Source organism: Lynx canadensis, chromosome C1, assembly GCF_007474595.2.
Source record: "Lynx canadensis isolate LIC74 chromosome C1, mLynCan4.pri.v2, whole genome shotgun sequence".
Taxonomy (NCBI): domain Eukaryota; kingdom Metazoa; phylum Chordata; class Mammalia; order Carnivora; family Felidae; genus Lynx; species Lynx canadensis.
The window spans coordinates 119,399,592-119,543,770 of NC_044310.1; the positions used below are offsets into that span (position 1 = coordinate 119,399,592).

At 41.8% G+C, this 144,179-nt stretch overlaps 2 protein-coding genes and 1 long non-coding RNA gene across 9 annotated transcripts in view; 1 reads left to right on the forward strand and 2 right to left on the reverse strand.

The window, feature by feature from the left end:
* Positions 1-15,877: 15,877 nt before the first annotated feature.
* INSIG2 (insulin induced gene 2) lies at positions 15,878-73,534 on the reverse strand. 7 transcript variants are annotated; one of them, XM_030328193.1, is made up of 6 exons: positions 73,475-73,534; positions 67,019-67,407; positions 60,019-60,143; positions 56,405-56,571; positions 56,140-56,239; positions 15,878-16,354 (listed from the first exon to the last, which is right to left on the reverse strand). In XM_030328193.1, the coding sequence occupies exons 2-6, from the start codon at positions 67,260-67,262 to the stop codon at positions 16,325-16,327; spliced, it is 666 nt and encodes a 221-aa protein (XP_030184053.1). In that variant the 5' UTR covers positions 67,263-67,407; positions 73,475-73,534; the 3' UTR covers positions 15,878-16,324. The 7 variants fall into 7 exon arrangements, with proteins under 7 accessions (XP_030184053.1, XP_030184056.1, XP_030184057.1 ...); XM_030328196.1 differs by lacking the exon at positions 15,878-16,354 and adding an exon at positions 23,541-24,837; XM_030328197.1 differs by lacking the exon at positions 15,878-16,354 and adding an exon at positions 31,973-32,383.
* On the reverse strand, positions 31,061-31,786 carry LOC115522384. Its single transcript, XR_003971366.1, has 2 exons — positions 31,668-31,786; positions 31,061-31,576 (listed from the first exon to the last, which is right to left on the reverse strand). It is a non-coding gene; the product is annotated as an uncharacterized LOC115522384 (long non-coding RNA).
* A 66,314-nt stretch (positions 73,535-139,848) lies between the features above and the next one.
* CCDC93 (coiled-coil domain containing 93) overlaps positions 139,849-144,179 on the forward strand; it is a 101,892-nt gene continuing 97,561 nt past the window's right edge. Inside the window, exon 1 of the mRNA XM_030323702.1 lies at positions 139,849-139,991. Coding sequence (XP_030179562.1) covers positions 139,950-139,991 — 42 coding nt within the window. The 5' untranslated portion in view covers positions 139,849-139,949. The remainder of the gene's footprint in view (positions 139,992-144,179) is intronic.

The window sequence follows — 144,179 nt, forward strand, 5'->3', positions numbered from 1 at the left end:
TTTACCACAGTTTTGGAGTCAAAATTCAGGTGCATGTTTCCTGACAATTTAGAATATATAAAGAAAGAAAGGCAGCCTCTTGTGTTTACCTACTCAAGTCTTCTTTCTGTGATTGAGAGCCACACTCTAAAGTACAAAAAGGCAAGCATAATGGACATTGCTTTTTTAAATGATTCCCATCCATTTCTTTTCTTTGAATGTGTAATATGTGCTCTGGTCTGTCAGTGTCCTTCTCCAGAGGCAATCAGCATTACCAGTTTATTTTATGTTTTCTAGTTTATGGGTGGTGTGTGTGTGTGTGTTTTATATATATATATATATATATATATATATACATATATATAAATATATATTTTTAAAAAATTATATATATACATATATATTATATGTATTATATATATATTATAATATATATTATATATAATAATTTTTAAAATATATAATTTATATATATTATACTATATATATTTAACATATATATCAATATATATACACTACTTTATATCACTGTATATAGTGTATATATGTATATAGTATCAAATATGTACATGTTATATGGTTTATATGTATACTTTATATATATTATGTATATATACCACACATTTATATTTACCTCTTTTAGACAAGTGATTGGATCCATCACACTCTTTTACATCTTGCCACTTTTGCTTAATAAATGTGGGAGGTAATTTATAATATAAATGTAGATCTGCATTAGCTTCCTTTAAATATATCTCTTTAATTAAAAGTTACTAAATAACACAGTTGGAGTTGAGATACAGCAAAAATCATGAGAGGTATTTGACCAGTTAAGTTCAGATGCACTGGTCTCCCCTGTGTATAAGTTCTGTCACCTCCCCTGACCATCTAACCTTACCCATTAAGTGGACCTGCTTGAATACCTCTACTGATGGGGAACTCACTTCCTCAGGAGGTAACCTGAGGTTGTGAGGTTCTCATCCTGAGCCTTCTCTTCAAACTGAAATCTTCCCATTTCCCAGGTCTCTTAAATCCAGTGATCTCACCTTACAGGAATTCATCAGCATTTAAATCTATTTCATTCATTTGGATGCTTAATAGCAACTACTCAGCAGTGTTCTTAACCTTATCACAGGAAGCTGCCTTGCCCTTTTAACTTAATTTTAAGTTTCTGAAAGGTAGAGACTGAGGCTTAGGTTTCTCTTGTGTCCCCTTCCAGTGCCTGCCAGAGTGCTTCCCACACTGTGGGTTTTCCCAACACTCCGCCCCCAGAATTCTTCCAGCCATTGTAATTGTTTGTGATCTGTATTCCCAGTGGATTATGCAAAGCCTGCCTTTGGTTTTCAAATATATATTGAGTGAATAAATAAATGGACAAACAAATATGAGAAGAAAGTCAACTGTAGCTTTTCCTTGAAAGACAGTGATGACAGATAGGGTGGTATTACATTTCTCAAGGGGATCTTGCAGAATCCAAATGTTGGAGATGTTCTCCTTTGGGACCCCTGGGACACTGACAGAGCCACCACCTGCCATGTTTAAGAGCCCTAGGGCTCCGTTCACAGAGCCCCTAATCATGACCAAAGCCTCAGAAACACAAAGTTGGAAGCTAACTTTCTAGGCCATACAATTTCAGGAAACCAGGTCCCCTTGGAGGGTTCTCCAAGGGCTTTCATCAAAGTTCTTTAGAGCCAGAGGGAACTAACTTTTATCATGCTCCCATTCTGTGCTGGCAATGGAGTTTGAAGTGACAGACAAGCTTTCTGTCCTGCAAAGATGAAGGATGGAGCCCTGCACCAGGCTGAAAGAACACTCCTTTCTTGCTCGCCCCTCTGCCTGGAACGTGCATGCAGTTCTAAGTTGGAACTGTCCGCTAACCAAACAAGCATCTCCTGAGAACATACTAGTTACAAAAATACCAGCTCCCCTCTCTCAACACTCAGGGTAGCAACGTACAATGAATTGCCAGGAACAGCTAAACAGGTATGTGAACGAAACACCCCTGTAAGACAGTCACGCAAGATTACTGTAGTGGGGGGGCATGGGGCTTGAAGGACAAAGCATGTGAACCCTGGCTTTGCCACTCTCAACTGTGTGACCTTTGGAAGTCTACTTCACCTCTCTCAACCTTATCTCTACAACGGAAATAATAATGCTGTCTGTCCTACAATTGTCCTGAGGATTCAGGGAAACCTGAAAAGATTATAAACCTGAAGGTGGGCAGAAACTGTACGTGGACTTTAGAAGGCGATGGGCTGGAAGAGGGGCCAGAAGAGAGATGCAGAAAAGGAGGGAAAGCATCTGCTACTGGCAGAGGGAGAGGTCACCCTCATGGTGCAGAGGGGGACCCTTGACATGTCCATGATTGCTTGCTCACCTTATCATTCTTGTCACTCCACACACATTCACTAAGCACCTACAAATGGGGAACAAGTCAGCCATAAGGCCTGCACTCAAGGAGCTTACAGCTCAACAGGGATACGGACACATAAAGAATCAGCTTGAATCCAGTGGGCTCAGGGCTCCAAGATGGCAGTGGGTGGGGGGAGACATGGGAATGGCTCCTAATCCCAGCAAGTGTGTTAGAATCAAGTGGCAGCTTTCAGAGACAAGTAGAGTCATCCATGCTGGGGTGGGGTGGGAAAGAGGAAGTGAGGGTGGAAGTGTCTAGAAACTTCCTGTAGGCTGAAACCTATACTTTCTCAGAGAGTATACAGGAAGAAGTGACTAGAAGACAGAGCCTCATAAATCACGGTAATGAATTTGGACCATAGCATACGAACCAACGTAGAATTTTAAGCAGGAGAGTGACACACATGATCAGATTTGCACTTCAGAAAGCAGCATGGGTTGGAGCAGGGCAAGACAGAGATGGGGAAACAGTCCAGGAAAGAGTTGCAGGAAATTAACTAAGGGAGACATTCTAGGAGACCAGGGGAAGCAGAGAGAGGTTTAGAGCATATGACTCACAGCATTCATGAAAGACCTGAGGACAGGTGACAAAAGAAAGATAACAGCAGTGGTCCCCAGGTGTCTGCCTTAGGCAGTTGGGAAAAAGGTGGTGCCAGTGACTGAGAGGAGGTTTTGAGGGGAGATCCCGAAAGTAATTTGGGGTATGTCAAGATTGAAGTTCTTGAGACATATCCAAGTGTAGTTGTCCAAGAGCAGATGAATACTTAGATCCCAAATAAGGAAGTTCTAGATTGGAGACGTAAGTTTGCGAGTATCTGGATGATGAGTGGCTTCTGGGCTGTTGACAAGACTTCCCAGAGAGTAGGAACAATGAGAGGGGAGGAGAGCTGGCAGAGAGCTCCCTAAGAAGTGGGCAGGAGGAAGGACTCAATGCAGGAGACTGACGGTCAGCTGAAGAGGCAGGAGGCAGCCCCACAGAAAGCACAGTGTGACAGAAGCCAGGAAAAGAGAGGGTTGTCATGATGAGATAAGACTTTAGAAGTATTTATTGGAGAGGGCAAGTGGAAGTCTTAGTGACTGGGCAAGTTCCAGAGGAATCCAGATAGCCAGTGTTGAGAGGCAGGTGGGAGGTGGGAGGGGAGGAGACAGGAAGTGCAGGCAAAACTTACCAGGAATTAACTATGACAGTTAAGATGAAAGACAGGGAAGTACTTGGCCAGGGATGAATATAAGGAGGGTGTTGGAAATGATTTTTTTTTAAGGTGGGAGAAGCTCCAGCATGTCTTAATACTCATGAGAAAAAGCCAATGGGAAGAAAAGGTTAAAAAACATAAAGAAGAGAAGAAGGAAATTATGATGGAGGAGAGTCTTAAGTAAATGGATGGAGATAGGATCCAGGAGGTATTTCACTGGAACAAAAATGGGAGAAGATGCTATATCAGTTAGAAGTATCTTTCAGGCTCAAGTAAAGGTAAATCCTCTAGGGCTGTGACTTGAACTCAAATTTTACAAGTCAGGAGGGAGCTTTTCACTATCATCAGTGAAGCAGCTCAACAGTGCTGGGGCTCAGAACTAACAACCCTGTGATTCGCTTCACCTTTGCTTCATGGTTGCAAGATGGCTGCAGCAACCCTAAGCATCATATCCCTCACATGACTGATTCATAGTCAGGAGACACAGGTGGGTGAGGGGCAGAGTTTCTCCTCACAAACTCTCCCCTAAAAAAAAAGGAAAATATACTCTAGAATCCCTCCAAAGACTCCTTAATACATCATATTACCTAAAATTGGGAGTTAAGAGTCATCCCCGGACCAGGGCTGGACCCACTTCCCTGAGATGAAGGCATCTGCACCCAGGCAAAATCAAGATTCCAATGGGAAAGAAAAAGGGGTGGCTTTAGTTTGGAAATAGGGTGTCTGCATCAGAGGTACAGGTAAAGTAGCTCTGTAGGTTTGGGAGCTGAGAGTTGAATGAATTTTCATTAAATGTGTTTTCTTTGAAGGTCTGTTGTCTGCTGAGAGTGAGAGGAAAGAGCTGGTGAGATGTGAGGTCCGACGGTAGCGAAGAGATCTAATATCGGCATTATGAAGAAGAGAGAGTGAACAAACCAGGGAAATGTCTAAAATTCCAAGGAGCCCTCAGCAAGGGGGAGACTTGAGGAAGAAATTACAGATCAAAGTAAAGAGAGGAGGGAGAGAAGATCTGCTAAGACAGATCTATGCTACCCTTTTGCTCACCGCACCAGGATTTCCCACCCTTGGCACTATGGGCATTCTGGGCCCACGGATTCTTTGTTGTTGGGGGGTTACCTCGTGCGCTACAGGACGCAGCACCTCTTGGACTCTATCCACTAGAGGCCAGGCAGGCGCAGCGCAAACACACACGCACACCAACTGTGACAACCAAGAACGTCTCCGAACACTGCCGAGTATCCCCTGAGGGGCCAGCATGGTCCCGTTGAAGACCACTGGTGTACGTTATTTTATTTGATCCTATAGAGCAAGGATTATGGTCCTGCTCTCAGGGATGAGATTAAATGCCCGAGGACACACGACAAAGACCAGATGGAGCCCAAGTTCAAACCAAGTTGCTGGAGACACGTTCTTCCCTCTGGCCCTGAGCTCCAAAGCCCACAGTGCCCCACCAGCACCAACACCTAGCAGGAACTGAGTGCCCTTGGCCCCGGCCTCAGGACCTTCGCACTAGGTTTCTACACCCCATAGAGTTGCCTAGGGCAGTGATCTGTTTTCCGGAAAGACTTAGAAAGAACTCATAAAAATTAAATCTTTAGAAGAGCTCTCTGTATGTTCTTTTCCAGGAAGTCAGTCACCCGGGTGAAAAACGTGGCAACATTTTCCCAAGGACTTGGAGGAGGAAACCACCATCCAGAAAGGAAAATCTTTGAGTTGGAATGTGCTGGAGGCTGCCTCTTTAAATGAAAAACGTTATATGCCTGGGAAACATTATATCTGCCAAAGAAATAGGAGGGTCTCGCTGTAATAATGATAGCATCAACTCCATGCTGCTTTTCACCCCTAAGACTCCAGAAAGGGCCTTAAAAATGAAATTTATACAACCGCATACAAACACACACGCCGTTGGAAAAATTCACACATGTATCACTCTGTCCAAAGGTGGAATGCAGTGGCAGAAGTTTCCCAGCTGCCTGACACTCACCCTCTAGCACTTTAGGACAGGAAGCCGAGGACACTCGATCCAAGGAGAATTGCAGGGAGAGTCCAGGGAGGTAAAATCCAATCCTGCAAATTGGGATGCAGCCAAATACATGGGGTACCCTCCACATCATTGCCTCATCCCTGACTCCAGGAGACCGAATGAAGAAAAATGACGGGCATCTCTCTGCATTGGAGAGACCATGCTGTTCCTGTGAAGACAGCTGGAACTAGAAAAGATTCCTAACACTTGGGGCATACGTGCTGCATGGACAGCCTGCAGCCCAGCCCGATGAGGTCAAGGTCATGGGTTTGGTCCTCAGTCCAGTTAAGTACCTTAATTCTGTTGAATAGCCATTGGCTCTACCCCTGTTGTAGAGATGGCTGCTAGCCCATTACAGGATAAATCCTTTCATCAAGAATCCCTCACTGATGTATGTTGGTGGTAGGGGAGCACAGGGGTTGGGGATGGCATCTTGTCTAACGAGGTCAGGTAATGTACACCAAGTGAGGTGAAAGGAACTAATATCTGGGGAGCACCTAGCTCAGGGCAGAGCTTTTCCGAAGCCATCTCATTCACCCTTCCTGGGCCGTATTTCCCTGAACTTCACCAATGAAGAAACTTTAAGCAGTGTGTTGGGGTTATGCCCCCAACAAGGCAGATTCGAGCTCAGGTCCGCCAACCCCAAAATGAATGCATCTGGGCTACTATCCTATCAGGACTTAGAATATTGCTAACACCCCAGAGATCTTTTGTGCCTCTTCCAAGTCATGACCCCCCCTTCTCCAGGTAACAGTGCTTCTTCCTTCTGTTACATCGATTACATTTTGCCTGGTTTCGACTACATATAAATTAGGAATCATGTAGTATGTATTCTTTGATATCTTCTTTTGCCCAATAGTTTGTGAGATTCATCCATGTTTTTGTGACAACAGTAGCTCATTCCTCCCCGTTGCTGTATAAGACTCTACTGTGTGGGTATATTATTATTTATTTACCCATTTTACTGTTCATTGGCATTTGGGTTGTTCCACTTAGGGATATTATGGATATAATATATAATATGTATAATAGTTGCTACAAACTTTCTTGACGTCTCTTTTGGTGCGCACATGTTTACACACATATACCTAGGAATAAAATTACTAAATCAAAGGATATATATTGTTCACTTTGAGTAGATGATGCCAAGTTGTTTTCCAAAGTGTTATAATAATTAACACTCCCACCAACAATATGTGAAGGTTCTCTCTGCTCCACATTCTCCAAAATTGGTATTTTAAGTTTCTTTTAAATTTTAACCATTCTGATGGCTATATAGTTGTATCACATTGTGATTATAATTCCACTGGTAATCAATGAACTTGAGGGCTTTTCCATACATTTATTGGCCATTTGGACCATTCTTTCTTTTATGAAGTGGCATTCTGTTTTTATATGTTGATTTGTTGGAGATCTTTATTCTCTGTACAAAAGTTCTTTGCCAGATATAGGTATTGCAAATATCTTGTCTCATCCTGTGGCTTCTCTGTTCAATCTCTTTGGTGTCTCTTAGTTCTTAAGTTTAATGATTTTAATTAAGTCCAATTTAACAATCTTTTTGTTGTGATGTTGTATCTCATTTAAAAAGTATTTGCCACCTCCATGATGGACATTCAGGATTACCAACCAGATAGCTTCTAATTTCAAAAAAACTATTTTTTTTTGCTGTGGTGAATATCTTGGAACATAAAGATATATCCATTTAGATTATTTCTGTAGAATAAACTACAAGAAATGCAATTAATGAGTCAGTGATTCCCAGCATTCTTAATGTTCTTCTTTTGAGTAATAAAGACAAATAAGTCTTAAAAATTAAAAAAAAAGTGTAGATTTGCCATGTAAGTGGATAAAGATATTCTCCTACGCTATTTTCTAGAATATTTATTGTTTGCTTTCCATATTTGGATTTGCAGTACACATGAAAAACTTTTTGTGTACGATGTAAGGTAAGAGTTAATTTTTTTTTCCTCCAGATGGATATCCAGTTAACCTAGAACCAATTATTGACAAGACTCTCCTCTTACTGCATTGAAGTGGTTCTCTTCTCATGAAAGTCAAGCAACCATGTATGTGTAGGTCTGTTTTTGAATTCTTTATTCTGTTCCGCTGGTCTGTTTGTCTATGTAGCTATTCCACCTAACTTACCTACCATAGCTTTATAATAAGTCTTTACATAGTAATTTCTTTAGCTTTGTTCTTCTTCCAGACTGTCTAGCTAATCTTGCTCCCATAACATGTTATACATTTTAAAATCAGCGTATCAATTTTTTTAGAAAGACTTGGGATTTTTGAATGGAATCCCATTTACTCTATAGATCAGTTTCGGGGAAGTGGCCATTTCTACAAAATTAAGTCTTCTGATCCACAAACATTGTGGACCCTTCTATTTATTAGGTCTTCTTTAATTTCTCTTAAAAAATGTTTTGTAATTTTTTTTTTTTTTTTTTTAACGTTTTATTATTTTTGAGACAGAGAGAGACAGAGCATGAACGGGGGAGGGGCAGAGAGAGAGGGAGACACAGAATCGGAAGCAGGCTCCAGGCTCTGAGCCATCAGCCCGGAGCCCGACGCGGGGCTCGAACTCACGGACCGCGAGATCGTGACCTGAGCTGAAGTTGGATGCTTAACCGACTGAGCCACCCAGGTGCCCCAAATGGTTTTGTAATTTAAAGTAGGGAAGTCTTGCTGTTTCTGTAGACATAGTCTTGAATATTGGGTGATTTTAATCTATCATAAAGTGTACCATTTTTAAAACTTTATTTTTGTATCATTTGTGAATAGTATGTAGAAACGCAATTTTCATATTGACCTTTTATACAATGTCTTTGCTGAATTGAATTCTGAATTCTAACTGTGTGTATATTAATTTGGATATTTTAAAAACATAATCATGGTGTGTCTAAATTGTAACAGTGAGCATACTTGTCTCATTTCTAGTATCAAGAAGAAAGTTTTCAAAATTTCAGCATTAAATTGGATACCCTTTTTTTGTTTTTTGCTCAGTATTCGCAAGTTGTGTTTTTCAAGGACCTTATTCATTTAAATTTTCAAATTTACTAGCATAATATCTTCATGGTACCATATTACTTTCTGATGTCTCTAGGATCTTTTGAGATATCTTCTTCATTTCTTCATATTGATACCATCTTCATAGTGGTACTTTATCAGTTCTTTCAGTCCATTTAAAAAAAACAACTTCTAACATTATTGATTTTTTTCCTATAATATGCTCGTTTTGTTTCATTAATTTCTTATCTTATTATTTTTTAATTTTTGTATTTATTTTATTTATTTTTTTTTTTTTACATTTTATTTATTTTTGAGACAGGGAGAGACAGAGCATGAACAGGGGAGGGTCAGAGAGAGGGAGACACAGAATCTGAAATAGGCTCCAGGCTTTGAGATGTCAGCACAGAGCCCAATGCGGGGTTCAAACTCACAGACCGCGAGATCATGACCTGAGCCGAAGTCAGCCGCTTAAGCGACTGAGCCACCCAGGCACCCCAATGTTTTTATTTATTTTTGAGAGAGAGAGAGACAGAGCATGAACAGGGGAGGGGCAGAGAGAGAGAGAGAGGGAGACACAGAATCCCAAGCAGGTACCAGGCTCCAGCTGTCAGCACAGAGCCCGATGTGGGTTTCGAACTCACGGATTGTGAAATCATGACCTGAACCGAAGTCAGATGCTTAACCAACTAAGCCACCAAGGTACCCCTCTTATCTTATTTTTAATATTGTCTTATCTCTACTTTTTTGGCTATAATTTGCCATTCCTTTTCTAACTTCTTAAAATGAATGTTGAAATAACGAATTTTAATTCTGTCTTATTCTTTAATACATATGTTTTAAGGATAGACATTTCTCTTGAAGCACAGCATTAGCTGTCTCCCACAAACTTTGATAGAATTTATCTTTATTATCATTCATTTCAAAAACTTGCTAACTTTTTATTTCTTCTTTGGGTGGTGGATTTAATTTACATATAGTTAAACTTCACTATGGTCAGGGAATCCATTCTGTATGTAGTATCAATCCTTTGAAATGTGCTGAAACTTGCTTTATGGCTCAGTTGATAGTATATTCTAGTAAAAGTATAAAACATGAAAAGAAAATGTATGCTGCAGTTATAGGGTTCAGTGCTCTATAGATGTCAAGTAGGAGGTTTGTTAGTTGTGTTTTTCAAGTTTTCTGTAATTCTACTAATATGTTACCTATTTACTTTATCCATTATTAAGAGCACTCTGTTAAAGTCTCTTATTTTGTTAGCAGAATTTCTATTTTTTCTTTAATTCTGTCTCTCTTTTTTTGCTTTATTTTGAGGCTATTTAAAATTTATAATTCTATATCATCCTCATAGGTTGACCCTTTTAACATTTTGAAATGTCCTTATTAATCTCTAGAATTGCTGCTTCTCTTAAAGTCTGCTTGTTTGATATGAATATAGTTACAACAATTATTTTGGTTAATGTTTCCTTGTATATTTTATCCTTCATTTTACTTCAATGTTTCTGTGTATTTAAAATGTGTCTTTTATAAGTAACATTTAGTTGAATTTTGCATTTATTTGACAATCTTCATCTTTTAACTTGAGTATTTAGTGTACTTAAATTTAAATAATTGCTGATATATTTGGTTTTAAAATCTTCCACCTTATTATTCTTTTCTAGTTGTCCCTTTTCTTCATTCATCCTTTGTTTTTTCCTTTATTGTCTCCTTTTGGACTAACCAAGTATATCTATTATTCCATTCTCTCCTTGTACTAGTATTAGCTTATTAATGATAAATTCTTCTCTGTTTCTTTCAGTGGTTATTCTAAGGCAGTGGTTCTCAAACTTTCACATGCATCAGAAACATCTGGAAGACTTTCAAAAGTGTAGGTTTCTGGGCTTCACTTCAGATTTCAGCAGGCCTGGGAGGAGCCAAAAAATTACATTTCTAACAAGTTTGCAGGTGATACTGATGTGACCAGTCCAGGATTCACACTTTGAGAAATGTATATACTTGATTTATTATAGTCTGCTATGGACTGATATTTTTACTGTTTCCCAGAAAATGCAACAACCTTAGAATTCTTTCACTCCACTTACTCTAATTGTCTACTTTTATGCTCTAATTTCATGCATTTTAACTCTACGTGTTTTCAAAACCCAAAGACATGATTTGTAGTTATTGTTATCCACAATAAATATTCATCTAACTTATACATTTACCTTTGTACTGCTCTTCATTTGCTCTGCATTTCTGCATTCTCCATCTGAGATCATTTATCATTTGTCTAAAGAACTCCTTTTAGTGTTCTATTACTAAATTGGTTTAGCGTGTCAATTGGTTGTAATTCTCTCAATTTGGGTTGTATAAAAAGTCTTCATCTTGGGGCGCCTGGGTGGCTCAGTTGGTTTAAGCGGCCACTTCGGCTCAGGTCATGATCTCACGGTCCGTGAGTTCGAGCCCCGCATCGAGCTCTGTGCTGACAGCTCAGAGCCTGGGAGCCTGTTTCAGATTCTGTGTCTCCCTCCTCTCTGACCCTCCCCCGTTCATGCTCTGTCTCTCTCTGTCTCAAAAATAAATAAACGTTAAAAAAAAAAAAAGAAAGATAATGTTTAAAAAAAAAGTCTTCATCTTATTTTTATTTTTTAAAGGTATTTTTGCTGGGTATAGAATTTCAGAATGGGGAATGTTTCTTTCAGCAAGAAAATATGTCATTCCATTGTTGCTGTTGTTGTTATTTTGTTTGTTTGTTTTGTTTTGTTTTGTTTGCTTTCAGCATTTCTGTTGAAAGGTCAACTCTAAGTCATATTGCTATTCCCTTGAGGTTAAGCTATCTTTTTTAAATGGCATCTTTCAAGATTTCTCTTTGTCTTTGATTTTAAGCAGTTTGACTATGATGTTCCTGGGTATGGATTTATTTGTATTTACTCTTTCGACATTCGTGGTCCTTATTGAATTTGTAATTGGATGATTTTCTTTAGTTCTGGAAAATTCTCAGACTGTCTCATCTGAGATTGCTTCTGCCCCAATTCTCTCTCTCTTCCCTTCTGAATTTATACTTACAGATGATTAGATGTTTTCACTATATCCCAGATCTCTCTTATGCCTTTTTGGGGGCATTTTTCAACCTTTTTCCTCTTTGTGATTCCTTCTGATATTTTTTAACCTACACTTAAGTTTCCTAATAATTTCTCTTGATAATGTCTATTATTCTGTTAGGTCTATCTATTGAGTTATTTATTTTGGTTATTACAGTTTTCAGTTCAAGAAATTACTTTTCATTCTTATTGACAGATTCCATCTATTTAGTGAAATTTTCTATCTTTTCATCTACTTTTGGCACATATTAATCACAATTAAACTGTGCCAAATAATTTTAATATGTGTAATTCCTATGGGTCTGTTTCTATTATCTGTTTTCTTTCTTTAGTTTTCTTCCTGGAAATGCCAAGTGATTTTTAATTGAAAGCTAGAGAGTATGCATAATAAATTATAGAGGATTTACATTACATCCTCTTCCTGTGTAGGGGTTTAATTTTCTTCTGGGTGGCAGTTAAAGTAGAAAAGATCACCTTGTCTGAGTAATAACTGAGATAATTCAAGACTTGATTTTTGGTTTTCATAAGGGCTAATTTATTTTAGGTGCACCTTTAATGTCAGCATATAGCCTTTATAGGTCTTAATTGAAAGTCTCAACATTTATTAGGTGCTTTTCTTTGTTGTGTCCTGAACTCCAACAATTGTCCATCCAACATTGTGGAGACTACAGAAGTTCTGTGTTGCTTTATAATCTCTCTATGCTGCCCCACACAATTTAGAAATATTGGCAAATGCCTTAAGATGAAGCAAGACAGAATACTGGACTCACCTCCCTGAGATTCCTCTTTTTTCCAGGATCTTGGTCTTCCAAGTCCCAGCTGCCTTAGTAGTCCTGAACTCCAATTTTGTCTTGCTGGCCCCATAAAACTACCAAAATCTCTGATTCCTTCTTTCTGCTCAGTCTCTCAGCCCCACTCTGCTTATAAACCAACAAACACGTTAAGAATAAAAGCACCAGAAAATATAGTAGCCTGACTTTTTTCTAGTATCCTGGCCTCACAAAGCCGGGTGGCTTTGATTATTCTCCAGTGCCTTCAAGGAGTTAGCAGCTTTTTTTATTTTATAGAGTTGGTTACAGTTATCTTTTTTGAGAATATATTCTCATGCAAGTTATTCAATCATAGTCTGAAGTGGACGTTGATTTGTTGTTGTTTTTAAGTCTTCTAGGTGGCTCTAATATGTGGTCATACTTAGGAACCATGCCTTAACTTATTATACTCTCCTGCACATGTATTTCCCTTTACCAGGAACATCATTTCACATTCTCTTCCTGGCTATCCTCTAGCAGAAGCCTTTCCTTACCTAAGGACAGATGGGGTTAGTGGCCACTCTATATGAGCCTATAAAACACTATGTCTACTATATTTTATCACTTACCCCACTATATTCCAGTCTGTGTGCTTTTGCACTTATCTTCTCCAGCAGACTGTGAGTTCCTTGTAGATAGGGTTCATCTTATTTTTTTGTAAGTATTTGAATAAATGATTTGAATATCATAGTGGTCTTTAGTCCTCATTGTTCCCAAACAAGACTCCTCTCTCTCCCTCTCCAATCCCATGGAATAGCTTGTGGATTCATCCCAATACATCTGGCCTTTTGATCCTCTGAGGCTATTTTAAACTCCTCACTTTCCTTGGCTAATCAGTATGAAGCATTTCTAATCCCGCTACAACATTGAAGAATCTCATGTTTCCCCTTCATTTTCACATATGCCTGGCCTTATCTTTTCTGCTAAATATAGAAGTACATACTTTTGGGGGATTTATTAGTTCAATTAGTCAATAACTATGTATCGAGCTACTAATATACACACGGGCTGGGGTGGAAAGTATGGCAGATTTCATTATTTAAAGCTCCGTGCAAAAGTTATTACGTTTGGGAAACTTCTTTCTAGGTATGTTATTTGTGGGATGGTGGTGCTTCTCTGTGCAGAGTTCATGGTCTTTTTGGAAAAGTGAAATGACCCCATCCTTCCACTGGGAAAGAGATAGAGAATGTTTCCTGCATTACACCAGCTATTTAGCTAACTGATAAAATAGTGGTATCTCATTGGAATTTTTCTAGATATATACTAGGATAATGTGGCGGGGGGAGGGATCCCACTTGTTGACAACCCAGAGAAAAATGTCTTCCCACTAGAGCAGCTGTTGCTAAGTTAATGTGTGTCCTGTCAGTGAGAAAATAAGAGCCTTCTTTAAAATGTCTTTTGTTTGTTATGTGTTGCATGCCTGTTGCAGCACTGATTAGCTTTTTTACAAGTGCATAGTTTGCAAGGTGTGTGTGTGTGTGTGTGTGTGTGTGCGCATGCACACACCTATGGGTGCAGAGGGAATGAGAGAGACAATGTCTTTCTCATACTTATGACTCCAGCTAGGCTCCATCGGTGCCCTTACTACATTTTCTCTAATGCTGTTGGAATAGTGCTGCGGACAGTATTAGAATGGGTTGTAGAGAACATCTAGATTCTTGCTCTTCCTATCTTTTAAGCATCAAGCATCTTTTGTGATGCCCTAGGCAAGAAAATGTGGATCCTGAGATCAGTCTACGACAGATCTTCAAAGGTCAAACTTGGATTCAGTAAAGAAATCCTGGCAGAGAGAGCTCCATGATTTCAAATGAAAGATCCAAGCAAATAGTTACATTTCTCTTTCCAGAAAGCAAAGAGCATATTTTTCCTTTGTATTTCCCATGGTACCCACTGCAGTGGTTTCCACTCAAAAAAAATGGGGGAAACAATCCAGATAATGATAGAGAACCAGATCGACTGTCATCTGTCTAAGGTGGAGGAGGTCTGAGCCCTGGCCAGAAATAGGGAAATATATAGTATGAGCTGTCTGCATTCCTTTAGGCCTGAGAGTGCTAAGTGAGCAACCCAAACTCTCTTTCAAACTTCACCTATCTTTCTCCTACTTAATTCTCTGTATTTCCAGGGATTTTTTGTAAGTTAACATCAACATTCATATTCAAGACCAATAGTTGTCAACGACTGCAAGTATAAGACACCTGTTTAATGAAAAAAAATTCCCCTTACATGTAAAAAAAATGTAACTTTTAAAATCTGCTGATGGAAAAAGTGCATAATAAAATCAACTATGAATTCAGTACCTTTTAAAAAGATATTTAAATTAGTATAACATCTGTGCACATTTCAGACTCAGCATAAACATTTGTGTGTGTGACATTATACATTAATTACAGATAATATTTGATATGTATATGAATTTGCAGACAGTCTGAAATAATCCCCACTCTTTGCTCCCTGACTCTCTCCCTCCAACCCTTCTACTTATGCTTCTTTAAGGATCTCATCTCTCTTGCTTTTGCACTTGACTCTTTTGCCTTCCTTTGCCTGGCCTGCCTGGCCTGCTTCTTTCCAGTAGCCCTTGTTTAGCCATCCTTTCCTTTGGATCAACTTATTTCCTATACCCCTGGAGGCCTCTCACACTCCATTGACCTCCTGCAAACTTGCCCCACTCCTGGCCATCACATCCCTCACTCATCCTGAGCCAACTAAGCATAAAAGTTTGTTTGACTGTTTACCCGTTCTGGCTTCAATTGGATTTATTTTACAAGTACCAATTTTTCAAGAATTCATCAGTGAATAGGTGAGACCTCCAGTTGAAACCATATCTGTCCTTTGTGAAGAAGTCAGGTCTGGGACTTACAGCTTGGAGGAGTCCATAAATATTTGTTAGGAAGAATGACATTATGAAGTAGGTGCCCCTTGTATTCGCAGGTGTCTCCTATTTACAGATTCTAGTTAATTTATGCAAATTAGATGAGAACATTTCATGACTTGTGAGGGGGCTGCCCTGGCCTCACTCTCTAGGTCATTACCAGGCTAAGCCAGAAGAAAGAACAAGACAGTGATGATGGGCTAAATTTGCCATCCTGAAATCTTCATTCCTATAGTTTTTTTTTTAATTTTTTACTTATTTTTGAGACAGAGAGAGACAGAGCATGAGCAGGGCAGGGGCAGAGACAGAGGGAGACACAGAATCGGAAGCAGGCTCCAGGCTCTGAGCCGTCAGCACAGAGCCCGACTCGGGGCTCGAACTCACCGACCGTGAGATCATGACCTGAGCCAAAGTCGGACGCTTAACCGATCAAGCTACCCAGGCGCCCCCTTTTTTCTTTAATTTTTAATTTTTTTTTTCATGTTTTATTTATTTTTGAGACAGAGAGAGACAGAGCATGAGCAGGGGAGGGCCAGAGAGAGAGGGAGTCCTATAGTTTTTAACTTTGGCCTCATGGGTCCCACAGAGCAAGCCTGCCCCCTCTTTCAGAAGATAGCCCCCATCAATTAAGTGGCAGTTTTTTGTTCCCCCTTTGTCCTCTCTGTATGGGCTGAACGATCCCAGTTCTTCTGATTGTTCCCCTTGCTGGTCTGACTGCGGACCTGGTCACTCTCTTCTAAGCATACTCTTGTTCATCCTCAGCCTTCTCAAGGTGTAGGGCTCCGAATGGAATATGCCACTTAAGATGCAAAGAGGCGATACATCTGATCACTATGGCTTCCATCCGCTCCTCAGTCTGGAGACACACCATTGACAACTGTCCTTTGTAGTCACCTGTTAGCTGTATGTCTTTGAAGAGAACTTCTAGCTTCTTCAAGCCCACAGACGTCCAATCAGAAAAGGTGCCCAACTTCATTCGTCCACTGGAAAATGAAAATTCATATCCGCTGTGCAATACACTAGCCCCACCAGAAAGGTTAAAATGACAGAGACTATACCAGACAATGGGGAACACGTGGAGAAGCCATAATTTGCATATATTACTGGGAAGCATAATTGGTACAACCACTTTGGAAAACTGATAGCATCAACTGCAGCCGACCCAGTAACTCCATTCCTAGGGACATACTCAAAAGAAATGAATGCACAGGTCCACCAAAAGACATGTTCAGGAATATTCAGAGAAACACTATTCATATTATCCCTAAATTGGAAACATCCCAAATGCCCGCTAGCAATAGGATGAGTATAGTGATATATGCACACTATGGAATACTATAGACATATATTTGGAATGAGTGAACTCGAAATGCAAGCCAGGGTATGAACAGATCTCACAAACAGATGCTGAGCAAAAGAATCAGACACGAGAGAGCATATGGTATGTGATTTATTTGTATACAGTCAAAAGCAGATAAAACTGATCTCTGGTATTAGAAGTCAGAATAGTGGCTCTTTCTAGGGTAGGAACAGTGGCTAGAAGGGTGCAGGAAGGGGGCTTTCGGGGTACTGAAACTGTTCTGCTCTTAATCTGCCTACTGGTTATGTGAGTGTGCTTAATTAAGTTGTTAAAATTGAGTTGTCTACTTACGATTATGCACATTTCTAGAAGTATGTTATACTTCATGAAAATTAAATAAAATACACCATAATAACAACAATAGCAACAAAACTAGGGCAGCTAAACCTTCTTCAAGACAGTCCGCAGTTGAGGAGGTGAAAAAAAGAACAGCTAGTACAAGTCCACTTGATTTTTTACTATGCGAGCATCGGCCCACTCAGAGCTGGGTCCAAACGAACCGTCTCTTTATTACCATGTTCCACTGCTGGTCTGGCCACTTTTGCACCTGCTCTGTGGGTTCAGGACATCTCAAACTCATGGCTGCTCTGCCTTTGAGAGTGGCACATTAGAAATGGGAGACAGGAATCACTACGACATGTTAAGTATTTACTGTGTGCCAGACAAGAGATTTAGTTAATGTAATTTTATTGTATCTCTCCAATAACCCTGTAAGAAAGGTGATTAATTTCTGCTTTACAGATTAAGAAAGTGATACATAGAAAGATTAATCCATTTGCCAAAAGGTATAGGAGGACTGACAGCCATGCTCGTAATCAGCAGGCTTTCTGTGTCTAAATCAGGTTACAACACAATGTTTGGATTGATGTCATGTCAATCTCACTTACGTGGCTTCGTGGACTTCTGAGCTTCAGCTCGCTTTGGTCCATGTATATGCCTGACCCTCAACATGTGTGCTGCCTATCTGGTTACTGATATCCTACCTGTTCCTGACCTCCAACAACAGCACAACTCCAGACTCCTGGCTGGACAAGCAGGATCCCTGTGTGCTCCCAGACAACTTATTGGACACTCTGATCCAGGCATTCATCTGGTGGCCTTTGTGGATTTGGCATAGATAAGGTCCAAGACACCAAGAAAGAACCAGATAAACAGAGGTCATACCCTTAACAGTCTATGACCTTACAGGAAGCTCCAAGTTTAAAACTGCAAGTCTCTGTGGGGTTTTCATCCTTTATGGCTGAGTCCAGAGAGAAAGTTGACTGAGAGCTGAAGGACACCCCTTGACAAAATATTTTTAAAAAGAAAGGAAAGAAGGAAGGGGGAAGGAAGGAAGGAAGGAAAGAAAGAAAGAAAGAAAGAAAGAAAGAAAGAAAGAAAGAGAAAGAAAGAAGAAAGAAAGAAGAAAGAAAGGAAAGGAGGGAAGAAGGAAAGAAAGAAAAAAGTCAAGGGGTGCCTGGGGCTCAGTCGGTTAAGCGGCCAACGTCAGCTCAAGCCATGATCTCATGGCTCATGAGTTCGAGTCCCGCAGCGGGCTCTGTGCTGACAGCTTGGAGCCTGGAGCCTGCCTCGAATTCTGTGTCTCCCTCTCTCTCTGCCCCTCCCCAGCTTGCACTCTGTCTCTGTGTCTCTCAAAAATGAATAAACGTTAAAAAAAAATTTTTAAAGAAAAGAAAAAAAGTCAAGTTCCTTAAGTGTTCCTGTTTTGGCTTTAGCTGCGTGGTATTTCAGGGATTTCTTGTTCTTAAAATCTGTTAGCAATCCCCAAATCTACAAACAGGCTTTAGAAGACGAGGGTAGGGAGAGTAGTGAGAAAGATTGTTTCAGAAGCAATCCCTCTGTGAGGAAAAGCCGAAACCTAAATTGGATACAGCTGAAAATATCTCAATCCTGCAAGATTAGTCTTGACACCAGCCCTGCAGCAGAAGCAGTCTGTGTGTTAAAAGAATTACTCCAAAGGTTTTTCCTCTCTTATTGCCCACTTGTTTTTCTGAAAAGCCCTCTTCTGAAGCCCTGTGTTTTACACTAATGCAAAGCCTTTGGGGTTATTGTCCTAAATGGATTCCAACAGGAGACATTTTGCCGGGGACCACGATCAAACAGGCCCCCTGGAATTTAGGCTGGCTCAAACCAGGGGGAAGCCTCAACACTCCAGGAATAGCCAGCCCCAGCCCAGGACTTCCGGGTGAGCAAACACACACACACACACACACACACACACACACTAAAACTAAATAGGCCCAAGCAAACCATTTCACCTCTTTGGGTCTTTAATGCTCTAATACCAAATCCCCCACCACTTTCTCTTTGAAGTCACTCCAAATTTCAGGGTTTTACAGGCAGAGATGATGTTTGCTGGGTCCTCATCCAAGCCAATGGAATAGTCCACCCATTCTCATTCTCAAGCGTCTCCGTTCTCCCCTATGTGCATGTCTGTTTTTCAAATTTACAACCTGGTGCCAAGCTAAAATGGGCTTGAATGGAAAATGACAGAAGTGGCACTTCAGTGGACCAGGATGTTCGCTCTTACTTCCGACAAATTCCAGCTCATCCTGGATGCCTTAAAACCAAGCGGACCACGGGGCATCAACGAAGGAAGGGACAGTGTCTGGGGACTCAATCAAACTCAAATGCTTCCGCGGGGGTTAGTGCCCCCAAATGTCAGTTCATTCTTCCATACGGCAAAAAAAAAAAAAAAAAAAAAAAAAAAAAGAATTTAAATTCACAAAATTACCCAGAGCTAATCTGAACTCTCCTATTTGTTCCCGCCACCTGCAATTATCAGACCCCGCCAAGAGGCCTCTTCCTCGGGCCACTCTTCAGGAGAGTCCTATCGTCTGTGGGCGTAATGGTCCTTTTTCAAGAGAAGTATTTTGTTTTAATAAAAATGTGTACCACCATATTTAATCAATCAGGCTGATTGACAACGGCAATAGTTGAGCCGTACAGCAGACGCTGCTGCTACCTCATTCTTATTCCAGTTTCATTTCTCAATCAAATCCATGTGTAAAAAACATAATGTGCTGCCAACACAATGTAATAAAACCTCAGCTGAAATGCACACCAGCACGACAGAAACTGATAACTCAAAGTATGGGAAAAGTTAGCTCCAGAAAAATCACTTCTGACACCCGCACATTCAAGTTTCATGGACAAGAGATGCATCGTCTCACTATAGCTAACATGAATGGGCCAGATTCATGGATTTGTCCTGAAACAGAAAATAATAATCTCTAAAGCAACATCCTCAAGAAGCTGGTGGAAGAATTCTTTTTAAACAGCCCAGAAATCATCCTTAAAATTGGCTGAGTTTGTTTGAGATGCGCCATTTGTGTCGTGGAGCAATAAATTAGTACTTGAACAGCATTTTTTTTTTTTTTATGGTGGTGCGGACTGGTTAAAGATGATGTATCACTGGTTGTCATAGATTGAACCAGCAGTTTGCGAGGTTAATGATTCATAGAGGAATAAAGGTAACCTAATTATAGCAATACCAGAGACAGAGCCCAATTCCTATACTCAAATTCTGGACTCCAAATTTCAACGGGGGAATTGCATGTACCTCTGCAGCACTTTATTCTTCCAAAAGCCCCAGTTAGGGAGCAGACACTGAGTACCTGGAAAGGGGAATGGGCCCAGAGTCCAGAGACCTGTAAGGGTACTCAGTTGACTAGCGTCCTCCCAAAAATTCATGTCTACCCAGAACCTCAGCATGTGTGTGACCTTATTTGGAAATAGGGTCTTTGCATATGGAATTAGCTATGACGAGGTCAGACTGGATTAAGGTGGGCTCTACATCCAATGGCTGGTGTCCTTGAAGAAGGCCAGGTAAAGACGAACACGTAGACACCCAAAGGGAAAACAGACGTGTGAAGACGGAGGCAGCAATTACAGTGATTCAGCTGTAAGCCAAGACGTTCCAAGGATTTCCAGCAACCACTAGAGAGTAGGAAGAGGTGAAGAATGCATTCCACAACACAATAATGCCATTTGAATGATAACGTGGGAGTACTTTCCTCCAAGGAGTTCACTTATAATTGGTCGCAATATGACCAAATAGTCTAAGTCATACAGGATTTGGCATCACAGAATGGTTATAGTCATAGGTAATATTTAGCAATGAAATGCCCGAAGTAACCAGAAAAAAACACTTTTTTCTCTTTTTTCCTTTTTTGAGTAATGGTGGGAGATTTTCAAGATGGCGCTCAACACGGGAGTTGTCCCTGCCCAAAGTCGGGGGAGTCTATAAAATCTTGCTGCAGCACCCCCAGGCACCAAAAGACGGCTCTGGACAGTTGCAGCAGGCAATGGCAGTTACAGAATTCACTCAGCACTGCGCATGACTGATCAGAGCAATCACAGCGAGAATTCTGGATCGCGGCTGACTAATGCACTCTCGACCCAGGACTCAAGCGATTGCAGCCAGGTGAGAAGCCTGTACGGCAGCATATCAACCTTGACAGAAGGATGTAACCAGCCCCCCCCCCCCCCGTGAACTGCCCAGATCCATGTTGAATAAGAAGGAAAATTCAGGACAGGCACACTAGGAGCTACACAGTGGTCCGTTCACTTCAGGATCCTGCTCTAGTTATATCTGCATCTAGTTACGGCACACGAGTGCTTGTCTCAGGGTCTTTGTTAGTAAACTGTCCAGGGTTCCTCCACCACACGGGTTTGGTTCCTCTCAACCCCATATTTCCCCTGACTTTATGAAGTCCTAGAAAAGAAGCCTTTTGGATGTAGTGGAAGAAAACCACCTGGCCCACAGTCTTAATGATAACCACAGTCAAGACACCCACAGCTCAGGTAAGGAGAACTTTTATAGAAGAACTCAGCCAAAATGAGACCTCTTGCTGAGTTGGGGAGTAGAAATGTGATCCCCTGGAAGAGAGAACGGATCCATAGTTCATCAGGAAAATCCACAAATCTTCAAGTGATCCATAGTCCCTTTATACACTGACTGATCACCCAGAAAATCATAGATATATTTCGATATTACGTGGACTTATGTTCTCCCACCTCAAAAAGACGTATGCATAACACGCTTTTACTCAGCTGGGCACTGACTAGGGCACTTGGATTTCCTCAGAAATCTGACAGTGTTCATTGTCATCAATCCCTTTCTGGACTAGAACTATGCTCAGTGCGCCAGCTATCAGCTTGCCTCAACTCTTTCCTTGAACCAACAGGAAGCAAATGAGTCAGTGTATGAAGAGCCTTGAGTTCACAAACCAGCAGAATTTTGAAATATATTTTGGTTGCCCAATGCCCAAGGGCTGATACCAGGTGATACCAGGTCTTCCAGCATCCAACTTTTTGGGTCCCACAGACCTGTTATTCAGGGCACAGGTAACCCCTGTGGATATAGGACATATTTTAACACAACTTTGGTTAGCATTCATTTGCCACTCTCAGCCCTCAGGTTCTTGAACAGTGACAACCATCAGCACACACACTTCCCTCACCCACCCACCCATACACACTATGTTTAGAAATGCCTGGAATCATTTTGCTGGCCCCTTGCCCCCCTAGTGATCAGATTTGCCTTTGCCTATCGTCCTGTGCCCCACATTTCAGGACCTAGACTACTCTAACCATAGCCTTTGATTGTCAAGAGGTAGCTGGTGTGAGAAGACTCTGCCTCCACATCCCACTTGCCTAAACTTTTGGCAACCCTAAAGGGGTGCCCAGATTTCCAGAGGAACAGCCCAAGAAACTCTGTCCCAGCTGAGTTTTAGCAGGAAGAGAGAAGGTCTGATTCAGCAGGCAAACAAAAGCTAGATCCAGAGGCTTAACAAATAGTTCAGGTTAGAACAGGACCAAGGATCATAACCACACTGAAAAGGCCAGAACACTAGGTGACCGGTGACCTCCTGAACAAATACAACCAGGGTGCTTCCTACCTTTCACCTCCCTGCAAGAAGCTGGCGTGTGAGTAGGACACAGGCACGCAGAAGACTCACTCTGCATCCCCATTCAGAAGCATGCGTGACAGTTGTGCCCTGCCACACAGAGATTGGCTGGGGAGCCCACCATTGGTGTAGCAGAATTTTGTCAAACACAGGTGAAGGGGAGAAGGCTATGGGCACACTGCTGGGCTGGGATGCCGGCACCAAATCAGCTTGTCTATCATCTTGGTCGACAGGCTTGGCTTCCTCATATATGAAAGAGAAGTTGTCCAAGTAAAATTGTGAGGTGGAGGAACTCAGCACGGGTTCTTGACAGACCCAATAATGCACTTCAGGTCTGTCATCTCCTAGCTGAGTAACTTGGAAAAAACAAAATTTCTGAGTTATAGTTTCCTCATCTGTAAAAACGGGGGTCATAACCCAACAGAATGACCCATGCGTGCGAAGTTTCTGGTTTTCATAGTAGGCACTTATTACTGACATCTGTCATTATTATGCACCTCACAGTAATCATTATCCTAAACAGCAGAGAACACAATGCATGGTGGGAGGTTATAAAGCAGTGAGCTTCATTTCATACACTGGCATGAGCGTCATCCTCTTTATATTGGGCGCCTTGGAAAAATGTACACTTGTTCGAAAGCTTCTGTAATTGTTTACAAAAAAATAAAATAAAATAAAGTAAAGTAAAGTAAAATAAAATAAAGTAGAGTAAAATAAAATAAAATAAAATAAAATAAAATAAAATAAAATAGTAAAATAAACAGGGGCGCCCGGCTGGCTCAGGGGGAAGAGCTTGTGACTCTTGATCGTTGTGAGTTCGAGCCCCACTTTGGTGTAGAGATTACTTAAATAAGTACAACTTAAAAAAAAAAGCAAATAAACACAAAGAACCTCCTCTTTGGAAGCTTTTATTCATAATGCATTTATTACCCCATTTGAGATCTGCCTTCTCATATGGTTTTGACTACAAAAATAATATATTGTTCATTCTGATCTAAGAAATACATACAAAGTTGTATTGGGCTTTTTTGAAAAAATAAAATACACCTTCAAAGGCCAAAGATTTCCCCCACTGAGGAAACCAAATAAGACTGGAAAGAAGGAAGGAAGGAAGGAAGGAAGGAAGGAAGGAAGGAAGGAAGGAAGGAAGGAAGGGGATAGGACCAAAGGGAAGTTCAAACCAGAACGCCCAAAATTTTCATCAGTGAGTATCCTCAGAATAAGTGTATAATTTTCAGGACAACTGTTTTAAACGTCAATACATTTATTTACATTCGTTTAAAAAGTCAGTCTGTTTGCATTAATATCTACACCTCTAAAAGAATGTATCAAAACATAGGATGTACAAATGTATAAATCATTCCATTTATTTTTTTACTGGGCATACATATTATCCACTTCCTTTTACTGACTTTTAATTAACGGTTAATTAATTAATGGTTAATGTTTGTTCATTCATTCATTTATTGGTTCAACAGATATTTATTGAAGACCTACTATGTCACCCACAATGCAACATTGCAAAGTAAAAGTTCAGATAAATAACTTCCAGCTGGGAAGATTTCTTCATCAAAAATATCTCCTATTATTTTTTCCATAAAATGACTTTGAAGTTTTAAAGGCATCACAGTCAAAGCCTTTAGGTGACAGACACTCTGTGAGGGCATGCCATGGACTGCCTAATTGATATTTCAGAGGCTTCTACTTCAAGATGGTGAACTGAGGCCAAGAATTTGCCTTCCCTCCTTCCTGAGATCCTTTCGAAATGATAGAAAGGAATTTTTTAATGATAAAATCAATAATAGTGAAGAGAATAGGAGGGTTGCCATCTTTGAAGAAATTTCGACAGATCTCAGGAAGACAGAACGTATTTGGCAGAAGGTCAGTACGTCAACAGATAAACCAAGTGGAGGTGTCTTCAGCCCAGAGTACATGAGGTGAGTGACAATGGGGGGGACAGTGGAGAAAGGACTACATCTTATAGGCAGGACTCCAGGCTTAACCCAAGCCCCCAAAAATCAAGTTTTCCCTCTGAAGAAATTCATTATTTTGTTTAGTGTGAGTATTGACATCCTAAAGTAAGGTTTTCTTGTTCAGGAATACCCTGGAGAGAAGCTTGCCAGTTGATATGACAAGCCCCCCTACGCAGAAACTGACAGCATTTCTTTCTTCATTCTTAAAAATGAGCTGACACCTAAATATGAACAAAAATTTAAAGGAAAAAGATAAACACATCATAAAATGGCATTCCTATTTATTCATTCTTAAAAATTAATGGACAACTAAGGAAGAACAGATACTTGGGGGGGGGGGAGAGTAGAAAGGCACACTGTAAGAGATAGAATTCAAGAAAACAAAGACTTGAACAGACATTATATCCAGAAGGGAAAACCAGGAAACAAGGATTTTTTTTTTCTTTTAATGAAAATGAGAAAACAGTAACTATTTCTGGGAAATTAAATTGCCAAAATAAAAACTAAAATACTTTAATAGAAAGATTAGATGATGTAATTGAGGAAATTTCCCATAACACTGAGCGAAATGACAAGGGAAGGATCTGATAAGAGAATAAGAGGCATGGAAGCTAAATCCAGGAGGTTCAATAGCCAATTAAGAGAAGTTCAGAGACAATAAAATAATTCCGAGAGCTAAAGGGAAACACAAATATTGATCAGAATTAATTAAAAGACCAAGCCCTTGGCACACCATGGTGAAATACCAAATCACCGAGGATAGTGTTCCTGAGATTATGGCAGGGGTGGAGGGCAATGTAAACCAAGAACCATAAGGGAATTTGAATCACAATGGATCAGACTTCTCATTAAAATTGAAGATGCTGCAAGACACTCAAATAAAGGCTTCATGGGGCACCTGACTGGCACAGTCGGTTGAGTGTCCAACTTTGGCTCAGGTCATGATCTCATGATTCATGAGTTAGAGCCCCACGTCGGGCTCACTGCTGTCAGCACAGAGTCGGCTTCAGATCCTCTGTACCCCCTCTCTCTCTGCTCCTCCCCCACTTGTGCTCTCTCTCTATCAAAAATAAATAAAACATTTTTAAAAATTGAAATAAAGGCTTCAGAATATGAAGGTAAAATTATGTTGGACCTAGACTTCCATGTCCAGCTTAAAAATGAGAGAAAGAACATTGTTTTCAGATCTTCACATGTTTGGAAGATTTTGCCTCATGTCTCCATTTTCTAAATAATTTTACCTATGGATGTGCTCCCAAAAAAGAGAGCAGTGAGGGGCAAGTGGGCAAAACCAAGAAAGGGAGAACTGTGGAATATGGGAAATTATAGAGCTAACCAGGATTCCAGTGAAAAGAAGCCCCTATTACAAAGTCAACCACAGGTCTTGAAAGCAACTGGAAAAAGTCACCAAATTTCAAGAATATTGTCTTAAAGAGGAAAACTGAAAAGGATTCTAAGAGTGTAATTAGACAAATTCTAAGAAATAATGAAGAGCTGGATGATATTTGGAATATAGTAAGAATATGTGTCTTAATCTTTATAAGAAAAAAATCAAAACTTGAAGAAGTAAAATTTGTACAGAATAGGGGTGCCTGGGTGGCTCGGTCTGTGAAGCGTCTGACTCTCAGTTTCGGCTCAGGTCATGATCTCAGAGCTTGTGGTATCGAACCCTACGTCAGGCTCTGGGCTGACAGCGCAGAACCTGCTTGGGATTCTCTCTTCCTCTATCTCTGTCCCTCCTCCCCTCACTCTCTATCTCTCTCTCTCTCGCAAAATGAATGAAAATTTTAAAAAACTGTACAAAATAGTTATTGTCTAAATGGAAAACCACCCAAATTAGAGTAAGTTTAAGAGGGGGGGAAAGTACATTTGACCTGATGCTAGGGTGCTTCCCTTTGACTAGCAAGGCACCATGACATTGGACCTAGAAAAGACAAAATACATGCTAATGGGAAAAAGACTGCTTTTTCAACATGTGGTGTTGGGAAAACTGAACAGCTACATGTTAAAGAATGAAACTGGACTACTTTCTTACACCAGACACAGAAATAAACTTAAAATGGATTAAAGATCTAAACGTGTAACCTAAAACCATAAAAATCCTAGAAGACAGCATAGGCAGAAATTTCTCTGACATCTGCCATAGCAACATCTTTCTAGATTTGTCTCCTGAGGCAAGGGAAATAAAAGCAAAAATAAACCATTGGGACTACATCAAAATAAAAAGCTTCTGCACAGCAAAGGAAACAATCAACAAAACTAAAAGGCAGCCTACTGAATGGGAGAAGATATTTGCAAATGTTATATCTGATAAAGGGCTAGTATCCAAAATTTATAAAGGATATGACTCAACACCCAAAAAACAAATAGTCCAATTAAAAATGGGCAGAAGACACGAACAGATATTTCTCCAAAGAAAACATACAGATGGCCAACAGACACATGAAAAGGTGCTCAACATCGCTGATCATCAGAGTAATACAAACCAAAACTCCAGTGAGATATCACCTCACACCAGTCAGGATGGTTAAAATAAAAACATAAGACATAACAAGGACTGGTGGGGATGTGGAGAAAAAGGAACCCTCTTACACTGTTGGTGGGAATGCAGAACTGGTACAGACACTGTGAAAATGGTATGGAGATTCTCAAAAAGTTAGAAACATAACTACCCAATGATCTAGCAATCGCACTACTGGGTATTGACCCGCAAAATACAAAAACACTAATTCAAAGGGATACATGTACCCCTATGTTTATTGCAGCACTATTTGTAATAGCCAAATTATGGAAGCAGCCCAAGTGTCCATTGATAGATGAATGGATAAAGGATATATCTATATATAGAGATAGATAGATATCTATCTCTATATAATGGAATATTATTCAGGCATAAAAAAGAATGAAATCTTGCCAGTTGCAACAACATGGTTTAAGCTAGAGAGTATGATGCTAACTGAAATGAGTCAAACAGAGAAAGACAAATATCATATTTCACTTGTATCTGTAACTTAGGAAACAAAACAAATAAGCAAAGGAAAAAGGTGGGGGAGTGCTAGGGAGAGAAGAACCAAGGTACAGTCTTAACTCTAGAGGACAAACTGATGGTTCCCAGAGGGGAGGTGGATGGGGGATGGGTGAAATAGGTGATGGAGATTAAGGAGAGCACTCGTTGTGATGAGCACTGGGTGTCGTTCTGCACAGCAAAGGAAACAATCAACAAAACTAAAAGGCAGTGTTGAATCATTATATTGGAAGTGTTGAATCATTATATTGTACACCTAAAAGTAACATGGCTCTATATGTTAACTATACTGGAATTAAAAGGAAAAAAACTTAAAAAAAAAAAAAAGAGAAAACGCATGCTGCTTAGTTCTGCACTAAACAAAATTGACATAACGTAAATGCTGATTACTGGCTTTCAGTTTTTAGAAACATTGGTAGACAAAGCACAGAAAACTGAGTAGTTACAAAACAGAATGTAATCATTATCTAGAGTGATAATGTAAAAAATAAAGATACAGCTGTACAGAAGCAGGGAGGGGAAAAGAGGGAAGGCTTGAGAAGGAAAGGTCTTCATTTTGCAAAAATGAAAGGTTAAGAGACAAAATTGAAAGCAACGGAACAAGAAACAGAAGCCTAAGTATATGTTATTTAGGGGCGCCTGGACGGCTCAGTCGGTTAAGGGCCGGACTCTTGATTTTGGCTCAGGTCAATACTCTCATAGTCGTGGCTCTGTGCTGAACACAGAGCCTGCTTGGGATTCTCTCTCTCCCTCTCTCTCTTTCTCCCAAAATAAACATATAAACTTTAAAAGCACAAAACACTTCAAGAGTGATGATGTTCCCTTTAAAATAAAAATGGACATATAATTTAAACCTACATGGCAACCAGTAGAGGAAGCTAAAAATCTTACTATAACTATCAAAACTTGGAATGATCGAGGGAGGAGAGGAAGGGGCGATGTGAGAGAAATTCTCATCCAGCCCAGCAGGAGGCATAGATAGTGTCTCGAGTCCATAGAGCCCGAAAAGTGGCCCTGGCATGTTATTTTGAGGTACTGGAACAACTTATTTAAGGTAAAACCAGAAAGGGCTTCGAAGTTCTTGCCTCTATGTATTGGGTGGGGGGCAAGGAGCGTTTGGGGAAAGGATTTTCATTCTCATCATAACTGTTTTCTGACTTGTTCATTAGTACTGCATGATAAATATTTTTCAGAATTAAAAACCACAAGCTTCACATCAGGGCTTCAGGCAGAGGCCCGGCAGGAAACAGGTGGCACACTCACCCTGAGCCATTGAGCAGAGCTTCCCAGGACTATTTGCAATTATGTGGGCAGGGAACGCACAGAGACCTGTGGCCTGCCAGCCGTGGGCTGTCTTTACCAGCCCACAACCCCAAAGGGTTGGGAGCGCCTGCCGAACCCGGTAGATAATATGGAGAGGGCTGTGAAATCGCGATTTATAACAAGAAATATGTATTTGGACTTCGTCCCCACTCCTGGCACAAAACTCCTAAAACGTTGGGAATTTAAGTGGTAAGAGCAGGACAGGTGTCCTGATTGTCACAACAAGCCCCTCTCAACCCTTTCAACCGCACCTGAGTTATGCTAGTGAGGTGACTTGTGGACAGCCCTTGAGGATGACGGGCCAGTTGCCAGGAGAGCCAGCTGCTTGATTAGAAGGTTGGAACTTTCAGTTCCACCCCACTGACCTGTGTGGGGAGAGGGGCACCCGGAGGTCAATTGCCAATGGCCAATGATTGAACTGATCACATAAGGAAACCTCCATACAACCCCAAAAGGTCAGGTTTGGAGAGCTTCCAGGTGGGTGAACTTGTGGATCATGGAAGCTCCACACCCCTGTCCCTGCACCTCACTCTATGCATCTCTTCAATCTGGCTGTTCCTGAATTATATAATTTATAGTAAACTGTAATCTAGTAAGTAAAATGTTTCTCTGAGTGAGTCGCCCTAGCAAGTTAATCAAACCCAATAAGAAGGTTGTTGGAACCTCTGGCCTATAGCAGATGGGTAAGCAGCACAGGCAATGGCCTGGACTTCCTGCTAGTGACTGACGTAGAAGGAGGGGACAGGCGGCCTTATAGGACTGAGCCCTTATCCTGTGGGATCCGATGCTATCTCAGGAAATAGTCAGAATTCAGGTGAATTGCTGGATAATTGCTTGGTGTTGGGGGGTGGCGGGAAATGCAAACGTTGGAATTGGTGTCAGAATCTAGGACTGTGTGTCAAGAGCTGAGGTGTTTGACAGAAGACACAGCCACCCCGTGATGACCACATAAGAGGGGGCCAAGGAAATCAATAACTCTCTTATTCTCCTTTTACCCCCCTCGTCTCCCGTGGGTGCTTCTTATTGGCCAAACCCAGCCAAAAATCCAGAACTGTACTGTCCAGGACAGGAGCCAATAGGCATATGTAACTATTTAAACTAATTAAAATTTAAAATTCAGGTCCTTAGCCATATTAGTCACACTTCAGGTGCTCAATAGCCACATATGGCTAGTGGCTCTCATACTGGACAGCTCAGATACAGAGTATTTCCATCATCCCAAAGTTCTACTTGGACAAGCTTGATAAAGGGCAAGGGAGAGCCACCGTGCATGACGGTCAGCCTCTTGGGCACAGAGCAGGTAAGGAAGGCTGGGGACTGGATCTGGAGGGAGACACAGGGGATATGGAGCATGTTCAACATTTACAAAAGCATGTCTCATAAGATACTCTGAAAACTATAATAAAATTGGGGGGGAGGGGCAGTTGATGGTCGTATAAATTTGACAAACTCTATACACTGTTTTGTTCCCTTGAAGACTCAAGATATATATCAGCCTAGTAACAGCTGTGAGAAATCCTGGAAATGTGTTTAACACTGTTTAAAAGCAGGTGTTTTCTGAACTCTTTTGGCTACAAAATGTTGTGTTTTTGTTTTTTTTTTTAATGGAATGAGTTACAACACCTTTCACAAAGTTCTTTTTTATACTGGATATTTATCATTTCGGGGCTTCCAAGATCCTGTCGACCCTCCTTGTTTGGGGTGGAGGATCCCAAAAGAGATAAGAAGGTTGGATCCATCTGCCCAACACAGGAAGCTGACCAGTGGCTGAGAGGCCTTCTACCAAGAGACCCAGGGGAGACCATCAGATGCCCCCACCCAAGCGGCAGTTGCAAAGAAGCCCTACTTAGATCTCCAGCTCAGGGAAGCATGATTGATGGACAGTCCGAGATGCTGCCCCTCTGATCTACCCTTTGTTCATGCCATGCTTCCCCTGGGCTGCTCCCAGTCAAAGACTAAACATAGAGGGGGCAATCATGGAAGTATCCCACACAGACACGGGAGTCTAAAGTCACCTTTGGCTTGAGGATTCCTCATTGGTCTGGTTGGGACTGTCTGAGGGCTGCCCTGCAGCCCGACACTCCTATCTGCTCTCCTTTCCTCCTACCTCATTTCAAAACTATCAGACCTGTATCTCTGACCGAAGACTCTGGCTTCCTGCTTTTTTTTTCCTTCACAGGAATTTCCCCCAATAAATCTCTTTCAGGCATGTGTAATACCATATCGGTGTCTGCTTCTTAGAGGATCTGAACCAACATAATTTAAGATCCGAATCTTGAGTAGTGTCTCAAAGAGGTGGGAACACACAGAAATAATTCAAGGCGGAGCTCAGCGTCACGGACAATCCTTGGACACGTTTTGTTGGCCAGGCTCGAAACGGTTACTGAGTAACCTTCCCAACCTATTTAAAATCGCCTGATTTTCACATTGGTTAGCCGTGAAAACTGAACTCTTCACACCGGCATCAATTGCTAACGTGCTCTGACCATGTCAGGAAAGAGCCACTGCCTTGTCGGTGGTCCAAAGCCTCGCCACACATTATCCTCCTGATTGTCTGGGGTGAGCAGCTCCTGGCCGAGGCCACTGAGACTTGTATTCTGTGGAAGACCAGACTTTGAGGAGAAGAAATGGGTATTTTGAATAAAAGGCACTGTTCTTGACTTGTATCAATACATACCATAGGGTGTGGGGGTATACACTTACCATCAAGGCTCAAAAAGATGGTTGGTAGCCTTTAGAAAGGGCAAAACAGGGGCACGTGGGTGGCTCAGTCGGTTGAGTGTCTGACTTCGGCTCAGGTCATGATCTTGCAGTTCAAGCCCCGCATCGGGCTCTGCGCTGACATCGCAGGGCATGGAGCCTGTTTCGGGTTCTGTGTCTCCCTCTCTCTCTCTCTGCCCTTTCCTTGCCTGTGCTCTGTCTCTCTCTCTCTCAAAAATAAACATTAAAAAAAAAAAAAGAAAAGAAAAAGAAAGGGAAAAACAAGTTTTCTTTTTCTTTTCTTCTTTCTTTTTCTCCCTTTTTGGAAAGCTGGTAGTGAAGTGCGTGCCCTGGCAGCCACCTCTGGCTCCCTACAGTGAAACTACCTCAGACCCTGAGGATGCTTGTTTGGAGATGGGAGCCAGGGTGGGTGCTGGAAGGTGGGAGGTAGGAGCTGTGCCTAGCTTTCCAGCAGAGGTGCTCTTGTGGCCCCCACGGGGAAGGGTTGAGAATCCGGGGGAAGAGGTGGGGAACAATGCCCAGCAACTTCGGCTGTGGGACCAGGCGGGAGACAGGAGCCCTGGCCATCGCCCACCAGGCCACTGCTCCTCTGTCTATGGTCCACATCGCCCGCCACTCCGTGAGCATGTCACTTGCCGAAGGAACCACGTTTTGGCCAGTTTTGGCCCGCACCTTCACCTGCCAGCGCCGTGCTAGGCCTAGGAGGAGACGAAGGTGAGTCACAAGGTGTCCTTGCCTTTAAAATCTCACAGAGGAGTGAAGATGTCAGAAAAAGGGAGAATGAGAGAGAGCAAGGCCACTGGGTGGCACCGACCACGGAGTCTAGGTGGCCTGTAGGAGCCAGTGAGGCTCCCGAGGGCAGTGACTTGGAAGCTGGGAGGTGAAGCACAAGCAGGACTTTGCCAGGCGAAATCTGGAAAAGAGACTTCAGACCAGGAGAAGATGCCGTACGAATCTCAGCGACTGAAGTCCCCGAATTCCCAAAGCATGCATGCTGACGTCAGAATGACTAGTTTAAATACTCTCTGTACTGTCTGCTTCTCCAGCAAACTGGAGGGATCCAGTGCTCTCTGAGCCTCAGCATCTCCACCTGTGAAATGGCGAGAGTCATAGGTACGTGACGGCAGGGGGCTGGGGACTAAATGAGATGCGGTCTGTGCAAACATTTTACGGCACTGTATGCAGTGCTCTCTCTACAAAAGCCCATTGCTCTCATCATCAACGTGAGTGCTGTTATTATTCATTAATTCAGTGCCAGCGGCTCTGCTGGAGACTGAGGATTCAGAGGTGAATAAAACAAAGCCCTGCCCTCCAAGTGACCACAGTCTAATAACAAGAATTCACGCGTGGGGCTTTTTATGTGCCGCCTCTGTCCCCAGCGCTCCAGCTCTGTGTGTAGTCATTGTTTTACCCTCGAGACAACCTGAGAAACAGGTGCTATGACTACTCTCATTTTGCGGGTGCGGAAACTGAAACACGGTGGGGGCGGGGGTGTGTGTGTGTAAAAACTTGTGCAAGGCCTCACAGCGGACGGGTGGGAGTGCCCAGACGTGAACCCAAGTAAGTTGGCTCCAGACGCTTCTTTACACCGCCGTCCCTAACAGGGAGATGGACAGTTGAGAGGCAACGATACTATGACGTCAGTACTGTGAGCGTAAGTTGCGTGGAGGGCAGGGGATTTTCAGCAAACGCTCCTTGGAAGAGACGGTCCCTGAGCTGCGTTCTGGTGAGGAGGTGAGGAAAGGTGTGCTGGGAAAGAGAAGCATCAGAATGAAGCCCTCACGGGGTGGGTGACAGCCGAGCTCCTCCTGCCCTTCAGGGTGGGAGGGGACAGGTTTGGAGAGGTGGACAAGAGCAGGTGCTGAAGGCCTTGAGCGCCACGCTAAGGAGACAGACGGTCCTCTGAGGGCAGCAGAGACTGTGCTGGAAGGCTCATTCTGACTGGGAGAGGCGGGGATGATGACAGGTGAAGTGGAGAGACAGCGTGGGGGCTACCACAGAGGTCCAGCTGCCATTCCCGGTGACTGCAAATAGAAGTGCGCCAGCAGAGACGGAAGTATGAGGACCTTTAATACACAGAGAATGACGAGAGAGAAAGCGGGAGAGACATTGAGAGAGACCACAGGGTCCTGGCTTGCATGACAGGTGGGGCAGGGTGCCAAGCACCAGGACCTAAGGAGGAAGACCGGGGACCTCGCTGGTAGAGTAGGGCACAGGAAGCAGGGCCAGAAGGTGACAGACTGCGAGTGAGCAGAGGGGAGTGAGGAAAAGAAGCAAGTATCTGCCCAAGAATCCCAGCAAGTTGAAGGGCAAGGGGGTTGGGTCAGACACCAAGAATCTACTTCGATGGAGTTCTGGGTACTCAAACCCCGGCTTAGGTATATCTGAAGACTGTGCTTGTCCTTGTCATTCGAAAAGTCCTTGTTTTCAGTCCTATTTTTCCCCAGTCTTCACTTGCCAAGACTTCATGTTTCACTGCCTCCACTGACGTAGAACTGTTGAATTAACTTCTCAATATCTTTGTCTGCTCGTCACTGTTCCCTGCACACATATGCATAATAGGAAAAGGAGCAGGTTCTGCCGGTGGGTATTTGTAATGTGCCGAGACTGATAAATAAACCAATAAACACGCCATTGCCGTTGCCAGTAATAATAGCAACCGTTCTCAGCTCCTGTTTATTGAGCATCTATTATGCACCAGATGTTCTGTTGGGAGTTTTACAAACCTGGCCACTATTCAGAGTAGAAATGACATTTCTCTCTTACAGGGGGAGAAACTAAGGCTTGAGGTTATGTGAGCAGCTGAGGATGACACAGTACAGGGTAAGTAGCAGTGGGATGTATGTGTGCCACCTGCCAAGGGCGCAGCCTTTAGGCAGCCCTTCAAAATGTGTTTGCATCTAAATGACTTGATATCCTTCCTATGATCCTTGGGGAGAGAAGAGTTGTGTGTGGGAAGTAGAAGAAGAGGGGGCAGAGCAAAGGGAACAGAGTTATGTGAACTTAAGTCAGGGGATTACTGTCCCCAAGCTCAGTATTTACAAGCTGTTACTATGCTTCAAACAGTCAGGCCCGATGGGCTCCTTCAGAAAAGAACAAGCATCTGAATGGGTTTTCGTGTTTGCCACAGATGTTTATCTAAAGAAATGGAACACGTGATGCAAAAATTCCTGGCCAGCTTCTTTTTCTTATGTACGTATGTACGTATATATGTATGTATTTTAGTGTTTATTTATTTTTGAGAGAGAGAGAGAGAGTATGAGCAAGGAAAGGCCAGAGAGAGAGAGAAGGGACAGGGAATCTAAAGCGGGCTCTGTGCTGACAGCAGAGAGCCCAACACGGGGCTTGAACCCCTGAACCGTGAGATCATGACCCTGAACCGAAGTTGGACACTTAACCGACTGAGTCACCCAGGCACCTTCCTGGCCAGCTTTCTTTCAAGAACATAAATTACAAATCATCCGTTCGCTTACCAAGTATGTATGCAGCACCTACAGAATGGCAAGCGTTGGGTTAGACACCAGGGGTACAGTGGCAAATGTAATCAACCACACCAGTATGTGAGACTGAACACAGGGTGCCCATCCCTGAACTGTCTCTGTGGGGGTGACTGGAAGGCTGAGAGTAGTCCCCAGAAGAGACGGAGGAGGGCCTTTTGGGCAGAGGTGTGGCTTGAGCAAAGGCTGCTTGCCCTCACACTGTTTTTGCCACCTCTTGCCACCTATTGTGTCTTGCAAACTCTAACTCGCCCCTTAAACCTTGGGCAGGCTTGCTTGGCCTAAACGCCCTGGCTGGGTCAGGGAGCTCTCCTGTGGGTTTCCTCCATACCTGTCGCATACGTCTATAGAAGCAGGTATTTGCAGGGAGCCCAGCCTGGGTGTCCGTCTCCAGTCTGAAACCTCTGGAGACAGGTGGTGAGACATTTAGTTCCATGTTCCCAGAGCTGGCACAGAGCAGGTCCTTGATACATGCAGTGGAATGACAGTAGCATGCTGGAGGAGGTGTCTGAGAACCCTTTAGGTGGTCCTGGCCAACAATGCCCCTTTAACCACTTAACTGTTTGTTTTTGAGGAAGAGAGATTGGAGGCCTGAGCTCTGCCATGATGACTGGGGCATATCACTTAAGATTTGGTTTTCCTCCCTTGCCAAATGACAAAGTTAGATCAGCATTGTGGGCTTCGGACAATATACAACCTACCAAAGTCCATAAGAAGGGCTGTTTGTGCTGAAGGAAGTCCATGGTTAGCCTACACCCTATAGTCAAGATGAGCAAAGAGAGCTCTTCCGGAAGGGAGGTAACTAGCACATTTGGTCTTTGATTTCGTTTACTCTGACCCACAATTCTGTGACATAGTGTTGCTTTTGTCTGTAATTCACTTGAAGCTTAATCTTTCAACAAGAACACGAAGTTCCTGGCATAGAATGCAATGGTAGCTAAATAATAATAGGTAACATTCATGGAGAACTTTACTTTTTGAGCAAGTAAAAGGATCACATGTCCAAAAATGAAAATGATACAAAAAGAGGTACATGGAGGGGCGCCTGGGTGGCGCAGTCGGTTAAGCGTCCGACTTCAGCCAGGTCACGATCTCGCGGTCCGTGAGTTCGAGCCCCGCGTCAGGCTCTGGGCTGATGGCTCAGAGCCTGGAGCCTGTTTCCGATTCTGTGTCTCCCTCTCTCTCTGCCCCTCCCCCGTTCATGCTCTGTCTCTCTCTGTCCCAAAAATAAATAAAAAAACGTTGAAAAAAAAATTAAAAAAAAAAAAAAAAAGAGGTACATGGAGCACCTTGTCCCAACCCATGTTTGTACCTGCTCCATTTTATACCCCTGGTCTCTGCCCCATGAGTCACCAGTCTCAATAATTGCTGATCCGTCCTTCCCAAGTTTTTTTATTCAAGTTTATATTTTCAAAAACACATCTTCAGCATCTAGGGAAATGATCGTTTGACTTTTCTCCTTAGATCTATTTTGAAACACTGTCTTTGCATATTTAGAATAAGCTGCACTTGGTCATGAAGACTTATTCTTTTCCTATGCTGCTGCATTCTGATTGCTAATATTTTATTTAGGATTTATGCGTTAGTATTCATGTAAGAGATTCATTTATTGTTTCCTTTTTCTACAGCCTTTGTTATCAATGTTAACATATCGGGGTCAAAAACAAAAGTCATTCTTCCTTATCTATGCTCTGGAACAGTTTAAATGGCATTGGAAACATCCACCCTTTAAAGGTTTGGTTAAATTTGCCTGGAAACTTTCAGCCCTGGTGCTTTTTAAATATTAACTCCTTTACAATATTATCTAGCTTTTTTATATGAAAATTGGCTTATTTAGATATTCTGCAGTTGGTTTCAGTAAGTTATATTCTCCTAGAAAAGTATCCATTTCTTTCAAATTTGCAAATTTAGATAAAGTTGGGTAAAATTGTTTTTAAAATGTCCTTGCTTTCTGCATTTTTCTTTCTTGCCATTTTTTATTCATTGCCTTTGTTTTTTCCTCCTTGATTTTGGAGAAGTCTTCTCTGTTCTACGGATTTTGCCCCAGTGATGTGGGTATTCACTTATTCACTTTGTTTTGCTACGTTAACATCCTTTGTATTTTCTTTCTTCTGTTTTCCTCTGGTTTATTTCGTTGTCCTTTTTCCTAACTTTTTCGATGGATTCTTAATTCTTTCTATTCCATTCCTTTTATATTTAAATAAATATTCATTTTATAGGTTATGATATTTGCCATAAGTGCTGCTTGAGTTCAATTCTTTAGATACGGAATCTAACATGTAGTAATTTTTCGTTATCATTGGTTTTTAGAAATTCTGCAATTTGAATTTGTACTTTTAACCCAAAAGTTGTTTAAAGGACAACTTTCTTAAAATTCTCTGATCTTTCATTAATTTAAAATTTTACTGCATTGTGAATAGAAAATGTCCACTCTACCTGAGTTTTTGAAACTTACTGTGATTTCATTTGGGGTGACCAATGGAATGGCCAATGATTGTGGCTGTTCCATGGACACACAAAGCAAAAATACATTCTCTATCTTCAGGGCACAGAGTTTGATATATATTCATCCCATCTACCTTTATGATTCTGTTACTTAGGTCTTTTGTATCCTTATTCATTTTTGGTCTAATTGATCTGAGAGAATGTGTTGCTATTCCTGAGATGTGGAATGTCTGGGGAGGAGCCAGTTCCAGAGGGAAGAGTGGGTATGGAAAAATCATAAAGTCCATTGGATCATCTGCAACCAAAAATCATTCTTGCCAAACACTAATTTGCAAAGATGTATGCACCCCTATGTTTCCTGCAGTGTTATTTACAAAAGCCAAGATATGGAAGCAAGCCAAACGTCCACTGACAGATGAATGAATAAAGAAGAGTCGAGATATGTGTATATATGTGTGTATATATATCATAAATATACATAACATATACACATATATAATGGTATATTACTCGGCCATAAAAAAGGATGAGGTCTTGCCATTTGCAACAACATGGATGGACCTAGAGGGTATCATGCTAAGTGAAAGAAGTCAGACAGAGGAAGACAAATACCACATGATTTCACTTATAGGTGGAATCTTAACAACAAAACAAATGAACCAGCAAACAAAAGCAGAAACAGACCCACAAGGACAGAGAAGCTGACGGTTGCCAGAGGGGACAGGAAAAAAAGTCACTCTTGCCATAAAGAAAAAGGTCTCCCCAAAGTGACCAAGGTCTGTATCTTCCAACTTTTAATGGTACTACTCGACAGAAGAGTCAGTCTTTCATTTGATCAGATAATTTTGTATTGTTTTCTAATTTTTTCATACATGGAATTTTCTCTCCAAAATCAAGTTTAAAAGTTGAGTCCTCTTTTTCATTTCTGTGGAGATTAGGACAAGGTCCTATTCATGGCTTGGAGGGATTTTAGATGGTAATGTTGCTGATAATGACATTTGAGCACTTGCTATGAGCCAAGCCCTCCTTTAGGTACTGTGTATCTCTGACAGTATTAAATGCATAGCATTTAATAAACTCGTAGCATCCCCATTTTACAGATTCACAACCATAAGGCAAGTGGGGCTAAAAAAACAAAAAACAAAAAACCTCAAGTTCAAACTGTTAGTGAGTACACAGCCAGGACCCTGACCTTAGTCACTCTCCTCTGTTGCCTCTTTCAGAGACCAGCTCATCCAGTGGCTTCATTTTACAGGTGAGGAAACAGAGTCTCAATGTTGCTGATTCAGCCAGCAAATGACTGGCTGGGCTAACACTAAATCCTTGAGGTTTAGACCTTCATGCAGAACCTTCCCACCATACAGCACTGCCCTTCATGTGTACAGAAGCAATATCCTGCAATAGAAAGAGGTTGTAATTGCTGGATGATATGGGCTAATCATTTGATAGCAATTCCTGCCTGTCTGCCTCACCTCACAGGGCTGCAGAAGTAATGCAAAGATGTTTTCATCGAAGGCTACTTAAATGACGTATACTTTTGATTTCTGAATAAGTCAGTGTAAAATAAACTCACTTTTAATAGGACCAGGATATATGAAATAACAAAAAACTAAGGTTCTACAAGGGATAAATGCTTTAGGTGGGACGACTTATATGGTTTTGGTTCTTTTAAATTTATTTATTTTTGAGAGAGGGGGTGAGAGGGGAGAGAATCCCAAGCAGGCTCTGCGCTATCAACACAGAGCCCCACTTGGGGCTCGATCTCACAAATCATGAGATCATGACCTAAGCTGAAATCAAGTCGCTTTACCGACTGAAACCCCCTGGCGCCCCAGGGCTTGTGTTTTTAATAGGCATCTCCTGCACTCTCCAATTCTCTTGCACATGATCTTCATTCTTTGCTTATGGGTTGTAGGTGTCACGCTCCGAAACAGGCACTTTCCCAGAACAAGAAAGAACCGAAGATAGCCGATGGAAGAGAACACTAATCAATCGTCAGGGAAGAGGATGATCATTAAACACACACACACACACACACACACACACACACTAAGGGTGAGTTTCTTGTATTATCTCCAAGTCCAGCTCTCAGAGCCTTTCTGTTGCCAAGAGTGACCTAACATTTCTCTCCATGTCTCTAGCTTGGCTTTGGAGGGCAAGATTTGTTTTGTTTTGCTCCATTCCATACTTATTCCAGTAATTATGAAAAGAGGAAGGGGTTTAGGACATATGGGGAGGGGAGACTGACTCAGCGTATCAACTTGACTAAGAAAGGACATAATGGTTTGGCAAAATAAGACCATTTCATCCTGAAAGTGTAAGCACATCCTATACTGGTGGAATTATTTGGCTTGCCAAAAACCAAAGGTATTTAGCTGAATATGGCAGGGACCTAAGCCAAATGACTAGAGGTGGTACCCTGTACAACTGCACAGAGGCTTCCAGAACTGGTTAGGGAACCTGATTCTGATGCTGGAACTGGTGGTGTTCCACTTGGATTCATTTGGGATGGGATCCACAACAAGCCCTGGAAACCTGTCCTGTAATGAATGGCACAGAATCTCTGGGAAACTGCTCCTTGTCTTGAATCATGACATCATGAAAAGATTTGTCCAAAGGTAGTCTTACAACCTGCCAGCTTTGGGGCTTGCAGCAGAAACTGAATAAAATGCATTCCTATCATCCTAAAGAGCAAACCGATCTCCTCAGCCTTCTAACCCAGCATTTGGTAGGTGCCAAATGACGAGCTAAAAATGTAGGATGGATTCCTCAGGGAGGTTCTAGACTCTCCTTTCTCAGTTTGCCTAGTTTTGTTTTTGTTTTTAATTTTTTTTTCAACGTTTATTTATTTTTTGGGACAGAGAGAGACAGAGCATGAATGGGGGAGGGGCAGAGAGAGAGGGAGACACAGAATCCGAAGCAGGTTCCAGGCTCTGAGCTGTCAGCCCAGAGCCCGACGCGGGGCTCGAACTCCCAGACCGCGAGATCGTGACCTGGCCGAAGTCGGACGCTTAACCGACTGCGCCACCCAGGCGCCCCATGTTTTTGTTTTTTAAAGAAAAGACTGAAGTGGTTCAGTTGTGGGTGGCCTAGCTCAGATTCTAGGCAATCTCTTCAGTAGGGTCTCCAGCCTTGCTGACCGAAACATTCTTGTTTGCAAAAGAAGATCCTATTTCAAAGGAAATGTGGCCGATTCGTGCTTTACCACGCAGGTTATCAGGAGCCTCCTCTGTTGCACCACGTGAGAAAGTTGAGCTGGGAACTTTCTCACTTGCCTCAAATTTAAGTCACAAATTAAAATGTATCTGGCAAAGATGGGAAAAGGGTTGAAAAAAGGCGAGTTTTGTATGAAATTGGGTGCAAGTATTTTCTAACCTCAGAACTTGAGGTTTTATGGGGGTCTCCAAGTTCAGTTAGTTCAAGCCCTACATCTGATTGCTTCCAGTAATCTGGATGATCTATTTGGTGGGCAGTGTTCTCTTCCCAGGAAAGACACGAGTTATCTGTAAGGCATCTGTAGCTTTCATATTACCCGGAATCCAGCCTTAATCAGTGAAGGGAACATTAGTAAACTATCTTAGTTTACTAATGGTTACTTAGTTACAAAGAACGGAAAACCACTCAATTTAAATCCTTTCTGGGGCACCTGGGTGGCTCAGTCGGTTAAGCATCTGACTTTGGCTCAGGTCATGATCTCATGGTTCCAGAGTTTGAGCCCTGTATTGGGCTCTGGGCTGACAGTTCAGGGCCTGGAGCCTACTTGGGATTCTGTGTCTCCCTCTCTCTCTGTCCCCCCGCCCCCCATTCACACTATCTCTCCTTCAAAAATAAACATTAAAAATTGTTTTACTCCTTTGTAAAGAGTTTATTGGAAGGAATGTGTAGGTTTCCTGAGGAGGAGAAAGATATCAGATGGTTTTCCTCTCTCTCTTCTCTTTTCTCGTTTCCTATTGTCTGTTTGTCTCAGCCACTAGCTTTCTCTTGCATTTCCAGCTTCTGCTTCATTATGACTTTTTGGCTCTGATATAGGACACCTGTTTTTGTTTCTTTTTACATTTACCTTGTTTTTCTTATCATCATGTCCCAATTTTTTCTTCAGAGAATCAGCCATGGGAATTGGTTTGGCAATGGACACCTGACTCGACCCCAGCCAACAAGATATGGTGAGACCCTGGCCGAGGTTTCTGGGAGATGGCGTGTGAATGGAGGAGGACACGAGGTTGGCGTTGCCTCTGTGAAGCCCAAGCCCAATGGCAACATAGCAGCAGAGCAAAGGGATAGAAGCTACATCCTGATGGCAGTTTTGGAAACCCGAACCCCAGCTATACGTGAAGCCAGTTTCATGGGCCAGTAACTTTCTTTCTTGCTTGCTTGCTTGCTTGCGTCATTTTGGATCAAGCACTCTGTCAAGCATAACCCCCAAGTCCCAACTGATATAGCCATCGGCCCTGGATTTCCACCCAGCCAACCCCACTCCTCGCCATGACCTTGCCGTTCTGGTTTCCTGATTGGCCTGGTTAGGAAGGGCGTGCTCAGGAAGAACTGGTTTAATGTGGTATGTAGGGCTATTCTTCTCAGAGCCAAAGGGAGGGCAGAGGGAGAGGAAACAATTAACTTCTTACATTTAGAGTCATTAGAGTCCTTGATCTGGCAATTAGCCTAATCATATTTTTTTCCTGTCTTCATTAGGGTCATGAACGTCAAAATATAGGGAATAAGATGCAAAAATCAGTTCCAACTTCATAAATAATGCTTGTGATGCATTTTCGTACACAAATCTAACGGAAATTTAGAAAATGAACGGGTCTGCTTTGTCATTATTCTCTTGTGGGTATGCCAACAGCTTTGAAAAGTTTTTCGGTATGCCAACTTTAATTTTATAACTGAAAACAACAGTAGCTTGGAAGCTCAGGTTTAAGTCATAAACGAAAATGTATCTGGTAAGAAGTGCATTACATTCTATTTCTTTATTATGAGAATATTTAACCCAGTTCTGACTTAGGGGCGCCTGGATGGCTCGGTCGGTTAGGCGTCCGACTCTTGATTTCGGCTCAGGTCATGATCTCATGGTTCATGAGATAAGAGCCCCGAATCGGGCTGTGTGCTGACAGCACGGAACCTGCCTGGGATCCTCTCCCTCCCTCTGTCTGCCCCTCTCCCACTTGTGCTTGCATGCACTCTCTCTGTAAAAATAAATAAACTAAAAATATTATAAAAATATCTCCACTATACTACATCATGACGCAGATAGTCTTTTCCCACACCTCTTCCTTCAAGACATCTAACTTACTTCATCAGAAAATAATAAATCTCAGGCTCGGAAGCCATGTCTTTGCCAAGAATTGTACCAGTGAAGTGGTTCATTGTTCCAATTAACATTTACATTTGTTTAGGAAGGACAAGGACATGACTGTCACATACATGTGACACATCCAACGTTTCACTTCCATTTTACACCTGTGTTGACATCACAAGCAGAGCACAGGTGCAGCCTGAGAAGAATGAGAGCTTGGGCTCCATCCTGAGCCGTGGAGTCTACCTACGTGTGACGTTGGCAGATTATGACCTCTGTAAGCCTCTGTTTCTTCACATATAAAGGACTGATCTTATATCTTTATAGGTAATAATACTGACCTCATAGCTTTAATGGGGTAACTAAATAAGGTAGTATATGTAAGCATATAATTAATGCTCAGTGTTATTTACCACCTATCGCTTAAGGTAACAAATAATAATGCCCTTCACAATCAAAACAATCACAACTCACGAATGTCCATTTCCTACCAGTTGTCAACACTGCCGTAAATCTTCCATAGTCATGAAATAGAATCTACCTTTTTTCATAATTTGAAATGTTACCGCCCTCTTAACGCTACGGAAACATCTCGTTCGGCTACTAACAGGCTATATGACCCGGGACAAGCAGGTAAGCAACATGAGTTTTGCTTCTGTATTTGCAAAATGCCCAGATTGGGCTGTCGTAGATGAATGTTAGGGTCCCCCCTAGCTCTACCTTTCTTCTCTGTGCATCTCAGAATTCAGTTCTGTGGCCACGTGATGCATGTGAATCATCATGGGATAATTACATCCTGATTTCAAACGAGCCCATAGTCTGCTCAGGAGAAAAACCACTGCCATCTAGTCTCCCCAACGAACATCAGCCTCAGGATAAAAGGAAAGAGAGCATAAGAGGATGTAAGAGTATGGCAATTCACAGGCTCAGAGTTTCCATTTTGGAAATCTCTAAAACTTATTTCTCAAAATTTGAGGACAAATTTTGTGATGCAGGGGTAGTGAGAGAAAAGTGTGCCACGGGGCATGATGGATGCTTATCCCCTGGGCTTACAGTCTACTGTTCCACAAAGCTCCAAACACAAGTTGCCTTAGTTATTGGAAATGCTAATGATTGGTATACTTCTATTTTTCTGCAACTGCAGAACAGAACTGCCTAATTAACCATTCCTTTGGTATTTACTTTGAAGCCAACTGTGCATTTCTTGGCCTCTTCACATACAATTGATGCCAGCTCCCACGCAATTCCACAGAATTCTTGTACAGTTCTCACTTGCTCTGCCCCATCTTTTTTGCTTAGCCTCCCCTCTACTACCTGACAAATGGTGCACGTTCCAGAAATTACGATACCATCAGAAGGTCTCTACACACTCGTCTAAAAGACATTCAGGGAAAGATGCAAAAAAATGCCTTCGCACAGAAGTGGGGAGAAGGGCCTAAATTAAATTTCTAATGGACACAGCAAGAGAAGAAAGTGCTGTGTGTGAAGAGCCCAGACTCTCCCTGACAGATGGCATGCAGTGAGTGCATGCTGTTAGCTGGGCAGTGCTCAAGGGCTTGCTCCGTTGCAAACACAGAAACAATAAAACTGTTTATTGATTTTGAAGAGATCCATAATTAAGTACGACATTTTCAAAGATAAAGGTTTACCAAGGCAGAACAGCCAGGATTTAAGGGGTCTTAAAATGGAAGACTATTTAATTGATTCAAATGTCGTTCCTAGGATGGCAACACTCCAAGAACTCCAGCTTGTACGCGTGTGCGTCTGCACGTACGTCTGAGTGCAAGGGTGTGCGCACAAATCATTGGAAGTTTTAAAGTGGCGCGTGGCCATATGAAATTTTCTTGAGGTTCGAAAAGCAAAGGTTGCAACCCTTACATTCGGTTGCCTTGGGCAAGCAAAAAAAAAAAAAAAATCTGTCAAGACCCAGGTCTTACTGTTAAGGCTGGAGTTGAGAAATGCCCTCCAAATGCCTTCAAGTCAACATTAGCTATGACAGAAGCAAGACTATTATTTAACAGTAGCAGCAAATGTCAAAAACAAACTATGCCTGGCGTTTTGACAAGACACTACTGAAAGAGAACCACTTTTTCAGCACTTGTGTAACCGTGGGGGAGAACGCGACAATTAATATCCTGAGGTCTGGTAATAGGATTTCCAGGCTGCTTGGTGCTTTCCTTCTGATGCACATAAGAGGAGTAGCAAGTGGCAGACAGGGGCAAAAAGAATCCAAAACGATGAGGCCTGGAGGAAAGGACTGATACATCAAGAAATCAGGTACCTGTATGGCTAATTAAAATGTAACTCCTTCCTTGGGAAACTGCAGTCTCACAGCGGTGACACTGTAAAGTATGAGGACAGAGCCATCATCCCTAGGCAAAAATAAGATGCTGACAAAACCTCTCTTATTTCCCACATCCTTCCTTCCCTCTGGTGTCCTCACGCCATCCTGTGGCACCTCGTCTGAGCTTCCGTCCCTAGAAGACGTTCCCAGCCTAACCTGGCCAAACCTCCAACCCAACACTCAGTATAGGAACAACTAGCCACTCTTCTGCCCCACTTTTCTGCCTGGGGCCTGTAAGCAACCTGCTGAGTGAAGCTCTGGGCAGTGGGCGGTGGGTGGGCATAGTGGATTTGGGCATTACGTATACTTTCATTTTGACAGAAACATTAGGAGAGTATCTAAATGCAAAGGAAGCGCTAATGTGTTGGCTCAGTACCTGTACTTTGAAGTGGGAACCGAAGAAAAAGGAACATTTATGTAACCGAATGCCTGTTTACATATTATTGCATTTGATGTTACCAGGCCCCAAAGGAAAATGGTAGTGTACCTCCATTTCAGAGATGAGAAGATGGAAGTTTAGAAAGCTTGGGGGACTCGCCCAGGGTCCCGGTCAATAAGGAACTCATGCAGCGTTCAAGCCTGGGTTTGCCAGATTCCCAAGGCTGGCTCTTTCCCTGATTCACCCTGCCAAACCTCAGGATCACACCTTGATCAGCCTCAGAACATCCTTTTTCAAAAAAGTCTGACAGTTATGGTGATTTATAAATAAAGGGGATGCTGTGAACAGTGGGAGACAGTGTAGTCTCAATGTGTAAGCCTCAGGATATGATTCCCACAGGCAGCTGTGGACCCTTCCCAAGAAGCTATGCCCTGCTTGCAGGCTTTACAGGGGTCATTTAAACCCCAAAAGAGAAGTGTGTCCCCATGTTTCATGTCCCACCTGCCATCATTTCCTCTGTCATCCTCACTACTTCCAGACTGGACTTTGGATTCTTCAGAGTAGAGTCACCTGTCTATCCATGTTGTTTTCTTGTCCATCCCATGCCAAGGAGAAATGCCCTCCCCTCCTTGAGCTGAGTTTGACCCTTCCTTCACACCTCACCCCTACACGTGTCCCCACCCTTCAGAGGCCTTTCCTGACCAGTGGGTTAATATCATGTCCTTATTCTCACAGAAGGTATCATCTATACAACCCATCTGCACAGATCCCCCAACACCAGTTCTCCAGTATTATGGGGCGCATCAAAAACGATACCACCAAGCACAATAATTCACACAGACTTCTCCCAGCCTGAACTTTTTAAAAGGTCAGAAGTCAAAACCTGTTTTAAAAAATTTATCTCCTTTCCATTCTGTCAGATTTCCACATGGGATGGTGCCTGTGGAGGCCACGGTAGAACGTCTATTATCAAGAGAGGCTCAAGGCCCATGTCTAAAGCATTCATGGAGGGCAGAAGCCATGAGACTCTCTAAGAATGCTTACACTGGCTTTCTAAAATAACCCAGGTTCCAGGGTGGAGTGGCATATTAAACATAAGGTATGTCTGTGAAGTGGAGGGTGCATCTGAGTTAGCCACGCCCACCGCGCCAAGCCACTCACTCTAAGGGATGGCCTTAGAAATCTGTTGGAAATACACACGGAAACCACTTGCAGGGACCGGCAGGGACAGCATGGGGTGGTGATGAGAGGAACCCTTGGTCGCTAGAGCCAAGTCAGACCAGAGTTTGAAACCCTGTTCTGCCTTTCAGAAAAACATGGACAATGAGGTGCCTGGGTGGCTCAGTCGGTTAAGTGTCCCAACTCCTGATTTTGGCTCAGGTCATGGTCTCTCTCACAGGTTTGTGAGTTCGAGGCTCGCGTCGGTCTCTGTGCTGTGAGCACAGAGCCTGCTTGGGATTCTCTGTCTCTCTCTCTCTCTGCCTGTTCTCAAAAATAAATAAAAAAAAAAAAAAAGTTAAGAAAAACCTAGACATTGGAAGCTATGAAACAGTCCATATCTGGAAGGGTGTGGTGGGGATGTTCATAGGAGGCACAAAGCAAAAGCCTGATTCATTTCCTCCCCCTCACTTCTTCTCTTAGATGGCAGGAAAAGGCAAAAGTGAGCCCCTTCCTTCTTTCCCACCATTCTGGAACTTGGATACTAAGTTTTTATGCTACGTGTCTTAAAGACTATAATTTTAATTTGACCACCAAAAAGTATTTTATTTTCTCATAGTCGTGTTCACTATGAATCACTTAGGAGGGAAAATATGCTAGCGGGCAGAAAGTGCTACAGAACGCCTTATGCCATCCGTGGCCGACAGTACCACTGATCACCGGTATCTCGTCCTGTCCCCCAGGGAGAGGGATTACACATCCCAGCCCCTTTACAGTTAGTTGGAGCCAGAACCAGAACTAATACTATCAAACATTTAAGGGTCGCTGATTTATTCTTTCTGGAAGAAAAGCTGAACCTGACTCAACCTTATTATGAATTTTACATACATTCTGGAAAGATCTGCTTTGATGTATACTGACCCGCTTTCTCTTAGACAGGCATGACACTGACACACACTAGGTCTGAGGCACAGGAAATTCCACAAAGATTTGTCTTTACAAACATCTTTAAGCTTCATCTTCAAATTGTCAGCCCACGGGCTCCCTGGGCCAATGCGCAGACTACGCGCAGCAGCCGTATCCAGCTGATCCTAAAATGATGGGGTAGCACTTTGTCTTCCTGTAACGTCCTGCTGGAAAATCTCAGGCTTTTGTAAACGCAGAAAGGACTGTTTCAAAACAGAACTGCCACTGTCATACTTTGGTTGGGTAGACATTCCCAGAAGGTCTAGGAGTGACATGTGATGACTATAAAGGGAATAGAAATGAGTTTCATTCAGTGGCAGAAATTCCCAGGGAATGCATTTTAGAAACTTTTCTTCTAAAGCAAACAGATTCAGCACTTGGGTTCTTTCTTTCCTTTATCTACTCAATTGCTCATCACAATGAATTGGTCCGTGATCATTCTGTACAAGTTTCCTCAAAAAGTGTTTCTAAAGAAGAGACAGATCTTGCAAATGCAACAATCTTACGGAAACAGTAGTGCTGAGTGAATTTGTTTTCTGAACAGTAATAAAAAAGTGTTCTTTTTCAATGGCAGTATATTTCCTACATGCTCATTCCTACTAACGCCCACCTTTGGGGAAGCTACAGGAAGATTAGCAGTTGCAAATCCTGCCATAAAAAAGCAGAAGACAAGGGTGCAGTCACACTAGAGCACAGTTCTGATGTGGAATCAAAACTGCCCCTTGTTCATGAAATCCTCACACAGACCACAGCTGGGGAAATGGTGAAAGGGAAAAATTGCCCATATATGGCAATCAGTTTTGACACAAGACTCATCAATAGCCCATTCTTTCCCAGGCACATCATTATCTATCTGATCTGCCAAATCTGATACTTAACAACATTGTCTTCGGAACAGTTGACATACCCTGGAAAAGTCTGTCTTGTAAATCACAAAGAAAGATGACAGGTTTCACAGATTTCATCAGTGGTAAAGAGAAGGGAGGCATAAAGGAACAGACACTAGGATACTCATACTCTCTGGCACAATGAACCCTATGAACTGAATGTATGTCGAAAGGGAAAATACTCTCCATACCTCAATTTTTATTGAGGCCAAACAAGAAACCACTGACTTAACCTATTTATCTCAGCTCCTAACTAAATTGAGTTTTCGGCCCGTAAAGACAAATGAACAGGCAGATGGCATGATCTCACGGTATAAAAAGGAAGTGGAGAAAGCTGAATCAGGGCAGCAGACCCCTGAAGCCATAGCTTCTCCCCCCTACCCCCAGTATATAGAAATAACAACAAAAATTAAAAAGAAAAGGAATCCATAACTATATTGTCAAGTAAGACCGTATCCTTCGTGGACCAAACACTACAAGGAACTCCTGGAAGTGAGAAAACAATCCAGAGCAGAGAGATGGAGAGAAACCACAGTTCCGAATACGAAAGGAGGGGACTTGCTATAAACACGAAATCAGAGATTCTAAGCTCAGAGGTGGCTGATGCTCTGAGACGGAAACACCAAGAGTAACTGACCTGATGCATTCAAGCAGGCTATTGTGGAAGCAGCCACCTGGCCAACTACATGTCTACTCGCCCACCTTGGACAGGGCAGAGACAACACAGTATCTGCCCCCAGGTGAAAGTGGTAGGAGTGGAGAGGCATGGCAGTCCACCCAAGCCGAACAAGGGAGCACTCACATCCAGAGACAGGCTGGTGATACAGGCTCATCCTGCCTTCCCCTGCAATGGCTCTGTAGAAGAGTTTAGAACTTTCAAAAAAAAAAATTTAATGCTTATTTATTTCTGAGAGACAGAGACAGCAGGTGAGTGGGGGAAGGGCAGCGAGAGAGGGAGGAACAGAATCTGAAGCAGGCTCCAGGTTCTGAGCTGTCAGCACAGAGTCTGACGTGGGGCGCAAACGCACGAACTGTGAGATCATGACCAGAGCCGAAGTCGGATGCTTAACCAACTGCATCACCCAGGTGCCCTGAGTTTAGAACTTTAAAAGAAGAATAATTACTAGCCTCAAAAAATACAAGAAAAATATAAGAATGGCAACGCATTTCCACATAAATACATACATACATACATACATACATACATACACACATACATAAATAGCTTTGAAATTAAAACTGTGACCACTGAAAGTAAAAGCCTAGTGATGGCTGAACACTGAATGATACAGCTGAAGAGCAACTCACTGAGCTAGAAGATCCCATTAATTCTTCTAGAGTGTAGCACAGCAGAGAAAAGCTAAAGGATACACAGAAAACAGAAACAAAAGGTCAAAGATCTCTTAAATGGAGGAATTTGAGAAGAATAGAGAACAAAAGAATAATAAGAGCAAAGACAAAAAAAAAATAGCCCAGAATTAAAGAGGAGATGTCTCTGATTGAACAGCATTAATAGAAAAAGACCTACTCCTCTACATCAGAATATGTAGGATGATGAAAAAAAAAAAAAAAAACCTAAAAATAAATCAATAAAAGAAGGGAGAAAGGACTCTAATTAAAATCCCAATACAATCAACGCAGCTGGATAAGTATTTCATTCAAATGGTCAGGAGGACTACAGATCAGATCTTTCTTTCCACCTGACCTCTGAGATTATTCTAGGTAACACCAACACCACTGTTAACAGCTGGTCACCCAGGCCTTGGGTCTCCACTCCGCTGCTGTGCTTCTCCACCCACTTCAGGGAACTATGTAAACAAAGTTGTTTACATCGCACCTTGGACCTCAAGAGTTGGAAACGTTCCACTAAACTGCTGACTACAAACTCTATTTGTAGAAGCCTATGACCTTCTTAGAAAAAATGTTTTTTACCTCAAGATGTGCAGTCCTTGTAGCTTACCTGATTCTTTCACACTGTCAGGTCAGCACTGCTGGTTCAACTTCCTTCTCCAATTTGCCTGGATCCCAAGCAAGACTCCTGATCTTTTGTTAGGAGCCTCCATTAATTTCTCACATGGCCGTTATGCCACGTCTTCCAACAAATTCCTAACTAGAATCAATCTCTGCCATCACAACTGCCCTAACTGCTGGGCTACTGAGCCCCCAGACACGGCATAACCAAGTTGACTGTTGGCTCCATGTCAAGTGTCTCATCTGGGGCCTCACTTGAGTCCTTGATGGACTCAAAACCGTCTAGAAATTCTTTCTTCATCTCTTGTCAGTCCCTGTGTCCATTCTTCATAGAGGCTGTCCAAACCTCCACCATCTTTCAAAGTCCTCTAGCTCACCTCAGCTCCCCTCGCTCATAATAAATGGCTTAGTATATGATCAGGCGTTTCCCAAATATCTTTTGAGAGCTATTAGTATACAATGAAATACTTTAAATGTGAAGATACAATAGGTTAAGAAAAGCATTTTTCGGGGCGCCGGGGTGGCTCAGTCAGTTGAGCGTCTGGCTTTGGCTCAGGTCATGATCTCGCGGTTTGTGAGTTCGAGCCTCGCGTCAGGCTCTGTGCTGACAGCTCAGAGCCTGGAGCCTGCTTCGGATTCTGTGTCCCCCCCCTCTCTCTCTGCTCCTCCCCGACTCATGCTCTGTCTCTCTGTGTCTCAGAAATAAATAAATATTAAAAAACAAAAAAAAGAAAAGCACTTTTCAACATAAACCATACATCTCCTTTATCTCTAAGGTTGGTTATTCCTTCCAACTGCACTTCACACTACCAGCTCTCCTGTCTGGAACTGCCTTCTGCTCTGGCTTGAACCACATCACTCTTCTCTTTCTCCTCCCACTTGTGACAGCACCCTCCCCACCTCCTCCAACCCCTCTGCTAACATGCCAGCATGCCTCAGATGTCTCCCTTCACGGTAACATGCTCCCTAGGGGATCACACCCATGCCCACAGCTTCAAGGACCATGGACATATGCCAACAATGACCTCCCCCATTTACATCCGATAACCCAGACTCAACTATCTGACTGCTTATGACGCATCTTTACCAGACGTCCCCGACATACCTGGACCTCAACTTATCAAACTAGACTCACTAACTTTACTCACTCATCTGCTTCCCTATATTCCTCTTTGGTTTACAGAAATGCCATCCACCTAGTTTTCCAAAGAATAAACATTAAATCACACTTCCTCTTCCTTCACCTCCACGCTCACGTCATCAAGTTCAGATGACCTAGTCCAAAATGTATGCCAATGTTTCCCTTGCTCTTTGTTCCCCAAGTTACAATATCTCTCTGACCTCAAACATGCTCTTCATCTCACACGAATCCACACCAATGAGTGGCAATCTGGGCTGCACATTAAAACCGCCTGCAGAATTTATGAAGATCCTAAAGTGCGGGGCATACCACAGGCCAATGATTTTAGAGTCTCCAAAGGTGGAAGCCAGGCATTAGCATTCTTTACAAATTTCTGTATAATTCCAATAGGCAGCCAGATTTAAAATGTTTCCAGAATTGAAGATGTTGAGCGCACAGATTCAAAGTGCATAAACAATGAGTTAAAAGTCTTCAGCATGATGGGAGCAGCGGGAAACCAGGAACCTAGAATTCTAAGGCCTGATAAGATGTTCTGGGAGAAAAGAGCAGACTCTTCCAGATGCACAAAGCTAGGACTCTGCTACACACAGACCATCACTGGAAGAACTACCTTCTGAAGAATACACAGTTTGATTCTTCAACAATGTGGGTTTGAGCTGCACGGGTCCACCTACACGTGCACTGTTTTTTGATAAACAGAGTACAGTACTGTAAATGCATTTCTTCTTCCTTATGATTTTCTTAAGAACATTTTATTTTCTCTATCTTTATTACAAGAATACAGTATATGATACCAACTATTTATGTTATTGGTAAGGCTATGAGTAGTTAAGTTTTGGGGAGTCAAAAATTATACACGGATTTTCGACTGGGTGCGGGTAGCACCCCTACCCCCACATTGTTTCAAGGGTCAGCTGTACTCCACTGTGAGCCAAGATCAGAGAGGTATTTAATACTGACCAAGTCTGGACTCCACCTAGAAAATACAAGATGTGTGAATGTATGCACCACTGAGAGGCTCCAGTGACCTTAATAAAGGTAAAATCGCTCCATGCAAAGAAATACATTTATAACAAAAGCATTAGCAGGATTCTGGCTAGTTAAGTGTTTTCTTGTGCTTTTGCAGAATTTAGTCTCAGTTTTCAAGCATTCAATTTCCAGAACTTTAATAAAAGGAAGCAATGACAATGTAGCAATGTTAAAAGATGTTTACCACTTTCTTTCATTGCAAAAAAAAGATGTAATATATTCACATACTTATCAAAATATCAAAACAATTTTATTTTTGCCATCAATATCTTGTTTTCTAGATGATCTAAAAATAATTTAAGAATTCCAAAATGATAATCATTCAATTCCTGTAACACTCGACTTGGTTTCCTTTCATTATTTCTTAGCAAATTCAACCATACATGTTAATTTTATTAAGTTAATCATCCGTATTAGATTCTAAGATTTACCACAGGGAAGAAAAAAAGACTCTTAACCAAGATGATAATTATATATTTAATACATCTTGCTTTTAACAGCAATTTTCAAAGTAAACACATCATAGACCTTATAACTTATTAAAGATTTATAGTGCTTACAAAGTTGATTCTAAAAATATACCTTATTTGTTCTAAATGAATAACATTATCTGGAAGATAGAATAATAAATTATAGTAGTATGTTTACCACCACTATAGTTAAGATTGTGAACATATATTCAATATGAAATCCTTTTAGGATTTTCTCACTTTCAGCCTTAAAACGTAAAAGCAGATTAAAGTTTGGCATACAAGATCTCAGACTGATAGCAATGGTTTTAAAACCAAAAATTACAAGATATCTAGTTGACGTATTATGAGAGCATGGGCACATGCACATACATTTTTACATGTACATCCTCTCTCTCACTCAACGCAGTGCACGCGCGCGCGCGCACACACACACACACACACACACACACACACACACAGTAAGCAGAAAGCTCCACCCTTTTGTATCAGACAACTGCCATCAATAAAAACTGGGAAAAAATTTAACTAAAAATATGTTTAAACCACACTTACATGGTTCCAGGTGTTAGAAGGAGATGCACAAAACTGTTATCAAGATCTTTAACATGCACAATATGCCATCTCAGTACATTCTTAAACAGGCTTAAACTACTCACTAATGGGCATATGAATACCTAAAAAGTGATGTGCTCATCCATTCCCCAGATGGCATTCCAATGATAATCAGTCACATGACCCAGCCTGGCTAATGTGGTTTGCTTTACAGAGCCCAACAGATTACAGAACCCAGGAGAATTAGAAACTTCATTTTGATCGGTTTGGGGTTTTTTGTGTGTTCCATGTGCAAAAGGAATGGGATTCTGTATTACAAATGACAATATCATTTAACACTTTGTGGCACTGTAAAAGGTCATTTTTGTATTTCTAAAACACATTCATTCCAGCTAAATTTCCCAACGGTACCTTCTTTTAATTACATATAGTCTCACAGATTAGACTTAAAACAATTTAATGCTGATAACCTCTCCTGCTCAACACTTTTACCTCCAGTGTAATTCCTTTTTTGGACTCTCTCCAGTAATGCAGGTTTGAAAATGTTCTACAGACGTTCATTTTCATTATAAATTAAAACACCCAAAGCTCTCTGAGACAACATTAAAATAGAAACTAACCACACATTAGGGCACCCATAGCTCATACTGCTGTGATTAGAAAAATAAAAAGGCACAACAGTAAGCAAAAGAGAATATGCCAGCTTTCCATTTTTGTTTTTCTTTTTTTTTTTTGGCTTTCCTCCTATTTTATTTCACTAAGTTTATTAACAGTTCAAGCATTCTTATACTCTGCATGACAATAACAGAATATTTTGGCACATCAACATTGTGATACAATATATGGTATGTTTAAAAAATTAATTTAAAAATTTCATCTATTAATGAACATGTTTTTAATGTAGTGCATATATATTTTATAGTTATTTAAGTCAAATACATAAAGGTTTGTAACTGATTTACAGATGAAGCAATCACAGATTGCAGTAATATATGCGTATGTGCATGTATATGCATATGTGCATATGTGTGTATGTATGTGTGTGTAAATATATACATATATATGTATATATACACGTATATACTTGTGTATACATACATATATATGTGTATATACATATGCATATATATATATACACACACACATACACACACACACACACACACACACACACACACCTATACACCAATCAAGGGGAAAACTGCATCCTAGCAATTTTACAGTCTGACGTTTTGTTGGTATAGCTATCATGCCCTTTTCAGCTTGTTTTTCTGTACAAAAGATATATTTTTGCCTTCTTCATTCCTGATGAGATTTTTCTGCGATAACTTTACATTCATACTGTAAAAATTAAAAGGTTAAAAGGTTAACAGATTAAGGTTTATTTGGGATACCAATTTCCATATAAACTAAAAATTAATACTTTATTAACACATGCCCACTTTATTTGCCAAAGAATCTGAGAGTTATGCGATGATTTGAATTCAATGACAAATGTGATACGGAAAAAGAAAGTTCACAGTCTAGCAGTGAAAGGAGACATAGAAAATGCAGGCAAAAGACAAGGTTACTGCATTTCAAGCAAATAACAACAGTATGATTCAGATCAATCTTACAACATGAAAGGAAGCAGAATGGGTTTCTTTGAGTGCTCAGTAAGGTGAATCAGCAAAGGAAAGGTCATGAACTTAATGACAGGACTGATACAGTGAATTCAGATAATATTTTCTCAAATAGCTTTACAATTTCAAGGAAAAAATCTGTTACATTAGCAAAATCTTCTGGTCAAAACAGTTATTTTAAAAGTACAGCTATAGATGTACACCCACAATTCAAAATAAAGGAAACTAGGAGGCTTAAGATAACTGGGTGGCTAGATTATTAAAACGACAGTGACATAAGCCACTCAATTCGCCTAGCTGGCTACAACGATAAAAGTGACAGCACTTATTCATGAAACTGCTGTGGCCCTTGAATGCTTCTGTCTGACCCTTGCCATCTATGACTGGGGTTATCGACAGTGTCCTTTTTCTTTTTAACTAAAATGATCAAACACCTTGATTTGCCAGAGATGGTCCTAATTTATAACCACTGAAGCAACACAGTTACTAGTCATGTCTCTTTTCACCTTTAAAATTGTCTCTTTGATGGAGTAGAAACCTATAGATTAGTTTTTTAAAATTAGAGGATAAGTCATAGCACCTTATCCGTAACACATTTTAGTTTTTCTGTCCAGTGGTTCCTCTGACTTCTAGTATGCTTGGTTTGGAGAAGACCTGTCTCCCATCTCAATAACAGATGAAATAAGCATCAGCTTACCATTGCCAGTTGTCGACCAATGTTTCCCATTGTTATGCCTCCAGCAAAAAATATACACGGTAACCAAGAGCGAACATAGAGAAAATCTGGAGATGTATATCTAGAATAATAGAAATGTTTTTAACAACCCACCGAGGAAGTACAATGACACTTATTAATGGAAATAAGCTGTTACTCTGTAAAGTGGCTACCCCAATTTTAAAAGCTCAATTCTGAAATCATTTGTCATTTATTTTAGGAAACAAGCACCAAAAAGAATACTTACTGATAAACACCATTATAGACTAGCAGTTGAGTGACCAAGGTTGCCAAGAAAGCAATTCCTACTCCAAGGCCAAAACCACTTCTAGATCTATCAAATGTCCACCACAGTCCAATGGAGAGTGCAGCCAGTGTGAGAGACAACTGTATGTTGTTATCAAAATCCACTTTCTGAGATCTGTGTTAAAGAATCATCTTAAAACTTGTAGCCACATAATACCACCTGTTCGTTTTTCTAAAATAAGAGATGTTACTGTTGGGACGGGAATTGATTGCTTATTCCAGAGCGTGGTCAGTCTTTTCCTACAACATATTGACACTGGGTGATACTAACTCTCTCTGATATTTACTAAAGATACACAGAGCGCATGATAATTTCATTAATAGATCCCACCTACCTGTAATTCCTAAAAAAAAAAAAAGAAAAAATAGCACTCTATCTAACAGTCACAATTATAAGATCAGACCCATTATTTGAGAAATGCTTTCTTGGCTAAAAATGTAACCAGAAGCCTCAGAACACAAGTATTGCTAAAGGAACATACTTTTGCTAAAAAAGAAACCAATATCACTTCTCAAACAGGTTCAGAATTACTTGAGAATCATACAAGAACTTGAAAATAGAAGAGTTGACAGCTATTTAACAGGGTACCACATTCTCTATATGATTTACTGACAGACACATTTTATAATAATGCAGTTCAGAAACAAGAGTACCAAGGACACAGTATCCCTTTCTATTATGTCAACTGTTCTAGTTTTAATTTGTTGAGGATAAAGCCTTGAAGTGAACATTATCTTGCAACCTGCCAAGCTATTTTGGTGCCTGAGACTTTCTGGTATAGGACAGTTTGCTCAAATGATATTTTATTTCCGTCACCTACTTAAGCATCTATTCACAAATGTACGGCCCTTTTCTACTCCAAAATCTCTGGGCAAAACGAAGCTTTACAAATTCAATTTTCTCATTTCTTTGCTAGAGGATTACACTAAAGGAATTAATTTCAAGTATCATTAAAAGGGCATTATCTATGTCCCAAAGGCCACATCTTGGCACTATATCCAGCTCCCCAGGGGAGACTAGATATTTCGCCAAGCTAACTGGCCATGCTGCAACTAGAGAAGAGAGAAGAAGTTCAAAAAATTCGTACAAAACTATTTCTTACTTCCTTTTAACATCCTGTTGTTTACCACCATCCCCCTTCCCTCACCACACCATCTGGTATCTCCAAAACCTGGAATTCAGGTTTGCTGAACTTCTCAGTATCCAAGGGCTATTGTTGGCCACTCCCTCAAGGTCATTTCTTGATTAGGCTTGACTTAACAAAAAACCTATAGTTTATTGTATGCTTTCTGGAAAAGCTTCCTTATTCTTTAGCAGGCATTATACCTGAAACTCCAAAGAAAAGGTTATATGCTCTGATTTTTCTATGCAATAAACATGCTTTTAAAGAACAGAATTTGATATTAACTGAGTGCTACCTATGATAACTAAATTAACTTCATTAAGGGTCAAAGCAAAATAAGGTAAACAGGTAAAACACATTAATCTGAAAAATAGTACCATGTCATTTCTCAAATCTAAGGGACTTAATATCAAGTCTACGTTATAAATTTATGCTAAAATTTTGTAAACATTTTGGATTTTACTTAAAGGGCAGGCAGAACAGTTAAAAATTGCTATATTCGAGTGTTTCATTGACAGAGAAAGAAAATGACCAAAGCAAAAAATTTAAATTAGACATATAAAGGTTTTTAAATCCCAGAAAAGGCTATTTAAATGTCTTTATTCAAAAACACCTGAAACATCTACAGTAGAGCTATCTAATCTACCAATTGGAGAGGAATTTACACGCTTATAGGGCTCTGGAATAGAAGAAGCAGCCCTTCGTAGAATCGAGTCAGGATCTCCGGGGTCCGGTCTCAGCTCTGTCCTAGCCTTGCGGTATGAACGCTTCAGCAAAGTACCCAACCCCTCCAGCTTTCATTTGTCTTACTATCTTTATAAAGAAAATGTAGAACTGGGTGATTTCTAGTTGTCCTCTAGATAGAATATTCCAGGAGTCTATCTTTTTAAACCCTTCTAATCACTAGATCTGTTTGTTATAAAATCCTAAATCTCAAAGATGTCACCAAGCTAAACATGTTAGGAAATTCTTTCATGTAAAAGAAAATGGGAAACCAAAATAATAACCGCCACTGAGGGCCTTCCAAATTCACAGAGCCCTAAGGGCTAACACAATTGGGAAGAGAAAGGCGATGTGTTTGTGGAATCGAGGACCCTATTGCTTGCCTCCATTCCTCCTCCCAAGCCTTTCCAGAATACCTCAGTATTTTCTGTAAAAGACAAGGAATCTACCTGCCACGTGACCTCGCCTCTCTCCAGCTAACTGCCAGCCCTGAGCCTGGTACAGAGCCACAGGAGGGAACCCTGGGCAGCCTGGCCCGCATTCCACGCTCATCCCAGCACCAGAGCTCCTGCCCCTCCACTCTCTAAGCCACATCTTCTAGAAAAAAGGGATGACTGAACTAGCATGTCCCAGACTCTCTTTTACAAAGGAAAGTCAGGGGTGGGGGAGAAGAGAAGCAGGGAGGATGACAGGATAAAAACCTTATGAGACCAAAAACGTTTGTTCTGGGGTTGACATTTTTCTCTGTGCTGTGGGGGAGAAGACAGTGGGGAGAAGGGAAACAGAGGCCACTTCACCCTTCTAGCAAGGACACTATAAAAATACTCATTCAGGGGCGCCTGGGTGGCTCAGTTGGCTAAGCATCCAACTTCGGCTCAGGTCATGATCTCATGGTTCGTGAGTTCAAGCCCTGTGTCCGGCTCTGTGCTGACAGCTCAGAGCCTGGAGACTGCTTCAGATTCTGTGTCTGTCTGTCTCTCTCTCTTTGCCTGTCTCTCACTTGAGCTCTGTCTCTCTCTCTCTCTCTCAAAAATAAACATTAAACAGATTTTTAAATAAGAAAACCCAAAAAAATAAAAATACTCATTCATCACAAAATAAATTGTCAGAATCCTTAAATGATCAAATTTTAAAAATATGTACCTTAGGCAAAAAAGTTCATTTTGGTCAATGTCCAAGCTGAATATTTTCATTATGCCACCTTTAAGGACATTTATGTGGTTTACTGGCATTGATTAGAACCAATAGATGAGTCTGACTTTTTCTAAAAAATTACAGGTTCCTTAAGTTAGAAACAAACTAAAAAAAAAAAAAAAAAAAAGAAGCCAGCATGAAGCCACATGTCCTTCTTGGCAAGTCTTAAATGAAAAAAGAGGAAAGAAATCCTTTGAAAATGTACCTGTTTCAATCTCAGAGTTACCGAAACTATACGGACGGAAGTAATGAAGTAAGCTAATTTAAGAAAAACATGCACAGTTTTTAAACATGAGAAGTTTCTAAGTGATACTGAAGATGCAAATGAAAGGCTCTACCCCTCCTGTAAGCCCACAGCTGCTCCTGTGATGTTTCAACAAGACGGCACACATTCTTTTTCTGGCTAAGGAGACACAGCACAGTTTGACAACAGTGAAGTTGCAAGGGACTGTTTAACCTTTGGTTTGTTGGAGCTGCTTTGTGATTATGCATTTTGTTACAGCGGAAAGGATACAGCGCTGGCATGATTTATACCAACAAAGACGGCTACGCACCGCATCACACTGGACCACTCTCTTTTAAATTTATGTGGTTCTCCTAGATGCCTGTCAATGCAGGGGTATAATAACCCAATCACAGCTGTGGAAAAAAGGAGAAAAAAAAAATTAAGTCATCTCCAATGCTATAACGGCAAAACTTAAGCTAAAAGAGCTACAACCCCCATAACCATTTGAAAGACTGTTTAAAAAGCTCTTCAAGTTACTTAACATCAATCACGGATATTTTTAAACTTACGTCCCAAAAGAAAAAAGATACCACCGCTGAAGAAAGCGCTGTAAATGCTTACCACAGTATCCTCAACTGTAACTGGCAGAGCACCATTTCAGTGCATGATTCACAATTTAGCACTTTGCACTAGATGATTCATGCTACTTTTCTACTACTACTATCCCTGAGATTTGAAAAGCATCAAACCAGTTGGCAGTTAAGCAATGTTCTCTCTAAACTACCTAACCATGAAACGTGCTATATAATGCCACAAACTATCTAAAGAAAGCTAGAAGCGTAAACGCATATAATAAGCTCATCACACACACCGTGCTCGTTCGGATGGCGATGGCTGTCCTGCTACACAGATTATCTTAGTTCCTCCAGCTTGTCTCCTGCACCCAGTGCTGGGTCCCAACGTTCCCCTGCACCCTGGCCCTCTAATGAGACTCTAGGTCATATTGTCAAAACGGGGAAACTTACAACAGAAATCTACATTTGAGCCTCCGTCTGCACATAGAAAAAACTTAGGAAATATAATCTATAAGAACTATAAATTTCAGTTAAAATTTAAACTTACTCTTAAAAAGATAAGGAGGAATGATTTTAGTACATTTCTTAGTTTTAGAAAAAACATCTTTAATGTTAAGTGTGTAGTTATGAATAACTGTATGCAAAATGTCTATGATTGAGACTCAGAATACTTGCACCCGATTTTTAATTAAAATACTTGTCAAACTTCAACATTTTATTCATTTAATGGGAGAGGATTTTAAAAGCTAAGTTAGTCATTAAAAAAAGACCTTAATGAATCAAAACAGTCTTCAGCAAGTTATAAGGAAAATGTACTTTTACAGATTAAATTAAACAGGAAATAGCTAGGCAGCTTTGATTTGCTAAACTTCCTAAAAACATAATGGATATGTTGCCATTAAGTTAAAGACACAACTGTTACAATAGTTGAAAAGCATGTTTAGAAGGCCCAATGCTACCTATGATGTATCTTGAAATTACCGTACCAAGATCTGAGTGCCTGAGGACCAGGAACCCCTGCCTGGCCCAGGAGTGGCTAGCTATACCTTAACAAATGATGCATCCAATCATTAAGGAAAAATGGAAATCAATTAATATCACAAATCGCAGGCTAGCAGACCAGTGGAGCAGTCTACCATCTGGAGGTGAGCTGCTACAATGATATATCTGTGTCCTAATCTACAAATCTGAAAGCGCTCTCCTGAGTTAGGCTTTTGCTGAACATAGCGGGTTCGCAGACCATCAAGAGATTAACAACAAATTTCAGCAATGCAGACCTCCAAAATCTGTTAGTAAATTTAAAACTTTCATATCCTATTCCTATTTAAAAGGCTCGGCTCTAAAATCCTGTGAGATTAACTGACAGCACTTCCAAATTTCTACAAAATTAAAATGGCACCAAGTATGCCTAACAGTTGAAATATATCTAAATGAATGTTACCTCTTTTTTTTTTTTTTTTTCTCAAGGGGTCATGAAACTAACAGCTCATATCATTCCTCACTCTGGCTCTCCCTCTCCTCCCTCTGCCTGTTGCTGAGTGAAATCAACTAAGATCAGGCATTCCAAGTCAATTTTCCTCAGCAGCTGATGCCATAGGTAAAGAATTATCACATAGAGAATACTGACGTGTGTGCAAAGAAATAAGTAAGTAAAATTGACTAGATTTGTATGCATGTGATGTCAGACTCACAAGGGAGAGACAACTGAGGAGAGAAAGCAAAAACACAAAAAGGAATTTAAACTGCCACGCTGCCAACCTTGGGATTTGCCAATAAAAATCAAATCCATTGAGTATGCATGGTTCTCGGATGCTCCCTGAGAAGGAGAATTCGAGGAAGCCTGTCACTTCCCATTAAATGTCTTCTTCCTTCCCTTTAAATAAAGGCATGGCAGAGTCTGATCACAATATCTATAGCTCAGTGAGGCTCCACTGTTTGAGAGCTCAGCAGAAGTATGCCTGGGCCTCTTTTCGTCTTTCTCCACTTTTATCCTAACAAGAGAGACCGTTAAAATCGTGCCAGTGTAACATTACATGCAAACATCGTCCTGCTTAATCGCAGGGTTCTCTGATGCAAACTAACACTGCTTGGGATAGATTTAAGCTATTTCCCAGGGACCAGTTACTGCCTACCAAGCCAAAACCAGAATAAGTTTGTAAGACATCAATATTAAGTCATCATGTTTTCTGGATGGAAGTGTGTTTAATTCAGTGATACACTACAAGGGACAGTGAAATCAAATGTTTTGCAAGGAAAGGGGGCTGAAAAAACAAAGCCACTGAACGAGATAGACTTTCATGGAAAACAGCTACAGGATAAGCAACGTTCCATTCAATAAATACTTAAGCTCCCATAATGTGTCTCGTTCTTGACGTTTGCTGGGGATTTGAAAAGAAAAAAGAGCAAAACACGATCCCAGCCCCAAAGTGATCACAGCAACAATTCAATACAGTAATACGTTAGGGGTAGCACTGACAGCGCCTGGTGGGGGCCCAGTCCTCTCTTGGCATGTGCTGAGGGAAAGTGGGGTGCTGGGGTTTCAGGAAAGCTTCACAGAAAAGGTGGCCCTGAGGCAGCAGCGCTCAGCAGGTCAGCGTGTGGAAAGGGCTTTCTAATCCAAGGGAAGCATTTGAGGAAAAGCACGGAAATTGCCAAATACCCACTATCACTTGCAAGTTGTAAGCTTCAAGCAAAAAGGGAGCTTCAGAAAGCCTCAGAGGAAGATAAAAGTCGGCAAGGGCCATATCAGAGACTTCACCCTGCAGACACTGGGGAATCAGGAAATAATGCCATCGAGTTTGAACCAGATGGTTCAAACCAGATCTGGTTTGAACCAGATAGAGTGTGTAGGAACACGCTCCTACAGTAGCACCAAGTGCACCACACAGGATGGGGTAGCAGGCAGAGTTCAAAATCAGAAGCCAAAAAGGAAAAAATTGAAAATTCCCATCAGACTGGTAGAGGGCCTGCCTGGACCAAGAAAGAGACGGAGGAAACACGGAAGTTGGACACTTGGAGGTAAGAGCGGGAGAAGTCTTGCGGAGCTCCCCAGGAACTGGGTAAATGACTGCCTGGTCAACCTGGAAAGATTTGTTTTTTCTTTTTACATTAGACATTAGCTTCATAGGTTTGAACATAATTTGGTTACTTAGGATTTTTCGAGTCAGTTTCTCTAGTTAATGTTACTCACACAATGATGGTTATCTTTTTCCTCTATTCATTCTTCAGAAAGATTCCTTTGCAGCCCTCGGTAACATTCAAGAGGTTTCTAACTGATTCTAACGCACTGCACACACAGAGAAGTTAATCAGCTTGAAACACCAGCCATTATTAAATTAAAAAATAGAGAACCATAAAAAGGAAAATGACAGCAAAGGCAATTTACCAGACTTCTCTACTGGGTGTCCCTCTAGAAGCATGGCTAGCCAAATTTCCGGCACTGTGTTATAGGGAAAGGTAGCAAATAACCAGGGGCCCTTTGGTTTGCATGTAGAAAGTGGTGATTCTGGAGAACCTCCAGAAGGGAGCTCAATCTATGAATGTTGTTGGACAGGAAAATGAAAGTACAATTTTCAGTTTTTCTGACTTAAGATGGTTAAGAACCTAGAGTTTTGAAAATGCATTCCAGCACACGTACAGAAAAACATATACATATTTTGAACGCATGTCAACTTGTACGCGCTATGTTTCTTATACCACTGACTTTTTATTTCCTTGATACTTTCCCTAAAATTGGGGGCAGGAGGGGCATAAATCCATTTTCTACCTTTGGCAACTTTCACAAATCTGGTACTTTGCTCTCATTTACTAAATACCATGACCTACCCAACAAAATCAGTAGCAGGGTTAACTGGAATCTAGATTTCCAAATGCCTTTCTACCTTCACTTGCCCAGTTACCTCGTGGAATGCACTGCTTTCAGAAGAAACACTTAAGCAAGAAATTTAAGTGTAAATACCCCAAATGGAGAGCTGTGAAGTTTGCAAGTGTGACAAACCTAGTGGCTGGGGAAAGGAAGGAAAGTAGGGACAAAGTGACTGAAATGCAGCATTAACATCTGGAATCTTCCTTCCTAAATATGAGTTTGTGGCAAAAGTGCCCACACCACAGGGGAGGACACAGCCCCTGGTCCTCTCCTTAATGGAGGTACAATGAAACCTCAGTCAAGTTCACTTGCCCCCCTGCCCCCGCACACCCCCCCACCCACGAACGTACATCACACAACACACTATGTTCCATCCAAGCCCGGCGCTTCATCTGCAAGCTTCAAAAGAGACACCCTGAGGAGAGGGAAGTGTGAGTAGCTTTCTCTTCCCCTTCTCCAGCATGTGACATCTGACCTAGCTGCACCACTCACTGGCCCTCAGACCCTGGGCTCACGGATACCCTCTCTTTATCTCAGGTTCCTCATTCCCCCAAAGGAGGCACAATGCCAAAATATCACTCCCAAAGTTGCCCTACACATCCCTGGGGTTAAGGGATGTGCCTAGCATGTGAGGAGGCATTCAATAAGAATTTCTCTCCCCTGACCTTCCTTTCGTCTATCCTGAAAAGATGTGTTCTTCCAAGTCCCAAAGAGCTTCAATTAGTAGCCAGACAGCAGCTATACCATAGGAGAAAATAAGCAAACCAGGGGTGCCTGGGTGGCTTGGTCAGTTAAGCGTCTGACTCCTGGTTTTGGCTCAGGTCATCTCACAGTTCAGGACATGAACAGAGCACGTCGGGCTGAGTGCTGACAATGTAGGGCCTGCTTGGGATTCTCTCCCTCCTTCTCTCTGTCCCTCCCTCCCTCTTTTTCTCTCTCTCAAAATAAATAAATAAACTTAAAAAAAAAAACTAGAAAAAGATGGTGGGAAAACTTAATTTTTCTCTTTTGAGTTTAGATGAAAAAAAAGAAAATATATGAGGGCTAGTAGACATGACAGAGAATGATAAAATATAATTTTGCTTTCTCCTGCATTTGGACTAGTTTGCCTATTCTCTCAGAAAATGTAATGACCTTGGGGCCACTAAGAATCCCTGCCTTTACAAACCTTAATGTGAATATTGTGATAGCGACATCAATTCATAAACCACACTGGAACCTTACGACAAAAATGCCCTTCAATCCATGCAAATGTCCACTAGATTCCATGAGGTCATTCTAAAACATCTCACACCTAACTCCTCACTCTTCAACCTCCAGCTCTGGGATGGAAGTCAAGAAGGATCTACATTATACTGCAAAGTGTCGCTGATATTAAATATGAGACACCAAGTGGACATTCCAAAAAGCAATTTCTCTCTCGATCAGAATTTTCTTCTACCACACAATGATGGCTCCCTTCTATCACTTTCTTTTATATTATTAGTCTATTGGTCTCCGTCATTGGAAAAAGCTAAAGAGTATCCATTATAGAAGCTCGGCATTACAAAGGCTTTCTGAAATGCTCCACCTTATTCATTACACATTGTCCACCAAAAAAGATCTACAATAACTCCTGAAATAGGATAACGATTTTTAAGCAAAGAGAATCTACCTTACGTATCTCTTTAAGTATTCTCTATTCTTAAGCTACATCTGAAACCAAGATACCAAGAAGAAAGCATGTCCAAAATCTAAAAAATAATAACATGAAGCTTTAAATTTTTTTTAAGTTGATTTATTTACTTTGAGAGAGAGCTTGTGCACACACACACTCAAGCGGGGGAGGGGCAGAGAGAGAGGAGCAGAGAGAAAGAATTCTGAGCAAGCTCCACACTGTCAGGATGCAGGGCTCAAACCGACAAACCATGAGATCATGACCTGAGGTAAAACCGAGAGTCAGACGCTTAACTGACTGAGCCACCTAGCGCTCCGAATTTGGGTGATTTTGAAAGTAAATTATTGCCCACATGAAGCTTTAAACTTGAATACAACTACTCCATCTTTCAAGTTTTCATCTACTTCAAAAACAAGGCCATAACACGCACAGATCCAACCCTTCAAACCAAACAGTGACAATGATCATCAAAATAACTCAGAGTAAGACTTAATATGAGGTGGGTTGAAGAAAGGATAAAATTAAGAAGTTAAAAGCCTCAACCTGAAGGCAAGCAAGATTTGTTTTAGGATTAAATTTTTTTTTTATTTTTTTTAATGTTAATTTATTTTTGAGAGAAAGAGAGAGACAGAATGCGAGTGGGGGTGGGGGGGCAGAGAGAGAGGGAGACTCAGAATCCAAAGCAGGTTCCAGGCTGCGAGCTGTCAGCACAGAGCCCGATGGGGGGCTTGAACCCATGGACCGCGAGATCATGACCTGAGCTGAAGTCGGACGCTTAACTGACTGAGCCACCCAGGTACCTCTTAGGATTAAGTTTTTAATGTTCACAGGTCAGACAGAAATCAGACACGCTGGTACCCACCCAGTGATTCCATTTATATTACATTACATTGTCCCCACTAATCTAAGGACAGAAAGATCAGTGGAAGCCTGAGGCTGGGGGTGGGGAATGGACTGCAAGGGGGCACAAGAGAGTCCGTGGGTGACGGAAATGTGCCACAGACGGGCTGTGGTGGTGGGTCACACAACTGCACGCATTTGCCTAAACTCATCAAACCACTCATTTAAAACGGGTCTGCCGTACTGCATTTAAATTAAAGCCAGGAAAAATAAGTCCTGCTCAGACAACATCAGAACTCATGTGCCCTGCTTGCTTCCTTTCTAAGCATCACAGAAGCAGCCTACACATACCTGAGGCTGTGCCACAGCAGGGCGGCACCCACCACGCTGAAGAAAAGATGCTCGCGATCACGTCGGGTGGAAAGAGCGTCACATTTCTCTGAATCTGAAGTAAATTTAACACTAATGCAAGAAACACTCCAATAAAAAACAGCACCACTCCACGAATCATCAAGTTCACGCTCCTGCTAGTGATAGATGAAATATAGGGGCCGCGCTTTTTGGGCCCAGGCGACTCTGTCTTTCCTTCTGCCATGGTTTCATAAGTTCAGTAAACCGGCAAGGCAAAAAAAAAAAAAAAAAAGGCTTCCCAGTGGAAAAACCAAATGTCTGTGAATCGAAGCAGGCCGGTGATCCTACAGTTACAGCATCTTGTCCTAAAAGAGGACCTACCAGAAATCCTGCAAGAGATAAGAAACAAGAAATCAATGTTTGTCTAATAAGTGATCCTGCAATTTTTCTGATTTCAATACTAATTAATTTCAAAGTACTAATAATGAAATGACAAGCTTATATATTTATGTGAATTAGTTACTTACTGAATAAGAAGTGACTTAAAAAGGATTTTTTAGACATGATGTAATAAAAAAGTGGTTTTTTTATCTACCTGTATTTATATATTTACCAGGACAGAACAAGTGACCTGTCAGGCTCACAGGTTAGATGAATAATAAAAACAACTTGCCCCACCTCGGAGAAGAGCAGAGCAGGGTACCTGAGATAGTACCACCAGAGTCTGGAAGATTATAATCCAGGTTTCTGTTTCTTCTACCTAAATCTCCAACCCTATCAGTTACAACAGATGGGCCTGGAGATTTAGGTAAAAATCTGTATACTTTACAAACGATAAAAGAATTAACATATAAGATCAACATATTCTGACTGAAAATTGTGTAATGCCCACAATAACATGTGACTTGCTCACATGTGACAATCACATGTGAGGATGACCTCCCGAGGGGAACAACATGACCTGTTTTACTGTTTAACGCTTATGTATTTGAATTTCCGTGCAAGAGCATCTTACAAAACACAGACCACCACCCACTCACCTACATACACATCAAGCAAAGAACCAGACCTGGCCTGCCCTCGGCAGGCCACAGCTCTGTCCCACCCCTGCCTGGACCCAGTCAGCCCTGATGGCAACCCCAGGAGCTTTTGTGATAAATTTTTAATAGGAAGCAGAAGAAAGGACACGAAGAAAATGAAGGGTAATCCATGGCTGGCCACACGGCTCTTGACTCCCAAAGCTTAGAACTGTGCCAGCACCATCAGTCTAGGTATCTGTTCGTCTAACCAAAGCGATGTTTCCTTTGTGTGTGGCAAATAACATCTGATGCAAAGTGATCTTTCCTTTGTGCGTGGCAAATAACATTTCATGCATTCTATGAGCAAACAACACCCATGTGTAAACTGGGTACTGGGGACGGGGTGCTGACTTTAGAAATAATCAGTGTAGGGGCACCTGGGCGGCTCAGTTGGTCAAGTGTCTGACTCTTGATTTCATCTCAGGTTGGGATCCCTGGGTTGTGGGATTGAGCTCCACATCAGGCACGGTGCTGAGCGTGGAGCCTGCCTGGGACCCCCTCCCTCTCCCTCTGCCCCTCTCCCGCTCACACGCATGGGCACGCACGCTCTCCCCCTCTTCCTCTTAAAAGAAAAAAAAAATTCAGTATGAAAATGAGAATATCTGTGAGTCCTAGTAACTTTCACAGCCTATCAGTTCCATGTGATTAACACAGACAAAAGACGTTTTTTTTTTCCCTGAACCTCTGCCACATCCAAAGCTCTGTGCCCAACACTCACAGAGGGAGTTCTGTCCTCAAACTAGTCCTCACAAACCTAACTTGGTCTAAAGCATAACTGAGCTCTACAGCTTAGAGGACTACAGAAAGCAGTATGTATTATGGCTGATTCATGGGAAAATATACTTCAATACCAACTCAAAAGTCTAGAAAACACCTCCTGATCCGCTTTTGCAGACTCTTCCTTGCTGTCGTATCCTGCATATTAGCATGCCATATGTTCTCTTATACTTTTGCCAAGGTGTTCAGTAGCCACAGAATTCTTCATCATCATCATGGTCATGACTACTGATACAGCACCCACTGATGGAGGGCCTACTCCATGCCAGACATAGTTAGCTCGAATCTTCAAAATCATCCAAAGGTTAAGTATCACCATCCTCATTTCACAAATGAAATACAAAGTCAAAGAGATTTAGCAAAACTTGCTTATCGTCACATGACATGCAGTATCAGAACTGGAATTTTACCTTAGGTCGGACTCCAAAGCCCATCATCCTCTTCCCTCTAAACCCTGAGTCCCATTCCAGCCCAACTGCTCAGACTTGTTTTTCAGCACATGGATACATGTAAGGGTATTTGGTCAGTGAAAAGATGATAGACATGGAAAAACTAACTCAAGTGTAAGAGATTCTCAATATAAGTGGGCCACTGTATAATAATAGCACAAAGATCGTAAGTGTACCAATGTCTTGAAATGTCCTTTACATCAAGGTGTGAAAAGATGTTTCCAAGAAGAAAAAATCCTATGGCCAGTTTGCATACTGTGTAACACCAACGTTTACTGTGTAAGTTCCTTCACTTCCCAGACTTCCAGCAGACACAGTAACCCGCCCCAGCTCCTGCTGTTAAAACAGCCACTCGAGCACAAAGAGTGTATATACATTTTAAGTGGCCCCAATTCCTCTAGCAAATCATTTGTTTATGTCTGTGCTTTTTCCAAAAGCGAGTTAATGGCAAAGCATATGTGGCATTGAATTATGTTTCCAAAAGAGCAAAATAACTTCAGCTTTAAAAAGCGTTGCTCAATTGTGCCAGGCTCAGCTCACAGTCACCAGTGTTTGTCAGAGGGCACTGGCATTTTGGGCAGGACAATTCCTTGTTGTGTGGAACTGCCCTAAGCATTGCAAAACACTTAATGTCCCTGGCTCGTCCCCACTAACTGCCAGCGCATGCCCCCTCCCCCACTTGAGACAACCAAAAATGCCCCTACGTAGATTTCCAAATGCCCCCAGAGGGCAGTGCCCTCCCACTAAGAGCCACCATTGCTACAGACTATTTCCTCAAGCTAGAGACTTTCTAAACTATTTACGTGATTCTACCATAGATGTTTATTCAACCTTCCCTGGCAATGCTTGTTTGTAGTCTCCTACTTCACCCCAAAAGCATTCATTCTTTAAGAGTAACACAGTATTTGTTTGGTGTTTGAGTGTTCTTTAAAAGCTTATATTTTGGGGTGCCTGGGTGGCTCAGTCAGTTGGGCAGCCGACTTTGGCTCAGGTCATGATCTCGAGGTCCGTGAGTTCGAGCCCCGCGTCGGGCTCTGTGCTGACAGCTCAGAGCCTGGAGCCTGTTTCAGATTCTGTGTCTCCCTCTCTCTGACCCTCCCCCGTTCATGCTCTGTCTCTCTCTGTCTCAAAATAAATAAACGTTAAAAAAAAAAAATTAATTAATTAAAAGCTAATATTTTAAAAATCCAAGAAGCTGACTTTGATGACTATATAATAATATAATAGTATATAATTACTGGAGACAAAAATAAAAGAATGCTTTAGAATCACAGTATCCTAAAATTTAAGAAACAGAAGGGAACTGAGAGACCATCTCTATTCTAGGGGGTATGTCAGCCTGATGCAAAACAAAAGAAAAAAGTTGTGTGTGTGTGTGTGTGTGTGTGTGTGTGTGTGTGCGTTTTTCTGCAGAGTTCCACAATTTATACCAAGTACTCAAAAAGCCGATGATCCAAAAGAAAAGTTAAGAACCAGTGATCTAACAGTTTTCTCATTTTACCAGCATAGCAAATGAGACCCAAAGTGGTCAAATGAGGGGACAAGATCAAGAATGTACTACTGGATCTTGCTACCATGAATGTGTAAAGCGTACTCCTGGAAATGACCAGACTCATCAAAGGGATAAGAAATTCCACAAGCTCACTCACTCCCTACTATCCAACAGCTAAGTTCCTTAAAAAAAAAAAAAAAAAAAAACATGCTGTTTATAGTATCAGTCACACAACAGGGAAGTGAGTTATTTAAAGCTCTTGGAATTAAGTATCCCCCAATTTGTTTACTTTTACGTAAAGTTCAGTTTTCTGATTACGTATTGGAATTTTTTTTCAAAACAAAATGTACCTATAACTTTAAATATTACTGTTACATCAACGATAAATTTGATTCTTCACCAACTTTTTTTTAAGTCTATATTTGAAAACTTTAGATTACTCAACAAATAATTTGCTGATCAGGGAAGAAGTCTTTGGTATAAAGATTTAAAGAACAGTCCCTCAACAGATCCTCAACAATAATCCTGGTAAGTAGGCAAGCGTATTTAATCCCCATTTTACAAAACAAAAAATGTTAAGTAACTTTCTGAGATGATAATACTGTATCCTAGGTAGTATCAGGACTAGCGCTCTCCCCCACCTCCCCAACACTCTGGCTTCATGTACAGTTCTTTCTCATTTCACCACATTGCCCCACCTACGAACATCAAACAAAAACAATCCGTGTGCCACACAAGTGGCAGCTTTTAAAGTCATACTGATAAATACTGTTAATACCAAAATAATGTGTGGGTTTTTTTTCAAAAATTAACAAAGAAAAATCTCCCACGGTACATAAAAAGCTTTTAATCTTCCTTGAGTCCTGACCTACAGTTTCTATAAAGTACATTACTGAACAAAAAGAAAAATAGTTCAGATAGTTTAGATACATCAATAACAAATCATCAAAACTGGAAAAACATTAGTTCAGGTATATGACTGCCTGTCATATAATAAAATTAAATCACTACTGCACATCTTTTGCATCATGTGCTCTCTTAATTATAATGGCATTCTCAACATAGAATAAGCATAAACATCAAGAAAAACACACTTACATCAATGCAAAAGTTTAACTCTCCTTAAATAAAAGCACACGAATGTGAATCATAGTCTAGGGACACTAAAACTTCTAGAAAGACAGACATGTGTGCCTTGAAGACACTGCGATTCATCTTTCCTTTCTACGTCAACATCCAAACACAGAAACCATTAATCAGGCAGCACTCACATCCCATTACTACTTGTAAATGTCAAATCTCAGTCATTAAAAAGGTTACACTATCATTTGGGAATAATTTTCTGATAACGATGAAAACAACTGGTCTCCAAATTTCTGAACTACATTTTATCCTCTCCTTTACTGCCCGATCCACACATAAAAGCAACAGTTGTCAGTTTAAAAAGAATCAACCCTTTCCCAAATGTACACGATTCACTGCTTGGTCACTTTATGTCAGATGTGTACTGAGAAGTACAACAAATCACACTCGTCAACGTAATGTCCAGAGAAAGAATCAAAGGGGGAAAACAGGAAGAGTACGTGACTAATATTTTTCTGTGGAGATCCTATAATTCAGGGAGCCTATAATCCCTTCACTCATTTTCACTCACTGGATGGCAATCAGAGCCAAGCGCCAAAGTTGGAAAACAATCTAGCCACTGCCTGCTTGGCTGCCTTCATTTTTCCTGTACTTAGGACTGGAGCACGCCTTCCCCTGCAATCTTCAGCTCCATCGCAATACTGATCTGGGCCAGTTTCCGTGGCGCAGCTGTCCAGTCTACCCATTCCTTCTTAAAGCATCTCCTCATCAACCCTACAAAATAGTAAGCTCTTCATGGTATATTTTCCTGGTCTAGGGAGCTACACCATACTTCCATAACTTTTTCCCAACACTAACAGGGCATGGGGTCACGATCCCTTGTTTTATTAGCACACTTCTCCCCACCCCCCTCCTCCTCTCCTATCATCCACACCGCTTTCTTTTTCCAGATTGCCAATCCCCACTGAGCAACCCTAAAAATCCCAGTAACTATCACCAACCAACTTCTACGTCCTGACAAGAGTTCTCTCTGCATTTACCCACACACCTACTCCAAAGGTGTCCAATTCCAATCCAAAATGCCAAAGTCCCACTCCTCAACCCAATATCAACACATCTTTCTGCGGATTCTAAACTTACTACAAAACCTACCTTTTGGATCCATCCCCTTCCCAAACCTGAGTCTCTCTGGCTACAAGCTTCCCAAGTCCTGACAGCTCTATGCTTGACAGCTCGCCGACCTCCACCCTCATCAGATCTCCAGGGTCGCCCTTCGCGGCGTCCTCCAGCCTTCTTTCCTCTCGGACACTCTTCCACTGTCCGGGGAGCTTGGGCCTCTCCTATGACCTCCGCCTGACCCCGCTTGTCCCCTTCCGCACCTCCCTGACCCTTCTCCAGGTAAGCGGAGCCCCTTGCCCTTCAGGCCCCATCTGTGGTCCTGGCTACCCGCATCTGCCAGCAAGGTTCCCAGGATGCAAAACCACAAGCAGTTCCTCTCCCCGAAGGCCATCCCCCTCCCCAGGCCGCTTCCCTCAGCACCAAGTCCCCCGCGCTTCGCAAGGGTACCCCAACTCACCCCCGCCTCCGCCATCTTCTGGGACCGGCTCCCGCCCCCCTCCGGCTCTTCCTCCTCCCCTCCCACAACTCCGCCCGACCTCCACTGCGCCTGTGCCGTCGACTGGGAGGCGCTCAGACGATCGGGGCAGAAGAACTTCCGGTTCCTACCGGCACCAGTCGGTGGGCCCGCGAGACGGGGCAAAAAGGCTTCCGGTCTTCGCGCAATCCGAGGCCGCTGGTAGGCGTGGACTGTTCAGACGGTGGGAGGTGGCTGGGTCAGCTGTTGTTTGCTGCTCAGGCCACCGTGAGTTGTGACGAGTCTCCAGACCCTGGGGGCGGTGTGAGAGAATCGCGCGCTGACACACGCACACTCTCTGGGAGGCGTGACCCTCAGCGTGTCTCTCTGCTCCAAGGGGAATTGAGGGCTCTGGAGCGTAGGCCGCCGGGTTCTCCCGCCGAGGACGGTGACTCTCAGTATCTTTGTGCTTTTGCTTTTCCTTTCCCCACTAAGTCATAAAAACATAATGGATATTTGACTCATCTCCATGCCACAGCACTTTATAAGGTTTTTATTGATAATCGTTCCCCAGGTTCGATCAGGTACCACCGTTTGGGGGCAGTTGTTTTCGTAGAAAGATCTTTAGAGGTTTATAGCAAAGTAGAGAAAATACAGAATCTTGTAACCCCCCCCCCTTTGTCATAAGTTGTGCTATAATGTGGATGTGATGAGGTTACAATGGCCTTGAGGAAAGTTTTAGGTGAAATTTGGGCCTAACACAATTGCTTAAGAGCTTTGCATAAAAGTATCAGTGAAATTCCTTTTTTCCTTCCTTTGAGCTGGTGAACAATAGGATGGATTTTTATGTTTCTAAACTTGATAGCAGTACATTTATTTCCAAAACTTAAAGTAGAAATTAAATCTGTAACAAAATGCATCTACGCAATATGATCTCTCTTGTTTTCTCTAATGTTTCCTCTAGCTCTTAAATTTCTCTCCTATAGGTTTTTACACTCCCAGGAAAATAAGATCTGGGCAGATTATATGAATGGATGAAGAATTCTAAAAGGAAAAGAGAAGGGCACCTAGAAACAACCTGAGGATGTCCTGATACGAAGGCTGTCTGCAAAGCAATATAAGTTCGATTCATCTAGCTCTGCCTCCCCTAACTCATCTTTTTCAAACACTTAGAAATTGCCTTCAAGAAAAGCCTTATGGAAAATTTTAGCCTACAGAGCATTTATTTTAGTTTATTTAAAGCTGGAAAACCTTGGTACATTCAAGGAATTGAAAAGAAGGCAGAACCCCAGAGGGCAGTGGGGGGTGGGATAGCAGCTGAGATTGAGGTTGTGTATTAATATCATGATTGAGCACATATTGTATGTCCGATACCATGACAAATTTCATTTCATTTCACCTGCTCAAAAACCTCTTTAAAATAAATACTATATAGTAGATGAGAGATTAAGGCCAAGAGCTGTGATACTCAATACTGGCTGCATATTAGGATCACCCGTGGATCTATTAAAGTTTCTTGTGTCTGAGCCTCGTCCTCCATATCTTCTGACTTAATTGGGCTGAAGAGGGGACCTGAGCCACTTTAATAAATACCCTGTGTAATCCTAATATGCAACAAGAGCTGAGAATCCCTGTCATAGAGTCAATTTGCCCAGGGGCACTTAGCAACTAAGTAAGTAGCAGAGGAGGCAAAAATTCAACCTAGATCTATCTGATTCCAAAACCTGTGCCTTTAGCCAACAATCAACAGCATGTGGCACACGCCACTTGCATGCTAGGAACTTTGTTAAACCCTGGGACACAGAGATGAATGAGACACAGCCTTTGCCTTCAATAAATTCACAGCCTTGTGAGACAGAAGTCCCAGTAAATGAAGCTAGGCCAGCTCACACAAGGTAGAAGCAGTCAACCAACAGTCAGCTGAAAACTCTCTGATATGTCCTTTCTATTTTAAGCTAGATTGGCACAGCAGGTGCCTGGTGGCGGGGAATCTAGGTAGGCGTTATTGCAGCTGTCAGCTGGTTGCAACATCTGGTTGCAAGCCTAAACGAAGACAACGGCCGGGGTACAAAGAGAATTGGCAAGACTTGCTAACCACTGGTGAGAGGCTCAAGGAAAGAAAGAAGTGGAAGATGACGTCAGAGTTTGGAATTTGAGTGGAAGTAACACCATTGATCTAGAACAAGAACACAAGACTTGAATGTAGGGTTGACTGAGTTTGAAATACTTGTGGAACAGTCAGGTAGAAATATCTAGTAGAGCACCAGAAGTGTGCATCTGGAATTCAAATAGTCTGAAAATAAAGATCTGGAGTCACTGACTTATAAATGGTACTTGAAACCATGCTTTGTATAATGTGTATGCTATGTATGGAATTTTTTTAAGACAATAGAGATCAGGAGGAAAAAAAACCCACCAATTTTGACATTGCCATATTTGAATAGTTCAATAAAGCTATTTTTATCTGCAGTGATATTAAATACAGTCATCTCATGATCATCCGTGATGAGTTTTTAATACTTTCCAGACATTCCCTGGCCTCACAGCAAATTCAACAGATGATGCATAGCCCTGGAATGCAAACCAATTTTAAATATTGGCTAAATATTTAAGAACACAATATGATGCATTCAGAAATGTAATAGAAATATCCTAGGGCAGTGTTTCCACACATAAATAATTTTTATGTATCCCTAGTTTTGACTTCAATTATTTTATCCTAATATTACTTAAATCTATAAAAATTACACTGTTCTAAAACATAAATCTGGACCAAAAAATTCTTAGGCTTAAGCTCATATGCCTCTATAAACCAAAACACTTGTAACATAAATATGAACAAAAGCATAAAATAAGTAAGCTTCAAGTTATAGTAACATGAAAGGTGTTTTCTTGAAATTGAAGATTTTCAGTAAATATCTAAATCATCGCTCTAGAGTGGATTATTTTTAGATAAAACATGCTTTTAATACTGTATGTCACATGATGGCTCAAGCCTCTCACTACTTTTTATTAAACCTATATTTTTACAATGAACCCCACCATTACTTGGTCTTTATTTGGAGCAAATGGTCATTTATATACATCCCTCTTTTTTTTTTTTTAATCAATGTAAAACAGTTACAAGCCAATCTGAAGAGAAATCATGTAGCAATACTCTGTTATAATGTGTTTATCAACATAATCCAGAACATGCTTATATTAATATTTTGAAGGTTGTCATATAATTAAAATCACATCATTTCAAAATTCTTCAGAGAAGTTATGGATAACTGAGAATATATTCATGCCCCCTAAAGATCTGCAAACACCACTTTGGAGAAAGAAAAAAAAAAAAACTATCCTAGATTATCCAGCATTTTTGATTATTTATGCCTTATAAAATTCCTTAGCATACATCTCCAATTCTCAAAATACATTTTGTATTTCACACAATCAGTATTAACAGGTAGTTTGTGGGGGAGAATGGGGTTCTACGTTTGTATTTGGCAAGCATTGGATTAGAAAAAGAAATTAAACATATTTTGAGAGCCTTTAATATGCCAGGACACAGTTTGTCCCGTGGAACACGTGGTTCTTTCCCTCCTTCAGGGCATCTAACAGGGCTAGTATTTGACTATATTTATATATTGTCAAACATTTCTATCTAGTATGCTTAGGGAAAGTTGAAAAAATGATGTCGTATTTTACAGTGAAGGCTGTTTGTAAAATCCTCTGTCATCTCTATCAATGACATCTACCTAGAAAACAGAGGCATTGGGGCACCTGGGTGGCTCAGTCGGTTAAGCATCAGACTTTGGCTCAGGTCATGATCCTGTGGTTTGTGAGTTCAAGCCCTGCATCGGGCTCTCTCAGCAGAGCTGGATTTGGATCCTCTGCCCCTCCTTCTCTCTTTGCCCCTCCCTCACTTGTACTCTTTCTCAAACATTAACGTTTAAAGAATTTTTTTTTAAAACAGAAAGCAATGCTTCGAATTCTGTGGTCTCCCTCTCTCTCTGCCCCTCCCCCATTCATGCTCTGTCTTTCTCTCAAAAATAAAAATTAAATTAAATTAAAATTAAAATTAAAAAAGAAAGCAAAAGCATCATTAGGCATATGGCACACTTTTCAGTGCCTAGCATGGTGCCTGTTTCATAAAATGAGCTCAATAAATATCTAGGGGTTAATCAGCACTTTGTTGTCTTTGTTACTTGTTTTATGTCAATAGCAGTTGCTGCATATCTTCTGAAGAGAAAACCATGATCACAAAAGCATTTTTATGAAGCCTCTCATATAACCAATATTTATCTTGAAGTATCATAAAGAAATTGGTCTTACAATCTACACTGTCCAATATGGCAGACACTAGCCATGTGTGCAGCTATCTAAATAAAAATAAAAATGAAAAAATTTTAATAAATTAAAATTTGAGTTCTGCAGTCACGTGTATCAAGTATGCAATAGCTCCATGTAAACAGTGCAAATTATAGAACATTTCTATCATCACATGAAATTTTTACCAGAAAGCCCTATATTAGATGATTTATATAAATTTAGCTTCCTCGAAATACAAGGTAGGGGGAAAAAAATCAAGACATAGAGGTGAAATTAAATTATTACTACAAGCAATTTGTCCACCTGAAATTTATGACATCTTTTGGCATGTTGGAGATAGAATTGTATAATGCAAAGGTACCCAGCTGGTCTAGTTTTACTTTAGGAAAAAAGTTTGAGCCTTCTCAGCTTTCAGACCTGGCATCAACCTCTTCTGGAGGGAGGCACCAATTTCAAGACAGTTTGGTTTCTCAACAACAGTCATGAATAGGTAGGTGGCCAGCAGAAAGTCTAGACCATGCCATGTAGACCAGGTTGTAAAGAAAAACCTCCCACTGAAAACAACAGTGTTTGGGGGGGGTGGGGGATGGGAAGTGGAATATATATATATATATCACACTTAAATAATACATATATAAATACATAATATATTATATATAATATATATTTTATACATATCTAAATATATATAAATATACAAATATATATTTATATATATTTGTAAATATATAAATATTTATATATATTATATATATAATTAATACACTTATAATATATATATTATAATACATATTAATTAATTAATTATAATATAATATATATTAATTAAATAATTATATTTATTTTATATATATTTATATATAATATATTTTTATCTTTATATCATTAAATACTCCTATATCTTCTCCTCTCTCTGCCTTCACTCTCCTTCCTTCCTCTCCTCTCTTCATCCCCTTCTCATATCTCTCTTCTCCTCTCTACCTTATCTCTTTCAGTGTATTTATTTTGAGAGAAAGAGAGAGAGAGGGAGAGAGATTCTCAAGCAGGCTCCACATTGTCAGCGCAGAGCCCGACATGGGGCTCCACCCCATTAACTGTGAGATCAAGAATCTGATGCTTAACCAACCTAGTCATCCAGGCGCCCCTGGAATATGTCTTAAGTATCACCAAAGAGCCAAGAAGATAAAGAGGGATTACCGGGCCAAAATCTAAGGGAAAGTAGACCCTGGAGAAGTAAGCAAAGCAAGAAAGCAGCTTGTCCTGAAATGTTTTCCTGGTTGGAAAAAAAGTGAAATTCTGTTTTGACAGACTTTTCATACAAGACGACAAATGTAAAATCTTGGGGCCTGCTAATATGGGGACTCAGAGACCTCAAGTTTAAAAGGTGGGACAGCTGGGGCACCTGTGTGGCTCAGTCGGTTAGGTGTCCCACTCTTTATTTCGGCTCAGGTCATGATCTCACAGTGAGATTGAGCCTCGTCAGACTGTCTGACAACGTGGAGCTTACTTAGAATCCTCTGTCTCCACTCTCTCTGTCCCTCCCCTGCTTGCACATGCACGCACACACTCTCTCTCTTTCTCTCTCTCAAAATAAATAAAAAATCAATAAACATTAAAAAAAAAAACCCATATAGATAAAAGGTGGGACAGCCAAAGGATAGCACCTTGGGCATAAAGGTGATCTGAAGTAACACCCCTCTCACCCACACTGGGAAAGGAGCAGAGCAGAATGAAATAAAAACATAGTAGGTAAGGACCTGTGGAAATGTAGTCACAAGCTGACCCTCAGGCAAATTTGCCTTCCAAATTTATTCCACCTCAGTAAATCCAAAAGCTTCACGTCTTTAATTTTGTTTAAAGTGTTCTTAGACTATGGGGTCCAAAACAGCTATGAATTGAACCCTTCTACTAAATGTCTTTCCAGCCTTTTACAAATATCTAGACCACACCTAATACCTCTGCAAGTTTCAGTAATAGCACCCACCTTAACAGAGTACCCAGAGGTTTTAACTTATTTGTCCTAGAAACAAAATCTGCCCTTTTTACATTTCCATTTCAGCCAGTTACAAATTTTTTGTACTACATTATGCAGTCACAACGACACAACTGGGCAACGATCTCAGTGGACTCTTGATGGACACACAACCTAATTGCTGGAGCTGGAAGCGCAGGAGGCAGCCAGCCCCAGGAATGGAACATTCTTTACCAGGGAAAGGAGGCCTGCCTTTTACTTCAGGTGTGGGATCTTCTTATACCCTTTCTCAGTGCTGTGAGGTAGACAGGGGAGGCTCACAGAGAGGAAGGTCTTATCCCAAGGCTTACTAGCAGTGGGGGCAGAATAGAAATTAGATCAGCTGATTCCTAATTTAGTGCTTAAAAAAAAAAAAATAGAGTTCACCTTGATCTAAGAACCGTGCTTGAAATCTTTTAGATCATGTAAAAAAAATTTTTTTCTCCTGTATTAGCTTAACAAACCCTGAGATGATAGTTGATAATTCTTGGTATATTTGTAGATAAAGCTCTTCTGTGTTGCCTTGATAATATGCCCAGAATATTCAATTTAAGTCATTTATCATTTCATAACTTTACACTTTATTATTTCAGAAACTTAATGTTTTAGAAAATACACAGAAGTTACTGACCGTTCAGTAGTAGTTACAAATGTGAGGTGATGTGAGGGCACCTGGCTGGCTCAGTCAGTAGAGCATGCAACTCTTGATCTTAGGGTTGTGAGTTCAAGCTCCATATTGGGCATGGAGCCTACTTAAAAACAAACAAAAATGTGAGGTGATATTATAATAAGGATGTTTATCTTCTTGAGTATAAACTCATTAGCCTGATTTTATAATTTTTTTGTTTGGTGGAAATACTCTACAGAACATTCAAACAAACTGGGGAGGAAGGAGGAAGTGACAGAGGTGCTTATAAATCAATCTAATCACAGCAGGCAAATTAACCTGAATTCTCATGGTTGCACGCTTCAACCTGTGATTATTAATAAGATCGGTGCTGGCTATAAAGGAAAAACAACAATCACATGTGACCAAAGAGGGGAGAAGGACAGGGAACAGAAGCAGAGTGAACCCCCAAAACTCTGAAAGAAGAGGTCAGTAAGAAGGGCAATCATCTTTTAGTAGTGGCCTTGGTGTAACCCTTTTGGGGTGCTTTTGGGTCTTTTAGGAAGTAGTGGTGACTAAAGTCAATAAGTTGAATGTATATTAAGTCAAGTCAATAAATTGAATGTATATTAAGTCAAATGGTCCCTGTAAGGCTTGGTATGTATCATCAGGCAACAAATAAACTAAACAAAGCCCAAACAAGGTCACCATGGATGAGCAAGCAAATGCAGAACACAGCTCTAAGACAAAATCACTGAGGTATGAAACATCAGAGTGAGAAGACAACCGGAAAGACTATAGACTATAAACTATTTGTCAGAGAGGCAATGATAGAGACCAAGAACAGAGAGGCGACACTAGCTATTAATTATTACAAGGGCCCATACAATTTGAGGTCAAAAACATAACAAGGTGTTCTCTAAGAGAGTTCTCTCTTGCTAATTCACCACACTGTTGTTTCAGCTCTGTGACACTCTTGCATTCAAACTGAATTCACACAGGAGGGGCTCATATGGTACTCAGTATCTCCCAAATGCAAAATGCGTATTCCAATCTCTAACTGAACTTAAGCTAGACTTGTAGTTGTCTATGAGCATATATTGTTTTTATATCAGAGACTGAAAAAAGTAGCAGAGCATTTCCTCTGACTTGCCAATTATTCATGTATATGCATACATGCTGATTCACAAAAGCAGAGGATTTCATCTGATAACAGATGAAAGACACAAATGATCAAATCGTCGAAAATTTCCTAAAAGAAATATGTATAAGGCTAGGTGATGTAACAGACATAAAGCACACTTACAGAAACTCAGTGGCTTGAATTTAGGTTTCTTCTGGGACTGAGCTTTGCCCAAAACAGAAACTACCGAAAGAAATCATTCATAAAAATAAAGACGGTGCTTGAAATGATTTTAAATTTAATTCCTTTGGAATTTGAGAAGCATTGCTTTTTTAAAAAAAAAAAAAGACTAGGAGTTAATACTTTAATAGTGATTAGAGAGAATTAAAAAGACTTAAACTTTTCAGAAGCAGAGTTTAGATTCATAAAATTAATGTTAGTATTGACATATGATAAAACCATCAGCAGAAAAGATATTCCAAACTGGGAAATAATATGTGTAGCTCAATGAAGGCCTGGAGAGTCATGGTGATGTTCCCCATTTTCAGAAGTTTTATTAGACACCTTAGCTCCCGTAGGGTCCCATTGCTCCTCTGCTATTTAAAAAACTGATATTGTAGTTTATATACACAATAGAATACTACGTGGCAATGATAAAGAATGAAATATGGCCTTTTGTAGCAACGTGGATGGAACTGGAGAGTGTTATGCTCAGTGAAGTAAGTCATAGAGAAAAAGAGAGATACTGTATGTTTTCACTCTTATGTGGATCCTGAGAAACTTAACAGAAGACCATGGGGGAGGGGAAGGAAAAAAAAAAAGAGGTTAGAGAGGGAGGGAGCCAAAACATAAGAGACTTTTAAAAACTGAGAACAAACTGAGGGGTTGATGGGGGGTGGGAGGGAGGGGAGGGTGGGTGATGGGTATTGAGGAGGGCACCTTTGGGATGAGCACTGGGTGTTGTATGGAAACCAATTTGACAATAAATTTCATATTAAAAAAATAAAATATAAAAAAAATAAAAACTGATATGGTGTGGGGTGCCTGGGTGGCTCACTCGGTTAAGCATCCGACTATTGGTTCGGCTTAGGTCATGATCTCACAGGTCATGAGCTCGAGCCCCGCATCAGACTCTGCGTCCTAACAGCACCAAGCCTGCTTGGGATTCCCTCTCTCTCTGCCCCTCCCCTGGCTCGCTCTCTATCTCTCTTTCAAAATAAATTTTAAAAAACCTAAATTTTTTAAAAATAAAAATAAAAATTGATATGGTGCCCACTCCTAGAGCTCAGTTTTATTTCCGGGAGCCTGGGGAAAATGAAAAGCATGTGCACTGTGTAGAATGAGGTACATCGGGGTATCAGGTCCTGCTCTCTCTTACCTGCTGGTTATTCTGGGGCAAGTCACATTCCTTCTCTGGTCCTCCATTTCCTCCTCATTAAAGTTTTCTCATCATAAGGAATAAGTGTGATAGAGTAGTCATAAAAGGTCATAGTTGTGTGGGCATCATCACTAATTTGATATTCTCCTTGAACAATGACATTCTTGTTTCTGTTGAATGCCTCCAGGATTAAAGCTTCCTTACCTCTTAAGGAAACTTATTTCATCTTTGCAGAGCTCCAGGTACGAGAGAGTTCTTGGAGTTCAACGACACCCAGGTTTTTTATGGTTTCCCACCCACTGACTCCACTCTGTGTGACAACCTTTACATTGTGAAATTCTCATCCTGTTCCATGCCCCCGCCCCCCCACAGACCCTTGTCCTGGCTAAATATACCGTTTGTTTAGCCCTTTTCCATATAACAGGTTCTCTGTCCCCTTACCATAATGGTTGCTTTCTTCCGGACATGCTTCAGGCCATCAACATCCCTTCTGTATAGTTACTTCCAGAACAAACACCAAAGCCGTATCACCACGTCCCTCCTTTTGGACACTTCTTTTAACACAAGACCACATTACAGTAGCATTTTTGGCACTCACATCCTACTATTAAGTTGTATTGAGTTGTTAAATTTAAACAGTTCTTAAATCCTTGCCATGTATGCAAACCACATTTTCTCTATCCTATTCCTTATAGAAGTGGGTAGAATTTGGGAGGTGTTGAGATTTTTCCATGTTTTCAATTGAGGGTGACGGGTGGGTGCCTCAACAAAAGGGGTTATGATTTTTCTGTTGAATTCTTCTTAAACCATGTCTTCCCCATACAAATTCCACAGTTCAACATAATGGTAAGCCCCCTTAAGCTCTGACGTTACCCCGCAGCCCTGTATCAGCATGCTATCGGAATCTTACTCCAAGTCCTTAATAAACATTTTGTGTAGTATGGCACAAACACAGAGGCCTGTGATGGGCTCTAGAGAGAACCCTGCCATTTGGTTTGACATAAACCCATTCATCATAAAGAATTCTGGGGGCACCTGCGTGGCTCCATCAGTTAGGTCTCCGACTCCTGATTTCGGCTAAGGTCATGATCCCAGTGTCGTGGGATCAGGCCCCACATTGGTCTCCACACTGAGCATGGAGCCTACTTAAGATTCTCTCTCCCTCTCTCTCTCTCTCTCTGTCTCTCTCTCTCTTTCCCCAATGTGTATGTTCTCACTCTCTCTCTCTCTCAAATTAAAAAAAAAAATTGAATTCTGTTTACTATATGCCCAGCTCATGTTCAGCGTGATATCATTACAGACTGGCAAATTCATTTAGAAAGTCAGGCTAACCATTTCATCTTCGCTAACTTACGCTGATTCCTTTGCCGAGAGCTTCCAAATCATCTCTTTGATGCTTTGTTCTAGAAAATTTCCCAGATGTAACGTCCATCTCCCAGAGTTCACAGGATTCACCTCTGTTTTGAGAATGAGACATTTGTCCATTTTCAGCTTCCCCTAATCCTTAAGATTCTTAAAAAAATTACAGGCAGGAGTTCCTCCATTTTATCCCCAAATTCTTTCAGTGTCCCAGAGACACTCAGCTGGGTCATGAGACATATATGCGTTTTGAACGGCCAGGGTTTTCTTACAGTTTCCTCATCCACCTTATTTTAAAAACTAGTATCAGTGCTGCCATTCCTTATCTGGCAATCCTTCAGCTGGAGGATACATAGGAATTACAACAGTGAAGTGATCCTATTTTCCTCCTCTTCTCTTCTAACATTGCAAGTATCAGGCTCCTTAAACCTCAGGCACATTGCTTCAGGCCACCTATGAAACTACGCCTTGCGTGACTCATCACATCAGGCCTGAACCACTTACAGTTGGATTGTTCACAACTTCAGTCCTAAATTCTGGCATTCCCCAGTCTACCCTGTCCCCAGTTTTGACCCTGTGACTTATTTTTATCTTTCACTTTTGCTTCGGTTAGGTGGCCAAAGACCCGATACTTGACATATTCTGATTTTCTCTTTGCTCTGAGCTCTGGCTACTGCTTTGGTCACCCAGGGGTAAACGCCCCCCCTCACCCCCCTCAGCAAATGGGTTCTTTCCCTGGGCTGCTGTCCTTAGATCTGACATTCTCACCGGGTGTTCCGGGCGTCCACTGCTGCGTATCAAACCAGGGAGCAGCTTCATCACCTTTAAAGTCACACGGCGTTGCACCTGCCATACTCTGTTGGTCAACCGATCATTAAAGTTGGCCCAGATTCCAAAAGAGGAGACACAGACTCCCGCTCTCAATGAGAGGAGTGTCAGCAAATTTGCACGCAAGTCTTTAAAATGCCACCAGGTTAGCAGAGCCCAGCAAACAGAGCCCTGGCCCTGAGCAGCAAAGACATCTGTTACTTGTTCTTCCTTCTCTACGTAAGTGCACGAGTCCTCGAAGGCTTAGCATGTTTCACATACTCCCCTCCATTCTGGTCATTAGTGCCTAATATTCTTACTGGCTGCCATTGGTGTTTTATCTTCAAACTCGATTGCCTGTCTACTTTCTGTTTGAATTCGCCAGAGAACACCCTGTGGAGACATTTCAGTTTATTAGGGGCTCTCCCGTTGCTTCCACGCCACTCTATTGCCAAAAATTAAACTTTGAAAATACTTCATTCCCTTTCTTAGAGTCCCCCATAAATGGAATGCTGGCAATCTTGTTCTGTCCTGTCTGCATAACCCCCATTTAACATCAACACGCTAGATATTGGCCTCTTGTTAATGCCCTCATCCCCTTCTTAGGATGGGGAAGGTAAGCTACATAGTTAAGAGTCAGACAGAGTTCCTCTCTGCTCTCCCTCACTAGCTGTCTTGGTAATCTGGAGAACATTATTTTACCTCTTAAAGCAGTACATTTTCGGGGTGCCTGGGTGGCTCAGTCAGTTAAACTTTCGACTTCCGCTCAGGTCATGATCTCCCAGTTCGTGAGTTCGAGCCCCACGTTGTGCTCTGTGCTGACAGCTCAGAGCCTGGACCCTGCTTTGGATTCTGTCTCTCCTCCTCTCTGCCCTTCCCCCCACTCATGCTCTGTCTCTCTCTCAAAAAGAAATAAACTTTAAATAAATAAACAAACATTATGTGATAATGGGGATGACAGTAGGATTCAATGCCAGTGGGATGAAATGAAACATGTACTGAATTTAGCATAGTAGACGCTCACTAAACAGTAACTGTTAATTGTATTCATCTCATACCCTTATTATCTTTTAACTGAAAATGGCAACAATCTCTCCATTCTGGACTCTGTGCATCAGACAGCACCTGTGTATCTGTACCAAACACCCTGGCAAGTGACTCTCTAAGACCTTGTGTTCTTTGTGAGTTGTTGCGTATGTTTTTGTCTGGCTTTGTCAGCAATTTCAGCACCATCTGCTAGAGGCATGGTGACCTGTTCCTTCTCTTCTAGCACCTACCGCAGGCCTGAGCTACGAGGTCCAGAGGGGCATCCCAGAGTCCATAAACTGTCCCGATGTCAGAGCCAAGACTGTTGCCCCAAGTTTCTCTCAGCAAATAACCACAGAGACCCTAAGGTGGAAAAATGTGGCTTGTCCAGAGTGATTGCGGGGCTTGCGAGTGTGTAATTAGTCACTAGTCAGTGTGTAAATACTCTGTGAATTGCTCTGTGAAAAGCTCTGCAGAAATACAAGGTATTATAAGAACCAGGGCTGAACACAGGAGATAAGGTGCCATGGAGCAGGAACAAGTAAGGGATCAGTGTGTGTCACACCTCCCTCCGAGGGCAGGAAGCCCGTAAGTTCTCCTCCCTCACTTTCTAAGAACACCGACTCCCCTGGGTGAATAATTTAAAGGACAAATTCCCACTCTTCTGGGTACCAAAGCCAGCCCAGCCGTAAGCTGAAATTAAATTAAATCATAAAGTCCTACAAGAAACTGAAGGAAGAGTCAGAAATATAAAACCAAGGGAATCCGGAGCTAAGCATGATATATTAGAGTCAGTGCAATGTCCTTGCCTTCCTGTGCTGATGAAGGGAAAAACTGAAAACCACCGTGGCACAGACTGAAAGGACCACCATCAAATATCCATTGCTAAGTACGTGGTAGTGGCTATTGTAATGATTTCAATTCCAGTGGGGTGGTGGAGGGAGGTGGGAGAGACACCACTAGATCAACTTGGAGTCCTTGCATTTCGGCTAACTAGCTGGGTGACCTTGAACGAGTCACGATCTAATCTGCCCTCCATTTCTTTCTTCTCTGAGTTGAAAAAGATGAAATCAGAGTTTGTGTTTCTAAAGTATTTTTTTTCCGTATCAGCTCAAAGATCAGAGTGAGCTAATAAAAGCGTTTACATAATTTGCCTATTAAAATATAGAAAGCTCATTTTTCACAGCACCAGTCCTAGCATTGCCATTAAAATGCCCTTATACTCTTTAGTATACTTCTCAGCATAAGGCCAGGAGTCAGACGGGCAACTTTGGAAACAGAAAACTAGGAAGTTTTGTAATAAAACACTGTGTCCCCACACTTGTTTCCTCCAGACGGAAATGGGTGTTTACATGTGGCTTGAGAGGGCCGGTCCCGCCCTGAAAGCAGGAGTGAAGGAGCACTTTCAATACCCTAGACTGGCTTCTGGGAGAGGAACTCAGCATATCTGGACTAAAGTAAAAATCCAACCATCTAGCATTCTACCACCACCGAATAAGGAAGGACTGTGAACGAGTTCCTTTATTTCATCAATGCAAAGCAGGGACTTTGGTAAGCAGCCTGACATTTCTCCTGCTGCCAACGTGGCATATAGCTCGAAAATAAATTAAAGTCTACAAAGCAGATGATGTTTCCCAGGGTGCTATATAGTTGAAAGATCCGGGACATGTCTACGTCCAGCGTATTAAGCTTAACTCTATCAACATCACAGCTAAGTGTGATCAGAACTTACCGCCATCACAGGAACAGGTAAATAAAATCCTAAGTAAAATAAAATAACATACAGTGGTCCTTGGCTGTGCTAGAAGACTGTACCCAACCTCTTGGCCTACATGGATGTGGGCTTCGGTAAAGGCCGCATATCAGGAATGCTCACCTCACTGGTGACACCCAGATCTTTGGATTTCCCTGGCCAATAAAACTTCAAAGGGAAAAAGAACATTATATGGAGGCCAAATTCAAAGTCATTATTTCTCCAAATAAAAATATATACTATCCACAACAACTATCATTTCGTAAAGGGAGGTTTTAACATGAAAACAAAGGAAGGACACTGTTTCAAATAAAAGACGGTCCTTAACATTGCTTATATTTAGTTTTCAGACACATTTACTACATTGCTCTTTACTTTACTGAGCGGTCATGGGTCAGTGAAAACTTCATTCTGGCCAGAATGTTCCTTAAACCTGCATTTGGGAAGTCCTGGTCTTTGTTAAGATATTCTCAGAACTAGAAAGCCTCTTTCTCCAACAAGTCCCGTCTTAAATTTCCTCAAAGCCAAATTTTAAGCCCTATTTTTCCTTTGAAGTTTTCCTACATGCTTTCACTATTAGGATCTTTCTAGTGTCTGAATTCTTACAGCACTTAGAATTTTAACGTACAACCTAGCAGTCTGATTTTGTGGGAAAAGGTTTTGAAATTTAAAACTTTTGGTAGATCACGGTTCTACTTTTAACTAAAGACTTTCAAAGTTTTCTCACAAATAAGAGAACCACAAGTTCGACATCTCTGAACAAGACCCCAGTTTAGGAAAGAAAGAATACAAAGAAAGGTACAACAGAGAGGAAACATCTGTTACTCAAACGCATTGGAAGTTGGCTAAGGTCTTTTCAGATTGAAAGTATAGAATCCAGGGGCACCTGGGTGGCTCAGTCTGTTAAGCTTCCAACCTCAGCTCAGGTCATGATCTCGTGGTCTGTGAGTTCGAGCCCCTCATCAGGCTCTGTGCTCAGAGCCTGGAGCCTGCTTAGGATTCTGTCCCTCCCTCTTTCTGCCCCTCCTCTGCTTGTGCTCTCTCTCTCAAAACTAAATAAACATTAAAAAAATTTTTTTAATAAAAAAAAAGAAAGTATAGAATCCAATATAGTTTGATCAGTAGACTGATGTGTTGAAAATGCTCTGGTAGTATATTAAGAAAGGGTTACCTGACCTGATTTTAATATTGTCCCTTCTCCTTACCTAGCTAAGTAAGCATCAGGACAATTGCTCCCCTACTTGTTGTTCCAAATGGCCCATATTCCCACTTAAACAGACATCTGTATGATGGAAAATTGTCTTAGAGATCATCTAGTCTACTCTCTTGTTTAACAGATGGGAGATCTAAGGCCCAGGTAAGTGAAGTGACTTGCCCCAAGTCCCAAAAGATCAGTATTAGCATTGGGTTTTCTCTCATGATGTATGATCTTCTAGGTATTTTAAATACAATAGTCTTATATCCCCATATCTCCAGATGGATAGTATGCTACACATCAGTGCAGTCTCTAGAGGGATTATAAAGAAGACAAGTTTTTCCCAGCCCCGGTTGGTTCTCTTTTTGCATTCTTTTTACTCTGGACTAATTCATCTTCTTATCTTTCATCCATTACTCCTACCTTCCTCTCTCCACCCTACTCCCTGTCCAAACTCGTTAAAACCTAAGTTCTCAAGAAAGGCTATGATAAATTTATCCAACCAATGTAAATGCCTCATAGCCCCTATGGACTGAAGTTTGAGTGCCACACATCATGTTGGGCATAGCTTAATTGTGTTCCTTCTACCAGAAGTACCAGAGGTACTTACAATTTTACAAGGGAAAGAGAGAGGCCACCAAATTAAGTCTTTATTCAAGACATAAGAGAGGTTTTCTCTTTCCTTGAAACCATCACATGTAGGCAATAGCTTACCTTCAAGAGCAGCCCAATCCCGGGTGCCTGGGTGACTCAGTAGGTTAAGCATTCAGCTCTTGATTTTGGCTCAGGTCATGGCCTCATGGTTCCTGGGATCAAGCCCCATGTAGGGCTCTGCGCTGACAGTGTGGAGCCTGCTTGGGATTCTCTTTCTCCCTCTCTTTCCACACCTCCCTCTCGCCCCCTGCTCGCATGTACTCTTTCTCTCTCAAAATAAATAAATAAAAACATCTAAAAAAATAAAGAAGTAAAGTCAGCCAAACTCTTCAGAGTTGGAACCTACCCTTCTGTGGCCCCCTCATCACCATTACTATAGTCCTAGATATTTTAGCAATATGTACAAATCTATATTGACAACATAAAGGACCCTTCTTCGTTTTCCTTCTTTAGGGTCCAATCTTTTCTTCTTCAACTAAAAACAAAGCCTTAAGCTTTCCACTTAAACACAACTTTGAAACAGCTTAAACATTTTATGATGTTATTATCAAAATCACTCATACACAAACCTGGAAACAAGGACTCCCATTTTTGGAACAAATATAGCACATGACCTTTGCCAATTCTCTAAACTTCTCTGGCCACAAGTTTTCACTTTTGTGAAACAGAAAGATTGTTCTTAACAAAGACTGCGGTATTGGAGGGTTGGGACCACGCCTTTTAATCTTCCGTATGTTACCATATAGAGCTTCGTCTCGGGCTCTGCCCACGCAGATGCTCAGGAAATGCTCACTAACTAAAGATTTTTATGATCACTGATAGAAAGACAGCATAAATGCAAAACACGATTTTTCCCTTGCCCCGAGTTACCCAGGAGCATCATTCTCATTCAAAGATGACCACATTTCAGAAAGTGGGTCTCATAAAACATACAATTTAATGAAGCCATCTGGGAAGATGATCGTCATATAAATGCAAGATATTGATATTATCTGGCTACTTGGGGAAATACCATGTAAATGAAGGTACAACCCAGCTCCATAATTCAAATCAAGTATTGATGTACAAGGTCTTTGGATAATGGACTTTGAAGATTGATATTTTTCTCAAATCTGAGGCTACTTTTCTCTCCTCCTTTGCAATTTTGCTATTTTTGCAATAAGATTTTATTTTACTTTTTGGAAAACATCTTTTTTTTTTTAACAGGAATCTATCAGTGTCAACTGGGAGTCTTGAAACAGAAAATTTACTTCTGTCTTTATCAGGTTTTTTAGCTTCTCTTTTTTGAAGCAAGAAACAATGCAGACGACACAGGCATTTCTTCCCTGCTCCAGTCATTATGCAGAATGTTGTTGGGTTATTCAACATCCCAACTGACTCAGCTGCTTTCTTTTCTGTTTTATTCTTCTCGCAGGAAGGTATGTTCTACTCTTGATATTATCCTGAAGACTGTTCTGGACGAAGCCACCCAATGATCGGTACTCTCTGTTAACCAGTGTTACCTCCTTTCTCTAAGAGACAATTACCAAAACAATACCAAGTTCAGTCATGCCACTAATCCCAAAATGAACATTCAGTGAATTCTGGCACTCTCCATCTTTAATGTGGTCAGGGAAAGGGATACAGCATTTTCTCTACACTTAGGATTCTGCCTTACTACCACTGCTGAGGGGATTACCTCTAGCTTGAGGTGGCACCTGCTCCCCCGGTGTAAACCAGCATTCCTCTGGGCTCCTTGTCGTCTCTGCTGGAAAAAGTGCCATCCAGTGTTTGTGCCTGCATTCCGGAAACCCAGAGTCCATTTGGCCCTGGCTATCCCAGCCTCTTCTGTCATCACACAAGCACCAAATAATATATAAATACAGTCAGTATCAACACTCTTCCCAGAAGTTGGGGGGGGGGGGGGTTGTTCATGGGCATTGTCTGTGGTGGGCTTGCTGGTCCCAGGCACCATACAGAGCGTTCACGTAGGGAATGTGCATGACAGGGGTTGGAGGCACAGAGGCCAAGAAGCCATTCCAAATGTTTTGCCTGGCTGACGACTGGGGTAGAATCCACGGGGAGCTGGCAACATATCCTTGATCTTTAATCCTTTTCATGTTCACTGAAGAAACTCCTCCTCCCACTGTTCATCGTCTTGCATCCCTAAATCACAGCCTAGAAGCAAGTGTGCCCAGAGCTGAGGACCAAGATGCTCACGTGCTCTGTATCCTAGAGACAAGTCCGCACACTCAGAAGCAAGGTAAGGATCTGCTGGTCCTCTTTCTCCTCAGGCTGCCGGGCACTATCATTGCCCATCCCTGATGGGAAAATAATATTCTGAGTTTCAGCCTAATGAGGCTGATAGGGGGTCTAGAGTCCTGGAAGCCACATAAGCAAGCTCATTTAGTGAGTGCTCTGGGCCAGATAGGGTGGTAGACATGGGGGTACAAGAAGGGAGAAAACGCAGTTTGTGTCCTCAGAGACTTCTCAGCCTGGCAGGGACATCCTAGTAAATTTGACTATATGGGCCTGCTAAAGTTCTCAATATTTTTTTCAATCGTAAGAGCCTCCAAATGTATTTTTCATGAAAGTAAATTCCAAAGGTGATGACAAAAATAGTCTGAACATCCCAAGGGGCTGGAACTCTGACTGCAGAGATAGCAAATAGAGGAACAATCCCATCCGAATAGCTGACGGTAACAGATCAACAGCTAGCACCTCGAGAGAAACAGCAGATTTGCCGCAAATAAAAGGCATACATGCTGGGGAAAGCCTTTCAGTTTCTCATAAAACATTAGGCCATTATGAGAACTAAACACTTATTTTCAAAAGGTATCTTTATGTGGAAAAATTAGTCTCTCCGATAACCACATGTTTTCTTAGCATTCAGAGACAGATTACCAGAATGGGACAAGACAAAGAAGTGTGACGCAGTCTTTACCTAGAGTCCCAATATTGGTGGGAAGATGGGTTTTTGCACATGGAAAAATTAAAGGGATACTGACTCACACTGTAAAATACTTTTAAAACCCTTTGCCTAATGTCCGAAGATTCTATGGAGAAAAAAAGACGTAGAACCATAATCAAGAGGTTAAGAAAAGAAAAGAAAAGAAAAGAAAAGAAAAGAAAAGAAAAGAAATGGGTTTAGAGGTTTTTTGTAGTTAATGGTAGGGGGGCAATAACAAAGGACGTGAAGTTTGGGAGCCAGGAAGAACTGACAAAGTGTTTTTTCTGTGCAAACAAAAATCAAAATCCTTTCTAACCTGAAGTGATTTTCTATAAGCATCAAAGGTCTAAGGCCAATAGGATTTTGTAGTCTGTCATTAAAGTGTTTGGAAAATTTTGAGACAACTATTGATTTGTGCAAAAACAAAAACAAAAACAAACTACAAGTTTTTCTGATTTCTTTTCATAGCAAAACAGCCTATATGGAAAACAATAAGAAGAAAAGCATAAATTACTCATAATCCCACCACAGAGAGATAATCAATATTAAAATTTTGGTGTGTACTCTTTTAAACATCTTTGTCTGCATGTATACACACATGTTAACATATACTTTTTTATAAAAATTAACTCACACCAGTAATATAAAGTATATATATTGAGTAATAGAAATTACTTAATAATTTCTCATTTCACATCTCAATCAATATAGGTTTAAATTAATATAGTGGGTTATGTTCCCCTAAAATTCATGTCCATCCAGAGCCTCAGAATGTGACCTTATCAGGAAATATTGTCTTTGAAATTTTAATTAGTTAAAGGTTTTGAGATGAAATCATGCTGGATTTAGGGTCCCTAAAGGGGTCCTTATAAGGGAAAAGAGGGGCATTTGGACACAGAGAGGCCCATGTGAAGACAAGACAGAGCTTGGAGGATGTGGCCACAAGCCAAGGAACACCTGGAGGCACCAGAAGCTGGACAAGACAAAACATATCCCACCTCCACCCCACCAGAGCTTCAGAGGGAGTGTGGTCCTGCTGACACCTTGATTTTGGATCTCTGGCTTCCAGAACAGTGATAGGAGAAATTCCAGTGGTTTTAAGCCATCCAATTTGTGGAAATTCCTTATGGTAGTCCTAGGAAACCCATACAATTAGCACTTTTCTTGGCTGCAAAGCATTAATTGTATTCCATTCCACATGGGGGTACCATATGGAATATAATTCAGTGATGGACATTGTTGATGGGCATTTAGGCTTCCAGGTTTTTACTATTGCAGACAACACTGCAATGAACATTTGTGTTCAGGCAACTCTATGGCCTTCTGTGGGGAGGGAATATAGCCTAATGGTTAACAACATGGTTCCTGAAAACCAGAGTTACATGCCTGGATTACAATTTGGGCTCCATTCCTTACTAGCTATTACCTGAGGAGTAACTTAGCTGGAGACATGCTGTTGTATGGAAAGATTCATTTCTACAGCGTCTAATATATAGTAAGTACTAAAATAAATGTTTCCTATTTATGATACATTATCAGATATGGATAATCCTTTCTAGATCAAAGAAGAAATACATTTTCAAAAATCAAAGGTATCAAAAAAGGCTTAGGAATAAATCTAATGAGCAGCAGAGTTCACTTCTGTTCACAGGCATATACATTTTCATAGAAAAATTATAGTGCAAAAGGCTGTGAATACTTGATTTCTAACACCTTCCACAAAACAAAGAAAGCACATTAGGAATTTATTGTCATCTACTTGGAAAAGGCAATTGTTAATTGTTCAACACATTGTCATTTAAATCAATCTATTCTTGGGGCGCCTGGGTGGCTCAGTCGGTTAAGCGTCCGACTTCAGCCAGGTCACGATCTCGCGGTCCGTGAGTTCGAGCCCCGCGTCGGACTCTGGGCTGACAGCTCAGAGCCGGGAGCCTGTTTCAGATTCTGTGTCTCCCTCTCTCTCTGACCCTCCCCCGTTCATGCTCTGTCTCTCTCTGTCTCAAAAATAAATAAAACATTAAAAAAAAATTAAAAAAAAATAAATCAATCAATCTATTCTTTTTGTGTCAGTGGCAACGCAAGTGGGGGAGGGGCAGAGTGAGAGAGAGAAAGAGAGAGAGAATCCCAAGCAGGCTCCACACTGTCAGCGCAGAGCCCAACGTGGGGCTCAGATCGTTTTTCAGAGCCAAAACCCTTGGAGCTACCCAAGCACCTGCTCCTAAATTTTTCAATCACATACTGGGATAGTTATCTCAGTCTCACTAGGACTATTATAAAAGTAAACTGAGGTACTTTACGCAAAGTGCCTAGTACAAAATCTGAAACACAACAGAGGCATAAAATAGTATATTACTATTAGTAATAATGATAATCATATCTAAGAAAACTCGGAGGAATAATCTGTTGAATAAAGAAGACAAATCTGAGATAGGTGCAGCCACTTCACAGATGAACAATCAATAATGGTGCTCTACAAAGCTTTTTGATCATGCACCTCATAAGTGAAAAACTTATGCACCACCTTGTGCACCACCAATATACGTATACGTAATTATAAATTATAAGCATGTACAATGGTTTTCATATGCACATTATAAAACTCAAAACTAGAAATTTCAAAGGGATGAGATGAAGTTTTTAAAGTTCTGGCATTTTCTTTCCACACTGCAGTGGATTATCTTGAACACCCACCACCTTAGGTTCATACATTTCAATTTGAAGATTCCTGATGATAAAATATTCTCAACTGGGCCGCCTGGGTGGCTCGGTCAGTTAAGCCTCCGACTTTGGCTCAGGTCATGATTTCACGGATCGTGGGTTCGAGCCCCACATTGGGCTCTGTGCTGACAGCTTGGAGCCTGGAGCCTGCTACGGATTCTGTGTCTCCCTTTCTCCCTCTGCCCCTCCCCCCCTCACTCTGTGTCTCTCAAGAATAAACACTAAAAAAAAAAATTTTTTTTAAACATTCTCAACTACAAGATGGCATAGAAATGAGATGGCACAAGGATTTGCAGATCACTAACTGTGCATGGAACTGGTTAGTTCCATTACTGGTTAGTAAAACATCTCTGGGGCATGTGAATACCCACCTGTCTAGCACACACCCAGTTGCTCATTTTTAAGATTTGGTTCTAAGTCCAGCCCCTGCATGAAACTTCTGGCATTTCCAGGCAGAACTGACAACCGCTTCCCTTGGATTCCCCCATGCCTATACAGACAGCCAGCACGTACGTGTCTCTATCACCTGACTGCATTTATTAGCTTCGGGGTCTCTCTCCCCATCTTGACCACCAGCTTCTCAGAAGCAGGGATCGTGTCACGTGTTCTTCACCGATTTCCAAGTATTCATTGTACAGTGTTTGTTATACAGACCTGAATACATAGTTACTAAATGAGTGACCTAATAAAACTAGATCGCCATAGAGCACATAAAGATTAGTATGTCCTAGAAACACACAGACGAAACAAAAGAAAATGCTATGAAATGTGGAGGACAACCTCTTCGATGTAAGAGTGTGTTTAATTAGATTGTCACGTCTGACTCTGCAGCAAATTTCACAGAATTTCCCAGTGAATTCTCCCGATACTGCAATGGAATTCTTGGTTGCTTCGCTCCTCTGCACAGCTCTCCTCTGCTCTACAGAGGAGGGGAGTTAGGCCTGGATGGGGATGTTTACGTACTTGCTAATCATACGTTTGTTTTCCCTCCAAGCTCAGTTCTGCCTGCCAAGAATAGCTCACGATGACAACCATTTTCATGCTTTCCGTCAAACAAAGGCTCCAGAAGGACATGGAAGAAGGGAACAGAGCCAGAAGTTTCACATCAACAACAGTAAGGGAAAAGAAGAAGAAAATAAGTTTAAATATCCCTCTCTCCCTTTTTTGCTATCCCATCTCAGCATTTTAGTACTCCAGTTCACTTGAAATTGGAACCTTGTGGGTACGTTGGGACCAGTAGACTTTAAATAGCTACAAGAAATAAGAAGGCTGCATTCCACCGTATACTTATGCCCAAGAGTCATTTGAGTTTTTAAATCTTTCTCTGTCTCACCACCCCCTTTGTCTTTCATGTGAACTTGAAGCTACAACTGGAAACTGTTTGCACTATTTATTCCTACGTCTGTTTCTTTCCAGCATTGTTTTCCAAAATGGGTTCCATGAAATGTTCATAGATTCTTCATGGAAAAAGATCCTGTGGTTAAATATTTAGGAAATTCATGGATGTGCAAGTTAAACAGATTTCTTTGCCACAGGCCTTCTCCTATCCTTTAATTTTCTGGCGTACCTGGTCAACCTCTAGGAGGTAGCATAGTTCACACCACAGAACCCTTGTTTCCTGGAATCCTTTGGCCAGGCTAGTGTTCTGACTGATGTGCTTTTAGAAATGCCACCCTTTTGGTTTAGGGTTTGGTCTGAACTAGGACCTCTTGTCACCAGAGACAGACACTTAGAACTATCTTGGTCATTTGTATTCACGCACAGCTCTTGACAATAGAAAACATTGCAAAGGAACTTTCCCAAATACTCATACAATGAATTTCATTCTTCTGAGATTTCTGTGAATTTCATTCATCTCTGTACCCTGGAGCCTGAAATGCCAATCCTGCAGAAAGAGATAGGCTAGAAACATAACAGCTTGCTGGAAAACCAAAAAGGCCTAAACAGGGCACTGTGGTTTTAGGAATGAGCATCTGAGGACCTATTTGTGCATTTAATCTCTCAGCAATTGCTTGTCAGAAAAGGAAATGCCCTTCCCTCTTGGAGTGCTGTCATGGAGAAACCTGTTTTTGTTTTGTTTTTTTTTTATTCCCACTCACCCAACACAGAGTGTTATACATAGCCTTTGTTTACAGTGTTCCGAGAACATCACCTCTCTGCCTAATTCCCACATAGTCTTCAACCTCCCACTACTGCATGAAGACTTTCCTTTCCGCCCACTTTAACACTCCCTCCTTTCTCTAAATACCCCCACTACTTAATGGCTATGCCAGAGGTAAACAAAGCCCAGTCCTCTAGGCAGATTCAGCCTGCCCTCCATTTTTGTGAATACAATTTCACTGGACACAGCCACACCATTCATTTACAGATTGTCTATAGCTGCTTTCTCTCTATAAGGGCAGAACTGAGTTGATGAGCCAGAAACCGTATAACATGCAAGCCTAATATAATTACTATCTATCTTTTATGGTCAACTTTGCCAAAGTCTATACTGTTTCTTTAGTACTTACCAGATGCAGCCTTGCTCTGTGTTGGGACTCATACTTTGATGTTTCTGTATGTTTCCATGAGTCTTAAGCCCACTAAGGGCAGGGACTATGATTTGTAACACCTAGCTCAGAATAGGTTATCAACAAACATTAGCTAATCAATAGATTTTCTTATTGATTTTTTTTTTTGGAAAGAGTACAATATCCCCAAATTCTCTATAAGATGTTCCTGGTACCAAAAAGGAGGGAGAAAACAGTATCATGTTATTTTCACACCATTTCAGTCTAGTGGTTTGCAGTGGGAAGTGGACACAGGCTGTTTGTTATCAGTTCGCTTCAAGTTTTTTCTGAAAGTAAAATAAAACCTCAGACAGACATTTCTTCCTGGTAGTCTGGAAAATACTATACTTTCTATACACAAATGGCAGAACCTGACTACTTTGCCCATTCTACTATATACCGATTCCAAGTACGCGAAACAGCTGTAAAACGTGTGCACTTGCATGCACGTGTACATGCATATGCACACGAGCGTGCACATATGCACACACACACACACACACACACACACACACACTACTGAAAGGCTCTGTGAGCACTAGCAGAATGTGGACTGACAGAAGTTGATCAATATAGTTCTCTGATGGCCACCATGTTGATCCTGCTAATGGCCACTTGGTGGAATGAGTGGCCTGCCTGAGACCACTCATGGCTGAGACCATTCTCAGGGCTGGCCTGTCGTTTGAACATTGCAGGTTGCCTACATAAATAAGCCTCAGAGAGATCAGACTGGAGGAGACAAGAATCTCTTTGCACAGCCGTATCATCTATTCTGAAAACTTCTCCCGCTGGCATTTGTCAGGGCGAATGAAAATCCTAAGTTAAAAGTGATCAAAGAAGCCTCTTTTCAAAAGCCAACGAGGTAATCCTACTCATTCTTAGCAGCTCGTACACCCTCAGGGTAAAATCGGCCACTCAAAATGCTTATTTCATTTGTTCAGCGCCAAGAGGTGGGTCCTAAAGTTGCGTGCCTGATTGACACGCCCATATCTGCGTTCTCATGGCTCCAAGTGGTTGTATGTGCCAGGCTGCATGATTACTTTGTGTAAATCCACCTGCAATTTGTTCTCTACCCATGAATCCAACTGGCTGGGGAGAAAGGAAGGAACCATTCTCAGAGATCTGCAGCAAGTCGGCAGCCCCATGACTTCCATTCAGGTTGCTTCACCTTTGTTCCCGAATAAATGTGAGGGCCGACCTGGGGTGAGGTGGGATGCCATCTTCCCCTGGTGTGGCCCGGGTTAGTGGCCCAAGCAGAGAGAGGCCGATTTTTCTATTGTGAGACTGCAGCAGCTGATATGTTTGAATCTGCAGAAAGTAGCCTTTTTTCAATACTAACAATGTTCTGTAGTTATAATTTTCATGGCGTCTACTGGTTGGGAGATGAGAGGACTTATTCATAGAATTTACACTCTAGTGGTTTGATAAATATATAACATGTTGAAAAGGAGTTTCGTGAAAAAGTAAACGTTATTCATCAGGGCTTTGGCTCCTCTTATATTTTGCCTTCAGCTGAGCAATATTCTAAGTTGTTTGATTTTTATTTGTTTTTCATTTATTTGGCTTTCTTTCTAGATCCTGTACCTAATTGAATCCAAATAAGAACAGCACTGAAACAATCCTAAATATGGCATAGGGGGAAATGTGTATATCCTTTGCTTTATATTATCTTTTGTTCACATCCTGAGAGCTATGGAAAGCAAACTGTGGTGAGGTGCTATTTTATAGCATGTTTAATGCTTATCAGTAATTTTTCCCCCTGACCTTCTGCCTCAGACAATTAATTTTCTTGAACTGCTCACACACCAGAAGAACATTAGGGGGGAAAAATAATGTTAGTACTCGTGAATATAATCTTGGAAGAAAAGCTGTGCAATTATTCAAAGACCTAATCTTATCTCTTGTTTCATTTTTATATCATGAGTCCACATTTAAAAGTATTAGATATACTGTCCTGCTGTCCCACACCTTCAAACCCCAGTAAATAAATGCTGCTAAGTGCCACCAGGAGTGAAAGAGCCTGTAATGAGAAGTGTGGGGAGATATGTGCTCCATTCATCATTCTGTTCAGTCCAATATTGAGGCTCTTGTTATCAGCAGGATTCGTGGCGGTGTCATCGCGGCTGGCATAAATCTTCTGTCAGTGTGGGTCGGACTGATGCCCTATTAAAACTCTGCTTTCACCTAATCACAGAATGACCTTTCGATGTCTTTAATTAACCTCTGACCTGAACCATGCCAATGTCTTGTTGGTAGGTAAATCTATGGCGTGACATTTGCTTATGACACTACATTTGTCTTGGTTTAATCATTGTACCTTTCAGAGTATGGCTTGAATGAAATACAGTTGGGATCCCTGCTAATAGTTGGATTAATTTTTAAAAGGTTAGAACATAATATTTTCCTCTGAGCTCCCAGTGATATCTTTGCGGACATTTCCCCCTGGGGAGGAGGGGGTCCCCCCATTAAAGTAAATTCAGGTGGGCCTTCAATCTCACCAATGATGTCATCTTTGCTACTCAAAGTTATTTCTTTTGAATGGCTGGGAGAGCCAGAAGCATTCTAGATCCTACAGATGACCAGAGGATAAAAGCGTTAAAATATGAGCTATCCTCACTTGTCCAAGACAATAGAGTGCAGCAATAGCATGGGAAGAAAGAAAGAAAGAAAGAAAGAAAGAAAGAAAGAAAGAAAGAAAGAAAGAAAGAAAGAAAGAGAAAAAGAAAGACAGGTGTAAGGGAAGACCTCCATGTTACTTTGGGAATGTGCTTTTCTATTCTGTAATCTATGTGTGCCTCAGGTCTTGAGACTTCTTTGAATAATAAAATCTCATTCATATCTCATTCCTTTACTAAGAGGAACCCTGTTGGTGATCTCCTATCTGAATTAGTAACTATCACAAATGTAAAATATTTATAAAGAAATACACTTGTCTTACATACAACTGTAGTTATAAATTGACTGAAGTGGTTACTAATTCATTTAAACTGAGTAGGTCTTTCAAAATGGCAAGTTGGGATTGGCCTATAAATCATGACATTATATGAATAAAATAAAAGTTTTGAGCTACCTAAGATTTATCTAATTTTATACTCAATCAGAAGCCCCATGAAGGGCTTAGACTAGATGATCTCTCAGGTCTTTTTCAGTTGTAAAAGTCTATGATTCAGTGTCTCAATATTATAAATTCTAGGTTTATTGAGTCTGAATTCAAAAGGTTTTCCTGCCTCTAAAATACAATTTAAAAGTTATATTGTAAAGACTTGAGGAGTTGGAAAGTTCTCAAGTGTCCCACCTGCCTTTGCTCTCCTCCGGGTCCCTTCCTCCTACCTGAGCCTTGTAAGGTGTGGAGAGTAATTCCTACTAGTAGAATAGCTTTGGAGATTAGAGAAAATACACGTATAGCACCTAAAACAGTGCCTGGCATGCAGTGATGCCCAATTCATTCTGGATGCTGGTGGATCTATCAGTATCTGCAGTGTTTGCCAATAGATATCACCTCTTAGATTGATGCACTAGCCCTCCCTAATCTCTTTTCTTTAAAAATTATACAATTTAATAGTTAACATCTTTGGAGTCACCCCTGGGTTCAAATACCCAATTTACTGGCTGTATGATCATGAGCACTTTACTTAACCTTCCACAAATTTCTCATCCATAAAGTGGGGAAAAAATTGTACCTAATTACTGGACCTATTAAATGAGAAAATACACAAAAGTCACCGTGTCTGCTCCATATTTTATATCCATTACCTAGCATACCACCTGGCATACAGTAAGTACTCATTAAATACTAAGATTTAACTACTAGGTAAAATGTTCTATTAGTTTAATTATATATTCATATTACATATATGTTACCTATCACCATCATCATCAATGAACTTGTTCTATTTCTAGCTCACATCTCCTTTGGTTTAGAAGTGGTAGCTACATATTTTAACAAAAGTGGGCTTTGATTAGGTCCAAGGCTGAAGTTGAGAAATGTTGACTACTAACGATATCAACTATTCTGCTTAACTATTTATTATGTAAGAAGTATTTACTGAGCAGCTATTATCTGTCTGGCTCTGGGAATAGGATAGAAAGGTAGAAGACACACAATGTCTGCTATTACAGAGCAGAGTTTATGACAGAGAGATTGACATGAAACAAACAAGGATACTAATAAATGGACAAATGAATCACTTGGCCAAGGACTATGACAGAGAGATATGCAACTCTGCAACTCTACGAGTGGGCTTTGACATAGTCAGGGAAGTGAATCAAAGTCTGAAGGAGGAATAGCAGAGGATATAGAAGCCTAACCACGTGGGGATTTATAACATTTTGTTATAAGCTTTTGTTCTTATCCTAATGTGATAAGATGTAGGGAACCGTGCCTTATGAGCTTTGTGTTTCCAAAAGCTGACCTTCATGACTACATGGAAAATAAATCTGAGGGAGACAGGGGCATACATGTTAAATGTAAATGATTTACTTAAAAAAATAAAAAAATAAATAAATAAATAAAATGTATATGATTTACATTGTATAAGATCCCAAAGCAGTAGTCTCCATTATGATTCTTTCTTTGAATCTCAGAAAAAGTTTAGGTCGATACCTTCTTATTAGGCACAAAAAGTGGAAGAAGAGAAACCCCTGAATATGTAAACCTTTCCTTTTATAGTTACTATCAATACTAAGGACCAAGAGATCCCATATAGGCCTCTGAATTTATCCTCCTGTGCTACTTTTGCTGTGACTACAAGAGAACAAGGGTGTCCATGTTTTTGGACTTATATTATGGGCAGTCACTGGCTCTCTAATTGGAGGGTTGCAGGCCAAGCCAATGACCTAGCGTCATAAAACCTCACTGGTTATTATACCGATGGGGCTGGGCTATAAGGCAATTAGAGTTATGAAACTCCCCTCTAAAACAAAGTCCAGCAAGGGCGGAAGAAAGAAAACCACCTGTAGCTAGAGAGCTTTCAGGGCAACCAGCTTCTTAAAGAGGTAAAGTGACTTTATTTATATTTCCTCCCGCAAATATTTATTCGGTTCTTATTGGCAGCAGGTACCTTCCAGATGTTACATGGTGAACTAAGCCCTGCCTTGAGGAGGCATCTGCTCTGTGATTTAAAGGGAAAGATTAGCATTTACACACCTACCATGTACTTGATATTTTACATGGGTTATCTGATTTGATCATCAAGACAACTCCACAGAGTAGAAATTATGACCTCTACTATGGGAGAGTTAGGATTTGAACCTAGATCCATTGACCACAAAGCCTTTGCCTTTCCATTTACACCATGCTATTTGCCAAGTAGGTGCCCCTTTTCAGAGATAGCTCCCCACAGAGGGGAAACTACCAAGTTTCGCCCTCTCTCCAGTGCTCGCTCTTTAAAGCCACAACAGGGTTTCTGAATCTCAGCACCACTGACATTTAGGAATGGATAATTCTTTCTTGTGTGGGGCTGTCCTATGCATTGTAGGGTGTTTAGCAACATTCCTGGCCTCTACCTACTCGATTCCAGTAACACTCCCGTCATGATGACCAAAACTGTCTCTGGACATTGCCAACTGTCTCTGGGGAGTCCAACTGTCCCTGGTAGAGAACCACTGGAAGAGAATAAAGGCAAGAGGTCAACCAAAATCTAAAAGGAAGGCAGAGGAAGAGAAGCTAGTGGGAATGACCAAGAGAGGAGACTTTCAAGAAAGAAATGATTGGGAAAGTTAGTTGTTCCGCAGACATTACATGAGATACGAACAGAAAAAATTTTTTTTTTTTAATTTGATGATGAGGATGTTCTGGGTGACTGCACGAAGGTAGTTTCAGAGGATGAAGGGAGGAGGGGGCAGGACCCTGGAGATGAACAATAAATGGAATACATGGGATAGAGTTAGTAAGAATGAACTCTCCTTTCAATAAGCTTAAGAACACTGTAGCAGTGATGCAGAAACGTTGTGCCCAGGACCTATGAGCCTGGAAATGTCTACTTTCCGTATCTTGGAGTACTCTTTGGAAGCCCCAAGCAGCTATATAACAAGTCCTAACACCCTTGGGGCGCCTGGCGGCTCAGTCGGTTGAGCGTCGACTTCGGCTCAGGTCATGATCTCACGGTTCGTGGGTTCGAGACCCGCATCAGACTCTGTGCTGACAGCTTGGAGCCTGGAGCCTGCTTCAGATTCTGTGTTTCCCTCTCTCTCTGCCCCTCTCCCACTCACTTTCCCTCTCTCTCTCTCTCTCTCAGAAAATTAACAAAAAAAAAAATTTCTTTTAATTAAAAAAAAAAAGAAGTCCTAGCACACTGAGGCCACCATATTATCACAGTCTCAACTGAACACCATCTTCCACCTTCTCTGTCAAGTGGCAGACATGCAACTGAAGTCATTTTGGAGCCTCTAGACCAGCCCACCCACCAGCTGAATACCACTAGGCAACCTAGATCAAAGCCACTTGGGGCAAGACTGCCCAGCTGAGTAAGTCCTGCCTAACTTCCTGCACCACAAAATCATGAGGCACTACAAAATAGGCAGTTTTTCGGATGGCTTTTTACCCAGCAGTATGTACCTGGACCACGCTGTGGTGCCCATCCCAGTTGCCTTCTCCCATCCATGAGATTTAAGGAAGAAGGATGTTAGTCTAAATGCCATCCTGTCCCCACTGCTCTTGGACTAACTGCTAAGCATGAGTTTTGTGCTATTAGCATGTGATGGGCAAGCACTTAGACTCGGATAGTCAAGGCATACAGACCCAAGTTTAGTTCTTAGCTTCTCTACTTCCTAGCTGGGCAACATAGGAGTTATCAAAGGTCCTATTCACAGAAGTGACAAGATTGAGTGAGATGCATTTCTACAAAGCACTCACACAGTGCCTGACACAATAGTGTTTGCTAAATGTTAGCTCTTATTTAAGTAATGAATTTTCCATGAAGGTTTAGTAAATCATCATATGCTTTATAAAATGACCCTGATTTTGACTTTACAAAAGTTTTCACCAAAAGTCTGATGCTATTGGTCTTCTTGGGGCTTTCAAACTCCGGCTCTCACTGTTTGACCTACAAACCTACACACACACACACACACACACACACCAAGAGAATGCCTCGAAACCGCAAGTTCTCCTGTGGGAAATATAAGTATTAAAGGATTGACTTCTGAATGTCTTCTTAGCAACCACGAAAATTTCAGTTCCAATTTGTGTGACATGTGAATCATTCCTGTTGGAAATAACTAGAAAGAAAGAGAAAACTAGGTGTTGGGAATAGAAAAGAAAGAATAAAGGAAAAGGCACTGGAGGAATAGAGATTTTTGTAATGAAACATTGGGAACTCTGAAAGGAAATTGAAAATAAAAGAAGAAAAAATACCTATTTCTGCCAGGAAGCAAAGGTTGAGCTATGTAGGAACAGGGTCAAGGACAGAGCTGAGGCTATAATCCTTACTACTGGACAGATATTTCAAATATACCAAATTAGCCATCAAGATAGCCCAAGGCCTTTTCCATATCAGCCACCCAAACTATTCTGCATTTCTGAACCCAGGGGACCCAGGATCTTGGAGGTGAGAGTTAATAATTGTGAGTCATAAAATTAACAAACATTGAACATTTAGGCAGAGGACAAGCCTCATAGTGTGCATATTATCTGAAAAACCAATTTACAAACATCTCATTGATCTTCTTCAGGAAGGAAATCCTGCAAAGTTGCTAAGAAGCAATGGCTGTTAAGACAACATTAATTATACCGCATCCATTATGATTAATTTGAATAGGTGAATTGTCCACCAGAAATGTATTTAGTGTGTTCTTTACTGTTTTACCTTCCCAAACACAAAAACGTAAGGTAAGTGACATCTCTCTGAGACTTCACCCCAATTTTCACGTTGTCAAAAGTTCCTTATCCTCCATGGGGTTTTCAAGAAGAGGTCTGAGGATAGACATTACCGTGTGTGGACAGTTGGGGGGGGGGGTGCCACACTAAGAAGGGATAGACTTAGCAGAGTGTTGGCCCGTAGCTAAGTACTCCATAGGACTCTTCCACTGGGGAATGGGCCGACTTTGTAGAAACAAAAAGAACTGATGCCTTTTGAGTCAAAGTACTTATGGTGTGTCCGCCTTGCTGAGAACAATCCCGCAGAGCACAGAGCGCAGGGCCATGAACCAACTGCTTCACATTTGTAGAGGTTCTTCTAAGCATTAAACTGACTCCGCTGAACCCCATCTAGACCTCCCTCCCTCCAACCAGGGCTCTATTTGGCAGGGTTTGCGTGTGAGTGAGGAATAGGAAGAGGAACAGCCAGACCTCACCTCATCAAAGGCCTGAAATTTAGACTTTTGACATTTTCTCCGAATAAATTTATGTGAACACCCTAATTTTGGAGTTTTAAAATATTAATTTTTTAAATGTAAACATTTAAAATCTATTCCATATGTACACCCTGTCTTGGCACCTCTTCATTTTTGGTATATCTGGTCCTCAAAACGGAGTGGTCTGGGTTCTTTTCCTCTGTGGGGGCCCCTAACCAGCCCAGCAATCACCCATGGCTCTTCCCCCAAAATATCGAAACTTCTCAAATGAAAGGAGCTAGATAGATGTTAAGCTGAAAATGGGAGTGATAAATGAATATGCAGTGGGAACATGCAGGTCAAGAGAAAAAGACTAAATTCTATTCCATTAAGCCCAACTAGAAGGTATATCCCTCAAGAGCCTGGGCTCAATCTTTCATCCCTATATCCCTAATTCATAGTACAGTGCCTAGAACACAGTAGGAGCTCAATGCATGTGTGTCAAACGGGTGAATGAATGAATGAATGAACAACACTAGCCTGGACAGACTATTCTTTATGCAATATATGATACTGTCAAATTCAACTGCCTGCAAGGGAATCATTTGTCTATGGAGTAGGCAAATTTTCAATCTGAGGCTGACTTCAAGCCATTGCTCAGACCACATGCCCAGCTAAAGGAACATAAATGATTCTTAATATCTTACCAAGGAAAGCATAAGTGGGAGAAGAAGAGCTTCAGCTGGAAAAATCAGAGCATATTCCAAAACCAAAGAGAAATTCCTTTTGGATTGTCAATTATTTGGGATTACCTGGGCCTGGGTCACAGATCATTGGTGTGGATAATCAAGAATTGACTGCACATGTGGATGTTAAGCCTGCTTGGATGCAGGCATCCCCCAGTGGCCTGATCACAGCCTCCACTACTCCCCACCACACAGAGCTCAGGGTAGGAATGGAGGTGCAAATGCACAGCAAAGCTGGGGGGCAGAGACCTTCTTCTAAGACCCCCAAAGAGCAGAGTTTCCCCCAGAGCTATAGGAACGAAGTGGAGTTTGTTATGCACTCTACAGCCAGATAAAGGTTGACAGGACTGAGGGTATCCTAGAAGATAAAATCAGAAACTGTCTACGCCAGTTGCATTTTCCCAGTTACTACAATCTCAGAATTGTCTGTCCTAATACGTCACATGTATTCAAAGCAGGGACAAGTATGAGCAGGACTGAAGAGTGGGGAATTCTGCTTTGGGCACTGCCGCCATTTTCCTCACTGCTTTGTGCCTGCTACTTGGCCTCTGCTTACGTCCGTGAGCTGCTCAAGCAAGGTCTTTCCCTGACGCAGGCTTCCCCTGGGGATGCTCTACATCCCCAGCTTCTCCAACTGCCCCAAAGTCAATTTCCTGCTCCACATTCTGTTCTGCCAGAGGTCCTCCCTCAGTGCTCAAAGGTTAAAGCTAGGAAAATTTGATAAAATAATCCGGGCTTTCAGAGTAATGTGTTAGTGGGCACTCTTCCTAATACGAATTTTCAGAAGCCCTTTCTCCATTTGTGGTGGCGATCTAACGGAGCAGACCAGAAGGAGGGCAGCATTGGGAGTGGTTGGGTGTTGTCAGAGAGAAGGAGAATCTTTTGGGGAATCTGTGAACTGAAGCTTTCAAGACACTTCCGGCTTCCTATAGATGGATCTGTCTATAGAGGCAGGTAACGACCAGGATTTCCTGACTGAGGGACAAGTATAGAATGTCACTTGCTGGTTTTCTACCACAGGGGCCTCCTGAAAGCATTTTAGATGCTTTTCATTTTATTCTTCTAGTTCCCTGAGAGTATTCAAGCGAACACAAAGAAGGACAATTTGAAAGATTATACGTAGCATCATAATCAGTACAGGGGAAGGGACCCGCCATGAACTGAAAATTCTGTGGCCCATTCTACTGAAGGAGGGCACAGAGAGCTCATAAACAGAGAGTCTGCCCCCACAGTTGAGCTGTCTAAAGGAGTCCTTAGCCTCACCAGAAAGAGTGGGATAATTTATACGTTAACATTTTCTTTTAATGTGGATAGCGTTTTCCTCATTTATAGTTAATTAGGTTAAGCATGCATGGGGAGCGAGGGAGAAAGGCTTTTAGTGATGCTCTAAATGATTAGTAATTTGAATAAAGTAGAGAACCTCTCTAAAAGATGGAGTGCTGGCACATGTTAAACAGGCTTCCTTCTAAGTGCTAGAATCGGCCCACTCTGGTTTGGAAGATATTGTGGTAATTAAAGCACTAAGATTAGAAGATACAGAATGTGCTAAATATTTTAAGCAGGTTTTAAGCCATATGTACGTGTGATATAAATGAGACCAGAACAAATGGCTGAAGGCTGAACATATTGGGTATTTGGTATCCTGGGGGCCAGATCCCCTTGAGTCACGCCAACGTGCCAGGGCCCAGGGACAAAGTGGCAGCAACGAGCAAGAAAAATTCCATTTTGAGCTTCAGGTTTCTCATTTGCAAAATGAGAATAAGCACAGTGCCCTCCCTCACCTTGGTGTCGTCATCATGACTAGAGATCGTGTATGCATTTCCCTTCAGTGAAATACTCACTTTAGTGAATAGCACCAGTAAGTTAATAACTGATATTGTTATAAGATCAATACCATCGCTCCTTTGTTTGACTGAATCAAACGTTTCAGGCACACTTTTTTGGCTTCTCCCGTGTAACAAATCCAGGTTTGTGGCAGCCAGTCTCATGCAAATAAGGTGAAACTCCTTATGTATACGGTTTTCCCCCAACATTAATCCAGCTGGAAGAGTTCCGTGTCCTGTGTCCTTACCAATAATTTCCAACGAATAAAAATACATGCAACAGAAAGTTTTTAGTGCAGTTTGCAGGACAACGTTTGTTCCTCTCCCAGGGCATCAGCTTCAGGCAGTTTTAGCACGTCGACCAACCTTCATATTCTACGTGCCGACAGGCCAGTGAGCACGGTGTCATGAAAAGAGCCTAGGGAACTTGGTCTGGTCCTGGCTTCTTCATCCCCCAGATGTGTGACCTGTGGCTGATTTCCAAATTCCATGGACCTCACTTTCACTCTCCGTAACATGGGGACTGTCTTCATGAAGTAAATCAAATTATTTAAGTGAAGAATTAGAAGCCTCAATCCTCAGATCACAGAATTATTTTTCTAGACACAGAGTTTGTTTTGTTTTGTTTTTGTTTGTTTGTTTTAAGGAGAGAGAGTGAGCATGGAAGGGGCAGAGGGAGAGGGAGGGAGAGGATCTTAAGCAGGCTACAGGCCCAGCATAGAGCCCGACACGGGGCTCAAACTCACCACCATGGGATCGTGACCTGAGCCGGAATCAAGAGGATGCTCAACTGACTAAGCCACCCAGGAGCCCCTAGACACTAAGTGATAATGGCTTCAAAGGACCGTGTGCTCCCCACATTTCTCTGGTTGGCTTCTCTCTCAACTCTCTCTCCTTTATCAGCCTTCTGGTGAAGGCAATGATGAGGTTCTTTTGGGTGGAAAGAGTGTGGGCTATGGGGCCAGGGAGACTGAAATTCAGTTCTCAGTGCTTCCATGACTGGCCTTGTGAGTTTCAGCACAGGGCTTCACAGTCTGGGGGCCTCAGGGTGTTCCGTTGGCTGAAATGACACAGAGCTCCTTCCCAATGTCAGCATGAGGATAAAATAAGGATAAAGAGGGGCTACTGCATAGTTGGTATGGGACAAATTTTAGGTCCTTCCCTTTCCACAAGCAAACAGGAAAACTGGTGGCTTTTTAACTTCCTTCTCTGCTGGACTCTCACAGAGGCCCCTGAACTAGTCAGTAAAAAGATTATTTTTAACTGTCACACACACACATATACACACACAGACACACACACAACCCGCCACCCCCTAGCCTGTACCTACCCTCTTCTACCTTCCCTGCTTTCCCCAGAAATGGAACCTTCATTGGACCATTTGAAAGCACTGTTCAGACCCTGGTGGGGAGGGGTCATTGCCTTCCAGATTCCTAGCCACCCAACCCCCTGTAGGCAGCTGCCTGCAAGAGGAGAAGACGATTCTTTTTTCCATTGTTTTAATTTAATTCTAATTGAATGTATGGCTGGAGATACATGGAGTCCTTAAATGGACTCTTTTTTTTTCTGGTTAAATTTCCTCGGGGAGTGTACCCCAAGACCTCTCTCTTTGTGATAACTTATTCTGGCCAGGGTCTATTTATTACATCTCCCAACCCCACCCCCCACCCCAAAGCCCTGGCGGAGGTGGGGGGGGGGGCGCTCTGCAGTTGCTGATGACTAGAGAATTACTCAAGTGTGAACTGTTTCACTGTCTGTCACTTTGCTCATTAGGCAAGTGAGAAAATGTATCTATGGCTCTGTCTCACTGTCCTCATTAGCTTAGCGGCACATTTTTACTTCCCTTATTTGTTTTAAAGATGAATGCATAAGAAACAGTACTCAGCCGGTGTTCCTCAGTATAATTTTAAGAAGCAAAAGCCTGGATAATCTTATTATCTTCCCAATAATTGTGTTGTTCAGATGATAGGGATAGGGTAATTGCCTCTATTGCATTTCCAGCCAGGGTATAGGGGTGTAGCTGTTTTCAGTTGTAGTAAAGATGGAAGTCTCAACACTGGGGTAAGATCATGGTGTTCCCAGAAAGACAGTAAACAGATACTCCAATAAGACAGCTAAATAAAACAATGAGCCTGTACTCTAAGAGTGCTGCTTTTTTTCTTTCCAATACTCCTGTTCCTGTAGGTAGAAAACATACTATCACTATCTTTGTGTTAAATGTAGTTCTATTCCCACCTGGAGATTTAGCAAAAGGTTTCCTGGGGGAGGGGACAATGATATGGGAGGGATATGGGGGGGGGGTGTCCATTTAAGATTTGATTTTTATGGAGCATTCTTCACAGGTAGTTATGGTTGTTTATCATCTCTAGATTTATTTACTGAGATGATAAAACAGAGCTGAGATCGCCCAGTATCATTCAAGAGTTTGACATTCTGGTTGCCTTCCTGATAGAAATGTGTCAGCTGCGCTTGACTCAGGGTGTTTAGGATCCATTTTTGTTCAGCCACATAAATGTTGTTTCGAATTCATTAGCATCTGTGTGGAGTCCCAGCCACAGAAACCCTGTGGCTGAAGATTTAAGCAAGGAATGTCTGTCCCACAGGGCTAAAGGGCGGAATTGCTATGCTCTTTTCTCCACCTAAACTTAAAACTTTTAATGCACATGTAACATGTCAGAGCTGGCATCAGAGGCTAGCATCAGTTCAAATATAGGTCCGCATAATGGAACAAATAGATGAACTAGACGGGCAAATATGCAGGGTATGTTTCTGTTTATTTGCATTTTCAGATCTAGAGTCAAAATTTAAGAAGTGTGGAGAAAGGAGCATTCTCCTATTTTGGGGGGAGAAAAAAACCCCTTGATTCTTTTAGTAACAATGCCAGCTGAAATGCCTGATTTTCTTCTCCCTCAACCATTTTCTTCATTCAGAGAAATGAGAATACACATAACCCATTCAAGGGAAATATAATGCATTATTATAATAGGACTTGGCCTAAGTAGCTAATCACTTTTTATTAACACTTTTTGGCCCAGGGAGTTGGGATTTCTCCAAGCTGACTGTCAGGGCAGGGATTCTGGGAGTCTATATTAGTAATTAGCATTACAAGATCTCGACTCCTGGGGTGATTCAAATTAATACAAAATAAAAGTGCAAATTTCCAAATAGCTTTGAAAGCCTTATCTATTATTAAATTTATGTTATTAAAGCTCTTCCCAGCCAGTATGACAGGAGTCCAAAGCAGAAGTTTTCCTGAAATACCTGCACAACTCATCTCAGACTCTTTAAAATTAAATAAAAGAGCACACAAAGAGAGATCAAAAGAATTTTCTGTACAATTGAGTTACGCCTTGGCAGTAAAGTTTTCCACCAAACCAAATCCCTACAAAGCAATATGAGTTTCATGGTCACAGTTGCTTTTGGAGCTTCCTTGATACATTTGGCAGCTATCTTGAGAGCATCCAAAGATCCGCTGGCAACATCAATCACTCATTTCGTAAGCAGGCACTAAGAGGCGACGGGAGGGCGCTTGGCACGTTACCATCTCTCCACCGTGGAACCCCTCCCAGGCAGGAAAACAGAGAAACAGTGCAGCATAGAGACATTATGGAATTCTCGTCTTCGAATAAGGTCCCACTAATGTGTAAATAACCTGCTTTCTCTAACCATGTCTTTAGCAGACTAAGTGGTTAATTGTTATTGATCAGCTCTGCCCACTGTTCCAATATCAGTCATTATTGAAAATAATCTCAGTATCCTTCATTAAGCATGCATCTGTTTCCATGGGAATGCATTTTCAACTCGGAGAGCTATTTGAGTGTTATTGGTTTCACTGGTTGTGCCGGCACTGAGGGCTGTGGTTGCCCAATCTGTCATAGTTAATCAACTCTCATCTCTTAACACTGGCTGCAGTTATCAATGAGGTAAGGATTAATATTCTGGGCGAAGCAGATGATAAATCATTTGTATATAATTAGTGTACAGCAAGGTTACAGCTGACATGAATTTTTATCTTAATTATGAGAGAAATTTGTTCCATTAATTTAATTTAGTTTGCATGAGTGGCTAGACACCTAACAAAGTTAATCTTACACCTGTCATTACAACATTAAGGAGAGAGCCTCGTGTTGAGGCGCTAGTCTCGGGTCCTCCCGCGATGAGGATAATGTTGTTCATCCTGATGTGAAAATAGATGATCGTAGACAGAAGATGTAAAGTCGACTCTCTTTAAAGATGTCCCCGGGGATTTATGGGAGAATATTGAAGCAACTCAACTGATGTTGCCACACTTTGGGTACCACAGTCCCCTTTCCAAATTGCCTCTCCCCTGCCTTGGAAATCAGACGGAAGACACCAGGCACAAGAAGAGATTTGTTTTGTTTTTAATGTGTACGTGTGAACTTCAGAGCTTTTGGTCGCAGAGAGCTTTGCTTCATGACAAGCTATTGCATTTGTATCAAATGCAATGAATTAAGAAATGTGTGGCATTCAGGCTGTCTATCCTAAGCGCTTCGTGTTTATGTTATAATTGAACAGAATAAATCACACAACTCGGTCTACTGTACAAGTGGTAATTATGCAGGCATCCCGAAGGCTTCAGAGTACTGTGCAAACCTAAACCCTGTCCTAATTATCCAAGTAATTACTAACTCTGATCAATCACACTTGATTGATAGATTAGGTGGGGCTGTTTTATGCAGCAGAATGTGTTTTGTTTTTTTTTTTTATTTTCCACATTTAAGATTTTTTTTTTAAACCTTGCTAACCAGGAATATTTAAAATGGTTTCCTTATAGACTTAGCTCTGTGCTAATTATTTTGCCTTGGATGTGTGACCTGGTGCAGGGGAAATCTTTAAAGGAAAAGGGCCGGAAAGTCACAGAGTCACCATACAAAATCTTTGTATACACTGGCATGCATTCCAGTGATGTTGAAACAGAACTAAACATGGGACCGTGGAAGAGGCCATTTCTGAAATTACAGATTTGTGATACAAGTTCCGAGGTTCAAAGGAAAAGGCCTTTGCATTTAGGAAACCCCCAATCAGCCAGCAACCGAAATGCTAATCACACAGTAACTCAGATTAATGTATTGTGATATTAGTCCACAATTATCACTTGGAGATAGGGTCAAGAAGTGTATAGTTGGTTATTCACAAGAAATGACTGATTTAAAAACAAAGAGCTCTAATGGAATTCAATAGTGCTTTTCAGTCATTCTGCTTGGCATCTCTATTACCTGAGATGATTCACAGTCCATTATGGGAGCTTCCCATGCTAATAGAATGTCTATCTTCTGTAATACAGACACATCAGAGCACTAACTGGGAATCTGTCACAATGAATTTCATCTAGATTTCACTTCATCTCTTCATGGACTGTAAAATTTGCTCTTGTACAATGCCTAAATTTACTGTGGGTAATTGAGAGAGATCTATAGATACAGCAGCACTCGGTAAGAAGCAGTTTTCCAAAGATCTATTGTAAATTGTGCAGCTTTGCCTCAGCTGGGGAAAGATTACGGTGAGCTGAATCTCGCCTTTACTAATGAGATGTTTTGGTGAGTTCAAAAGGGGGGTGGGGGGAGACGCTTTAGGGGATTCTGCCACGTGGAAAAAGGAAAACAAGAGAGGCACCTATCTTTCATTCTCAGGAAAGCTTTCCAAAGGGGACAAAAATAAGTTTGGACACAGGCTTCATTACCTTCCCCAGGAAGGAGAAATCAGAGTTGCAATAGGCAGACTGTTTTCCAAATCTGCCTGCATTTACTTGGCAGGAAAAGAATGTCTCCTGCACGACCCAGCCTTCCAGGAGCTTCCATTTCCCTCTGCTTGCAGCCGAAGGTACACTCCGTCTCTCATTTGCTAAACCTTCTGTTTCACAGATTGTTAATCCTTACTAAAATATTTGGTATTAAGCTATCTGCATGAATTGTTGATAAAGAATTAAGATAACATTTGAGCTATTAAATATAATGTGTGCTCATATTTTTTCAATGGATACTTGGGTTACTGCTCATAAAGTATACACACTAACCTTTTTTTTTTTCTTCAAACCATTTCCCTTTCTTTATTTTACTTAGCCCCATCAAAAGCTAAACAGAATCGCTGGGTGCCCTTAACAATCGTAGGGTTTAATATTTGTTAGCCAATTAGAATTGTGATATATTCTATAGCTTTTTTCCTAAGCCAGGAACTGAATAACAGCATCATGCTTCACTGGCAGTGAAGTGAGCTGAGCCTTTACATTAGGAGAGAATCAGAATGGTATGACTACAGTTCATTACTGAAATAGGTAACTGATGAACTGAAAAGACAAAGGGCATTGTTAAATGAAATGTCATTATTAGAGGTGCTCATGTTTAACAAATGTACTGTAAGTTAATTCTGTAGTGTTTTCTATAAAGTTCCTCACTGAATGTTCGCTGCTCATTTTTACTGTCTCGGCATACCTAACATCTCCTTAAAATGTTTTAAAGAAACAACGTCAGCTCCCAGTCGTGGGGAGTAATTAAACCTAGGTCGGAACCCTCTTCTGAGCTCAGGTACCTACGCCGCTTTCACTGAAGACCCTGACCAGATGCCATTGTGGTTTTGTTCCTAGACATACATGCGATATGTATTTTAAAAAAAAAAAAAAAAAAAAAAAAAAAAAACACAATCATTTTCCAGAAGACTTGAGAAAAATGTTTTCAGCTTAAAGAGGAAAAAAAAAAGGCAATGAAACCCCTTTGGCATCTGTGCGAAACTGTTTGCTTGGCTCTGGAGGTGATAAAAATAATTTATGAAGCTCTACGTTTTTAGCAAGAGGAAATGACCTCAGCTTTTGGCAATCTGATGCAGTTAGTGAAGCCTCTCTCTACTACTTTTATGGATTTCCTTGAGCTGCATATTCTGTGACCTGTATTTCAGATTTATTGGCAGATACATAAGGCACATTAAGTAATATAAAATGCAGTGAATGCATCAAACAACTCAGCAGGGACCGACTGACAGCGGGTAGGAGGCTGCCTCTTCGAAGAAGTTGCTCTGGAATCCAATACCTGTTTATGCATTTGTCTAACCAGGCTCTGAAGTTTTGTTTTAAATAAAGACATTGTTTCAAAACAAGAGTCTCTAGCTGAACACACAGTATAGTGGGTGGCAGGAAGAGGGTGTATGGCCAACTCTAAAATCTAATCAAACCCTCAGGATTTTGAGTGCGAACATTCTTGCCTCCAGTTTGGGGGAAAGCATGACTTCTCAGTAGGAGAAAGGGGACCCTCAGCATATTGTGTGTGGTTCCAAGCAAGACCATAAAGTGGCATTTTGATAAGGGAGATGCACATTGACCAATAATGTCTTTGGGTAACTACCTACCGCCCTGATTAAGAGAAAAAAAGTATCTGAGAGGACATGTGTATTAAATAGGGGCACGCACTCAGCACTTGAAACAGAGCCGGCGGAATTTTCGTAAAACCTACATTCCCATCCCTGTTGCCATAAATGGCCGGGGCCCCAAGTGGCAAGATGGAAAAAGGACCAGTGTGGCAGTGAGGAGGCCTGAGTTCTAGCTGGACCAGCTGTATCATCTGGGGCAACTCATACCCTCTCTCTGGAGTTCACGATGGAACTCTTGGCATCCCTTCCAGCACCCAAATCCCTTGATTTTTAAACAATGAAGTCCTAATGATTGATATAAGAGAAATGGGCTCACAGGATGCAGGGGATGCCTCGACCAGCAGTGAGTCACTTGGGAAAATTCAGGCCCTGGCATAAACTCAAACAGAAAAATGACGGATATGTGGTTTCATGAGGGGAACTTCTAACTCACCTTCTTGTGCCTATTATATTTTACTGTTAACTATTTGCCTTTTAAAAAAATTGCCCTGCCAGACTCAGATAAAGGCACTCCCTGGGTGCATTCCATCCTATGATGGCTTTTCCGTTCTCTAAAAGTAGACTGTTCTTGGGGCACCTGGGTGGCTCAGTTGGTTAAGTATCTGACTCTTGATCTCAGTTCAGGTCTTGATCTCAGGGTTGTGAGTTTAAGTCCCTCATTGGGCTCCACACAGGATGTGGAACCTACTTAAAAACAAACAAACAAACAAAAAAGGTAGACTTAACATTGCCCATAGGAACAAGTAAGTAGAGAGGGTAAAGGCCCAGGTTCTAGAGTCAGATGGCCGGAGTTTAAGTCTACCACTCTTAGCTGTGTGACCTTGACCTTGGGCAAGTCTCCTAACCTCTCTTAGCCCGTTTTCCTCTCCTGCAAAGCAGGAGTGACAATAATAGTGTTCATTTAATGGATTATTGTGATGATGAAATGAGATCCAATTTGTAAAGCATTTAGCACAAAGCATGATACAGAGTAAAATTCTCAATCTATATTAGGTGTGATTATTATTGACATTATTATTACTACTCTGTTCATGCTTTTTCTTAACAAGAGAGCAATTCATTAAAGGCAGAGCCGCAGCAGCCCAGTGTTGGCCTTACATTCTGTTTTTAGAACAGAAGTACTGATGGCTAAAGTCCTGATAAGGTAGAGAAACAGGAAGGAAGCATAATAGTAATAGATAAAAATATCTGTGCTCCTGTTGCGGGAAGAGCAATTCTAATAATGGCTACCATTATTAAACATTCACCTTATGCCAGACAATTTACATAAGTCATTTCCAATCACTACTCTGCAAGATCTGTATTATGACCCTTGTTTCACAGAAACAAAAATTGACTGTCAGGGGAGGTAACATATATTCATGAAGGACACAACACTGAAGTGAAGGAATGAGATTCGATCTCAGGTCCACCCACGGCCAGTGTCCATTTCTATCATCTAGTCCCTCCACCCACAAAATACTGAACGACCAGACAGAATCTCAACCTCTGAACATGCATTACAGCTATCTCCTACTGGGGAATGGTGGGAAGAAATTAGAGATGAGGTGGCCACAGGAGCCCTCAATGCTGAGTCAGAACAAAACGGATGGCCACAGTGGAGAGTCAGTCTTCAGAAACACACGGTATGAAAAGAAACACAGATCAGAGTCGTCTGGGGCTCACACCATAGCACTTACCATCACCAGGGTTCTCTTTGAATTCTAACAATTGTCTTAACAGTGAGTTAAAGACAAAAGGTGCTAAACAATTAAGACATTGCATATGGATATTAAATAACAATAATACGATGATGCCACGTTACTCGGAAATACAATCATGCCTTACACTTACAAAACTCTTCTTCCCTAGCACTCACTCCCTAGAATGCTCATCAGCATTAAGCTAGGAGTAATGAGTTGTGGGGGATTCATACTGGCAAAGTTGGGACACGGCCTGAGAAGACAGGATCGGGAGAGGCAGCCAAGACCAGCCGTAAAATCCCAATTGGAAGTGCCAGTACAGGTTGTGGCTTGGACTGGGGCCAAGGGAGAAACATGTGGTCCGCGCGTGACATGTTGGGGGCCATATTGTCAGGGAGGACACGGCATTATGAATGTCTTTGTCTGATGGAAAATATCTGGTCTAGTTAAGCAACCGCTTCCAGACGTGAATGTTGTCTACCTCCCAAAAATGTCTCATCCTAGACCTGAGTTATTCCCATTGTTTATCCAAATGCTGGGTAGAAATGCTTAAGGATAATACAGCAGACAACACAGGAGTACATCTGCCTTGGGTGCATGTTCTTAAGGTGCTTCACAGCAAAGCAGTCCAAAGCTCTGCTAGCTAATTTAATAAGAGGGTTAAGGCAAGAACCACCTCTAATGATTCAAAACTAAAATTAGACATTCACCTGAAAAATTCAGGTAACCAAAACAAAAACGAGGGGCACTCTGTTTATTTAAATTATGAGGGCAATCGCCCCAATTCTCCAATTCCCCTCACTTGGGTAGACTTGGCTTGAGTATATCAGTATCCATGGTGACTCATCTAATAAGTAAACTGCATTAGCTCTGCTACTAGCAGAGAGGAAAGGAAAAGGTCTTGAAATCTATCTTTCGTGGCTTCCTTCCAGAGCAAGGGATTTCATTATATCCTGAAGACATGAGGCAGTTCAAAGCGATCTGAAATATGGAATGAGAAGGAGGAGGAGGAGGAGGAGAGGTTTGGGCTTATACACTTGCTTTTTAGTTTTGTTTTTATATATGAGAATCAGACACTAGAAACAGAGACTCTAGGGGGAGGCTTTATTTTTCTGGTCCAGGATTTTGTTTTGGTTTGTTCTATGGTTGATATCTTTCCAAAGAGTTCCCCCACACAAGGAAGCTTTCACATTTCTCCTCGTGTACATAATTTTAAATAAGTACGACAGGGGATCCTTTTAAAACATACACATACGTGATTTTATATTCCATGGCTGGAATGAAACTTGATGGAAGAAATGCATAATGGTACCTGTTTAATAAATCCAGACAGCGTGGAATGATAATAGAAATAATCCCAAAAGAGACGCCACAGCAGGACAATACTTGCTTTGCATCCATCTACTTTTGAAAACCATTTTATGATTACAAGCATGTAAGCTATTCTAATTATTACTGTAAATAATTAATCATTTCCTTTACAATCACTTATTAATTAGTTGTCATAACACTGTGGTGAGTTAGGTGGAAGACAAGGATTCAATATTCGGTTATTAACACCTAATTAAAATATTCATTGTTTTCCATATGTTGTTTATAGCTTTGCTTCCTCACACTTGATCACAGAATTTCTGTAACAAGGAACAATATCCTCCATTTGCTTAGCGACGTCGCCATCTGTTGTTGGGAAGTGGGAAACATCTTCTTGGTTTTTGGTTTTTGGTTTTTGGTTTGTTTTGTTTTGTTTTTCACAGAAACAATAGCTTAATCCTCACCTCAGCTTTTATTTGGAATTGACAAAGTTTGGTATACAGTGTTTCCTCCTGAAATATTTTTCTTGACTTTATGGTATTCTGCCGACTGATTTCAACAGCATCGTCTAAGTGGCAAATTAAGCGTGCTCAAGTCACAGTGAAAGATTCGAACTACGCCGACATTCATGAAGTCGAAGAGAAGAAATGAGCTAACTAGTGTGGTTCGCATAAAGTCATAAAAGGGGGAAATTTAAAACTGATCACCAAATGACCTACGGATTCACTCTCCGCTAACTTGTCTTTACAATGAAAGTTTACATTTGTTGAGGGATTGCTGAATGCCCAGCACTGTTCATCCTGCAACAATCCAGTTATGGAGACATTAGTGCACCCATTTTACAAATAAGAAAACAGAGGCACTGAGAGTAAAATCACTTGCCGATGCAGCGTTGGCTATGTAATTTGTGGGGCCCAGTGCAAAATGGAAATGTGGGGTCTCTCGTTTCAGTAGCAAGTGGAAAATGTCATTAAAGACACTAAAATACAAAGCTTTTTCCTTTCTCCCCTGGTCTTTCCCCACCTTGCTGTGATTTTTTTTATTTGCTCCTTAACGTCATTCTAAGCAAAGAAAAAAATTATTTTTAAGTTATAAGTATGACTTTTATCATCTGTTTTCATATTGTGCAGTATCAGTTTTAAATGCAAATATAAGAACACTTAACTCATATGCAAAATCACTGAGATTACACAATTTGTTATTTTGTAGCTTATATATGTATTTGACTCTTACAAGAAGAGTGGAAAGGGGGCACAAAATTAATTCGGCTGTGTTTGTTTCACCTGATCAGGGCACATTCTACCAACGCTGTCTACCTTTGGCTTGTGGATGAGGAAGGAAGGACTGAAAGGCAAAGGAACGATAATTCTTTTTCTTCCATGTCATCCTTAGCAGCAAAAATGGCTGGCTAATACAGAGAAATAATACGTGGCACGATCCCGCAGGGTTCCCTGTCACTCGTGTATCTTGGAATGCCACTGTCTTCTTTCTGCATTGACAGAAAGTCCAGGTTCAAACAGAAAGTCGGTCATAGACATAACAGGCTTACTTTGCACGCATTTTGGGTCTCACCGAGCGCCCACATTGGTGTGGGCCCACCAGAACTCTGTGCTCCTGAGGCATCACGAACCCTGTGAGGGAAGGAGCTGGAAAGGCACAGGGGGCACTCATACTGCACACATCTTCTCTACCCACATTCATGCTCCAACAATGCCTCGTCGGACTTCACTTACAAAACCTAAGTTCAAACATAAAACTGTCAAGAATGTCAAGACAGCGACAGCCGAGCTTTAAGCCACGTGCAAGGCTCTCCGCACATGGGGTCCTGCAAGACTGCACAGGTCACACACCCACAAAGCAGACCCCGTGATGATGGCCATGTGCAGAACCCAGGCAATCTAAATCCAGAGCTCCTGCTCCTACCCACCATGCTCTACTGCCCCCAGACTGTGACCAGAGGCACCTTTAAGAGGTTCTATTTTATATATCCATTCTTCCTAGAATTAAAGTAAAAATTATAGGAGCTCCAGGGGCCTTGGGAGTCCAGCTTCCTCATTTTACAGACACAAGACAAGAGGCCCAAAGAGCCACGATGGTAGATCCAGTGTCTTGTATCCAGACCTTCTCAATCAAATTATCAAAATGAGTGCAATATGCCTTTCTCTCCCTCTCCAGTCTTTCCCTAGCCCACCCTTCTTTGGTTGACCGACCTCTTCTTTCCTATGTGGGGAAAAGAGACACCCTCCTCCTCTGGGATCTTAAGCCGCGCGGACCACGAGATCACAGAGCAGCCAGCGGCCAACTTGTCACCATGTAGAGAGAGACGATGTGACAACAAGGACGACGTGGAGGACAGCAGAGCTGAGAGATGCAGAGATAAACAAGTCTCTGAACAAGTACAGCTTCTGAGCATCTTGGTTGAGCCCGCGGTCACATAAATGAGCTAATAGAGTCCCCTTGTATCCTGAAGTAAATTTGAATCAAGTTTATGTTTCCTGCAATAAGGAGTCTTGACCTAACACAAACGAAGATCGAGATTTGAGAATCACCCGTACAAACACAGTAACGAAAACCATGGTGAGGGTGGGTGCAGTGCAAGAGGAGAAAAGATAAAGCACTAAGGAATGTTACTGAAGGAGACAGAAAAGAAAGAGAAGCCAGGAAAGAACACTGAGGGAGCAATCAGGGAGATTACAGGAGGCCCAGAACAGAACAGAATGTCCACCAGGCAGGAGTAGGCAATGGGTGTGGGCAAGGCTGGGTAATGCAGAAAATTGAAGCAAGATGAGGACTGAAAAAAGTCTACCAACCTAGGAATTAGGAGATCAGTGGAGACTCGTGCCAAGAATTCCCTGGGTGGTGGGAAACAAGGCTGGGACCTGGGTATGAAAAGAGTGAATGGTGGCGCCTGGGTGGCTCAGTTGGTTAAGCATCCGACTCTTGATTTTGGCTCAGGTCATGATCTCACGGTTCGTGAATTTGAGCCCCGCATTGGGCTCTGTGTTGATAGTGCAGAGCCTGCTTAGGATTCTCTCTCCCCACCCTCTCTGCCCCTACCCAGTTTGTGCTCTTTTTCTCTCAAAATAAATAAATAAAACTTAGAAAGAAAGAAAGAAAGAAAGAAAGAAAGAAAGAAAGAAAGAAAGAAAGAAAGAAAGAAAGAGAATGGAAAAATCTTGTGTTTATAATGGTAGCTTGAGTACACAGATTGATCACTACCTCTTCCCAAGACACAACTAAAATGGTAAGAAAATCATATTAGAAAAGTTTAACCTACAGGGACAACAGAACAAGAGAGACCATGGTGGACGAAAATTGGCACCTGCAAATGGAAAATGCCCACAAAATCTTGGAAGTGGGAAAAGACATGGAGTACTAGTATCTGGCTTTATAAAAGGGAGGAAGAGAGACACTTGAAGTAATGGTGGGAGTGATTTAGCACCAAGAACCCCAAAAACCCCAGGGCTGAGGCACCAGGTGGCTTGGAGAGCAGGAGAAAAGTTCCAGGCTGATAACAGGAAGACTGTCTGAAGCCTTTCTTAGAGCAACTGGACACAGTCCTAATTTCCCACCCCCCATCTGTTACATTTGGGTCACTAACCTTCTGAATTCCCACCAGAAACCAGAGAATTATGCTCTGGAAACAGTGTAAGGGCCAGAGTCTTGACTCTGGAACCCCTAGGAGAGTGGGATCATGGATAAGGTTCTGTGCCCCAAACTGAGAGATTAGGGAATGGCTTGTGGATTGTGACTGTGGGCTACAGCCCCTCCTGTCTCCTGCCTTTTACCAGAACACCAGCAGTCAGGTGTATATCCCCAAGCAAGACACTGAACTAACTTCTCTGCAGAAACAACACTGGGTACAAACAACGGTGGTCTGTATCGTGGCACTTTAGCTAAGTGGGAAATACATTTAGCAGAATCCCCTTCCGTGTGTGGTTCTGGATCAGGGTGACGAGAAATCTGGTGAAGTCTGGAGAGAGGAAAAGGGAAGCGGCCTCCTCCATTATGCTCTGAACATCAGCGTGGGGTGCCAGGTGCCACTGCAGCCCCAGCATGTTGTCACCAGTCCCCTGGCCCAGCCTGCTCCTGTTTCTTTGGCAGATCATCTGGTTCATCGAGGTTGAGGTGGTGACAGCCCCCCTTGCGGCCCTATCCTCACCCACTTTCCCAGCGCACAGACAACATTAAGGAGAAGGAAGAAGTCCTCACATTCAAATTACCCAGAAGACTCTGAAGCATCCCTCCTGCGCTCAGTCATCGGGCAGCACAGCTCTGATACACATGCAATGACGGTCACAGCACGGCACCTGAAGCCAGTGGCCAATCGCACTCGTGGTGGTGGGACATCTGAGAGGCACATTCTCAAGGGTGCCACAAAGGGGTCATCGGCCACTAGGGTAGTAGGGAGGCTTGTGTTTTTCCTTCTTCCTACTCTATGTATTCGTTTCTGGGGCTGCCAGAATGAAGTACAATAAACCAAGCGGCTTAAAACAACAGAAATTCATTGTCTCACGGTTCTGGAGGCAGGAAGTCCAAGTTCAAGGTATCAACAAGGACTTGATCCCTTTGAAATCTGGAGGGGAATCCTCCCTTGCCTCTTCCTAGCTTCTAGTTTGCTGGGAATCTGTGGCATTTCCTGGCACGCATCTGCATAATTGTATATGGTTGGATTTGTGGATTTGCTTTAACGTTAGCTTCATTTCTTTATGTTTGAGGGCCTGATTCTTTATCCATAAAATGAGAGCATTGTGTTAGCTTATAAAAATGATGAACACCAACACCGATAAACATGAAAAAAAATCCATTTTTTCCCACAAAAATTTCTGGGTGCCTTCTGTTCGCCAGGCACTGTGCAAGGCCCGACGACCTTCCAGTCAACAACACAGGCACATCCTCTGTGGTTTCGTGAGGTTTACAGAGAAGATGAGAGCTACATATATTGAGAATAAATAAGTTGTGGTATATTCATACAATGGAATATTATAGCAATAAAAGTAAAATGCCCCTAGGGGTTCCTGGGTGGCTCAGTCAGTTAAGCTCCTGACTTTGGTTCAGGTCATGATCTTGTGGTTTGTGAATTCGAGCCCCACATCAGGCTTGCTGCTGTCAGCACAGAGTCTGCCTCAGATCCTCTGCCCTCCTCTCTCTGCTCCTCCCCCACTTGTGCACTTGCTCGCTCACGCTCTCTCTCTCTCTCAAAAATAAACATTTTCTTAAAAAAAGTAAATTACCACTAAACACGACAGTCTGGGTCTGTCTCACAGCCACAATGTTGAGCATGTGTAAGACGTTCAAAAACAGAAAAACTAGGGGCGCCTGGGTGGCGCAGTCGGTTAAGCGTCCGACTTCAGCCAGGTCACGATCTCGCGGTCCGTGAGTTCGAGCCCCGCGTCGGGCTCTGGGCTGATGGCTCGGAGCCTGGAGCCTGTTTCCGATTCTGTGTCTCCCTCTCACTCTGCCCCTCCCCCGTTCATGCTCTGTCTCTCTCTGTCCCAAAAATAAAAAATGAACATTGAAAAAAAAAAAAAAAACAGAAAAACTAACCTATGGTGATAAAAGTTAGAAAAGAGCATCATTTATGGGAAGGCACAGCCTTCTGGGATGTTGGCAATGTTTTATAGCTCAATCCATTGCGGTGGTTCCTCGGATATTTGCACATGTAAACATTCTTCAAGATTAGGTGCTTTGCTGGGTGTATGTCATACCCCAATACAACGTTAACAAATATCCCCACATATAATTAATCATTTGCAATAAGTGCCAGCAAGAAAAATCACAGTGTTCCACAGGGGACCCTATCTGATCTGGGGGGTCTAGGATGGCCTCTGCGGGAAAGTCAGAAGAAGCTTCAAAGAGGAGTTCACAGAAAAGAGCCTGTGGTAGGTGCTGGGTTGAGAACAGCTGGACCTCTGGGAGATCTGAAAGGGTGACAGAAGGCCTGCCACAGGGAGCTACGAGAGGGAGGGGTGTGGGACAAGCATGCAGAGGTGAGCCTGGGCTTGAATTGGCAGCCACTTGGAACCTGTGTTAAGGACGTGACACTGAGCTCTGAGACCAATGGAGAGGCTTTCAAGGAGGAAACATATCACAGATTACTTAGAAAAGAGTAGATGTTCGGGGCGCCTGGGGGGCTCAGTCGGTTAAGCCTCTGACTCTTGATTTCTGCTCAGGTCATGATCTCAAGGTTCATGAGCTCAAGCCCCATGTCGGGCTCTGCGCTGACAGTGCTGAGCCTGCTTGGGATCCCACCCCCACCCCGCTCTGTCTCTCTCTCTCTGTGCCCCTCCCCTGCTTGTGCTCTCTCTCCCTCTCTCTTTCTCTCAGGATAAATAAATAAACTTAAAAAAAAAAGAGTGGATATTCAATTCAGGTACTTTTTCTACTGGCTGGGTTGATGACTGAGGGTCTCTCTGTAGCAATACTTGACTCTCCAATTTGCACTTAGGGAAACCACTCATTGAATAAAGATCCTAACTCTTCTCCTTACTGCCCATCCTGGCCAAGACAGCAGTGCCACTAAGTCAGTCTCTGCTATACACACAGGATTAAGCACGGACACTCAGACGTAACCTCTGGAGATGGTCTACATCTAAATACACAGACCAAGACCTTTTTGCATCACCAGCCAGCATGGTTTGCTAGTGTACTATTGCTCAAACAGGCTTCCATGGGAACACCAGGGCTCCGTGGAGCACAAATTGCTATCTGTAGTTAACCACGCTTAAGAACCGAGTGTTGGTGTGGAAGAAAAGGAACGCTCATGCTCTGTTGGTGGGAATGCAAACTGGGACAGCCGCTGTGGAAAACAGTACGAAGGTTATTCAAAAAAATTAAAATAGCCAGTAATTCCATATGAGCCAGTAATTCTACTACCGGGTATTTACCAAAGAATACAAAAACACTAAATCAAAAAGATACGTGCACTCCTACGTTTATAGCAGCATTATTTACAAAAGCCAATTATAGAAGGTGCCCAAGTGCCCAATAGATGAATGTATAAAGAAGTGGTATATATACATAATGGAATATTACTCAGCCATAAAAGAGAATGAAATCTCGCCATTTGCAACAACATGGGTGGAATTAGATGATATAATGCTAAGTGAAATAAGTCCGTCAGGGCAAGACAGATGCCACATGATTTCATTCATATGTGGAATTTAAGAAACAAATGAACAAAGAATAAAAAGAGACAAACCAAAAAACACACTCTTCACTATAAAGAACACACTGATGGTTCCCAGGGATGAAGTGGGCTAGGGGGTGGGTGAAATAGGTGACGGGGGTTAGTGAGGACACTTAGCATGATGAGCACTGAACCATGTATAGAATTGTGAAGTCACTATATTGTACACCTGAGACTAATGTAACACTGAATGCTTATAATACAGGATTTTTTTTTAATCGAGAGATGTAATAAAGATGTTAGTTTGTACATATAAAAAACAAATTCAACTGGTCACCCTTTAAAAAATGCCTGTGAAATAGTTGGTCAAAGTTGGGACAGTTTTTCTATCGCAGGATGCCTCTCAGGGGGTTTCCTACGTTAATGTGCATTACGATCCTCTAAGAGCGGAAAGCAATGTGCAACATTTCCAAACTTGCTTGAGCCACACAGCCCTTTCGTGGGGTAAACTATATTAGCAATTCAAGGAATTACTCAGTGAAACACACTGTGGGAAGTAGTGATCTGAAGTCTGACAGCACGGTGGTCAGGCACTTTTTACTAGTTAGGGACTTATGGCATTATGACAAGCAATAACCTCCTTTATCTTAATTAATTCCTAGCATACATGACAGAAAGCTGAGGTTGTTGTTTTATTCTTGTCTTTCACCAAGTTTTATTTCTTCCTTCACCAATACCTGCTCGTCTTCTGTATTTGTTCTTTGGAAGCTCATTCATCTTCATTGGCTGTAGATTATTCTCTTTTCTGGCAATTTTAGGTACCAAAACAAAAACAAAAACAAACCCCAAAACTTACACTAACTCCTTATAAATCACTTGAAAGAAGCTTTATTGCTTTTTAACCCCTTTCAAAAATTATCATAAAGCTACCTGGGCTCAGATCCCCATCCTAAGCATCACTGTTGGCACGTGAAATAATGCTTTTCATATCTCAAGTCCAAAATCATGTTATCTGTTGTAGACAATTTTAGTGGAACCGACGGCAAAGATCCCTAGAAATGTTAATTCTGCTGCATCTGACATACTGAGAGTTTTTGGTATTCAACCCAAGCTTTGCATTTTCTTTGCCATTTTCAAAATGCACAGCCTCACACTCTCTTTCAAAGGCTCTGGTATTATCCAGAAGCAATTACGAAGAAAAACGAAATTACCTTTCGTCATTCTATCTATTCAGGGCCTTGGAAATGCAGACTGACAATGAGCTGACAATTATTTGCAATCCACTTTCAGTTAATTTCACCATAAATTGAGCCTGAGGACTGCTGACAAATAAAATATATTATTCATCTGAAAACATTCTCTTTGGGGCTCCAGATCTCCAATCTATTTCATTAGTGATCACGATCAAACTAAGTTGAGGATTGATTTATGCAATAGTTATCCCACTGCAATAACTAATTAGGAAAATAATAGTTTGGTGGAGCTTTGAAAAGGAGCAGTTTCTAAGGCTCTTTGATAAAATAGAAAACTTTTAAAATAATTATGAGGCAGTGTCCCCAAGGGAGCAGATATGCCTTGCCCTTGCCTATTTCCACAAGTCACTAGACTTGAATCACTGTCAGGGATGAGCTCCTTGAATCTCAATTCAGTTCATCTAACAATTTTTTAGTGTGCCCTGCAGGCCAGGCCCTGTGTGCTGAGTCTGTGAGTGTTATAGAAACGGAGCATCCTCAATGACTGCACGTGGGCGGGTAACCATGTACGGTATGAAGGGTCCTAATCGATACTTATAATAGACATAATAGCAAAGAGCTTTTGCAAGCCTCCAGGGATTAACTCTGCTCCCATCACTGGGGAATGCTGCATGGGAGAAAGTGGCACTGAGACTTGTCCTAGGATAATAGGTACACTTTCAGTTGCATGAGATGAGGGGCTGTGGCTGGAGGGAATACAAGAGCAATACCAGGCAGAGAGAAGAGTGTAAACAATTGCAAGGCACTAGGACAGTTGCAGGTGGGACTGAGAAAAAGTAAGAAATCTAGGGTGGCTGTGAGAGGTGAGGAGAGGAAGACACGCTGAGATCAGATCGTGACAGGGAAACAAAGGACACAGGCTACTTGTACTAAGTTGGTTTTTAAAATCAGGGGCTGTGGGGGCGCCTGGGTGGCTCAGTCGGTTAAGCATCCGACTTCAGCTCAGGTCATGATCTCGCAGTCCATGAATTCGAGCCCCGAGTCAGGCTCTGGGCTGATGGCTCAGAGCCTGGAGCCTGCTTCCGATTCTGTGTCTCCCTCTCTCTCTGCCCCTCCCCCGTTCATGCTCTGTCTCTCTCTGTCCCAAAAATAAATAAACGTTAAAAAAATTTTTAAAAAAATAAAATCAGGGGCTGTGGGGTTCAAATGAGACATCCGAGGGCAGTGTCATAGGATGAAGGAGCGCTGGAAGGTACTGTAATCGTGCTGATGAGACACAATAAAGACTTGCAGAAGAAGAAAATAGGAATGCAAGGAGCTTTGGAATCATTTATTCACCCCCTTGGAATCACGGCACATTGCAGTCGGAGGCTGGAAGGGTCTCATGGGTGCTGAGGTCATGGAAGTTGTGAGCAAGAGAGGGTGAGGAAAATAAACTATGAATTAAGTGCTAAAGTCTTAAAGAGGGTGGGAGTATCTTGGAAGGTGATAGAGGAGGAGGATGTTCCTTCTGTCATTGGTTCATTTGTTCATTCAAAACCCTGTCATTGAAAACCTACTCTACTGGGCACTGGGAACACAGACACCAGTAAGACAATGAAGTCAGCAGCTTTGATCAAAGGGGGACTTAATCGTCTTTGTGCAGGAGAAGAATTCAAGGTTAGTTAACAGAACTGGAAAGTGGGAAGCCATGGAATGGAGAAAAATGTGGATGTACAGGCCAAGAAGATTGTGTAAAGACATGGGGGGAAATGCTGCTCTAACTCCAGCTTCGTGTCATTTTTCCAGGCAGGAAGACAAGAAAGGAAAAGGGTTAACGGTGTGAATGCTCTGGCTTAACCTCTCGGTAGTATTTTTCCTAGGATAGATCCACTGACATTTGATTTCTCAGAAGTAGATCACCTGTCTACCAATCTGCACGAAAGGCTGGGAAATGTAGAAATCAACTGAGCACATTTTTACACCCAATAGATTCTAGAAAGGGTGCAAGAGAGAAGGAACATGGCATAGATACCCACAAGTACATTTTGCATGTTTAAATGTGTTTTTCTTCTATCCTCCTGGATGATTAAGTCTTATCAGAGGACAGAATTCTAGGGTAGCAATAATTTTTTCTTTAGAATTTGGCTGCATCACTCCATTTGTGTTCTGGCTTCCCATGTTACTTTGGAGGAATCATGCCAGTCTGATCTTCATTTCTTTCTTGTAAGTTGACCTGGTCTTTCTCTGGGTAAGTTCTTGGCATCTCCTCTTTATCTCTAGTGTTCTGAAATGTCACTACACTGTGCATGAGTATAGATCATTTTTCCATTATTATACATGGCACTTGGAGGGTCTTTTCAACCTGGACACTTCTTTAATATTTCTTTGAAAATTCTCTCCTGCTGCCTTCTGTTGAGATGTCTGACCTCCTGGGTATTTCCTGGGCTTTGTCTTCCAGTTCTTCTATTGGATTTTTAATTTTAGCTATCACTTTTCTTAAATTTCCAAGAGCTCTAATGATTCTAGTGATTACTAGTTATCTAGTTATAATCTGGAATTGTCTATAATGATAATTATGTAATCATTGTACACAAGGCTGTTAAATGAGATTTGTAAAAATAAATTTGGAGTTTTGGCAGAGGCTTAAAGTCTAGTATGAAACGCACTCCAAAGGAAGATACCAGACCATTCATATAGGATTTGCTATATTACAATAAAACAAGTCCATTAGCCCACCTCCTGTCTGTATCCCAGATGTGAAAATAATAAATAAATAAATAAACAAACAAATAAATAAATGAGCAAACAAACAAATAAGGCTGGAGACTCTTTGGAGTGGGGATTTTCTTTTTTTTGAAGCGTTACATGTGGAGGTGGGAACATTTAAGGTAGGTGTTTCTTTTCACCCCTTAGGCCAAGCAAGGGTCATGAACATATTCAAGATCCCGGAATAACCTGTCATGGATAGAGACCAACGTCTCACCGCCCCCCCCCCCACCCCCCGCCAGCTTCTGCTGAGCTGCAGAAGCCTGTGGACCTACTCTATGTTGCAACCTGAACAAAGGGTGGGGAAAACAATGTCCTTGAGAGAATTAGACCCATACTCTTGGGGAGCCAGGTGGGTGGGGGCAGGGAGATTAGTGCCTTCTACTTACCTGAGGCTGCCTCCTGGAGATGTCTGTATAGAACAAAGAAGGGACCAGAGTGGGAATGACCTAAACTTCCATAATTAGATTAGACAGAGATTCATGAGTTTTCCCCAGAACTAAGTAAGAAATCAGTAAAGAAAGACTGACCTTGAAAAGATCCCACCCAAGAGTTCTACACCAATAGAATGAGCTTGTACTGGGGGGATGTGTAAGGACAATTAAGGGAACATCATGAGATGCCAGGTACATGGTGGTTCACCCAGTGACGTGTAGGAAGAACAGAGCAAGGCCAAAGGCCCCCAAGGCAGTGGGCAAAAAATCTCGTAAGAGCACCCCCCAATAAAGGGTCAGTCTTGGGGAACCTGCCACACAGAGGCATCAATGCCAAATACAAACAGCCCAGTCAAATACAGTTTTCCTTGTCTCTCCTAATGGGAGGGACAGAGGCATCAGTTAGTAACTGGGGGAAGAACAGGGGTGAAAGATAAAAGTATAGACCATGAACCTCTACTTACATTTTGCAGAATTCAAGGTCAGATCCAAGCTAGGAAAGGGGAGAAGACGTCAATTGCATGAAAGATTGAAGATTAGATTTGGCAGGACTCTTTAATAAAATCTCCTAAAATAGGAGACTCTTTTAATCTACAGAAGTATCCATAAGAGGCTTAGAATCTGCACAAGATATCATCCAGGTGTGGGTGAAAGGAAATCTAGCAGAACGACTTTAAAGAAGATGAATGGGAAGAAAACCAGGTTGTTCCCTGCTTGCACCTTATCAAGTATAACCCATTTAATAAACTGATTACAATAGCATTTTTGTCTCCCTTTCTATTCTCTTGGTCCTTGTAGAATCATAATTTTGCCATCATTTTACTTGGGTTTCAAAAGAAAGAAAAGATGAGCACGTGTGTTCAGTCTCTTTTAACCACAAGTCAATACAACATACGTTTTTTGCACCAAGAGCTCCTTTTCCAGGAAAGACTAAGGACCTATTGATATCCAAAGTGAGAAGTCAACAAATAGCAGGATGATCTCAAATTTTCACTTAAATATTGAGTATATTCCACTTTATGCAAGTTAATTAAAAAAAAATTATAACTTGTGGCTGCCATTTGAACTCCTTTCTCTGAAAGGATAATCATTGCCTGTCACATCTGCCACCTGGTGGCCACTCTGATAAACACATTATGCTAATATCACCACACTACACCTTTTCATTCGTTCACCCATCCATCCATCATCTGTCCATCTATGCATCCATGCATCCATCCACTCATCCGTTCATGGTGCATTTGTTCGAAGCAAGCTCTAAGCATACAGATAAATAGAACACATACAGCTCTTCCTGGAGGAGATGACAATCTATGGGGGAAAATTTTTTTTTTGATGGAGAATTTTAAGAGCTAAGGTTCTAAGACTCAAGTCTATGTTTTCTACTTCTTTTTCCCCCCTTGACTGGATTCTTCCTTGTAATGTAATGAATGATACTTAAGTCTTTGCCATCTTGAAAGAAAGCTAAAGAAACAAATCCTCCATCAATCATGCTACCGCTAACCATCTTCCTATCATCATCAAGCTTCTCCAAAGAGGAGTCTACAGGGGCACCTGGGTGGCTCAGTCGAGTCGGTTGGGCGTCCGACTTCGGCTCAGGTCACGATCTCGCGGTCCGTGGGTTCGAGCCCCACGTCGGGCTCTGGGCTGATGGCTCGGAGCCTGGAGCCTGCTTCCGATTCTGTGTCTCCCTCTCTCTCTGCCCCTCCCCCGTTCATGCTCTGTCTCTTTCTATCTCAAAAGTAAATAAACGTTAAAAAAAATTTAAAAAAAAGAGGAGTCTACGTCCTCTGTCCCCTCTCTCTTGCCTCTAATTCACTTTAATGGCTGTTTTTATTTAGGTCATTTTTAGTATGTTTTGATTATAATGAATTTAAATACGCAGAAAATAAGAATAATGTAATAACTACCCATCTATTTATCATATGCTTTATCAAATATTGGCATTATACCACATGTGCCTCATATCTCCTTTCCCCAAGAAATAAAACATTACAGATAGAATTGATGCTCTTTGGTCCTCCTTTCTGCTCCTGCTCCCTTTCCATCCTCCCTAGTGAAAACCACAATCATGAGTATAATTCTCATGCATACCTTCATACTTTTCTCACACATTTCTGTATATATAAACATTGAATAATATTATTTTGAGTGTTTGTAAACTTAGCAAATCATTATGAATGCTGTTTTCTTAAAAACTTAACTTTACATTTTCCATAGTTATGTTATATTCAAACATATAACTCTAGATGATTTTCACTACTATATACTAATCCACTGCATGGAGATATCACAAATCATATATCCATTCTTCTGATGAATATTTAGGTCATATTAAGTACTTTTCTATCTTAAACCATGCTTGCTACGGGCAGTTTCGTGCACATCTCCTTGATCTCATGTGCAGTTCTTGCGAAGATGACCCTCTATCCTTCCCCCGGTTCTGGAAAGTAAGGAAGAATCTCTCAGGAGTTCTCTCAACTGAGGGTCTTTGCTGGCCCATCACATCCTCTGCTAGCAACAAGAAACATTACTATTCCAAGCACTGGATTTGATCCTCTGTCCACACAACCCCAAACCAGAAGTGAGTCACCTTCCAAGTTGATCCCACTTACAATGAACGGCCACAAGATTTTTTTTCTCTATCAATGTAATTCAGATTTCTTTGTCTCTTTCCTAGCTATAAAGTGATGATATAATGGTTCAAATAAACACTTGTTAGAATTATAATTTTTAGGGTGATGTTTTACAATTTCAGATTATTTCACTGCAATTTCATACATTAATGACTTCTGTGTTAGTCTTTTTGTAGGTAGAGTAATTAGAGTATTTTTGGTGTTGTTAACAAGTCCAGTAAAATAATCCAGAAACATGACAGTAATTTTTGTCTTTATCAAGACACATGAAGGGTCTTAGAAATTGTAGATTTTAGAAATCTACAATATATGTGTGAATCTTTTGAGTAAATTATTTTCATCTTATTTGATTTCAAGATAATGAAAGCATAATGTGTGTTCATTGCTACTTAAGAAGTCTCTCCTATTGATCCAGAAAAAGAGCGTTCTCGGTTTTCTCTTCTAAAGTAATTTTGGATTTTTTCTCATTTAGTTTCCCAAGGAAGCTTGACTAAACTGTAATTCCTAGGGTAATGTTATATAAATGTAGTTTATTTAGCAGTTAATTTCCTGAGTGAATGGTTTCCTTTTCTTCCATTTCCAGACACTGTAAGTGTTGGATTTTTGGTTGTGGCTGTTTACTAAGTCCTCATAACAGGAAGGGTAGTAGGAGTTTTACATGAGCAATCTTGCCACTGGGGACATTTGAAACTCAAAGTCCCTTTCTATAGGCCAAGGGCTGAATTGATTCCAGAGTTAGGGCTAACATGTTTACCAAACAATTTTTCTTTAAGCCATCTGATTGCTCTCATGGTGCTTCAGTGAGATCCAAACCCCTTCTGATGGTCCAGCAGGTCCTGCCTGGTCTGGGCCGCACAGCATCATCAATTGCCTTAAGCCATCTGTGCTCCAGCCCCTCAGGTATGTGGAGCTCCTCTGCTGGGGCGTTCAGGTTCCCTCAGCCTGAAATGCCTTTCCCTACTCCGTATCTAACTCTTACTCAACTCCAGGTCTCTACCATCTGTCCTTGGAGAAACTTTCACTGACTTCTCACTCAAAATCGTACCTCCTACTCCCCTTTTTCATCCCACCTTTCAACTTGCCCTTAAGAGCACTCACTTCAACATGCAAGCATATAATTATTGATCTGATTATTTGTTGACGGTGCATGTTCACTCCACAACTCCTCTTGGTTCATTTTCTGTATTCAGTGTTTGCCACGCAGAGGGTTGCAGGGGAGCAGAGGGAGGGCGCACGGCATTTGGGGGGACGATTCTTCCTCTTACGGTATACTAGTCAGGTTATGCCATAATGACCATAGTTAGCAAACAGCCTCCAAATCTCAGTGCTCAGAACAAACATTAATATCCTGCTCATGGACTTAGTTGGGCTGGGGTTTCAGGTCCCCTCCTTTCTCTCCTGTCTATTTCTCAGTCGGGGGCCCGGGCAGAGGAAGCAATGGCTGCCTGGATACGTTCTCATGATGGGTGGAAGGAGATAAGAGAGTGATGGAAATATGGAAAGGTTCTTAGCACCTCAGCCCAGAACTGACACAATCTCAAAGCTTCCCATATTCCTGTGGCCAAAGCAATTCTTATGACTCAAAGTCAGTGCAGGACACGTGACATCCCTAACAGCTGGGTGCTAAATGTTGGTGATACTTTCCACTCACTGTGAAAATTCCAAATGCCCCCTGGGTGCCCAGTCACTCCTGCCACCCCCATTGATATTGCTTCCCAGTGCCTGGCACACAGTATGCGCTCAATGGAGCTTTGGGGGAAAATTAACTTTGCCAGATCACCCTCTAGCACCTTTGTAAAAACGTACTTAACAACTAAGGAGTGCTATGGCATTGATGTCCTTTAAACAGTAATTATTACTTCCACGCAAAGGTACCTCATTTTAACTTTTTAATGTGAGGCTGAGAATTTTTTTTCATACGTTTAGGGACAATTTCTTTTAGAAATTCTCTCCTTGGGGGCGCCTGGGTGGCTCAGTCGGATAAGCATCCGACTCCTGATTTTGGCTCAGGTCATGATCTCACGGTTCGTGAGATCAAGCCCTGCATCAGGCTCTGCACGGACATTGCAGAGGCTCCTTGGGATTCTCTCTCTCCCTCTCTCTCTCTCTGCGCCTCTCCTGCTCTCTGTCTCTCAAAATAAATAATTTTTATTTAAAATAAATTTTTAAAAAATTCTCTCTTCAAGTCTTTTGCTCATTTAAAAAATTTATTTTATTTTATGTTACATTATAGTATTCTTTTGAAGTCAGACGCTTAACCGATTAAGCCACCCAGGTGCCCCTCTTTTGCTCATTTTTGTATTAAATTTTCCTTCCTCATTTGTAAGAACTCTTGTCACAGGTAATGAATATTTTTCCAGTTTGCCTTTTACATGTTTTATGGATTTTTTGACAGGCCAGGCCAGACATTGTTCATATTTACATAGCTTCGTCTCTCACCCCCATCTTGCACGGCCTGCTACAGTGAACGTTTTCCCCCCCCCCCGGCAACATGATGTTACACAAAATGGGCACGTTGAAACGTATCTAACCATTCCTTTTCATGGGCTACTGACATGGTTTCCAGGGTTTCCTCTCATCAGTGACACTGTCATGAAGGTCTTTGTACATAAGCCCTAAAAGTGGAAGCATCCCATCCAAGGATATTTTTTAAGTTCTTGGTACATTTTGCCAAATGACTCCTGAGACTCTACCCCCCAGGACCCACACCGTGGACCCTCACACCATAGGTGCCCACATACGAGGCTCTGCTGAAGAAGCCCTTACCAGTCAGCTTGTCTGGCAGCAAGCAAGGTGAGAGGGGTGACAGTGGGTCTTGGACTGGGGGACCCCAGATGCTCCTTCCGCCTGGAATGTTTTTCCCTGAGATCTTTCCATGGCGCCTTCTTGAGATTCAGATCTCCCTTCAAAGGGTGCCTGAGAGTCCTATCCTGACCCCCCTGTCTAGGAGAGCCTCCGACTCCAGCTACTCCCAATCACATTCATTATGCTGGGTTTTTTGTTTGTCTGTTTTGGGTGTCTTTTTGTCTTTTGCTTTTTTTTTTCCCCTGAAGAGCACTTATGTAGCCAATATTAACATATTAAGTGACACGTTTCATTTCTGGTTGTAACTGCCTTGTCCGGCTCGCTGACGGCAGTGTCTCCAGCACCAGGAACTGTTCTCTGGCACGGAGAAGACTGGCTCTCAAATTGGCGGCTCACTGGGATCCCCTGTGAAATTTTAAACATTTAAACATTTTAAAAAGTCTGCCCCTCCTCAATAAAAACTGTTTGTTAAATCACTTTTCCGAGGAAATGTGAGAGATCATTTTCTACAGGAGATACAGACTATGGCAGGTGTTCTCCGGCAGGCTTATTCGTTGTTGGGTAGCTGGATCCTTGTCAAAGCCTTCTAATGTCGCTAAGGGAGTATGGTTGTGAAAATTATGGGGATTGTTGGGATCCATTAATAAAACTATTATTTGTTGGGGGAAATGCGCTAAAACTCATTCCTGTGTGTGTGTGTGTGTGTGTGTGTGTGTGTGTGTGTGCTGGGTTGCATCCAGACACAGAGGGGGGTTAGTTTTGTCTGCACCAGTCTTGCCTCAATATGCTAAATATAGGATGGCATGTTGTAAAAATTTTACTGCTTGAGAACAGATCAGCATACGATTAAGAATTTTCAGAGAGAACTCATTTAACTTAAAGACTCTTAGTTCATCTTAAATTTTGTGATCTACAAAGAAACAACAATAATGAAGTCACTGTTCACTACCATGCTGCATGTAAAACAATATACTCCAAGGGAAAAAATGCCAATATTCCTGTGTCTCCCCAGACCAGTTAAATCAGAATCTCTGGGGGTGGAACCCAGGAACTTTTAAAACTCTCCACATGAAATCTATTCCCGAAGCCAAGAACACACTGCCTACACTGTATGTTAGCTAACTTGACAAGTTATATTACATAAATAAATAATTTTTTTTATTTTTTTAACATTTATTTATTTTTGAGACAGAGAGAGACAGAGCATGAACGGGGAGGGGCAGAGAGAGAGGGAGATACAGAATCTGAAACAGGCTCCAGGCTCTGAGCTGTCAGCACAGAGCCCGATGCGGGGCTCGAACTCACAGACCATGAGATCATGACCTGAACCAAAGTCGGACGCTTAACCGACCAAACCACCTAGGTGCCCCATTTTTTTTAAATTTTTTTTAACCATAAATAAATAATTTAAAAAAATAAAATTCCCCACATAATTCCAATGTGCAGCCAAATTTGAGAGCCATTGACATAGAAGGAACTCAGTACTGTTTGTTGGATGGATGAATGCTTGATAGGTGAATAAAAATACATTGTGAATCAGGAATTTGGGGCACTGGTCTCAGCATTGCCACTAACGTCTGTGTGACCTCAACACCCATAGTGTCACTAGATGCCTTTAAGATCCCTTCCTGTTTCAAGACTTCATGATTCTCCTTCTTGGTCACAGCAAGTGCCCAGAGTTGGAAGGGCTGGGAGAAATGAGAACAGGATGATTCAGGCTTTACAGAAAACTTCATTTAGGATAAAGGTGAGCCTAACAGAAAACTCTTTTGCTATGGCACCCTTTTACCCAAAAAAAGGAAGGTATTTTGAGGTTCCTGAGAATCCTGCACTTACAAAACGTCACACAGCTCTGTACTGGATGTGCAGAAGAGAGAATGATTCCTAATCCCCAAAGATCCCACTAGAGAGACAAAATATGTGTATGGGTATCCTGAGCCAGGGGAGGGAGAGAGATACATTTACTGGAGCAAGTACTCACAAAACTCCTTCTCTGACATTGTCTGTTCAAGGTCCGCTCCAAAGCTGCGCTGGGGTTCCTCTCTCAAACATGGGAAGCCCAAGCTTTCTTGACTGCTGCCATGGCTGTTTTCCTGGGATCTTTAAAAAAAAGAAAAAAAAAGGCATAATGCAAGCCCAACTCTGCTACTGTCACCCTACACAGACAGTAAAACTGGGAAAGTTAGCTGCTCATGTTTATTTAAACATTGCAAAAGCATTTCCAACAGGGAACTTGTGTGTGGCCTACCTGAATTCTATTATTCTCCAGACCCTACTCCCTGAACTACTTTATATACAGCTATTTAGGCTTGCCTGCTATATGAGATTCTGCTACTTGTCCCTAGGCATCAGTACTTTCTAGTCATTTAACAGTGGCCACAAATTACCCATCATTCCCCTTCATCCTATACCATCTGGAGGAAGGATGATTTTTAAATTATAAAACTAAATACATTTGGTAAGTTGAGAATGGGAGGCCTAAAGACTGAGTTTCATTGGCTTCCCAATGGATAAGTGCAAGATGTCACATAACTCTAGGAGAGTTCCCATCTCAACGCCTTAATTTGCACATTCAAATTTCTCATACTTGGGGGGGCGGGGCGTGGCACACAGTTTTGTTACAAGTATTTGCCAACTGCATTTAAGAAGGAAATGGCCCTTCTTAGGGCCTTTCAGATGGTATGTTTATTCTGTCAGGACAAACATCAAGGAAAAAGTACAAAAAGCCCACAGAATTTCTTCAAGGAAAAACATTTACTGAGTACTGTTTCTACTTTTTAAGATGTTAGGTATGCGGAGAGGAAACACACACACACACACACACACACACACACACACACACACAAAACTCTTAATCTCAAGGGTCTAGTTTCACATCTCCCACTCTTCCCTCCTCCCCCAGAAGGAATGATCTCTTATACAGCAAGTTTTCACATGTCACCTTCTTCATCCCCGATAAATAAATAAATAAATAAATAAATAAATAAATGCTGGAGAAGCCATTATGAAGCAAGTGCGTAAAGTGCGGAGGGGTGGGGGGGGGCGGCTTGTGGCCCAGGAGACAACCTTTTATATAACTGCCATCTTCTGGGACACAAAAAGGGTGCATCATGTAAGTGATGTGGCAGCTAAAATGACATCAAAACCGGAGTTACACTTTGAGATGACTTTTCCCCAAGGGAGACCCAGAACTGGGTATGTTGGGAGTGTAGGGATATTATCCCAAACCAGGTTTCCTGGAAAACAAGATGCACTAGCTGGAACCCTGGGAGTCAGCGGGCATGCAGAAGCCTTCCTTGGGGGCTCCGTTCCCTCGTCCGTATATATATAGCGAGAAGTTTGCCCGAGTGCGCTTAAATCAGGGGACACCCCGATTCAGCTAGAACTGGTCCGGTGTCTGGAATTCCCAAACGCATTCATGCTGGAATTCCACACCAGAATGAGGGGGCTTCCGAAGTCCCGCTCGCGGAGCGAGCGGACAGAACCCCGATTTGGGGCATCTAACGCATGTGAAAAGCAGAGAAGGAGCCCAGTGCAAAAATTCCCCGAGATGGAGGAATCGACCCTGTAATGCACCTCGGAGAAAACTGCGGAGCCCGGCGCGAAGCACCTGCGGAACACCGGTCCCGAAGCCCGGCAGGACAGCGGCTCCAGCGCCCCCCCGCGGTTCGGCCTTGCCAGGGGTGGCCCTCACGCAGGCGCAGTCGCGATGTGCTCGCGTCCCAGTGCGCATGCTCCGCGGGGCCGCCGCGCTCCCGGCCGGCGGCGGCGGCAGCGGCGGTGGCGGCGGCAGAGGAAGTTCCCGCTTTGCCTCCACCCCGGTAGCAGCTTGGCGGTCGGGGACAGCTTCCTCCGGACGCTCTGCGGGCTCTGCTGCCGCCGCACGTCTGTCACAGGACCATGGGGTTGCCGAAGGGGCCGGAGGGCCAGGGTCTCCCGGAGGTAAGGACCCCCCTCTCCCTGACAGTCCGGGTTCGTGGGAGAGGGCCGAGCCCACCTAGCGGCCGGCTGAGTGGGCCCGGGCAGCGTTTGGGGCGCCCCGCCCCCTTCCTCAGGTGTGTCCCCGGCGGGGAGCGCTGGCCCTGTGCGCCGGGGGGCCGAGCAGGTCCCCCAGCCTGGGCAGGGGCGGGGACAAACTTCAGCCGCTCCTGGGTCCCCCGGGACGGAGGCGGTCTTTCCCAGCCCAGTACCTAGCTCCACGCAGCCCCAGGCGCCGTGGGGCTCGGGGTCCCGCCTCTCCCGCTCTCCCGGGCAGTGTGCCCCGACCCCTGGCGCTGCAGGGCTCGCCTCGAGGCCCGGGGCTGCTGCGCCCTGGAGTCACGAGACGCGCGCTGGGACCGTCCGGGCTCGGGTTGTGCAAAGGGCGGTGACCTTGTGGCGCCTGCCGCCGCCTCACGGGGCCCGCGGGGACCCCACGGCCGGCCTCACCCGCCTTGGTGTGTGCAGGGAATGCCGCCCTACCCACCCCGCGCCAGACCCGGGCAGCAGAAGTTTGGAAGCAGTGCGCGCGCTGGGCGGTGTGCGGGAGGCGACGCGCTGTCCAGTGGGGCCGTGTGGTCGGGCCGAGCGCCTGGCGGAAGCGTGGCTGCTTCTCCAGAGCATAGCGGGCACCTTTCCTTACAGAGGGGTTTGTTATTAAATACTCAGTCGCTCCTGAGGGACAGGGCAGTCAGTGGTTTCCGGATTTCCACGTTGTCTGCGATTAAAAGGAACGTGCATTTCCTTTAGGCTGCAAGTGTCATTTAGCGAGGCGGTTTGCCAGTGTCTTCTCTTCCAGCTGATTTCCTCCAAAACTAGTCTAGTTTACGAGACTCAAGAAATGAAATCCACACTGAACCTCTGTCCCCCTCCTAAGGTTCTGAAGCAGGCACTTGACAGGAGGACATCACAGCTGCCTGTGGCCAATCTTGCTTCTCTGCGTGTCCCCCCACCCACCCTACTCCCTGCCAATCCTCAATTCTTTCATCTCATACGTACGGTACCCACTAATTGAGGGATCGCTGTTCCATGCATAAAAGCTGGGGATATAATATAGTGCTGGAAGGACAGACTTACCTGGCAGTGTGTGCTCCCAGTGGATAAGTCCATTTTGTTGTAATCTTAGGAAAACCTAAGAAATGTCATGTTGTCAGAACTGTACTAGGTAAAACCTTATGTGCAAATTACATTGATGGAAGGGGGAGGGGATTGCCAAGATGAGAACTGTATTGTGATATTTGATGTTTCTTTTTTGTTACTTCTTTATTCTAGGCTCTCATCAAGTTTTTGCCTGGTCTTTTGCTGTAGACTCCTTTCTGGTTTCTCAGGTTCTACCTTGAATCCCTCCGTTTCAGTGTCCTGCAGTACTACAAATGGGGGTCTTTCTAAAATAAAAAGCAACCTGGTCCTCTGTGTCCTTTGTTTAACCCTTCTCTGACTGCCAAGAGGCTGGGTCTGACTTGTTAGTTTTCCAGGAGCCTAAGACAGCTCTTGGCAATTAGGAGGCATACAGGGTAAATATAATCAAATTATTATCATTTAGTTCAAAGACCAGTACATATGAATATGGATAGTCTGTGTCATTAGACTGTCACTAATCCAGTTAATTCCTTAAATTCAATTTTCTAAACCTTTTACTGTAGGTTTGTGAAGGATGGGAAGATAGCTAGACTTGGGCTTGCCTTCCAGCTTACATGAACTATAGTACAGGGCAATTGAAAATTTAGTGTGCCTGGTTTAAGAGCTCACAGTCATTCATCTTTATCAGAATTTTAGTTTTTTAATGGTGAGTGTATCAACCAATCTAATGGCTTTTTACACCCTCAAAAGAGGGTATTCTTTGAGTCGCTGTGTGTTAGTCAGTGGCCCTTTTCCATATTGTTTCAGTGTTGATCTGTGAATTGAATGCGGAGTCTTAATTAACATTCTCCATTCAGTGTCTTGTGCCAGAAAGTTATTGCATAGGTTATTTCGCAAAAATGTATATACTTCTCCATTCTGGGGGTGAGTAGATAAAAGCCATGGGCCATGCATCTGCCATGGGGTTGGCCAGCAGGTTCTCGTTAGGTACAAGTTGAGGAAGGAATGACCCTCCTGGGATGAATTGTCCTCTTCTTGGAAGTGTTTTCATGATAAGTGAAGATTGAACAAATGAAGGGTTCCTGTTTTACATCCTAGAAGGTATAAGAAAATACTTCTGTCATCCCATTTTTCTTTTCTACTCCATCTTTGTAAACCATATTGCTCTTCTCTTTTCTTGGAGTCTCCCTATTTATAGATGTTGCTTAACTATCCCAGATGTTTTGCAAAGGAAGAGACTGAGTGAATAATTAATATTACTTTATTTTTGCATGTCCACTAAGAATTAGGGTAACGCTTGAATAGGCTGGGCCAGGGTGGTTTGAGATTAAGAAGTAAAACGAGCAGTGGCACGAGGCTGTCACTGTCACACCCCATATTGCAAGAGATTGTCAATCACTTTAATAATTCTTTGTTCAACTATATGTTAATATGTGAGCTCTCTCTCCTGGCAATTTGTACTTCAAAATAAACTTGAATTTCCATTATCAGTGTCATGACTATGAAAACATTTCGTTAATCCATGGCTGGCATAGGTCATGCACTTTATGTAATGATCGAGCACGTCATTCCATATTTAATTGTCCTTTGAGCCTAATGTTACTTCAGAAGAGGTGTGAACATGACTGAATAATATATGGATCCTCTCCTAATCCAGCTAATAGCCCATTTCGAAAGACAGGCTTGTACATTAACACCAGACGTTTTACTCAGAAGAGGTTGATACTTAATTGTATGAGTGGCATGAACTATAAATGAAATAGAAATGTAGAGGAGTGACCATTTCAGGCTGCATTTGTCAGGGTTGGCGTCGAATAAGAGCTGGAATTTGAAGATGGTTTCTGGGTGGTTAGAGAGTATCAGGAGAAGGGAAGGGGTGGAACAGTGAAGAAATGGGAATGAGCCATGCTTGAGCTTGGCCAGAGCCATGACTGGATTGTTTTGGAGGGAGGTAAAGGATGAAGCTAAAACTATAGGTTGCAGCCAAAGATCTGAATAGCCAACCAGGAACTTTGGAGTTTATCTTACAGACAGTGTGTGATGCATTAATGATAAGGGCTGGGGGATGAGCTAAGAAGGGATGATGTGAAAGCTGTGATTTAGGAAGGAGTGAGGAAAACAGATTAAGAGCAGAAAGATTGAGACAGTTGAGGCAGCTGCAGTAGTCCTGGCATGAAGTGTAAATAAAAGGGAGGGGAGGATGGCTGTGACACGCAGGGTAAAGGAAGGTTGCACAGACATTGTTGGGTGAGGGAGGAGTCAGAGGTGGGTGCCAGAATTTGAACCAGCTATACGTTGCTCATGTTTTATGTAGAGAAGTGGTTTTTATGTTCCGCAGTCCTGGAAGAGAGGGAAAGTACAGTTCATAGAAGTAGATGGAGGCAGTACTACTAGAATATTTAGATGCTTTTTAGTTATAGGTCAACACCTAGGAGTGAAAGTAGGCTATAATTTAAAAAATTTAAATCAGTTCCCTATTTAAATATATTAGGTGAATTTATTATTTTTAAGGCAATCCCGTTATGCGGTAGTCAGCATTCTTTCATGTATCCAAGTTGAAAGCCTTTCTTAATTTACCTTAGAGATCAAAAAGATGATTGAAGAGAGAGATAACGTGTTTAAACTCCCTTCTTGGTTCTAGCCCCATTTGTAAGTTGCTTCTGGGACCAAGATGCACAAAAAGTTAAAACAAACAAACAAAACAAAACCTTGTTTTGTCTGTAAGGAGTTTATAATTTAGTTGGGAGCCTGTGAAGTAAACCTTGTGTTACTGAACCAGGAGGTACCGTGCTATCATCTTCCTTTCCCTGGATTCCTTCCCCATCCGATGAATAATCTGTACTGCCTGTGTGTGTCTTCCCCCCCCACCCCCCCGCCCCACCTGTGACGGTCAACACAGCTCATTGAGGCCCAAGGACTCTGTTCTTTGTGACTCTGGCAGCCTTGTGTCCCCATGCTTCCGCATGAACACAGCGATACAGGCAATGTCACTTGCACCTTGGCAATTAAATTGTGGCATCGGGGGATATGCCTGGTGTTCCTTTATCCTAAGGTAGCTTTTACGAGCCTGTC

Coding starts and splice junctions, on each gene's coding strand:
- INSIG2 (XM_030328190.1), bottom strand. CDS start 67,262: ATGGCAGAAGGAAAGACAGAGTCGCCTGGGCCCAAAAAGCGCGGCCCC. Junction 60,144..67,018: donor CTGCTGTGGCACAGCCTCAG/GTATGTGTAGGC, acceptor TTTTTTCCACAG/CTGTGATTGGGTTATTATAC. Junction 56,572..60,018: donor GTATAAATCATGCCAGCGCT/GTATCCTTTCCG, acceptor CACAGATCTCAG/AAAGTGGATTTTGATAACAA.